Raw genomic sequence first — 137,804 nt, 5'->3', positions numbered from 1 at the left:
GAGCTGAACTCTGTACAAGCCCAAGGGCTTCGTTCCCTCCATGCACTGTTTAAAAAAAAAATTGTGCTAAATAAATAAATGAAAATGAAATGTAAATCCAGCGATTATCAAGCCTCTTCTCCACAAAGAGACAGAAGAGCAACTTCAGACGTTTACTAAACAAAGCAGTCGTCCTGTCAAAAGACCACGGTCTCTGGGTTTGGGAGGATGAGCAGAAGAAACAAGAGCCAACACAAAACAGCACTTCACAATGGAAAATGGAAAATAAAAAAAGAGAGAGAGAGATAGATCTGAGCTGTAATCTGCATGAAAAGCCGAAGCTACGAAGTCAACGAGGGAGAAAACAACAGCAGCCGGAGAAAAGGCGGCTGGTGACGGAGGGGAAGCAAACAGACGTGACATTTCCAGAGTGAACCCATTCAGCCCCGAGACAAAGAACCAGAGACAAAAGATCCTCCAACGCTGCCGACACCCTCACCTCTCAGGGAGGGAGGGAGGGGGGGGGGGGGGGGGGGGGAGGGAGGGGGGGGGGGGGGGGGGGGGAGGGAGGGAGGGATGGGGGGGAGGGAGGGGGGGGGGGGAGGAAGGGATGGAGGGAGAAAGGGAGGGAGGGATGGATGGAGGGAGAGATGGAGGAAGGGAGGGAGGAAGGGAGGGAGTAAATGGAGGGAGGGAGAAAGGGAGGGAGGGAGGGATGGAGGGAGGGAGGGAGAGAGGAAGGGATGGAGGGAGAAAGGGAGGGAGGGATGGAGAGAGGGAGGGAGGAAAGGAGGGATGGAGGGATGGAGGAAGGGAGGGAGAGAGGGAGGGAGGAAGCGATGAAGGGAGGGAGGGAGAGATGGAGGGAAGGATGGAGGGAGAGAGGGAGGAAGGAAGGGAGGGAGAGAGGGAGGGAGGAAGGGATGGAGGGAGGGATGGAGGGAGGGAGAGAGGGAGGAAGGGAGGAAGGGATGGAGAGAGGGAGGGAGGGAGGGAGAGAGAGAGTGAGAGAGCTCGTCGTTTGTTGACATTTAATCATTTGATATTTACTATGTGCTCGGATCCATGATGCCGTTCACGTCTCCATCTCCTCCGTCTTTCACTCTCACACAGAAACATCCGTCCCAGACGGACGAGAAGGTCTGGTGTCACATTAAAACAGAAAATACATTATAGATAAATGTTTTATTTTCAGACGCAAGACAAAAGGAGACAAGGAGGCTGAAGAACAGCAGCTCTGCTGCCGGTTCAGATCCCCGTCTCCACCCCTCTGGAGGATGGAGGGAGGATGGAGGGAGGATGGATGGGTGGAGGGAGGATGGAGGGAGGAAGCAGGGACGATGGAGGGAGGGAGGATGGAGGGAGGATGGAGGGAGGAAGGATGGAGGGAGGGAGGATGGAGGAAGCAGGGAGGAAGCAGGGAGGATGGAGGGAGGATGGATGGAGGAAGCAGGGAAGATGGAGGGAGGGAGGATGGAGGGAGGATGGAAGATGGAGGGAGGGAGGATGGAGGGAGGATGGAGGGAGGAAGGATGGAGGGAGGGAGGATGGAGGAAGCAGGGAGGAAGCAGGGAGGATGGAGGGAGGATGGATGGAGGAAGGATGGAGGGAGGAAGCAGGGAGGATGGAGGGAGGATGGAGGGAGGGAGGATGGAGGCTACACATATAAGGGATAAGGGATTAGTGTCCATACTGGTTCTACTGGACCTCAGTGCTGCTTTTGACACTGTTGATCATGGCATTTTACTGCACAGGTTAGAGCATGTTGTTGGGATTAAAGGGACAGCTCTATATTGGTTTAAATCATATCTATCTGACAGGTTCCAGTTTGTTCATGTACATGAGGTTTCTTCAGAACAGTCAAGGGTCTGTTATGGTGTTCTGCAGGGTTCAGTGCTAGGGCCAATCTTGTTCAGTTTATACATGCAGCCATTGGGAAGTATAATCCAGAATCACGGCATACACTTTCATTGTTATGCTGATGATACGCAGCTCTATTTGTCTATGAAGCCGGATGAAACAGAACCGTTAATTAAACTTCAGGCATGTCTTAGGGACATCAAGGACTGGATGTCCAGAAATTTCTTGCTTCTAAATTCAGATAAAACAGAGGTTATCATTCTTGGTCCAGAGCATCTTAGGAAGGGATTAGATGGTGTTGCGATGGCTTCCAGTGCAACTGTGAGAAACCTTGGTGTTGTTTTCAATCAGGATTTGTCGTTTAAACCATATGTTAATCAGGTTTGTAAAATAGCGTTTTTCCATCTCCGTAATATTGCAAAAATTAGGAAAATCCTCTCGCAGAGTGATGCAACAAAACTAGTTCATGTGTTTGTATCTTCTACACTAGATTACTGTAATGTGTTGTTAGCAGGATGTCCGAGTAATTTGCTGAATAGGCTCCAGCTGATCCAAAATGCAGCAGCACGAGTACTAACAGGAATCAGCAGGAGAGACCACGTCTCTCCAGTGTTAGCGTCGCTCCATTGGCTACCTGTAAAATTCAGAATCCAATTAAAAATTTTATTACTTGCATATAAAGCCCAAAACGGCTCAGCTCTGCAGTATTTACAAGACCTGATAGTGCCTTATGTTCCTGGCAGAGCTCTCCGCTCCCAGGGTGCAGGTTTACTCGTAGTTCCTAGAGTATCTAAATGTAGATTTGGAGGGCTGGCGTTCAGACACCACTACTATGGAACCAACTTCCAATCTGGGTTAAGGAGGCTGACACCACCTCCACCTTTAAAACTAAACTTAAAACCTTTCTGTTTAGTAAAGCCTATAGTTAGTGTTTAGTAAACCTCCAGCTGGTGTTGGTAAATCTCTAGGTAGTGTAAACTCTGGTGTGTTAGAGTCAGTAGTCATAGTTGCAGCTATAGAACAAGACTATAATAGTTAGTCTCAAATACAGCTTCGCGGTAGATATGCTGCTATAGGCTTATGCTGCAGGGGGGCACCGACATGATCCGCTGGGTGGTGCCTCTCATCCTTCTTCTCCTCTCCTTTTCCGTTCCTCTCTTCTCTTCTCCATTTCCATTTTTATTTATTATAAATATCTCATAGCTATCGTTTTTGTCCATCGCTCCTGTAGTTTCTTGTGCTGGCCACCTTTTTTCTCTTTTGTGCATGTTTGCAGGCCGGAGCCTCGGAAGCTGCGTTCTGGCCTGCGGTCCCCCCCCTTCTGATCATCCCGTTGCTGCTTCCGCCTGCCTGCGCCCCCCCCCCCCCTCTGGTCATCCCGCTGCTGCTTCCACATGCTTATGAGCCTGGTCCTGCTCAAGGTTTCTTCCCCTCCTAAAGGGGAGTTTTTCCTTGCCACTGTTTGGCTTAAGGCTTTTCTCCCACTATGAGAGTTTTTACCTGCCATTGTTTATGTAATAATTGCTCGGGGGTTTATGTTTATGTTCATGTTCTGGATCTCTGGAAAGCGTCTAGAGACAACATCTGTTGTATTAGACGCTATATAAATAAAATTGAATTGAATTGAATTACACATCACCAACGAGGCACTCGTCCACTTGGCTTACAGTTGGATGAGTTAAAAAAAAACAACAGAGGAGGAGGGGGATGGATATGAAGAGAGGAATGAGGACAAAGAACGGAGGTGGAAGGATGGAGGGATGGAGAGGAGGAGGAAGATGCAAAAATATGAAGGGAAGAGAGAAGAAAGATGGAAAGACTGTGGATGAAGAAAGGTGAGGAGGTAATATGTGAAGCAAACGAAGGAGATGTTCGTTAGGGAGTTTTTAAGGTTTTAATTTATTTCTGGGAAATGTTTAATTACATTAATGTGACTCAAAACCGACTCCATGTAGGTACTAAAATCATCGATGGGCTCAGTTAAAGTAAAACCTGGACTTGTAGTCGAAATGTTGAGAATAATGTTGAAGTACAATTTCAAGAATAAAGTCGCAATTTCGCCTTTTTTCTCAACATTTCGACTTTTTTCTTTAAATTGTACTAAAACATTAATCTCGACTTTTCAACCTTTTTCTCGACATTTTGACTTTTTTCTCGACATTGTACTTCAACATTATTCTCGAAATTTCGCCTTTTTTCTCAATATTTCAACTTTTTTCACGAAATTTTGACTTTTTTCTCAACATTTCAACTTCTTTCTCAAAATTGTACTTCAACATTAATCTCGACATTTCAACTTTTTTCTCGACATTTCAACTTTTTTCTCGACAATTTCCACTTTTTTCTCGAAGTGCATAATGAAAAAAAAAATCTTCCTCCTTTTTATTTTTCTCCTGCCTGGCCATAATACTCTTCCGTACTATCAGTCTTATTTTATAAACTTTAATTTGAAGTTGTTCACTTTTCCTTTTTTTACGCATGAAAGGACTCAAGTGAAGATTATAAGAGTCTCAGAGACGATTAAAATACTATACGGAAATGAAAATATGCATGAACTTATTTCTAGAAATATAGTCTTCAAGTTGTTCATGAAAGAGTGCAAAGATACCGGTTTACACTTCATCCGTCGTCTTTTCTGCACTTTTAGTTGTAAAAATGTCCCTTTTTGTTTAGATTTGCCTGATTTCAACTCCTCCCAGGAAACTTTGATCAAAATACATGTTTCACATAAACATATCCTAAAAAATTATATGAGAAAAGGTATAAATTTAAACGTGATTTGTTGTTGACTTGTGTTCAGCCATTATTTTTTTTTCTTCTGATTAAAACTGAACTTTTGAAACAAGTTGCAGGGATCGAGCCTCGGGACATAATTGATTGCCTTTAGCCAGCAAGCTAGCCGGCGTTGCAGCCGACTTTATCGCCACAACAATGGCTGAGTTGATTGATTAGTTATTTAAAAAAAACAAAACTTGAAGAAGACTGAGTCCACCCAGCCCACTACAAGAGGTAAAATAATAAAAAGCACAAGTTGTTAAAAAGTAAGGGCAGTAGAGTACAGCAGGTACACATCTCTCTCTTACAATGACAAGAATTACGTTTCTATACGGTCAAAACGTACAAAGACCGGGTCAAATACAGTATTACAAAAGTTATCTGTAACAATTCGTGCGGTGAATTAAACCAATTTGACAATTCTACGTCACAATGCCTGCATTCAGGGCTTATCCATAACTTTGCAGGGTTTTCAAAAATCGTATTTAATTTAAGAGTACGCCTAAATAACAAATAAAGTTAAAGAAAAGAAAAGAGGTAAAATAATAAAAAACAAGTTGTTGAAAAGTAAGGGCAGTAGAGTCCAGCAGGTAAGTATTTAATTTAGGAGTACGCTTCAGTAAACAGTAATATTTATGTAGACTTGCAGTAGAAATGTTAAAAATAATGTTGAAGTAAAATTTCAAGAATAAAGTCGCAATTTTGCCTTTTTTCTCAACATTTCAACTTTTTTCTCGAAATTGTACTAAAACATTAATCTTGACTTTTCAACCTTTTTCTCGACATTTTGACTTTTTTCTCGACATTGTACTCCAACATTATTCTCGAAAGTTCGCCTTTTTTCTCAATATTTCAACTTTTTTCACGAAATAAGCAAAATGTGATTTTGGGGCCCCAACTAAAAGTGCAGAAAAGATGACGGATGAAGTGTAAACCGGTATCTTTGCACTCTTTCATGAACAACTTGAAGACTATATTTCTTGAAATAAGTTCATGCATATTTTCATTCCCGTACAGTATTTTAATCGTCTCTGAGACTCTTATAATCTTGGGGTCTCGGTGCTTCTTAGGGAACTAACAGATCAAGCATGTATTTTGGCACAGTCAAGATTGGAAAATCAAGATGCTTCTCATCAAAGTGGTATGGACAGTTTTCTCGGTTGGAATACAGTTTAAACAAGGACGCGATTATCTGTAAAATGTGCAGACATTTCCCCAGCGGAGCTGACGGCCTTTAATCTGTCCGTTTGTCATGTTTTTATAAGTCCGCTTTTTCTGGGAAAATATGTCCCACCCATTTTTGTCGTGGCCCACCCCAAACAAATGTTTCTGCCTACGCCACTGGGCCAAAGCCTGAATCCTGGAGCGGGTCCAGCGCAGGGCCCTGGCCCGGCCCTGATCCCTGACCCGTGGGCTGTTTCGGGTCTCGCTCGGTGACCCGTTTCCGTCACACCGCCGGCGCGGCGCCCAGCGCTGCAGCGGAGGCCGAGGCTGACAGCCTGACAGCCTGACAGCCTCACAGGCTGCGTGGCAACGGCAGCAACGGCAGCAACGGCAGCAACGGCAGCGACGGCGGCGTGTTGAACACGGCCGGAGGGACGTTGGGGTGACGCCCCGACGCCATGGCCATGACCTGGAGGCGCTAAGCTCACAGTGGCTCAGAGGAAACACACATTTATCTGTTTAACAATTTTCTCCAAATTAAAAGAACAAAGTGAGACTTTAGGAATCAGAATCAGAGAAATCGAGGTGGAGGAAAACCATCAGCTGCCTTTATGTGGATGTGTTCGGAAATGAAAAGCTTGGGGATAAATGAAACGTGATGCATGAGATCAGATGTCACCTCTGCGGAAGAGTATTAGGGCCATGCAGGAGAAAAAATATTTGAGAGGGGAAGAGTTTTTTTTTTTATTGTGCACTTCGAGAAGAAAGTGGAAATGTCGAGAAAAAAGTTGAAATGTCGAGATTAATGTTAAAATGTCTCCTCTGGCCCATCAAATCCAGTTAGGAGAGCGACTGACAGCTATGCAGCAGCAACCGTAACTAACTAAGGCTACGTTCACACTGCAGTCCTTAATGCTCAATTCCGATTTTTTTCCCATATCCGATTTTTTTGTGTGGCTGTTCACATTATCTTTTAAAATGTGTCCTATATCCGACTCGAGTGTGAACACATCGCGGCCCTGAACTGACCCGCATGCGCAGAGGCGTGGGATGATGACAATGATGGATTTGCATCCAACTTTCAGTCAGGTGCCTATGAACTGCCAATTATCCATCAAGCTCCACAATTATCATGTTAACATTAAATCAGATAGATTTGTCAAGGACGTTTCTCTTGCATCTCAATCATTATGCGGGCATGAATTCTCAGAGTTTTGCGGGAGTGGGCGGGAGCGGATGTAAACACTGCGGGAGCGGGCGGGAGTGGAACACACACGTTGCGGGTGCGGGCGGTAATGGTCAGAAATGCAGGGGGAGCGGATGAAGAAAACAGTCCCGCTATAGCAGGGCTCTAGCTCCGCTCCCCGGAGTGTCAGCTCTGCTCTCCGGCGTTCAGCTGGGTTTATCACCTAACACACAGTCCAGCTCGTTGTAAAACGGGCAGGTTATGCGACCAGCTTCGCTGATTTGAATCCTTAGCTTCTTTATTTAGTAATGCTTAATTTCAGCGGGTTGTCTCGTCTGATCTGAGGTCGTAGGCGAAAAAGAGGTGAGCGCGGGGGAGGAGAGGCGGGGGCGGCCCGGAGCGACCCCCCCCGCCGTCTCCCGTGTCTCTCCCGCAGCTCGGGGCTCTGCGTGTGACGTCAAAGTCGCATTAATTCCGACCTGGCTGTTCACACTGAGGTCGCATTGCAAAACATCAGACCTGTATCCGATTTAGAACCACATATGGAAGCGACCTGAATCTGATTTGAAAAGATCAGATTCCATGTGACTTGTGCTGTTCACACTGTCATAAACAAATCAGATCTGAGTCACATATGAGCAAAAAATCGGATTTGGGTCACTTGGGAACTGCAGTGTGAACGTAGCCTAACTAACTTACATCCTTGGAGTGGAACGTTAAGGGTACATTTCTGAAGTTATGCAACTGCATATGTGTGATATGTGTTTCAAATCAATATCGTCTCAACATTTCAACTTTTTTCTCAAAATTGTACTTCAACATTATTCTCGACATTTCAACTTTTTTCTCAACATTTCAACTTTTTTTTCTAAATTGTATTTCAACTTTAATCTCGACATTTCGACTTTTTTCTTGACATTTCGACTTTTTTCTCTGAGTGCACAATGAAAAAAAAATCTTCCTCCTCGAAAATATTATTTTTATTTTTCTCCTGCCTGGCACTAATACTCTTCCCTAACCTCAGCATGTTTCTGAGAGTAAAAACGGACGAGAATTCATCAAATCATATTTTTAATTTGATTTCAAAGCCAAAAAATGTGTTGAAGCAGCTTTTTACATCTAAAACTGATCAGTCAGCAGTTCAGAGACGTGTTGGACCCCCGATAGATCGTAGTATCCCCCCCTCAGGTTGGTACGACAGCTGCATCGCTTCGTCCTCTGCTGTTTAGATTTTACCTCCTACAATTAAATCTGTTAAATCTTCCAGCTCGCAGGAATCAGCATTTAAACTAGGCCTGTGTTGAAAAAAATCGATTTTCCAATTCTAAATCGAATCTCAGTATTAATATGTTGCATAACTACAGTCATATCATTCATGCAACAGCTGAAAAAACAGTTTGAATAACACTAACCCAAATCAATATCGGAATCGAATCGGATCGAATCGTGATAATCGATTCTGAATAGGGCTGGGGATCGATTAAAATGTCAAGAATCGAATAGATTCCGATTCTTAAGATTCAGAATCGATTATCAAGATTTGATTCGATTCGATATTGATTTGGGTTAGTGTTATTAAAACTGTTTTTGAGCTGTTGCATGAATATATTAATACACATATTAATCCTAGTATTATATTGAGATTCAACAGCAAGTATTGCAGCTAATGATGCTGTAAGGACCAATCAGCTCCCAGAATGCTGATAGAACTGCTTTCAGAAACATTGTGGGTCAGAATTACCAAATAGATCCAGGGCAGCAAACAGAGGCCGTATGAAATCGGTTTTATTTTTATCCCACAGTCTGTTTTCATTTTTTTTAATTTTTGTACTATTTCGGTTTTTAATTTTTAAGAATTTGGTTTTTAGCATTTTATGCAAATGTAATACCAAGACAGTATATAAAGTAATGAAATATAGACACTTTATGCAATTATAACTGAAAACTTTAATGTTTTCATACCTTTAAACATATTTAAAGGCGAAAGCATGGCACAAGTTATTCTTGTGTCCAACAAAACATTCCTTTTTTGGGCATAAACAAAAAAATACCAAAAGTACCAAATTCCAAAATACCAACAAAAAAAAATTTGATCTTTAGACATACGAATCGATTTTTAGGAATTAATATGAGAATCGATTTAGGATCGGAAAATCGATTTTTTCAACACAGACCTAATTCTGAATCTTAAGAATCGGAATCTAATCGATTCTTGACATTTGAATGGATCCCCAGCCCTAGTTTAAACTGTTTCAGTGAACTTTAACCCAACAAGTGTTTAGACGTGTGTCACCTGGCCAGAACCAGCAGACCCGAGCCGGCAGAGCGAAGAGCTCTCCCCGCTGCTCCACAAGCTGCTCGCCCCCGTCGGCCTCCACGCTGCCGACCGGCAGGCGCCGGGGCCCTGATCCACGGCAACAGGTGCCGGAGGGGCGTTGCCAGGGCAACGGAGGCACTCTGCATCCGCTACAGGACCACAGCCGAGGACAGGAGGACGTCAACGACACGCGGCGCCGGAGTTCAGCCGAGTTTCAGAGGGGCAGGAAAATAACGCTGATTCTGTCTCTGCACAAGAGGATGTGAGGTTTTACGGAGCTTCTTCTGGCTTCGTCAGACACTCAGCAGAGAGCCGAAGATGTGTTAAAACTAGGGCTGGGGATCGATTCAAATGTCAAGAATCGATTTGATTCCAATTCTTAAGATTCAGAATTGATTATCAAGATTTGATTCGATCCGATCCGATTCCGATATTGATTTGGATTACTGTTATTAAAACAGTTTTTTGAGCTGTTGCATGAATTATATGACTGTAGTTATGCAAAATATGAATACTAGTATTATACTGAGATTCAACAGCAAGTATTGGCAGCTAATGATGCTGTAAGGACCAATCACCTCCCAGGATGCTGATAGAACTGCTTTCAGAAACATTGTGGGGCAGAATTACCAAACAGATTCAGGGAGGAAACAGAGACGCATGAAATCAGTTTTTTCAGTTTTTAATTTTTCAGAATTTGGTTTTTAGCATTTTATGCAAATGTAACCTGAAGACAGTATATAAAGTAATGAAATATAGACAATTTATGCAATTATAACTGAAAACTTTAATGTTTTCATACCTTTAAACATATTTAAAGGCAGAAACATGGCACCAGTTAGTCTTGTCTCCAACAAAATATTCCTTTTTTGGGCATAAACAAAACAATACCAAAAGTTGCAATGTAATTTTAGACATACAAATCGATTTTTAGGAATTAACATGAGAAGCGATTTAGAATCGGAAGATCGTTTTTTTCAACACAGGCCTCGTTAAAACCGCCCACTGAAACCAGGAGGGAGTTCAGTCGTTTTAGCAGCAAATGAAGAGGTGAGAAAGTCACCCAGCAACGCCGACTTGCAGCTCACCCAAAGTCCATTAAACATCCGAGTGGGTCATTAAGAGGCAATAAATGTCAAATATTTCCCCGTGAGTCATCTAATGGGAAACAGAAACGAGACCCAGCTCAGGTGCGAGACGCCGCAATGAGCCAGAGAGGCGTCAGTGACTCAGGTTTTATGTGATTCATAGTTTCAGAGGTTTATGAGCTGAGCAGTGATCCTGGGGGGGGCAGTCGCCTCTCTGAGACAGACGGGCGCTTTAACCATCCCAAACTCGTCTCATGCCTCTCTATACACAATTTTCTTCTGCTAATAGAACTAAATAACAACAGAGAGACTAAAAGACTTCATCTCCCATCATGCAACAGGCTCTTTCCTCTGCTCATTTTTCTCTTCAGGGGTCTATTATGTCAACAGGGGATTGGGTCATGTGGAGGATCCATCTCTTTCCTTTTGTGGTGGATTGGACTTTTTAAGATTCAAAAGCTATTTGACGTTAAACTTTGCCCCTTTTTCCAGAATATCAAGTAAATAAACTGCAATGATGAGCAGATGTTAGTTGGACCAACACAAGATAAAAACACAGCAGTGACAAAAACAATAAAGTCAAAGTTAACGAGATTTAGAACAAAAACGTATAAAATCTCTGCATGTTCGACAAGAAACACAAACTCAAAGAAAACAAGAGGAAACTTGGTGTTTTAATGTTGTAATAAACACGCTGCATCACTTCAAATCAACGCTTTTCCTGTTTATTTAACTCCTTGTTTGCTTGTTTCATCATCGCAGTAAAGGTGGCTTTGGGCTTTAACGCTGCTTAGAGGGAAAGAACAGATTTATCCTTGGTGACCATCTATTGCGCTAATCACCGTCCAGAGACGTCCCTACAGTCGGGCACGGTGGCGGCTGCAGCATGCTAGGGGGGCGCGTCATAGATCCAACTCCAGGTGTATCAAAACAACGATGCTCTAAATTACTTCCCAAAATGCTGCATCGGCCTTTTATTCAAATGCTTGCAAGTTAAATTGTATTTTTTTGTTTGACATTTTAAATGTTTATATAAAAATCAGAATAATAAGGACAGATTATTCAACTCCGGCTTGTTGGGTTAAACTTCCACTTCCACGTGTTGAACTAACCTGCTACGTAAACATGTCGCCAAACGGACAAATTTACAACGTTTTGATATTTCAATAGACTCTCACAGTCTGACACGTCACACAACCATCTTATTGTATTTCAGACTTTCATTCAGTCTTGTTTTATAAACGTGTAACGAATGCTGCAGAACGAGTGCTTCCTGTACAATTATCTGGGATCTCTTCTCAACCCCGGCCTATAAATAGACGCCCCGCAGCTGCGAGGCTGTTCCTGATTTATCTTTAATACGTTTGTTTAGGCCGAGCACACATCGCCCTCGGGCTTGAGTCGCTCTAAAGTTGATGCATCACATCTACTGTATCCTCCTCTGCTCATGTAATCCGTGCTAATGTTTTCTAATGAGGCGGTTTCCTAAGATGACATAAACACGCAAAACAAAGCGCATGAAACCGCTGTGTCTGCATTACAGCGATATGCACCATGGTGGAACGGGGGAACCTGCAGAGTTTTGGAAAGTTAAGGGATACATTTGGTAGAGATGCACCGATTGATCGGCAACCGATTGATATCGGCCCGATAATGGCCCTGTCGGTTTTGATAAGAGATCGGAAAGTAATAGTTCAAAGCGGCCGATCCGATGACGTTTACAACAACAACCCGCCGCGCGCGCTGCTTTCCCACACCTCAGACCCAGGTGTCCTGAGGGGGCATGGTCGTCTCTAGAGGGGGCGTGGCCAGTCGCTGATATGGGAGTTTTACAATGTCCGAATAGGACAACAAATTTGCAGTTTGCAAGGTGTGTCCAAAGGAAATACCCAGAGGAGGAATGTTACAAAAGAATTTCAACACAACGAAGCTGATAAGACATTTGAAAGTTTTTCACACGAAGGAGTACCGTATTGGCCTGAATATAAGACAGTGTTTTTTGCATTGAAATAAGACTGAAAAAGTGGAGGTAGTCTTACATTCGGGGTCTAGACATCATACCCATTCACAACGCTACATGGCGCCAGATATCTTTAAAGTGAATGCTGAACTTAACTCCCCAGGCCAAAGCCATGGATGTATTAATAGAACTGGATGGGACATGAAAATGGCCCCCCATTCATTTCAATGCAATTTGCTCAGCCAGCACATACGCTGAAAAAGTTCCTGACTTCCGGGTTTACTTCCGCGTTATCGGGCCCATAGAGCATGCGCAGTTGAGTCACCTCCCATCATGCCCCGGGGCAATGACGCGAATATTAATGTATTAATATACTATATTAATTAATGTATATTATTACATGTAGTATTACATATATTATTAATGTATTAATATAATATAATTACATAATATATATTAATATAATACATCAGTGGAATGCACAGACACGGCTAGAAAACATTTTTGACGGATATAAAGTCCATGACTTAAAAATAAAGAATACAAAGATTAACGGTGATTACAGCTGGAGGTTCCTGTGAACAGTTTTAGAGGCTTCTCTTTTACTATTGCGGTCTATGGGAAAAAAGCTTTATGGGCCCCATGGGATTTTTTGTTGCAGTACCGCGGCTGGCCACTGGGAAAAATCGGCGTGCCTTCTGAGTGCGAGACCCGGGGGCTGGCCTAAGCCAACCCCTGTCACGAAGAAGAAAAATAAAAAATCGTATAAGAAAGAAAAGAAAAGAAAATAAGAGAAGAGATAACAGAAAGTGGAGAAACGTAGCGACAATCTGGAGAAAAGTGGGTGGAAATTCGGCAGGTAAACCGGCAACTGAGAGGAGATGTTATGATGCAAACTTCAAGATGATGATTTCAATGAGGCAAAATAACATGCTTTTTCTCTCGAATATATTGTTATAATAATTTGTTTCAGATGTACTGTAATCACTTTCTGTATAAAAATTTTATTTGGTGTTCAAAAAGTCTTTCTTCAAACTTGAGTCTTGAAAAAGAGGGGGTCGTCTTATAATCAGGGTCGTCTTATATTCAGGACAATACGGTATATTGAGTTGCCAAAGTTGGCTGCCGCTAAGGCAGCCGATAAGCCTTGATCATCAGCTGCTTTCGGGTTTAAACCCGTCGTTAGCTGCTCGGATCCCGGTACGCGCTGCGGGTCGTAAATATTTCACTGATGAATGTCCACCAGAGTTTTACCAGACTGTGTACAGTCACATCCAAACCCTCACGCAGGACGACAGTCGTGTCAGTCGCTTCACGAGTGACATTTGGAGTTCTAGTGTGAAGAGTTGAGCTTCACTCACAAGAGTTTCTTCACACGTGGTGGATGCTATCGCTAAAGCTTTAGCAAAGCTTAATAATTCATAATTAATTTTTATTTTAATATTTAATTCCTCTTTCCACAGGAAAACTAAGGTTTATAGTTTGCAACTTGTATCAACTTTTAGAGAGTGACATGTCTGCTGTTGTCTGTGTTGCTGCACATGTTGTACGTAATTATTACCACAAGAAAGCTGAAGCTAGTAGCTACATTAACTCTTTGTAAACTGAGTCTAAGTCGTCTCTAAAGGGTGGAATATTGCATCAGCCTGCAATAAAACAGTCAATTCATGATGCTGTGATCGGTGATCGGCAGATACTGATTTTGGTGATCGGTGATCGGCCCTCAAAATCCTGATCGGTGCGTCTCTAACATTTGGATTAAATGAACATGAACAATATCGATACCGAAAAATTTGGGATTACTATGAGAAGGAAATAAAAACCGACACTGATAATGAAGTCATTGATGTGTTTTTGAAAGCTTATGAAGGAAAAACATGTAAAGTAATCTCAACCCCGTACAAAGGTTTGCTGTCACGCAGGAAGACTTCCTCTTTATATCAAAGAAAAATGGGAAAAAGAGAGAACGGATAACTGGGGAGGAATGGTTTGTAAAATGCAGTGCGTGGCCACTAGCTCCAGGATCTGGAGAGAATTCAATTGGAAAAATATAGTCAGATTTTTTATAACTCCAAACATTAGGAAGGAAACTGTATGTAACCAGCAGCCAGGCTGGAGACTTGGTGGACACATGGATGTGGCCCATGTGCATATTTTCTGGTCTTGCCAGAAGATAATAGGATATTGGGATACAATATGGCAGGGTTTAAGAAAAATAATAGGATACTAGATTCCCAGATCTTGTAAAAACTTTATTTGGGAAATTTGAAACAAGATATAATACAAAAAGAGGATGAATATTTTGTTCAAGATCTGCTATCGGCAAGTAAAAAAGCAATAACAAGGTTATGGTATAAAGCAGAACCAGCGGCCGCGGGGCAGTGGCTGAGCACTGCGGAAGAAATATTTGTCATGGAAAAAATGACATATAAACTACGATTACAAAAGACAAAATTTCAGGAAAAATGGGAAAAATGGAGAGATTATAGAGCAAAGCAAGAGGTCACCACCATCACCACTGGACAATAAGGACATTGACATGAGAATCATTGATTGTGAAGTATGTAAAACCTGACACTGTAATTTTTGACGGAATTTTCCTCAAAAGATAAGTTTAAAAAGAAAAAAGAAACTGCTGCGTCTGCTCTTTTGCTGTTGATTTATTCCAGGAGATTAAGATCAAATCTTTAAAGGTTCTGGCTTCATTAACTGATGAATCAACAGTCTGCTCTTTATCTATAAAAGCTCGGTTTAGATGAGACCAGAGTTGAACACATCATCTACCACCTGTGAAACACGGCGGCAGCAGTTTCATGGTTTGTGCTGCTTTTTCTTTTCTTTTTTTTTTTTAAATCCTGGGCCAGGACATCTTTCCATCCCTGACTAAACTGCTTATCCAGCTGAGGACCGACTGGCAAGGAATAAACTTTACATAAAAACTAGTACAAGGTTGTTTTTTTTTTTTAGTTTAATACTCAATAAAGATTCGACTAGCTGCTATTTAAATGTGATTCCCAGTACTTCCCAAACATTGGCTATAACCAAAGTGAGTGCTAGTGTTCAACCCGAATAATACTGCTGTGATTGATATTAACTTCAATATTTTAATATAAACGTGCATAATATCAAACAACAAACGGACTGTGCAATAACTTTGTCCAATATCACTTATTTCTTTTCTATTCATATAATTCTATTTATGGCACTGCACTTTTTATTTTTATTTCTATTTTTATTTTCATCTTTATATGGGTGTTTGGTTTTTGGGGTATTTGTCAGGAAGCGTATTTGAGTAGGAACAAGATGCAGAGACCAGATGAGAGGAGTTAAAAAACCAGTGATTTAATTGTCAAAATGAAAACCAAAAGCGCTGCTGAGCAGGATACAAAACCCAGAACATGAACAAGAATAAAAAAATTACAAAAACCTGAGCAGAAAACACGGAGGAACAATCAGTACGGACCAGCAGGGAGCAAGGGAAAGAGAAGACCAGCGGTGCGTCCGAAATGCCACAAACAGTATATACTAAAAAGTATACTTAAGTTCGGCACACTTTTGAGTAAATATCAGTAGTGTGCATTAATTCAGACGTACTACTCAGAGCCACACGGCACTTCCTGCCGTTGGGAGGGGGAGTTGTTACCATGGTAACAGCTCCTGTAACAGCAGCAGTAGCAGCACCGCTCTGCTCTTTCCTGTTTATCCTGGACAAGATGACATTATATAATATTATTATATACCAATATTATAATATTATTATATGATAATATTATTATACTTATGACATATACGTATCTGTGCAGCACCTAGCAACCAAACACCGCTGCATTGCATTGTGGGAAGTTTCTGCTTAGCTAGTGTCCATCAATCCACACTAATAAATTTCTCCAGAATGAGTATGGATAGTACATACTATTGAGTACGTTCTAATGGTTCGGACGCACTAAAAAATCTCACATACTGTTTTTGCTACTCATTAGGGTGGAAGTATGGAATTGCTTCAAAATAAAACAGGAAGTAACAAACCGTGACAGTATTTGTACATGACAGTGCTGAGTGAGTGAGATAGAGATGTCAATTTCCCAGAGGGAACCTCCCAAAGAGATTAATAAAGTTGTCTGAATTTGAATCTGGATAATGACAAAAAAAAGGAGTCAAACTCTTAAGTCAAACTAAAGCGGTGCAGGTTTCCACGTTTCTCCACATTTACTATTTAGAAAACACCCAATCAGAGTCTAAAACGACCCAAACGCAGCCGTTAATAACAAACTCATCTCCATCACATGTAATGAGTTCTTCTGCAAGAAAAGGGACAGTTTCCCCCCTAAGGTCTGGGCCACATCCACTCCCAGAGTGTGGGACGCTCTCGCTGCTCATGTTCAGATCACTGACTTCCCCCCGACGGCCCCGAGCAACAGCGAAAGGTCTTTCTCTGCCCCCCCACTCCCACCATGTCGTTAGCGCCGCTGTAATCGGACCACTGACCACTGAGAGCACGAACCAGAGACACTCCTCTCATCACTTCTGCCATCTTCACGCCTCCGGCATCCCAACGCTCCTCATTCACACTTTTACACTAGAACCTCCTCGGCTCTACTCATCTCTACTCGGCCTGGTTTCTTTTCTACCACAATTCAGCAACTGGAGCAGAAGTAGGAGGTTGGAGCGAAGTTACTGTGACGTATTTGATTGTGTGATCTAAACGAAGAAGAGAACAACACTAAAGATGTAGAACCTGGAGGAGATGATAGATGTGCTGCTGGGTCTGTGGCTTGTGTTTGATATCAAGTTAAAAAATGAGAGTGAGAGAAGCTTCAAGCGGTAACGCTTTTTAATGTTTTTAGTTTGTCTCTGCGCTGCTGAAAAGTCAGTTGGGAGCCGCGAGCAGTTATGAAGTGACAGAGCTCCTGGTGGATCTGGTCGTTCCTTATCGCCTGTCTAGATCTAGGCCTGTGTTGAAAAAAATCGATTTTCCGATTCTAAATTGATTCTCATATTAATTCCTAAAAATCGATTCTTATGTCTAAAGATCGATTTTTTTTTTCATCGTTTTCGCCAGGTGAACTTTAATCCAGGTGCTTCATGGCAATATGTGTGCGTGGTGACAGAATAAATTAGATAAGCTAAAATGATTTGTTTACTTCATGAACTGTTGCAATTTCTTTCTTTTTTGTACTTGAAATGGATATTGAAAGGCCAAATCAATATCGAATCGGATCGAATCATGATAATCGATTCTGAATCTTAAGAATCGGAATCGAATCGATTCTTGACATTTGAATCGATACCCGGCCCTATATAGATCCCTTTTTAATTCTCTCTTCAGCACCAGGTTTATGAACATCTGCACCTCAGAGTTGGATCACCAAACAGACTTCTGCTGCCGTTGCTGGTGGAATAAAATGAACAAGAAGCCGTCAGAGTCTCTTTCTCTGATGTCACATCCTGACTCAGACGTCTGACACCAACCCCCCGACCAATCGGTGGCCTGTAGTGTGATGACATCACAGCCTGACTCAGCCGCTTAGAACCACGGCAGAATAGATACAGAAAAAGTATCTACTCGGCACGTTAGACCCCTAGTGGGAAAGAACTAAACCCAGTGGAGGAGAGCCGAGTAGGTGCTGGTGGAAAAACGCCATTACTTTGCACCTCTGCACCTCTTCTATTTGTATTCTGCTATTTAAAGGGACCGAGGAAGATCCCTTAAGGGCTGAAGCTCGGAGGCTGTTCCTCATGTGGAAGTTATTGTGAATAAAAGAGACTTCTAAAATATTAAAATGCTAAAGCAGATAGTTTTAGTCGAGGGTCGAGCAGCCACTGTCTGTCGGAAGGATGTTTACGGGATTCAGGGCTGTTGTTTCATCCAGTCACAAAAGGTAAGGTAACTTTATTGATACCTGAAGGTACAGTAGATTTGTTTGCAGGTAAAAAGTAGAAACTTACAACACCATACAGTACAGTGACACAAGACAAACAGGAGAATAACAAACGAAACATTGACGGACAAACAAAACAAATGCTCCAGATTGAATAAGCAATACAATAGATAAATAAATAAATAAATACATAAATAAATAGACCTAGATGGAGGATGGGAAATCATGTCCTATTTAGGGCATTAACAGCTGAGGGGACAAAACTACATTTATACCTTTTAGTTTAGCAGAAAGGCATTTTAAACCTACAGGACTGTCTCAGAAAATTAGAATATTGTGATAAAGTCCTTTATTTTCTGTAATCCAAAAATGTCATACATTCTGGATTCATTACAAATCAACTGAAATATTGCAAGCCTTTTATTATTTTAATATTGCTGATCATGGTTTACAGCTTAAGAAAACTCAAATATCCTATCTCAAAAAATTAGAATATTCTGGGAATCTTAATCTTAAACTGTAAACCATAATCAGCAATATTAAAATAATAAAAGACTTGCAATATTTCAGTTGATTTATAATGAATCCAGAATGTATGACATTTTTGTTTTTTTAATTGCATTACAGAAAATAAAGAACTTTATCACAATATTCTAATTTTCTGAGACAGTCCTGTACAGCCAGAAGGGAGATACTGGAATTTGCTGTATAGTCTACAAATCACATGACATGATTTGACATTTTTCATGAGTGAAGAGACGCAGCGGATCCCCGATGACCCGCGATAACGTGAATGAGACCAAGGAAAGGGCCTTTTAGCCTGATCCAGGTTTGAGACGTCACACAAACACCCATGAAGCTCTGCAATCACACATGGTGAGGAGATCAGGAGCAACGTCTCCAGCAGAAGAGCTGGGAATCAAACTACCGAGCCTCCAGGTCCTGGAGGGAATCACTCCAACGCCCTGAACAGCTCAACAATTGCAATTTTCAATCAAAATACATAAAAAACATCATGCATTCCTGCAGCCAATTCCTCTGAAATGGGGATTAAACAATCAGAGGTGACAGTTCCGAGGTGGGAAACGTGGTCTAGTTGCGCTTAAACAGATGAATACGGGTCTTTATCCCCGGCTGGGTTCACAGGTTATTTATGAGCTGCTGACACATAAAGCAGCAACACTGACACTTGACATGGTAATTCCTGAGGTGGTGGTTAGATTCTCCCTTCAGTCCGGTTTCGTCGAGGATCTGCCGCTGTTGAAAAAAAAATTATTTTCCGATTCTAAATCGATTCTCATATTCATTCCTAAAAATCGATTTGTATGTCTAAAGAGCGATTTTTTTTCATCATTACATTACAACTTTTGGTATTTTTTTGGTTTATGCCCAAAAAAGGAATGTTTTGTTGGACACGAGAATAACTGGTGCCATGTTTCTGGCTTTAAATATGTTTAAAGGTATGAAAACATTCAAGTTTTCAGTTATAATTGCATAAATTGTTTATATTTCATTACTTTATATACTGTCTTGGGGTTACATTTGCTTAAAATGCTAAAAACCAAATTCTCAAAAATTAAAAACCCCAAAAAGACCGAAAATGGAAACAAAAACGGAATGGGTTGCAAAATAAAACCAATTTCATACGTCCTCTGTTTGCTGCACTGGATCTGTTTGATAATTCTGACCCACAATGTTTCAGAAAGCAAACTTTTGGTATTTTTATGTTTATGCCCATAACTAGTGCCATGTTTTTGCCTTTAAATATGTTTAAAGGTATGAAAACATTAAAGTTTTCAGTTATATCTAGACGGGCGATAAGGAACGACCAGATCTACCAGGAGCTCTGTCACATCATAGCTGCTCAGCTACCAACTGACTTTTCAGCAGCGCCGAGACAAACTAAAAACATTAAAAAGCGTTGCCGCTTGAAGCTTCTCTCACTCTCATTTTTTAACTTGATATCAAACACAAGCCACAGACCCAGCAGCACATTTATCATCTCCGCCAGGTTCTACATATTTAGTGTTGTTGTCTTCTTTGTTTAGATACACAATCAAATACGTCACAGCAGCTTCACTCCAACCGTCATTCTTCTGCTCCAGGTGCTGGATTGTAGTGGAAAAGAAACCAGGCCGAGAGCTGAGTAGGTGCTGGTGGAAAAGTGCCATTAGTGGACCATGATCGCCTCCTTGGAGAGTTAAAAGTCAGAACCATCTGTCCAGCAGCTGAAACGTGTAATACGACGAGGATCTGAAGCACAAACCAGCAAACATCTGAAAAATCAGGAACTTGAGGTGCTGGAAGGATCCAGATATTTGACTGAAGTGATGATGCCGGACCGAAACTGACCCAACAATCGCTCCAAAGTCGCGTGAGAGGCCGACTGAGTCACATAAGTAACTAAAGTTACTGCTGCTAAAGCTGCTCTATAATTGGGTGGGGGGTACTTACTTATTATTGGCCATATTTTTAGCTTAATTTTAAGTGGAGAAAGAAAAGGGGTTTAAAAATCGTTGCTCACCTGATGCTGATGGCCTGATAATAAAACCATCAGATGACTTTTGTCACGTTTGTATTATTAATAAATTGTGTCATTTTAATTAACATATCAGCTTTAACTTCTCATAATGGAAACGATATCCGGGTTGGTTTTATTCATTATTGAGGGGAGGAGGTCTCACCCATGTCCACACACATGCACACGCAGAGGCCCGTGCACGGGGACACACACTATTGATTCCTTCACAAACAACGCCCCCCACCCTGCAACCCCCGATCAGGGCGCGTTACATAAATCTGATCGATGCTCTGGCTGCTATTAATAATTCAGACCCCCCACCTCCATCAGCATCAGTATCAGCACCAGCACCAGCATCAGCATCAGTATCAGCATCAGCACCATCAGCACCAGCATCAGCATCAGCACCAGCAGCAGCATCAGTCGACATACTGGTGATGCTGCTGGTGCTGATGCTGCTGGTGCTGATGCTGGTGGTGATGGTGGTGATGCTGACGGCACTGCAGAGGGACCACCGCCGGCCAGACCCCCCATCTCCTCAGCCTCCCCCCCAGATTTAATTTTCAGGGGGGGTAAAAGCCAAAAAGCCAAACAGCGCGCCTCCACCCCCCCACCTCCCCCCGTCCACCCATCCAGGCGACATATGGCGGTGAAAGATGCGGGATCCGCCTTCACCTGGACGCGGAGAGAGATGGAGAGGGGGGGTCGGGGCACCAGCCGCAGTTTGTGCCCCCGGCCGGGTGTCTGAACCCCCACAAACCCCGCGGTCCGAGCACCAGACCCCCCCATCCTCGCCCAGCTGCTCCCGCTTGTTGCGTCCAGGTGAAGCGGAGCGGCACCTGCGCGCCTTCACGGGCACCAACACGCACAAAGACATGGATAAAAAGCCGTCTCTCTCCCCTCCAGCTGGAGCTGCAGCAGGAATCACAAAGAGCCTCGGAGAGAAGAGAAAGCCACGCCAAACAGCCCGGCGCGTCCCCGTCACTGACCTGGTGCGTGTGCAGAGCCGAGCGGCGGAAGATCCCGAGCGTCTGGAGCTGAAGCTCCGCGGAGTCGGTCCTATATCCTTCTCTCTCTCCACCCTCTCTCCCTCTCTATTACCTCACAGCCTCCTCTCTGCTCCTCCTCTAAACAGCAGCTCCTCTAAACAATCAACTCTCCCCAAGTCCCTCTATTAGCCTCCAGGTCTGCGTAAAATGTAAAGTTTGTAATTATTTCTGAAAGGCAAAAACTGAGTTAGTTGTCTCAAGTGTTTTCTGATTGGTCGAGCTCCTGGAGGCTTGCCAGGGGGCGGGGCTCCTGCTGCCTAATGGCTCATTCAACATGTTAACCTATTATCAACTCAAATCCTACTTGGAGTCAGAGTCACACTGAGGATATGAAAGCTGAATGAACGCACATAAATAATGACAAATATAACCGCTGCAAAATCTTAGGAAAATTTTGGCTCCCTTTTTAGAGTATTATGAGAGTTTACAAACACCACTGAATGACAACTAGAATATTATTCTAGTGAGGTGGCAGCTTCCCCTCATAATATCCTTCATTTTTTTTTTGCAATTTAATAGTACATCCTCCCCTTTTTTCCCTTTTCTTTCTTTTTTTTTCTTAATTTTAAAATGATAGTTTTTACACTGGAATATTGTGCTATATTGTATATGCTCCTTCTGTAATCCTGGGTTATACAAAAACCTCAATGGACAATAATTTTTATGTACAGTACATCTGGACTCAAAGGGACAATGGGGATAGTTGGGGTGGGTCGAGATTAATGTGTCATTCCCGTACAGTATTTTAATCGTTTCTGAGACTCTTATAATCTTCATTTGAGTCCTTTCATGCATAAAAAAAGGAAAAGTGAACAACTTCAAATTAAAGTTTATAAAATAAGACTGATAGTACGGAAGAGTATTGTGGCCAGACAGGAGAAAAATAAAAATAATATTTTAGAGGAGGAACATTTTTTTTTCATTATGCAATTCGAGAAAAAAGTGGAAATGTTGAGATTAATATTTAAGTACAATTTCAAGAAAAAAGTCGAAATGTTGAGAAAAAAGTTGATTATTCTCGAAATTTCGACTTTATTCTCGAAATTTCGACTTTATTCACGAAATTTCGACTTTATTCACAAAATTGTATTTCAACATTAATTCGACTTTTCGAATTAATAGTTAGTTCGACTTTTTTCTTGACATTTCAACTTTTTTCTCGAAGTGCACAATAAAAAAAATCTTCCCCTCTCAAATATTTTTTCTCCTGCATGGCCCTAATACTCTTCCGTAGTCTCAGAGCATGAACCAGTGAAACTAATTGATTTTTGAGTGAACTGACTTATTTTTCCCTGATTTCCTGTGAGACTTGTCCTCAGTCACCGTATCCTTGATTTTGGTACTAAAATGACTCTTTTAGTCCTGGAACAGCACCAATCTGCCAGCATGCCGAGTTTTGTGAATTAAAACCAGTCCAGGTTCTACTGAACAAATGAATGAATGAATGAATTTATTTACTTCAAACATGCTTCAGGAAAACAACAACAAAGGAAGCACAAAGCAAAGAGAGCAATAATTACAAAAGATTCAAGACACAATAAACTTGCCAAACTAGCACACGTTTTAAAAAAGAGAGAGAAAAAGGAAATACTTTTCTAGTCCCGCCCCTAATGGATAATTCAGTGGTTGCTCGTGGCCCCGCCCCTTTTCACGAGAATCCTCAAATACAACTATATTTCACAAAATAATGTTTGTGGGCCTCAATTACTTCCAGTTACCGTACATCTACTAGACATCAGCTGCTTGTCCTTCTTTTGAGATATATTTATGTCTGGACGCTGCTCTGTCTCATATCGAGCTTATTCTAATGTTTCCCTGCAGCCGGCTGAAGTTAATCATCATTCTTTTTATAGTTTTATTTGGATCCCCATCAGCTCCAGCTATTCTTCTTGGGGCCCGACACATAATACACAGTACATTACAACAAAAAATTTAAAGCAAACCTAAAGAGGTAGCATATAAAAAAGAAAGGAAAAACAGAAAATAAAGAAAAAATAAAAAGTCATTCCGTTTAACATTTAGATAGAAATAAAAACATATTATACATTTTTCATACATTTTGTAAAACAATCAATCAATTCAAACAATGTATAGTCACCAATAACCATTTTTAATAAATATTCATTTATTTATATTCTCTCTCTCTCTCTACTATCAACATTATTTATCTATTTAATGATAATTAAATAAGCTTTATATGTATCAATTCAAGAGATGTTTCTTTACTAACAATTTGAATTATTTTATGTTAATAGTTTGCTTAAAGAGTTTGGGAAGTGGGTTCCATGCAGACGTAGCTCTGTACATCACCGTTCTTTTACCATAGTTCATTGTTGACATTTACAGTAAATCCATGTGTTAATTAAGAGTTAATAATGTTTAATAATCCCGAGTGTTGTCGTTTCAGCAGTTAAACCCGTTGTGGTGTTGAGCCCCTGATAATAACCATGTTCCTTTTCCACCAGACCGGTTGCCAGGTCGTCGTTATCCCCCTGTCAGAGGGCTCATTTACAGCAGCTAATATTTAGTTAGTTAATAAAAGCACAACAAAGAGACTCAGACCAGATGCTGGGAGAGGAGACAGCAGATCAGCGGCGGAGCTTCGTGAATAAAAACAAGGCAAGGCAAGTTTATTTATATAGCACAATTCAACACAAGGTAATTCAAAGTGCTTTACATCAACATTAAAAGCGGCAAGACGTAATTAAACAGTAAATAACAAATACAATGAAATAAAATGATAAGAAAAGAGGTCAAATAATAAAAAGCACAAGTTGTTAAAAAGTAAGGGCAGTAGAGTACAGCAGGTACATCTCATTCTTACAATGGTAAGAATTACGTTTCTATACGGTCAAAACTACGGTCATCTTCAGCTGGTACAAAATGCAGCTGCCCGTCTTTTAACGAACACACCCAAACGAGAGCAGATCACCCCGGTCCTCTATTCCCTTCACTGGCTGCCTGTTCGTTTTAGAGTTGATTTTAAACTTTTAATGTTTGTTTTTAAAGCTCTTAACGGCCTTGCCCCTCCTTATTTATCAGAGATTTTAACGGTGCGTAAGCCTGGCAGAGCTCTGAGATCCTCTAACCAACGTTTGTTGGAAGTGTCAGGTCAAAGGTCAAGCACTGGGGTGACCGAGCCTTTTCAGTTGCCCCCGGCTCTGGAATCAGCTCCCCTGTGAGTTACGCACCATCTCTGACCTGGGCCTTTTTAAATCTAAAATGAAAACGTATTTATTCAGGGTGGCTTTTAATACCTAGTAGTGTGGCGTCACTTTTTTATACTTGATGTTGTATATGTTCATATGTTTTATTCTGTTGTATGTTATGTAAAGCACTTTGGTTCACCTCTAGGTTGATGTAAGGTGCTATAAAAAAAAAAAAAAAAAAAAAAAAAACGTACAAAGACCGGGTCAAATACAGTATTACAAAAGTAATCTGTAACAATTGGTTCTGGTTCTGGAACCACAACAAACCAGATCCAGATGAACCTCAGGGGTCTGGGAGCTTCATAGGAACTAACAGATCAAGTATGTATTTTGGTCCAAGAACATTCAGGTCTTTGTAGACCAGCAGTAAGATTTGAAACTCTATCCTTTGACTCACTGGAAGCCAGTGTAGTGATTTCATGACCGGTGTAATATGGTCCAGTTTCCTGATAAAAACAAGGCTGCTGGTTCTGCAGATTTCAGGGGAACTCCGCTGCAGCCACCAGTAGCCGCTCGTAGCCGCTCGTAGCCGCTCGTAGCCGCTCGTAGCCGCTCGTAGCCGCGGGCAGCTGGCGTGAGAGCGGCTGGAGCACTAATGCACTTATTGTTCAGGTGTCATTACTAGCCTCATTTATCAGTGGACAAACACGCTGTGCAAACAGACAGGACAGGTGCTGCAGCTGCAGCTCACGCTAACGCCGCCGCCGGCTCAAAACACCCACAATCCTCGGCCGAGGCAGCAAACAGGGCACAAAAAAACGCTTAGTTGGGGTTTTATTTACACAATGTAGTTTTCTATAAACTAAACTACATTTACTCAAATAAGAGGGTGAAAAATGTTGTGGCAAAAGTGCAAACTTGTGAAGGCCACAAGCAGCGAGAAACATCTAACTGGTCCTGTTTAGATTCATGAATCCTACAGACTCCGGAATTTTATTGTTTTAGCTGAAATTTTCCATCTGAAAGGAGAAAATAAAGCAGCTTTTGAAAGTTGGAGGTGTAACAGAGAGAGAAGCTTCGTTTAAATCCCCTGAAATCACCATAAATACCTCAGTTTTAGAGTCGGTAACCTGGCAACAGCTGAGCTGATGATGTCACTCGAAGAGTTTAAATTAACTCCTTACCGTCTAGAAATGTTAACAGCTACAAACATGGAGGAATGATTTGTGCAGACACCACCTGGGACTGGGACAGGAAGTGGTTTGGGAGGATTTAGAGACGCCGTGACGTCCATGTGGAGACGTCAGGTGTGGAGACGCTTTACTGACTGGCTTTTACTTCAGTCTTGTGCTGAAACAGGAAGGAGAGGAAGTACGACAGGAAATCAGTCTTTTTGTTGTTGTTTTTCCTTATTTAAGGATTTAATTTGCTTGAAACTGTTTTCAGAAGTGAAATTAGGATTTTGTACTTTAAGGTTTAAAATAAACCATAAGATGTCTAAATTCATCCATCCATCCATCCATCCATTTATCTATCCATCCATCCATCCCTCCGTCCATCCATCCATCCATCCCTCCATCCATCCATCCATCCATCCATCCATCCATCCATCCATCCATCCATCCATCCATCCATCCATCCATCCATCCATCCATCCATCCATCCCTCCCTCCATCCATCCATCCATCCATCCATCCATCCATCCATCCATCCATCCATCCATCCATCCATCCATCCATCCATCCATCCATCCATCCATCCATCCATCCATCCATCCATCGTCCGTCCGTGCGTGCGTGCGTGCGTGCGTGCGTGCGTCCGTCCGTCCGTCCGTCCGTCCGTCCGTCCGTCCGTCCGTCCGTCCGTCCGTCCGTCCGTCCGTCCGTCCGTCCGTCCCTCCCTCCCTCCCTCCCTCCCTCCCTCCCTCCCTCCCTCCCTCCATCCATCCATCCATCCATCCATCCATCCATCCATAGAACCAAAACTGCTGGAGATATTTTCCACCTCTGAGATTCAGATCGTATTCTCAGCCTCCATGTATTTGCTTCCTCCTTCTCCTCCCTGGAGGGTGATGGAGAGGTCACTCCCACTGCATCACCCACTCCCCACCTCCACTTCCACCTACACCTCCACATCTCAGCTGAGGAAATGCGGAGGCAGGTCTGATTATGGGCTGGATTAAAAGGCTCCATGCTGCCTCCATGTGCGATCAGGGTGGCAGGAGGATGAAGCTGCTGCTCCACTCTAAGACTGTCTGCCTCATCACTTATTTCCTTTTTTCTCTTCATGTAACGTCGTCTGCATGTTGAAGAGTAAATAACTGAGATCTCTCATTAAAGTTGGCGCTGTATTGATTCAGGTTTGGTTATCAGGTCCGTGAACATTAATACAACAGCTGAGCACAACCTAGTATTCCTGAATGCTTCCTTTCTTTGATTTAAAGTTTCAAGCAGAAAAGTCAAATTCAGAGTTTAACGAGTGCAAACGAGGTGCCAGGCTGCTGAAAAGGAAAGAGTGACAGAAAGCAGAGATCAGCACCGTATGATCCAGTACGGAACAGTATTAGGGCCATGCAGGAGAAATGTTTGAGAGGGGAAGATTTGTTTTTATTGTGCACAAAAAAAGTCGAAATGTCGAGATGAATGTTGAAATACAATTTCAAGAATAAAGTAGAAATTTCAAGAATAAAGTCAAAATTTCGCCTTTTTTTCAACATTTCAACTTTATTCACGAAATTTTGACTTTTTTCGCAAAATTGTACTTCAGCATTATTCTCAACATTTCGACTTTTTTCTCGACATTTCAACTTTTTTCTTGACATTTCGACTTTTTTCTCAAAATTGTACTTCAACGTTAATCTCGACATTTCGATTTTTTTCTCGACATTTCGACTTTTTTCTCGACATTTCAACTTTTTTCTTGAAGTGCATAATGAAAAAAAAAAGTCTTCCTCCTCTAAAATATTATTTTTATTTTTCTCCTGCCTGGCCATGATAACTCTTCCGTAGATCCAGTGAATCAGCCTGGATGTGTAATTCTGCCGGGTGTGGCGATCACGGCAGCTCAGGGGAGGCTGAAACGTGGCTCCACAACTCACATGTACGAGGTTAGGGTTTACTTTTAGCGCTCAGCATCATTGTTCTTCTCACTTTCTGCTTTTAAACCGCTTTTCATGCACTTTTTTAATGGATTTAACTTGTCTGCTGTTAAAATTTAGGAGACTATTTTCCTCTCTACATTTTAATGACGTGTGCATCGTAGCAGAAACTGGATTTGAAACCGTAGATGACGGCGACCCTCGTGCTGCATGTTTGAAACAAGCAGAGGGGCTGGAGGTCGCTGCAGAAACAGACAAGGGGAGTAATTGCATTAAAGCACTATGTCTTTAAATAGCAGTGGTCTGCCAGGAAACGCATGCTAATTATTGTGCTGGGAGGGGGGTAGGGGGGTCTGTCAGTGTCCAGACTCACATTCACGAAGAAGGCCAGTAATTGAGACACCTCCGTGGACAAAAACTGTTCAAATCTTTTAAAGAATTTGCCTTCGAATCTGGAAAAGAGCGCAGAAACCAAACAGAGATGGGGATTCGGTTTTATATGAGCTTAGAAGTGTTTCACACTTTCATGCAACGGTGCGATTTTAAGTTTTCTTTGACTTAAAACAGTGAAATAATGACTGGTAGCATCATATTGCTGCACCGTTTTAAGTGGCAGGCTTGTAGCAACCAAATCCAGGACCACCTTTAAGCCCTGATCCCTGAGCGCCAGAGGGAAAACACAAGCTAAAGTCCCTCTATGTAGCGATGTCCCTCCTGAACACACGGGGGAACATGGACCTGCTGCACAATGTCTTTGTGCACTTTTCTTTTCACTTGTGATACACCGCCCCCGTGCGGCCGGAGGTGGTATTACTACATAAAGTGGGTTAATGACAGAGTTATTATCGTTCACGAAAACTAACGAAATAACGAAAACTAAAATTGAAAAAACAATTTCGTTAACTGAACTAAATAAAAACGAAAATTAAAAGACATATATATATATATATATATATATATATATATATATATATACACACACAATTGTAACTAAAAACCAAGGACCAAAAGGTGTAAACTGAAGCCTAAGCTTATGACGCCTACCCTTTTCACAAAAAAATGTTAGCTTTTAAAAACTAGTGCATTTAGGATTTAGAGAATGAAACAAAATACATAAATAAATCCATATGAGAAGTTGCCTGAGTATAAACAAAATAACTGTACACAAACATACAGCATATTCCACATGTCATTACTAAATATCATTCCATACACCTACACATATACATACATACACGCATATACTGTATATATATATATATATATATATATATATATATATATATATATATATATATATATATATATATATATATATATATATATATATATATATATATGCATACACACACACATACATACGCATATATACATACATATATACACATACACACATATACTGTACATACACATGTCCATAGGTACATGCCTATGTGTATTATACCTTTGTTTTATATGTATTAATCATTTTGTATTTATAGGTGCTTTTGAATTGTAATAACGTGCTACACTATAATTATAAATTATGACATTACAGGGTGGCGACAATGGACATTTTTTATGGTCAATGGAGCAATGGAAAGACTCTTCATGTCGCTCTGCTGCTTCATTTGAGCTGCAGGGCACATTATTGACGTCCCTCTCCTTCATTTGATCTGCAGCTCCTGTAAACACATCTGTGCCAACTGGATAGAAATCATTCTGCAGAGAAGAGAATAAAGCCATAAATAAAACCTCCACTCACCAGATGTCGCCCGAGAAGTTCGATCGTAGTGAATAATTCATCCAGGGGGAAATCCTGCATGTGTTTTCTGTTTCATTCGTGCTCCATCTGTCCACACATACAGCCCAAAAGACATTTTACATTTCCACGCTGCACAATCCCCCATGTTTACAAGAAACAGCGTTCCAGCTCACTGCTGCTGTATGGAGGCAGGAAACACTTCTGTAACAGTTAGTGGATCAGAAAGTTCACACCTGTGTCCAAACTTTGGTGTGAAGCAGCCTGTTCGTGGTCAGAACTGCTCATTACTAGGCCTGTGTTGAAAAAATAGATTTTCCGATTCTAAATCGATTCTCATATTAATTCCTAAGAATTGATTCGTAAGTCTAAAGATCGATTTTTTTTCGTCATTACATTACAACTTTTGGTATTTTTGTGTTTATGCCCAAAAAAGGAATGTTTTGTTGGACACGAGAATAACTGGTGCCATGTTTTTGCCTTTAAATATGTTTAAGAGTTCATCTGAGGTCGTCAAAAAGTTTGAAAAGCAGTCCACAATTTCATTTCATTTGTAGTCTAGAACTTCACAACTGATCTAATACAGAAAAGAAAAAGAAGAAAGAAAAAATACATTCAACAACAGTCTTAACCGACTATGTTTCAATTTCCAGCATGTCAGACAATCAGTCTCAGCAGCTGCTGGTTTAAGTGATCTCTATTTCAATGTTCTATAATTGTTACTTATACTGATTCAAAATATGTTTGAATATTAATATTAATATTTTGAATGTTCTTATGCTGTTTGTTTGTGTGATGTGTTTGGTAAATGAATTCCACTCATACATGGCCCTTTGCACAACAGTCCTTTACCAGCATTAGAACTCACATTTGGCAGCAAAATATCCTCCAGTTGGTAGTCTGGTGATATATTTATGATAGTCAGAGCTGTAACATCCTCCTGGTAGAATACCTGAGGAGTCTTTGTTATGGACATATTTCTAATTATAATTATAATAATGAGTAAAGTAATCCGTCACTAACCATTAACCAACCAAGATTCTTACGCTTGTCGTCCAGTTACAACTAAGAACAATGCGTGCAGCCCTGTTTTGTATTTTTTGCAGTTTTGCAATCATATCTGCAGTTGCATTTGACCAAACTGCTGGGCAATAGTCAAGATTTGATATAATTAAGGCCTGAATTACTAGTTTAGTTGCTTTTAGAATTAAACATATTTTAGTGGCGGAGCATCACGGGTTAGCATCTCACCTAAAGCCTGAGGACCAATCAGGAGCCTCCGGTCGGTGCAGAGCAGCAATTATCCTTTAACGGATCTGGACACTAACTGGCTCTGACTGAAACAAATGGACGGGTGGCTCTACACATACACAACCACACACACACACACACACTACCAGTGGATGGAGGATCAGCAAGCTGCAGCACATCTGCCTCTGATCAGAAACAGGAGCATCACCTCGGGGGAAGCGGCTCTTCACTAAATGAGAATATTGACCAGATCAAACCTGATGGGCGTCACTTGCTCAGGCCTGGCGCTTTAAAAGCTCGACCAGGGGCCTGGGTGTTCTGCCAGCTGGGAAACGGCCATTTTAAAACATTTTACTGTGAAAGTTCATAAAAAAAGCTATGTTTCTACCACTTTTTAAATGGTGCTTCTGATGCATCAAGCTCATAAATACCAATGATTGACTTGAGTTGAGCCGCCAGCCCCACCCCCATGTATGACGTTTAGCTGCTTCAATCACTAATCAATCCCGGGCCTGAAGGTCCTTTAAACTGTTTTTTATGAGGTGTTTCCATAAACAAATACATTTCCAGGGTCCTGTTACATCACAGATCCAGATCAGAATCAATCCAGGATCCAACTCAGTCATCGTTTACTCCTGCAGTATCATTGAATAGATACATATAAAACTTATTTAATTATTAAATAAATAAATAATGTAGATAGTATATGGGTATGTGTTTATATATGTATATGTATATATATATGTATGTATATATATATATATATATATATATATATATATATATATATATATATATATATATATATATATATATATATATATATATATATATATATATATATATATGCATACATATATTTATATATATAATATAATATATATAATATAAATATAAATGAATTAATATTTGTGGTTATTGTTGCAAACTATGATAACTATACATTGTTTGAATTTTTTGATGTTTTAAAATGTATGAATATGTATTGTTTTTATTTCTATCTAAATGTTAAACAAAATGACTTTTTTCTTTTTTTTCTGTTTTTTCTTTCTTTTTTATATGCCACCTCTTTAAGTTTGCTTTTCATTTTTTGTTGTAATGTACAGTGTATTATGTGTCGGACCCCAGGAAGAAAACCTGCAGTTTTGCTGGAGCTGATGGGGATCCAAAGAAAACTATAAACTACATAATTCATGAGAGAACAAGAAGTTGTGGGAAAAGTGCATGAAATGTCTCCTTTATATCCTCGAAGTAAGAAGAATACTAGTTTTATCTCCTCTTTTTTTGCTTTTTTATTGGCTGACTCAGCGTTGTCTTGCAGCAGTAAAGGAAACCCTTATCAAAGTTGAGATTTTATAGATTTATTTGATAGATTTGTCTATTGATTTGACAGCGTAGCGAGGAGCTTAAATGTGTTCCTGAGAGCCGCAGCAGCGCTGCTCTCCATCCACCGAGGGTCATCAACATGCCAAAGGAGTGATTTATCCTGTGAGGGTAAATGGAGGCCTGAGCTGTAAATCAGGCCATTAAACGTCCAATCAGATGGAGCTTCCCTCTCACTGGAGCCTGCAGGCTGCTGTCTCTGATTTATACACCACAACACTCACATCCCCCGGCCATGAATAACAGCTGGGACCGCTGGGGCTGATGGGACGGCACGCTCGAGGACCAAGAGCAGGGCCGGCCCAAGCCTCCATGGGGCCCTAAGCAAAATGTGATTTTGGGGCCCTCTATTACTGCCAATAATACTGACTATTGATCATTCACACACCCACTATAAACTTATTTCATGTTCTTCCCTCTCATTACAAATACACTTGTAAAATTAGATGTAAGAACTTTTTGTTGTAGTTAGATTGTAATCCATAGTGATTAAGACCATGGAAGCAGAACAACAGATTAACAAACTTGCAGAAAAATCTTTAAATTCATATTTAGCAAAGTCAGCAACTGCCCCTACTGACCACACAGAGAAGCGATAGATAAAAGGTCAAAGAGCTGCACAGTTGCAGCAGTGTTGTTTCCATCATCCTATTGTCAGCCTGGCAGGTTTTTAACCATCTATGGTTTTTAATCTGAAATGGGAAAAAATTCAGCTACAAGAGCAGCCTGGGGTTGATTTACTCTTAATAAAGTACTAAGTGTGATACTGAGTGTCATCTACAGTGTAGGCCTACTAAAAGAAACAAAATAATCAATTATTATTGGTTTTAAATAATCTGCAACAGCAATGTGCAACAACAAAGTACTACAAAAACTAGAACTATAATTAAAATCACTCAACTTAGATAAACAGTACTTCGTCAATATGTTCTCCATATAAGAATACATTTAAATGTACAAAAACAGACATTATTAAATAGATTAAACAAATAAAATCAAACAAATAGAGCCGAGAGGCAGCAGTCAATATGCCAGTAGTATCTACTCTAGTCTGTTAACATAATATTGTTTATGTAATATTAATTATTGTGTTTTTGTACAATAGCATACCTTTGATAATGTATGAATCATCACTCATTAGGAATGGGCGATATTTTACCGTTCACGATAAACCGTCAAAAAAATTCCCCACGGTAAGAATTTGTCATCTCACAGTAAAAACGATAAATTCCCGTTGATGACGTTTTTGTGTAAAGATGATTTATGGTTCTGTGTTAAATCCACGCACAACGTACGTGAAGGAAGGAAGGAAGGAAGGAAGGAAGGAAGGAAGGAAGGAAGGAAATGAGCCTGGAAGAAAGAAAGAAATGAGCCTGACATTTTTATTATTTTTATCGTTATCGGGATAAATGCCACAAATTATCGTGATACATTTTTTAGTCCATACCGCCCATCACTATCACTCACACATAAAAAAATAATTGTATTTTAAAAATTTTTAACTCTTGGGGGCCCCCTAGTGGTCACGGGGCCCTAAACTTCTGCCTTGGCCGGCTCTGCTGCACCGGGGGCCACACAGACAAACTCCGGCCCGAGGGCTTGACGCGGCTCATTTAGACATCGGCCTGAAATGATGATGCCTTTAAAAAAGAAAAATACCCAGAAGCCTTCTTTTATAGCTGCAGTGACAAACTAGTCCTGTCTAAGACGTGATGGAGGAGCAACACCTCTGCAGACCTGTTTCCACCCATCACATCTAAACACACAGGGACATTTCTATGTGTGGCATCACACACGGAACTGCACCTAAAACCTGATGATTGACTGAATCGTCCTCCACACGTAGCAGGACCCTCGTCTGAGCTAAGAACGGCACCAGTTCCTTCATGCTGCTTGAGTAGAAAATTAAAGGTGAAGACAGTTCAGAGGTTAAAACAGCCATCTGTTTGCCTAAAATATCAACTGGTGGAGAATTTCATGGCTGACTACGGCATCACTGGATGTCCTTAGATTTTTATCTCCAGTGTGATACTTATATCTTAAAGTCTGCATTAGGCTTATAATTAGGTTTGACATAATGGCCCGGTTTCACAGACAAGGCTTAAGCCTAGTCTCAGACTAAAATGCTGTTTGAGCTGGCTTAACTTTAAGTCCCTTGCACAGACATATCTTAAAATAGTCATAGATTTAGTCTGTTCTGGATTAAACAAAGCCAATTGCAAAAGGGTGGATTAGAGCTACTCTAGGACTAAATTTAAGTTTATATTAATCCTGCAAAGAGGCAGGTTTAACTTCAGCTTAGTACTGTTTGTGAAAGGGAGCACAGATGTTTTGGGAGCATGGAGTATTTGGAATATCTAAATGAAGACCAATATTCGCTACAGAGGCCAGCCAGACAAATACTTGTGGATAGGAGTAATCCATTGAATCAGTTTGATGAAATAACTTTCCGAAACTGCTTTCGTATGTACAAAGAAGATGTACTGGAGATAATTACTTTGCTTGAGCCTAGACTTTCCTCCATGTCTCAAAGAGGAAGGCCTGTACCCAGTTCTCTCCAAGTTCTGATAACTTTGAGATTCTTGGCATCTGGAACCTTTCATCGTGAAACTGGTGATTTGTGTGGTGTCAGTGAAGCAACAGTGTGTAGAATAGTTCACAATGTCTGCAGTGCCATTTGTGAACTGAGAAATCTGTACATTAAGTTCCCTGATGCTGCTGAGCAAACCAACTATAAATCGTGATTCTACGAATATGGGAACTTCCCAGGAGTGATTGGCTGTATTGATGGATGTCATGTTGAAATCAAGTGTCCATCAACTCCTGATGCTGAGGAGTACAGGAACCGTAAGAACACGTTTTCCATCAATGTTCAGGCTGTATGCACTCCCAATTTAGAGTTTTCAAACATTGTCGCCCGTTTGAAGGGAGCAACACATGACTCAAGGATTTTTCACAACTCTTCATTGTGTGCTCAGTTTGAGAGAGGGCAACATAGCGGAATACTAATTGGTGACAGTGCATATGCGCAGAGTTCCTATTTGTTCACACCTTGGCCACATCCCACAACAACTGAGCAGCAAACATATAACAAAGCTCATATTCGCACTAGAGGGATGGTCGAGCGTATGTTTGGGGTGTGGAAAAATCAATTCCAGTGTTTATGCAATACACTTCATTTTGAGCCAAGAATATGCTGCAAGGTGATCATTGCTACAGCTGTGCTGCACAACTACCTGAAGCTGTACAACTACCTAAAGCAGTATAATTGTCCTGACCCTCCAATGGAAGACCAGAATGATTCAGATGTGCCCATGCCAGTCCAACAAGGACTTGCACTCAGAGCTGCTTTCACATTGCAGTGCAATAGTGTGCTGAAAAATTAAATGAGAAACTCAACCAAGGCTGTCCTAAAATTTAGGTTGTGGTGACTACAATACTCACACTCTTGTCAAGTGTATTTCATTACATTACATAGCTATCTCATCTTTCTTTGAACAACTCTCTCTTCTACTTTCATATCCAATTCGACCTATAGAATTCTCATTTTCATGTCATGCTCTTCTTTCAGATATTTCATTTTCTGCTCATGAACTTCTAAGGCTAACTTTTCATGCATGGACATCCTTTTTGGTCTCTGCTGGAAGGTGGTGGCAGCATCTTTTCTCTGGGATGCCATGCCAGATGTGGAGGGTGCACAGTCACTGTGCACTGGCTCTTCCACCAGGGTTAGAATAATTTCCTCTGGGAAAAGAACACCGTTAGATACAAAAGTGTGGTTACATTTTAATTTGCATTGAATTCACTGCAAATGGCAGCCCAAGCATTGTTCTTCTTATGTTCAACAGCAGCACTATGCCCTTTACTTTCAATAACAGCATGATTTCCCAAAATTTGTTTAAGTAGAGTTTTTTTTCATACTCAGTATAGTTCTTTGAGCGTGTTCTTTTAGCTTCAACCATGTTTGGTGTCAAAATTCCCTCCAGCAAAACTGTCCTCAATTCCATTCCAGGTTTTTGTGAGCACCATTAGGCTAACAGACTGTGCTCCCACTTAAGCTAATGAGGTGTTCTGCTTTAAGCTTACTCCAGGACTCCACAGTCTGGGACTAACTAAGACAAATATAAGCCACGCTCATGCAAGCCACTTAAATTACCTAGCTTTACTAGTCTGACTTAGGCCTACTCCTGGCTTGATATAAGCCTTGTCTGTGAAACCGGGCCAATGACTGGTAAATCCATGGAGCTGAATCGTTCTGACCGTGTCGCCTGCGTGCTGTGGTTGTGTGTCAGGGGCTGATCTGTGGCATTTTTTTTTAGAATTTATGTTTTAACAGGGATGTTTAGGCCACAAGGGCCCATCAAGAATGCTTCGCCCCCCCTGGGCTGCTCTGCCCCTGATTTGGGCGCTTAAGTGTTCAATTCCCCCCCCGTGAATTTGATTCAAATCAAAATGAGTTAGAGGGAGACGACAGGGAGATCCAAATGGTACACAACCTTTTAACCTGGGATTTTACAGTTATAATTGTTTGCACATCCTGACCCAATATTGGCTTTCAAGATCAAACCAGTGAACAGTTCCTGTTTGCAGAGGCAGATGTGGGATTACAGATGGGGGGTTTGTGCAGAACTTTTCATCCCATATCCGTCAACCTCCTTTATTCATTAATTTCAATTCAAAAATACTATATTAATATGTGAAGAGAAATTAATCAATCGAGCACACACCCACACTGCAGGCTGGAAACAATGCTCAGACTGCAGTTGCAGTGAAGTTTATTCAGTCTGCAGCAGACGTCAAAATGTCCAGTTCTGCTTCAAAGGCACAGGTCTACTTATTTATTTACAATTTTCTACACACATAAATATATATATATATATATATATATATATATATATTTACAATTTTCTACACACACACGTGTAGAAAATTGTAAATAAATATATATATATATATATATATAGAACCAATATATGATTGGTTAGTGCCAGGCTTGCCAAAAAGAAAAAGGTGATTGAAACAGACTGTAATATGGTCAAAGGTTTTATAACAATAAGCATGAAGTTTGCATGAAAGTGGTTTATCTGTCCGTTTTCTTGATTAAAATACAGTCAACGTTTGTCCTCCCTCTTCAACCTCTCCAACCACTACATAGCTCAGAAATCAGGACATTTACACACCATAAAGACATCAATTTTATTATAAAAAGAACTTATACATACAAAACTATCTTACAGCAATGAAGACTGTATTGGTATCAAAAACAGCGATGGATGTGAGAACATCAGGACAGCAGCTCCACCTGGTGGTCGAACAAGATCACTACAGTCTGTAGGAGTTGGATTTTCTGTTCTTTTCCATCTTTGCTCTTCTTCTGTTGCCTTTTCCACCTGATCATGAACCTTGTTCCCGCCAGTCTTCCAGGACAGAGCAGTTAGAGCCTCAGGAGTCGTTGGGGAGGCCGAACAGCTTGACTGTCCCGGCCTCCCGGTTGTTGTCGTACTTGCCCTCCTTGTCGTCGCAGGCGTAGGCCAGCAGGGGCCTCTTGGGGTGCCAGGCCACGGTGAAGGTGGGGGAGTCGCACTGAACCTCCCACAGCTTCTCTCCTGCAACACAGGACACAGGGAAACCAGGTCAATGCCGTGAACGGACATGTGAAGGGACGTTGGTTGATTAGTTTTTAGTTTAGTTTATTTCGAACATGTAAAAAAAAAAAAACAAGCATTCCACCACATGAAGGAAAAAAAAACCACAAAACAAGTTACATATTTGAAAGGGAGTGGAAGGAAGTATAAACTTATTTAATCCCACCTCCTTTTCCACAACTAAACATAAATTATATGTCTATTTATTTTTCATACTATACACCAATTTGTATAAATATATATCATTTTTACAAAAATAACCTGTTTAATACAAGATGTAAGCTCTATCATAAATATAATTATGATATAAATATAATACGTATATCTAAGTATATAAACATACAAAGACAACATGACAAAATAGCAGAACACACAGCTGGTGATCTTTAAACACAGTCTTCACTTTTATCGCTCAAATAAACCTAATTTGTTTTATGTTTGTATATTCTTTTGACTCCAAATTCAAAACATTCCACAGTTTAATTCCACAAAAAATTATTTTTGTTGTACGCACGAATACAGATTTGAAGTTTAGGTTTCCCCTTAAATTATAACCCCCTTCCCTTCCCATGAAAAATTTCTGAATGTTATCCGGTAGCGAATGATTTTTTGCTTTAAACATTACTTGTGCAGATTGAAATGCCACCAGATCCATGAGTTTTAGGGACCGGCTTTCAAGCTGAAATCATTTAAAATCATTTCAAATGATCTGATTAACTATTCATATTAAAAGTATTCACTGGAGGAAATAACCTATGCTTTATTCTCTTTCATTTGGAGTCAAGTTAAGTTGGAATTACATTACAAGTGCTGACAAATCAAACTGTTGAGGTCTCGTGTTGCTATGGCAACCGTGACTGAAACATACGATGATGAAGATGATGATAAGGTCCATTAAAGTACTAGATACATGTTGCATGTTGATCCTGTCATGGATAATACTTTACAGGGGCTTTTCAAATGCCAGCTATTCAGATTAAAGGATTTACAGAAGCTTCCTGTAAAAAACTGTTAGTAAATAAACCAAAAACTCGTTTTAAGGGGGGGAATCTTTTTGTGCCTGTTAAAGTTGTTGCCTGGGCACAGCAAGCACGACAACCTGGAGAGTCTGACCATTAGAAGCCAAAACCTGTTCAATCCACTGCAGAAATACGCAGCACCTCAATCTGCAACATCAGCTGTTTTTGTCTAATGTGGACAGATGAAAGAAACAATGACATAACTGCACCGATGTGTGAAACTCCCCCCGATCCAGCAGGCCTACGTCACATGACCAGAAATACAAGGTCAAACACAGACGAGCCAAACCTCCTCACAAAACAAATTAACTTTTAAAAAACCACTTAAGGCTCAGCTAATGCTGCAGACCATATGACTGGGAATTTATTATTGATATTGAAATCAGTAGAATTTTTATAATGATAGCAGTGACTGGAAATATATTACTAATGTATGGTTTTAGTGCTATTATAGTGTATTAGTATAATCATAGTGTTAATATATTATGATATTATGCATATATAACTGATGTGTGTGTGAGTGTACATGTATGTGTATTATTGCTGTTTTTATATTAAGTGTAGTTATGCTAGGAATGTGTGATGTATTTATGTCTTAGATGTTATCATTTATGTAATATTTTATATACTTGATGGAAGATTAGTGGTCACCAAGGCGGCAGCTAATGGGGATCCATCCAATAAACAAACAAACCTCTCATTTCTCCTCCATCGTTACTTTCTGAAGTTTCCTAGTAGCCTGTACAATCACGTTCCCTTCAGCTTTGTTCATCTCTGTCGATGTACAACGTAGTTCTGTGCAGCGAGACCCAGCTCACATCTGTCCACATGTTCAGGAGAAGGACATGTGGACAACTTACAGCTGAGCCTGGATGCTGTTTTGTAGGCCTGTGTTGAAAATATTGTTTCTCCGATTCTAAATCGATTCTCATATTCATTCCTAAAAAACGATTTGTATGTCTAAAGATCGATTTTTCATTTTCTCATCATTCCAACTTTTGGTATTTTTTTGTTAATGCCGAAAAAAGGAATGTTTTGTTGGACACAAAAATAACTAGTGCCATGTTTTTGTCTTTAAATATGTTTAAGGTATGAAAACATTAAAGTTTTCAGTTATAATTGCATAAATTGTCTATATTTCATTACTTTATATACTGTCTTGGGGTTACCGGTACATTTGCAAAAAACGCTAAAAACCTAATTCTCAAAAATTAAAAACCGAAATAGACCAAAAATGGAAAAAATTAAAACGGAACGTGGTAAAAAAAATAAAACTGATTTCATCCGTCTGTTTCCTCCCTGGATCTGTTTGATAATTCTGACCCACAAGATGTTTCTGAAGGCAGTTCTATCAGCATTCTGGGAGCTGATTGGTCCTTACAGCATCATTAGCTGCCAATACTTGCTGTTGAATCTCAGTATAATATTATCATTAATATGTTGCATAACTACACAGTCATATAATTCATGCAACAGCTCAAATAACAGTTTTAATAACACTAATCCAAATCAATATCGGAATCTTGATAATCGATTCTGAATCTTAAGAATCGGAATCGAATAAATTCTTGACATTTGAATCGATCCCCAGCCCTACTGTTGTGGTATGAACGTCGTGTGTTATGTAGAGTGGAAGAACTCATAGTTACAGCTAACGTGGACAAGGATCCATTTAGTTTTCAAATGAAATGGTCCCAGATGTTTCTGCGATGCATCAGTCGCTGCACAAACCGCCACGAACAGAAGGGAAACTTTTATACTGAAGCTTCTTCTGCAAAACTGACACTTAAAAACAGCACCAGGAGGAGTCATTCAGGAAGTCCACACTCTTACACCGCTCAAACTTATTGGCTTTACTATTAAATGAATTTGATGCCATGTAACGCTGGCAACGATACTGCCATCTAGAGTTTGATTGGTCGCACCAATGCCTTTTAAAGACAGACCTGCTCCCTCGCAGCTCTTCTTAGTTTTCAAATCAAACATCTGGGCCGGGAGGTGTTTTGGTTCATCAGGAGAAGCAGAGCGGACACTGACCTGTTTCCACCTCTGCGATGTCTATGAAGTGATCCTCCGAGGCCGAGGCCAACATCTTGCCATCGTGGCTGAAGCTCAGCGTCCTCACCGGCCAGTCCAGCCTGCAATCAAACAGGGAAAGATGATTCCTGACAGCAGACTAGTATAGAGAGCTGGTTTTAGGGAGCCTAGAAAGGAAACGCACCTGGAGAAGCAGCGAACACACACCAGCTCCTCCACGTCCCACAGGCTGACCAGGGCATCGGCGCTGCCAGTGGCAAAATACTTCCCCGTGGGGTCAAACTTGATGCAGATGCAGTTGGACGGGTGAGCATTGATGGACTGGATGGGCTTCAGCTCCGGATAACTGCAAACACAGAGGCTACAGTATTACAGCTGTGGGTAACAGATAAAAACACGGCGTGTCCCAGTTCAGCCCCGGTTAATATCGAAGCAGGAGTTTGAGCTAGTTCCTCGTGTTCCTTATGTGTTAACTGGGAACTGCAGGAAGGAGATGACAGTTTTGAATAAACTAGACCTGAATACACAATACTGAAATCTGGAAACTGGTCACAAGTCTGGATGTCCCCAGCAGTCGTAGCTACCGAACTGTACTTTCTAGGATTCTTTCAGTTAAACTTTGACAGGTGAAGATGTTCCAGCTCTGGTTTGGAGCTCATAGCTATGCCTGTGTTGAAAAGAAAAAGAAAATCGATTTTCTGATTCTAAATCGATTCTCATAATTCTTAAAAATTGATTTGTATGTCTAAATATTGATTTTTTTTTTTTCATCATTACAACTTTTGGTATTTTTTTGTTTATGTCCAAAAAAGGAATGTTTTGTTGGACACGAGAATAACTTGTGCCATGTTTTTGCCTTTAAATATGTTTAAAAGTGTGAAAACATTAAAGTTTTCAGTTATAATTGCATAAATTCTCTTCTTGGGGTTACATTTGCATAAAATGCTAAAAACCAAATTCTCAAAAATTAAAAACCGAAATAAACCGAAAATGGAAAAAATTTAAATGGAATGTGGGAAAAAATAAAACCGATTTCATACGACTGATTCTCCCCTGGATCTGTTTGGTAATTCTGACCCACATGATGTTTCTGAAAACAGTTCTATCAGCATTCTGGGAGCTGATTGGTCCTTACAGCATCATTAGCTGCCAATACTTGCTGTTGAATCTCATTATAATACTAGTATTAATATGTTGCATAACTACACATATAATTCACGCAACAGCTCCAAAAACTGTTTTAATAACACTAACCCAAATCAATATCAGAATCGGATCAAACCAAATCTTGATAATTGATTCTGAACCTTATAAGAATCAGATTCTCGACATTTGAATCAATCCCCAGCCCGGAGAGTTCAAGTCACCACACCAGCTTCTGTATCTGCTTCTGAGGTTATTCTGAGTAATCAAATGCAGACCAAGACAACACCTTCAGGCGGCTTTGCTCCACATCCGGCTGGTGTCACGGTGTGAAAACGACGCTCCGACAGCTTCCCATGAATATGTAAGGAAGCTGTTGAACCGTCTCCAGCTCAACGTGGCCCTGGTTCCTCCGGGTTCCTACCTCAGGACATTGATGCAGCCGTTGCCGTTGGTGAGGAAGAACATGTCGTTGTCGTTGTTCCAGGAGATCTCGTTCACCTCGAACTTGAACTGCTCCTCCGCCCTGGAGCGATGTGTCTTGGCGTCGATGAAGGTGACCACGTCATCTTTGTTCCCCACAGCGATGGTCTGACCGTCGGGGCTCCAGCAGATGTTGATGTTCTCACCTGAAACAAACCATTCCTCCATCACAGACTAATAAAACACTGCATACAAACTCTCTCCACTAAATCACTTCTGAGGTTTCATACACTCAATAAATGCCTGGTTTTAGCTTTTATAATGACTAAATTGAGATTTCCATCCAAGTTTGACAACTTGAGAGTAATTTTATTTCTTTTAATGAACAAAGACGCATAAAGGCAGACCACAACAGATTTCAAATAGGACTGAGTGACATGATTAAACTATCTAAATGCAATTTATCAATCGAAAAATGTTGCAATTTGACCTTCAATGATAAAGCTCAGAATGTAGAGCAGTCTGTGGCACCTGTTGATAAATGCCTTTAGTGCTGTAAATCTCTTTCATATAACCCATAATACTTCCATAAAACAGATGCTCTGTTTGTTACAGGACTAATGATTCATTTATACACTTTACGATACTTTGAAAAGTAGTAATTTCTCTAAAGATTACAATCAATCTGACGTGTTGTATAACATGTAGTTAAGGTGCAGCTTTTGCATTTACTAAATATATTATTTCAAATTGCTTTTTCAATTTGAATTTGGTATAAATGTCCAAAGGTAACATAAAAGCATCAAGATAGAAAATTCCAATCAAAATGCCTTATAAAATAAATAAACAGAAACAGAAGATCATTAACACATGACTTGGGCTGAAGAGATGCGGTTATAGTCTGTCAATGACTGGATGAAAATAATCAATCACAATTACTATTATTATTATTATCTTGCATATTTTAAGCCTACTACAGTCTTTTAACCAGATTTTTGACATTTGTGTGTAAAGCGTCTTAGTGTACCCTTTTATACATTTTATGTATTATTATTATTATTATTAATTATAGGAATATTTGAAAGCCCTGATTCCATATTCAGCAGTTTTAGCAGCTGTCTCAGGTTGATAACTAGTCTTGAGGTCGTGCAAAGCTTCTGGGATCACGTTTTCATCCCTGATAACTACCACTAGTTTAAAGGTGTAAACATGAAACTGGACTGTAAGTGGTGTATTACTCAGATCCTACCCTTCGTGTTGACGGTGGCCATGCATTTGGTGGTGCGGACATCCCAGATGCGGATGGTTTTGTCTCCAGACGCTGTAACAAACAGGTCGGGGTTGGTTGGGTGCCAGCAGAGCTGGTCCACGCTGTCCCCGTGACCTCTGTAGTTGTTTTCCTTCACCTGGTGGCAAAAGGAAACTCGTGAAGAGAGTGATGACAGGCAGCACAGACTAAAAACAACTTATATTGTGTTTTCCCGTACACGTGCGTATTTGCAACATGACAAATATCACGAAAAGGGCAATAAAACGTTACAGTCTGCAGATTTATTTGATCCCATTTCTAGACTTGTAGTCAATACCGCCTAAACCGAGACCAAGACACTACCAAGACCAGAGAGTATCAAGACCAAGACTAGTTCAGCTCAAAACCGAGACCAAACAGAAACCGAGTAATATCCTGATCCTGCGTGATTGTAGAACATCAGCACCATCCTGGTCCAGCTAGTTTCCATATGAGGTTGTATTCAACTGCAGCACAATAACACAGAGAAGTGGATGATGATGTTGAACTCACTATAAATGTTTCCATCAACTGAGATCAGATATGTGTGGCGACTGCACTACTGCTATTTCTACACTATTGGAGGATTGACTCCAGTGCTTTTAGGATTGACACGACTACTAACTAGTCCCAAAGTCCTCTACCAGAATAACCAGACTCCAACATCCTCCACTTCAGAAAAGTCTAATGAAGTAAATGTTACTGATTTAAATTGGACTTAATTTGTAAATGAAACCTGAATTTTCTTCCAGTGAGTCAAAGGATAGAGTTTAAAATCTTACTGCTGGTCTACAAAGACCTGAATGGTCTTGGACCAAAATACATGCTTGATCTGTTAGTTCCTATGAAGCTCCCAGACCCCTGAGGGTCATCTGGATCTGGTTTGTTGTGGTTCCCAAGAACCAGAACCAAGCAAGGTGAGGCAGCGTTCAGTTATTCTGCTCCTCACCGGTGGAACAAACTTCCGGTAGACCTGAGGTCTGCTCCAACTGTCAGCTCCTTCAAATCAGGATAAAAACATTACTGTTTAATTAAATACTTACCTGCTGTACTCTACTGCCCTTGATTTTTTATTATTATTTTACCTCTTCTCTTATCATTTTATTTCATTATTTACTGTTTAATTGTGTCTTGCTGTTTTTAATGTTGATGTAAAGCACTTTGAATTACCTTATGTTGAATTGTGCTATAGAAATAAACTTGCCTTGAATTTGAAACTGCATTATTTACCATTATAGTAGCCAGATTACCCTCCACCTCAGAAAAGTAATGAATAGTAAATGTTACTGATTTAAATTGGACTTAATTTGGAGATGAAACCTGAATTTTAAATATTAAAGATACAATTACTGACTTGAACTTGCATTATTTACCATTATAGTAGTCTGATGCTTAATCAATCACAAAGATATGCAAATATGATTCATATATTTATTCAAACAAGGCCGTTTTAAACACAAAACTGTAATTAAATACAGAAACATGCAGATGCATCAAAACATTAAATCAGATGCAAAATACAAATACAAACCTCCAGAACTACATTACTATTTGCAACATGACAAAACACCACGCAAAGGGATATAAAACGTTAGAATCTGCAGATTATTTTGATCTTATTTCTAATTATTTAACTTTAGAGGCAGAAAACGAAGCTAACGCTAGCACGCTAGCAGACTCACCAAACGGTCCTTTTCCAGGACAAAAACGCTCGCTGTTTTGTCGAAAGAGCCCGAGGCCAGTCGCCTGCCGTCGCAGCTCCAGGCCACCGAGTGCACTTTGGCGGTGTGAGCCGGGAACTCGCGACTTTTGCTGTTGTTTCTGAAGCTCTCCTGCATGTCCTGGTAGTACTGCGTCGCCATCTTGGAACTTGGTGCATCACGTGGTCACGGAGCCGGAAGAAGGGCGCGTTGCCATGGTTACCGCCACCCAGAGCAGTGGATGAAACACTAGTCAATTCAAACTGTCAACACTGTCGATTCTTGACATTTGAATCGATCCCCAGCCCTACTGTTGTGGTATGAACGTCGTGTGTTTATGTAGAGTGGAAGAACTCAGAGTTACAGCTAACGTGGACAAGGATCCATTTAGTTTTAAAATAGATAGATAGATAGATCTTTATTGTCATTATAACTATGTACAGTACAACCAGTACTCGAATTGAGGGGGGATGAGGGGGGATGGCATCCCCCCCCTGAAAAAAAAAACGGTCCAAATCATCCCCCCTGTAAAACTGCCATCCCCCCTTTCCATCCCTTATGTCATTTCATCAATGAATGTGGTTTTACTGCTATTTCAACATTTAGAGTCATCACCAGAAAAATGTGACAATTTTCTCTGTTTCAGGTAAATTTTCACTTGAAATAAGTAGGAAAATCTGCCAGTGGGACAAGATTTATCTTCTTACAAGCAAAAAAATCTTCCACTGGCAGATTTTTCTACTTATTTCAAGTGAAAATCTACTTGAAACAGGTGAAAATTGTTTTTTTTTTCAGTGATGAGTCTTGTTTTAAGTGTAATGAGATTTTTTTTTACTAAAATTAGACATTTTAACTAGAAATAAGACAAATATTCTTGTTAAGATTTTGAGTTTTTGCAGTGATCCATTTTACTTATCCTGTGAAGGACAGAGTCATATTGATAAGTTCAGAAAACTGTTTTTTATTGTTGTGTTTTGATGTATTTGATGTAAGCCCAGTGGATATTTAAAGCTTACAGAAGGCTGCATTTAACTGCTGCTATGTCATTCCTGCAGTATTTCTGCAGGTGTTTTGGTCAGTGCTATTATTTGTAATATATTATATTATTTGTAATCAGCACAAATGATCTGTCCCCATATGATAAAATCCACCATCCCCCCTGATTTTATTTTACAACTCGAGTACTGTGTACCAACGACATTAAAAGTGCTCTCCAGTCAGCGCATCATATAAAAAAATAAAATAACTGAAAAATAATCGAATAAAATGTAATATAAAATATAAACAAATAAAATAAATATATATATATCTCTAGACACATTCACCCTTCCACACACATCAACACACGGACCCCACAAGAACCTTCATCAGCATACAATCATTTGTGTTATTGTTATTACACATTAGCTCCTGTTTTTGTTAAGAGTGGTTAATGCTGTTGGATAAAAGCTGTGTTTGAGTCTGTTTGTCCTCGTTTTCATGAGTCTGTATCTCCTCCCAGATGGCAGCAGTTCAAACAGTGAGTGTCCAGGGTGTGAAGTGTCTTTTATTATATTTTGGGCCTTTTTCTGGCAACGGGCGTGGTGGAGGTGTTCTAGTGTGGAGAGAGGGCAGCCGATGATCTTCTGGGCGGTGGTGATGACCCGCTGGAGTGCTTTCCTCTGAGCTGCTGTTTTAAAATGTCATTTTAAAATGAAATGGTCCCAGATGTGTCTGCGATGCATCAGTCGCTGCACAAACTGCCACGAACAGAAGGGAAACTTTTATACTGATGCTTCTTCTGCAAAACTGACACTTAAAAACAGCACCAGAAGGAGTCATTCAGGAAGTCCACACTCTTACACCGCTCAGCTTATTGGTTTTACTATTAAATGAATTTGATGCCATGTAACGCTGGCAACGATACTGCCATCTAGAGTTTGATTGGTCGCACCGATGCCTTTTAAAGACAGACCTGCTCCCTCGCAGCTCTTCTTAGTTTTCAAATCAAACATTTGGGCCTGCAGGTGTTTTATCCACTGCTCTGCCGCCACATCGTACCTCAGAGTGGAAACCTTTTTTATTTATTAGGGCCCGAGCACTGACAGTGCGAAGTATCTGTCTAGGAATTTTTTTTTTCGTTTTTAGTTTTTTTTTCGTTTTCCGACGAAATGAGGGCCTTTTTGTCCCCCTAAACGTGCCTCAAAAGTCACCAAATTTTGCAAGCAAGCCAGGCCTAAATATGTTCTATTTTCTTATATTGTATTGAATTTCCTCCACAAGCAGTTTGTATAAATGTGTGTTTTTTTGTTTATAAATTGTGTTCTTTAAAAAAAAAAAAAAGATTACAAATGCAAATACACCAAAAAGTTGGGCAGAGATAAAAATTGGGAGGCAATACTACTCTAATCTGGGTCTGTGATGTCACAATGTTGCACAAAGCACACTTTCATGGAGGCGCTGCACTGTTATGTTATACCAAGTTTTTCTGTTTGTCATTGTTACTAACCTGCTTTTTTGGGCATCTATGTAGCTGCTGAATACAGGATTAATACAGTATCTATCTATCTCTATATATGTAATTGGCTCACCGAATGACACATGTTCCTATGATCTAGGTCACCCCATACAAAGTGACAGGTTTGTGTAATGTTGGGGTTTAGTCACTTCATAAGCTCAAAACAAATATTCTGAAGCAGACACAGTTTTATTTTTCCATAATATTCCACTCATAAAGTTAAACTTGAACTTTATCGTAGGTCACAACACAGAATCCCAGAAAACAGTTAATAAACCATCCAACATTTCTCTTATCTTTTTATCATGTTTCAAAACCTTAATGCTTATCCTTTACATTGTCTTAAGAGCATTACTAAAAAACATATTTTCAATAAAAGTTCATCAATGCTTGCCTGAAAACTCCCCGTAGCCCAGCAGGAGCAAGCATCAGATACAGTTTCACTGTAAAATGTGTGCATGTAAATAATAATTTCTGCTTCAAATGAAGACAAAACGCTTGATGTAGTTTTTGGAATTGCAATTTATTTCAAGTGATGCTAAAATGAAAATCCATGTTTTTTTTATTTAAAAAAACCTTTAACACTCCATTATATTTCAAAATCACACAATATCTGCTCAGTCATACAGGAAATCCCTTCAAGTAGCCATGTGGATGACAAATATGCAATAAATGATCAAATCCCAACCTCCTCTTCTGCCTGCGTTTGCATAATATTCAGGCCTGTGGCAGTTTCCTGTGAGTGTGCAGAGAAACAGTTCAGTCCTTAACTTCTGGTACTTCGTACGAAGGTAAAATACAGCTAACAGACAGAACATAATGTACGTTTAAACGTGAGTGTCTCGAAAAAGAAGAAAAGAAGGTGTGAAAGCGTCACACAAATGTGCCTCAATGTTTTCAACATCGTCAGAACAGCTATATATGCGCTGGCAGCAGCTACTACAAAATAAAAGCCAAGGGATGCACAGTGAGTGGTGATGGAGTGAAACACTGAACGTGTGCGTTACGGGTCACCGGGGTCAGTGCTGGTTCAGTGCAGGAAGACGTCTCATCCGTTCACGCGGCTAAATGATGCTCGGGGCGTTCGGGTGTCGAGGCAGGCGTTTGTGGAGAGGTAGAAAAGATACACAAGCACCTCGTTCCTGCTCATTCAACCTGAAGACACGTCTGCTTTCTCATCCAGGCCCCTGACGTGGTTTTAGTCTCATGGACCCTGAGAAATTCCTGCTGCTGCTCTAAACCTGAGGGATCGGTCTGGATCCCGTGTTTCCCGCCTCGCTGGCCTGCTAGTGGTCGCCGCGGTGGAACCTGCACCTCAGCGTCACTGCGGTGGAACCTGCACCTCAGCGTCGCCGCGGTGGAACCTGCACCTCAGCGCCGCCACCGCACCACTACAGCATCAGGCCACTGAAGGCATCTCGACAAAATAAAACAAGAAACAAAACTCTGGCTGCAGTCTACGGAAGAGCATTAGGGTCAGCCAGGAGAAAAATAAAAATAATATTTTAGAGGAGGAAGATTTTTTTTCCATTATGCACTTGAAAAAAGTTGAAATGTCAAGAAAAAAAGTCAAAATGTCGAGAATAATGTTGAAATAAAATTTCAAGAAAAAAGTAAAAATTTCGTGAATAAAGTTGAAATGTTGAGAAAAAAATTGAAATGTCGGGATTAATGTTGAAGTACAATTCCAGAAAAAAGTTGAAATGAAGAGAAAAAAGTCGAAATGTCGAGAATAATGTTGAAATAAAATTTCAAGAAAAAAGTAAAAATTTTGTGAATAAAGTTGAAATGTTGAGAAAAAAGGCGAAATTTAAACTTTATTCACGAACTTTCAACTTTATTCTTGAAATTGTACTTCAACATTAATCTCCACATTTCGACTTTTTTCTCGAAATTGTATTTCAACATTCTCGACATTTCCACTTTTTTATCGATATTTCGACTTTTTTCTCAAATTTGTACTTCAACATTAATTTCGACATTACGACTTTTTTCTCTACATTTCGACTTTTTTCTCGAAATTGTCTTCCCCTCTCAAATATTTGTTCTCCTGCATGGCCCTGATACTCCTCCGTAGCAGTTTGCACGGGTCAGGTAGCGCTTGTCATCCCTGTGCACCAAACTTCAGCCGGCGGTGACTCGATCCCCACTAAAGAATCTGGCAACATTTCCATGAACCTAACTCCACTTTAACATCTCTCACTTGCAGGGAACCTTTCAGATCTGTGCAGGTTTGAGTTGGATTTTACCCCCTTAATCCACCACCAGCGTAGAGCACAAGACCAATCCGAAAAATATTTATAAATCAGCTCCCGGGAATCAACCCCCACATCCCCCACGGCGGTTAAAACACAGACTGTGGAGGGTAAGCAGAGGAAGCAAAGTGGCCCTGAGCACATCCTTTGTGCATCAAACAGAGGAGCGGCAGCGTGGTGCAGGTCAGAGAGTCGGAGGAACAGCTTTCCTCTCGGGGGTTTAGTGGAAAGCCTTCTGTCCAGTCGTTGCAGTCCCTTCCTTCAGTTTATAACCATGCAGTGAAACTGCTGAGGCTGCAGATGCAGGATGCTGCAAACGTCACTGATCCTCAGCTTGGTGTTGCAGCATCGAGCCGCCTCTAAGGAATAATCACGGATTTCTCACCAGTTACAGAAGGCACATGGAAAATAACGGGTCTGCGGTCTTTCCTGAAACCTGCTTTCTACTTTAAATCTACTGTAGGACTAAGGAGAGGAAACTGGCTCGCTGTGGGATGTTTCAGAACCAGAACAATGGGTTGTGGTTCTGAAACACTTCCTGAGGATTTTCAGAAAGTGTTTTTAGAGGATTTCCTGGATTTTATACACTCCTTAAGTTTATTTTTATTATGTTCAGTTTGATCATATTATCCTGCTCGTCTCGTTTTTTACGTGGGCAGCAGGTTCTTTAGATCACAGTAGGGTTGTTTTAGTTTTCTTGTTTAGCTTTCTTCAAATTTTTATTTTAATGACCTAATTTACTTTATAGTTTTCAACTTAAAAAAAGGGTTGTACTTTATGCATTTGTTTTCTGTTTGTGTGTTTAGTAAGTCTTTATATAACATTTTTGATACTTCTTTAGGTTTTAATGAGTTTCTTAAAACAGTTTTATCAGTTCCAGTGATTTATTTCTCTTCATATTTGTGTTTATTAGGTGCTCGTATGTAAAACAGAACAATCCTTTTTTTCTTCTTCAGGTTATAAGACTGTTTTTATATTTGATCTCCTTCTTTCACTCGTTTTTATTTCCTTGACAGATGTTTCTGCACGTTTGTGAACCTACTTTTCTTCGTTTTAGTTATAATGTTTTGTTTATGCCAGATTATGCTGATGATCTCTTAACCTGTTTATTATTTGATCTCAGAATAAAGCGGAGGATTTTTGATCAGAACGCTGACGCCCCCGTGTGGTCAGAGCTGGTATTACTATCTAAGGTCGCTTGAATTCATCTGCATCTCGGAGATGAATTCATCTCGGTATTTTTGTAGAACTCAACCTTCAAACATGGCAAAGGACTGCAGCTGTCACTGTCTATTTTCTTGCATAGCAAAGAAAAATGTCTCTGCGTTGGTTAAAAAAAGAACCTCAGAAAGAGACGACATGCAAGAAAGACGGGAGTTCAAATAGAAAACAGATTCCTAGGAAAACGAGCCCGTTGAACCAGAGAAGTATCATGTGCAGATTTAAGCTAGACACGAGTGACAGTTGCAGTCTTTGCAGGGTTCATGTCACGTTTCCCACCGAGCCGTCGTCGGCTCCAGGAAACATTGGCACCGAGACTCAGGCTGCTACAGAAACCCGCCGGCTCTGTAACATGCACGCTGTCGCTGCCGGCTCCTCTGCGCTTTGAGATATTTGAGAAAACAACTTTTCCATTCTGGATTTGATCCAACAAACATAAAAGGCCAACATGTTAAAGCTCCCGCCCCTCTCACACGAGCACCAATCAGACTGCAGGAACAGAACTGGGGTCGTCAGAGTTCATCCTAGCACTCGGCGTCGGTGGTGACGGCGGCGGCGATGGCGGCGTCCTCGCTGGGCTCCGGCTGGCTGAGGCCGTTTGGTTTGTCGCGATCCTCCTCGCTGGCGCCGCGGCGACGGACCGGAGAAAGAAACCCAGGAGAGTGAGTTGGGAATCAGACTTGATTTGTGTTTCAGATAGGCCGGTGTTGAAAAAAAAATCGATTCTCCGATTCTAAATCGATTCTCATATTAATTCCTAAAAAAATCGATTCGTATGTCTAAAGATCGATTTTTTTTTTTCATCATTACATATGTATTTTTGTATTTATGCTCAAACAAGGATGTTTTGTTGGGCATGATGTTTTTGCCTTTAAATATGTTTAAAGGTATGAAAACATTAAAGTTTTCATTATAATTGCATACATTGTCTATATTTCATTACTTTATACAGGACTGTCTCAGAAAATTTGAATATTGTGATAAAGTTCTTTATTTTCTGTAATGCAATTAAAAAAACTAAAATGTCATACATTCTGGATTCATTACAAATCAACTGAAATATTGCAAGCCTTTTATTATTTTAATATTGCTGATTATGGCTTACAGTTTAAGATTAAGATTCCCAGAATATTCTAATTTTTTGAGATAGGATATTTGAGTTTTCTTAAGCTGTAAGCCATGATCAGCAATATTAAAATAATAAAAGGCTTGCAATATTTCAGTTGATTTGTAATGAATCCAGAATGTATGACATTTTTGCATTACAGAAAATAAGGAACTTTATCACAATATTCTAATTTTCTGAGACAGTCCTGTATATACTGTCTTGGGGTTACATTTGCATAAAATGCTAAAAACCAAATTCTCAAAAATTAAAAACCCGAAAAAGACCAAAAATGGAAAAAATTAAAACGGAATGTGGGAAGAAATAAAACCAATTTCATCTGTCTCTGTTTGCTGCCCTGGATCTGTTTGATAAATCTACCCCACGATGTTTCTGAAAGCAGTTCTATCAGCATTCTGGGAGCTGATTGGTCCTTACAGCATCATTAGCTGCCAATACTTGCTGTTAAATCTCAATATAATACTAGTATTAATATGTTGCATAACTACACAGTCATATAATTCATGCAACAGCTCCAAAAACAGTTTTAATAACACTAACCCAAATCCATATCGGAATCGAATCGAATCTTCATAATCGATTCTGAATCTTAAGAATGGAATCGATTCTTGACATTTGAATGGATCCCCAGACGCAGCAGAGCGTTACCTGCTGATGCAGCCGTTGCTGACCGGAGACGCGGCGACGACATCCTTCTCCGAGCTGCAGGACCTCCTGTCCCTCCCCACGTCGGAGCTCTTCCTCCGGGCCACGGCCGGCCCCGGGCCCGAGCCCCGTCTCTCCGGGCTGACCCGGGGCCCCGGCGGGTCGGGGGGCAAGCACAGCCCCCCGGGGCCGTCCGGGTCCCTGCCCGAGTCCCTGCCCGAGTCGCTGCTGGTGCGTCGTCCGTTCAGGCTGTCTGAGGACGAGACGTGGCTCATCTGGCCCTCATCTGGGGATCAGAGGGACAACCACAACTAGTTTGTGATATTTAACCGTTCTATAATACATCCATGTATTTAACCTGGAAAACTACGGAAGAGGATTAGGGCCATGCAGGAGAACAAATATTTGAGAGCGGAAGATTTTTTTTGATTGTGCACTTTGAGAAAAAAGTCGAAATGTCGAGAATAAAGTTGAAATACAATTTTGTGAATAAAGTCAAAATGTCGAGATTAATGTTGAAATAAAATTTCAAGAATAAAGTTGAAATTGCATGAATAAAGTTGAAATTTCGAGAATAAAGTTGAAATACAATTTCGTGAATAAAGTTGAAATGTCGAGAATAATGTTGAAATAAAATTGTATTTCAACATTAATCTCGACATTTCGACTTTTTTCTCGAAGTGCACAATAAAAAAAAATCTTTTTATAAATATTTTTTCTCCTGCAACTAATTTAGTTACTAATTACTGTTTCAATTAAGATTTAAGCTTACAATCATGAAAAGACTGAGCTACTGAGACGTGATTTAAATCTGGAAATGAACTCTATGAACACCACATCAAGATATATCATGCAGATTGGGATTAAAAAATGCATAAATAGTATTTGGGGAGCTGAGCGTCACAAATCTTTGATTTGATGCTCTTTTGCTTTGAATTATTAAAATCTTGTTCCTGTTTTCTTTCTCTTGTTTCACTTATTAGATAGGTCAAAATGGATAACAGAAATAAAAGCTGGCCTATTTAAGAGTTTATACTTTATACAAAAATAATCCAACAATACAAACTGTCCATAAGAGGAATGAGTTTTAAATTTTACATGAACACTTTTGTGTCATTTCAAATCAAACAAACATATTGATTATCTGCTGCAGCCGTCCTTACCTCCGGAGCCGGCCTCTCCCGCTTTGTTGCGTCGGCGTCTCAGGATGACCTCCAGCTCGCTCCGTCCCTCGTCCTTCTTCCCCGGCAGCGAGGGCCCCGGCTCCTGGGAGCCTCGGCTGGGGCTCCTCTTCACCGTCTCCTGGGCCAGAAAACACATATCAGAAACCACGAAGCCTGATGGGAGAAGGCTTCCTCGCTTGATTTAAAGGGGTGCCTCCTTGTTTTTGAGGTGGAAGCTACAAATTTGGGTCTTCCCAGGGTTTGGACGCAGGTGGTTTTCCAAATAGTATGTGGACATATCTGTCAGTCCTTGTTCCAGGGTCGACTCCACTTCCGGGAAGTTCCAGTCGACTAAAAGTCTGAGCATTTTAGTCTTATTTTAGTCAGAATTGTCCAGGACCATTTTAGTCTAGTTTTAGTCAAAGATTGTATTTAGCCAAACTCATTTTACAATTCAAACAAGGTTTTCTTATTGTTATATTATTGTTATCTTATAGACTCAAGAATACATTCATTCCAGATACAGAAGACTCTAATTTGAGTTTACAACATATTTATTTTTCTTAATTTCTCCCCATCTTTTTCTTTTTTAACGACACATTGGGTTTTCTTTTCCACGTCTATGTAGGAAAGTGTATCCAAAGATGTTCTCTTCTTCTTCTCCCCGCGTTTCTCTATGTAACTTTGTTTTTAATGTACGTGAACCTAGAGGTCTGCGTTAACGGCATCAGCCTCTAACTCTGCAGCTGCATCTTCTGGATCTGATTCCCCGCTGCAGCGACTGGGATTGAGGACTAACGTCACCCAGCAGAACTAAACCAGAGAAACTACTGAAAACATGGATGTTAACGATCTTTGGTAGAACATTTCGTGTCGTTTTGGTCAACGAAAATGAAGACACATTTTAGCAGAGTTTTTATTTTGTAATCTACATTTTAGTCTGGTTTTTATTCCTCTACGTCGATATTGCATTATATATTTAATTATCATTATCGTTATCGTCACATGACCAGCATTTTCATTGCGTCTCGTCTCGTTTTCCTCAGGTGATAAAGGTTCGTTGACGACGATATTTAGTCATAATTTAGTTCAGACCAGTCTGATGGCAGCAGCTTGAACATAAAAAACAGTTTAAGAGCCAACGACGGCTGATGAGAGAAGCTTTTACCAGGATGCCTTTCAGCTCCTCCATGGCGCTCTCCTGCGGCTTCTCCTCGACGGCCGGAGGCTGCTGAGGAACACAAGACACCAGGATTAGGCTTTGAAACGTCACCAGACCTGTCTGATCAGAGGACAACATCAGGGGGTGCTGGGGGGGCTGAGGGGGGGGCTACCTTCACCTGCTCAAACTCAACAAAACCTCACAGAGTTAGTTTTCCTCCGGAGAGCAGGCACAGGTAGCCCGAATGGAGGTTAAGGTCAGGGGGGGGATGGGTCTCTCTCTCTGGGGAAAGACGGCAGCTTTACATCAGGGGATCGATGCAAAGGTCAGTGTACTCACTTTTACTGCTACTTTCTGTGGCAGCAGGAGGGAGAGAGAAAAGAGCAATCAGGCAGAGTGACCCGAGATCCCGCAGCAGGACTAGGGGACCTACTATGAAAAACAGGTTTTCTCTTGCTTTAACATATATAAAGTGGTCTCCCCTCAGCCTGCCAACTCAGAGAAGGAGGAAAGCAACCAAATTCTGCAGTGTCTGTACAGCCGCCCGGATGAGCCGTCCAGTGTGATGTGGATCTACGAGCCGTTCAGATTCTGCAGATTTTCGTTACGTAACCAAAATGCAAACCACGCCCACAACTATAAAACCGTGTAACTGCATGAGAGCGTCCGACTATCGCGTCGCACTGCGTGACATCGGACGCTCTCTGTCCATCTCCCTCCAGCAGCTGCCACTTTATTGACTTCTCAATACTTCTCATTTCAACTAACTGGATCAGCCGTTCCTCATCCATGACTGTTTCCTACAGCGCTTTCAACCGGCTTTCAACGTGAGCGGCAGGAAGAAAATAGAAGCAGGGCGTCTGACAAATGTTCAGCTCAAAATGGCGCGCCAAGTCGCACTGCAAAGCGCGATGCGGCCAGTTAGGACATATAGAAAATAAAGCAATGGAATTGATTTTGTCGCTGACGCTCACTGTAACTGTCTGTGAGACAGAGTTAATTGTTTAGTTAATTTTATAACATTTTACATGTTATAAAAACTCAAATATGTCTTAAGTTCAGAAGCGTTTTAAGGTTTAAGGATATTTTATTTTGAAAGGGTGTGGTCACTTCCCCTGGTCTGTCGGGAGGGTCAACTGAGGGATTGTGGGTCAAAAGTAAAGCGCGGGACCACAGACAATGGAGGCAGGATGGCATGACACGGGATGAAGAATTGCACTGTGTTCAAGAGGCGCAAACGGTAACTGTGTCTAACATCAAATGTATTTTATTTAGTTTGTGATTGTGTACAAAATGCTTGGAAAAGACTGGACACTTCAAGTATTTATTTGTATAAGTTGGGTCAGCATTTAATTACAATGGACTCATGGACTTTCTGCTTCTGTTTGTAGTTTTCACGGTGTTATATGATTTTGACGACGGAGGAGAAGGAGAAATAAAGAGAGAAAATCAAGACATCAGTATGAATCGTGGCCCTTTGTTGAACCGGTGTAGCTACAGTGAAAACGTACCGCTAACGAGGCCGACAGCTAACCGAGAGCTAACCGAGAGCTAACAGCTAACCGAGAGCTAATGCTACGCATGTCCGAGGTTTCCGAAGCAAGACTGCTGGAGCGACGTGTGGCCGGAACGTCCAGGAGCCGACCAGAGAGAGAGAGAGCGTCTACCGAGACTTCATCACGGCTTGCTGGAGACAGAGAGGACGGCATCGTCAACCACCGGAGCGGGCTTGCTGCTGAGAGACGACGGGGCCGCAGATCGCGAAGTACCGCGACTTGACCACCAGGGGGCAGCGTTTACCAGCGAGTGCTACAGCTCTTCATATCCTTACCTGCTTCAGCTTGCGTGGTCTCCAGCCGTCTGCAGAGCAGCTCTGCAGGGAGCATTTAATTTGAGTGCCAACCTTCAACTGTGTGAACATTTGTATGGTTAAAAGAGCTTAACTATTAAGCAACAGAGGTTTTAAGTGAAATGCTAAATATTCCTGCTTTATCTTATATGAATGTTCTGTGGGTTTTGACTGAAGAGTTTAAAATGCATTACCAAATGAGTGCTTAAGAGGTTTATAAGAGTAAATGTTGCTACCTATCAGTTCTGCCACATACGTATGCTTGGCAATAATTTAGTCATAAAAACGGTAACATTTCTATCTCATTGCCATGTCAATTCTCAGTGAAAAAGCAGAATGTGAGGCCCCTAGTGAGCATGTTGAGTCCCTTCAAGCAGAGTTGGTAAGATTAAATGAACGGTTAAAATTTCAAATTGATGAGGCTGAAATAGAAAAACTAGAGACACGTATTGATGATATCAATGCTAAAATAAAAATTCAAAAGGTATCAGTAACAGAATCTACCTCCAGGGTTGAACCCCGTAAATCCTCACGGGAGAGAAAGTTAACTCCCAAAATGCTGGAACTAAAGCAACAAGAGAGCTCTCAAAAAGAGAATAAGTTTATCTCCATTTATGACAAATGGAAGGAGCTAATTAAAGCTGCACGCTCCGAACTCAAAAATGAGTGCTCTGACAATGACTTGTGTTGCATGATGGACGATGTTGAAGGGATAGAGGCTGAAGTGAGAGATGCATATGAGAATATCCGAGCACAGTCTGCACCTTCCACTGACATCAGACGTAAAATGGATTCATGCACAGCAGTAACTGCAGATGTGATGGCGATGATGAAGGTGCGCTTGAGTGAAGTGGGGCAAGAGGACTTTGATGCTAAGGCAGAAAATGCAAGATTACACATGATACTTGACAAAGAGTATGCTCAGTCAATATTTAGTGCTTCAGTCCCCAAATCGGTTTGTAGCAACCAGTCAAGATGTCCATCAGAGCAGCAAAGTATCACTGTAAAAAGAGTAGACTGTGTCGCACAACTTGCTGCCAAAAAAGCAGAAATTGAAATGGAGGAGGTAATTGCTGCACAAAGGCATGAACTTAAAAGACTGGAAAATCAGCGGGATCTTCAAGTGATTGCCGCTAAGATGAAAGCTTATTCTGAAGCAGACTCAGGTGAGGCCCTTAGAGCAGGTGAGACGATTCACTGTCCTCCTGTGTCTATCAGAGACAAAGATATAAAAAAGGAACAATTAAATCAAAACAATGACACTGAACAAAACAGTGTAAGCAAAGACATTTCTTTAGTGCAAGCATTACATGACACAATGGCACTCACCAGACTCCCAGCACCAGAGCCATCAGTCTTCTCAGGAGACCCACTCAAGTTCATTGAATGGACCACTAGTTTCAAAGCACTGATAGAACGAAGATGTACAAATCCAGCTGACAGACTATTTTACCTTCAGAAGTACATCAGCGGTGAAGCACGGTCAGTGTTGGAAGGAAGCTTCTACAGGAAGGATGAAGACGCTTACAACCAAGCTTGGGAGGCACTGAATGCTCGTTACGGTCATCCCTTTGTAATCCAGCGTGCTTACAGAGAAAAACTGAATAATTGGCCAAAGATTAGCTCAAGAGACTCTGTTAAACTCAGACAATACAGTGATTTTCTGACTGCTTGCAGCAATGCCATGCCACACATTAAAGGTCTTCAAGTGTTAAACGATTGTGAAGAAAATCAGAGGATGCTACAAAAACTCCCTGATTGGGTGACATCTAGCTGGAATCGTCATGTAACAAAACAGCTGAAAGAAACACATGAATATCCCAGTTTCAAAGAGTTTGCCAAGTTTTTGGCTAACGAGGCAGATGTAGCATGCAACCCTGTAACATCCTTCTATGCATTGAAATCATATGAAGAAAGACCTTCCAGAGACATGAAGCGGCCAAAAGCCAATGTGTTCATCACAAATACAAAAGAGTCAGAAAAATCCCACACAGTGATGAAAACCCAAGGTGCTGTGGAGAACAGCACAAGAGACAAAAATGAAACAAAGAGGGTAAATATGCCATTCAGTACTTTAAGTCCAGTTAAATGCATGTACTGCAGTGAAAATCATTCCATTCACAAATGTCAGACATTTGCTAATAAGTCACAAGAAGAAAAAAAAAGATTCATACTGGATAAAAACCTGTGTTTTGGCTGTCTTAGGAAAGGACACAACTCAAAGGACTGCAGAAACAAAGCAACATGTAGCATATGCAAAAAATACCATCCTACACCGTTGCATGAGCACCGCAGCATTGTTCCAGACACGTCTCCCCATGCAGCGGGGCAGGCAGAAGAAAAGTCATCTTCACTCTCTTGCTCCATAGACAAAGGTGATGGTGGGAGCACATCCATGACAGTGCCGGTGTGGCTCTCATCAATCGCAACCCCTGAAACAGAGACATTGGTATACGCCTTGTTAGACACGCAGAGTAGCACTACTTTTGTAGACAAAGAGGTGTGTGAGAAAATGGGTGCAGGTTTAGAGCCAGTCAAGTTAAAGCTTACCACTATGATGGGAAAAGATTCCATTGTTTCAAGTGACAGAGTTAGTGGTCTTAGAGTCAGAGGGTTTTCCTCACATAGCTTTGTTAACTTGCCACCTGCATACACCAGAGATTTTATCCCACTTGAACGCACACACATTCCTACTCCTGCAACAGCTAAGAGATGGAAACACCTGAATGCTATAGCACAGGAAATACCAGAGTTGTTAGATTGTGAAGTTGGACTCTTAATCGGCTATGACTGTTGCAGAGCATTAGCACCACGACGTGTTATTACAGGTGGTGACGAAGAGCCATATGCCATTAGGACTGACTTAGGGTGGAGCATTGTTGGCAGCTCACCAAAGATTTACAAGTCAACAGAAGTGACAGGTCTGTGCCATCGTGTGTCCGTTAAAGAGCTTCCATCATTGACACCAGCTGCTGTTCTCAGAGTCCTTGAATCTGATTTTAGAGACACAAGCTATGGGGAAAAGACCATATCACAAGATGATATTCAGTTCATGCAGATCTTGAACCAGTCAATACACCAGAACTCAGATGGCCACCTGGAAATGCCGCTTCCTTTCAAAACACGTCCACACCTACCAGAAAACAAGCGCCTTGCTCTGGTGCGACTGAAGCACCTGAAAGGAAAACTTGAGAGAAATCCCAAATTCAAGGAGGACTATGTTAAATTCATGGCAGGCGTCATCGAAGGTGGGGAAGCAGAGAAGGCGGAAGACTCGCCCCAAGACGGCAATGTGTGGTACATTCCACATCAGGGAGTTTATCACCCTAGAAAACCAGAGAAAATTAGAGTCGTATTTGATTGTTCTGCTAAATATGAGGGTACAGCTCTAAATGATCACTTACTGACAGGACCTGATCTCATCAATGGTCTGACAGGGGTTCTCTGTAGATTCCGCAAACATCCAGTTGCAATCATCTGTGATGTAGAGAAAATGTTTCATGGATTCCATGTAAGCAAAGAGGACAGAAATTACTTGCGGTTTCTTTGGTGGGAACAGGGGGATACCAATTCAGAGCCAAAAGAATATCGCATGAAGGTCCACCTCTTCGGGGCAGCATCCTCCCCTGGGTGCGCCAATTATGGTATGAAGTTCTTAGCAAGTGAAAATGAAAAAGAGTATCCATCTGCAGCCAACTTCATAAAGAAACATTTTTATGTTGATGATGGCCTCATCAGTGTAAAATCAGCAGACAAAGCCATCAAATTGGTGAAAGAGACACAAACTGTGTGTGCAAAGGGGAAACTGCATCTCCACAAGTTTATTTCCAACAACAGGAAAGTTTTGGAGTCAATTCCAGACTGTGAACGAGCCAGTGGAGTTCACGATGTAAATCTCAGCCAGGGAGACCTTCCTGTTCAGACTGTGTTGGGAGTTAAGTGGAATGTAACCAGTGACACTTTCTCTTTCAGTACGCCTCTGGAGGAAAAACCAGCAACACGGAGAGGAATTCTTTCAACTGTAGCCTCTGTGTTTGACCCCCTCGGCTTCCTTGCTCCTTTTCTCCTATTAGGAAAGAAAGTGTTACAAGAAATGTGTCAAAAGGGCATAGCATGGGATGAACAGTTGCCCTTGGACTTGAAGCCACAGTGGAAAAATTGGCTGAATGATCTGGAGAACCTGCAAAAGCTCCACATCCCACGATGCTTTGCTCCTGAAGCCTTAGGAGAGGTTCAAAGAGTCGAGTTGCATCACTTTTCGGATGCGAGTAGCTATGGTTACGGTCAATGTTCATACATCCGAGTGGTGAGTGAAGATAAAGTTCATTGCTCTTTAATCATAGGCAAAGCCAGAGTCGCTCCCACAAAAGTTGTAACCATACCAAGACTTGAGTTGACAGCTGCCGTGGTCTCAGCAGCAGTCAGTAGCATGATAAAAGAGGAGCTAGAACTCAAAATTGACCAGGAATACTTTTGGACTGACTCGAAAGTAGTTCTAGGCTACATTGCTAATGAAGCCCGTAGGTTTCATGTTTTTGTCGCGAATAGAGTACAAAGAATCAGAGATACAACAGATCCAGCCCAGTGGTACCACATTGATACGGATCAAAATCCGGCTGATCATGCCTCTAGAGGCCTCAAGGTGGCAGACTTGATCAATTCCAATTGGTTTACTGGACCAAAATTCCTCTGGGAAAGAGAAATTGCCACACCAAAAGCAAATCCAGAGCTCATGGTAGGAGATCCTGAGATAAAAACAACGCAAGCACTGCAAATCAGTGTAGTCAAGGAAGAGAATTTCCTGCAGAGATTTGAAAGATTCTCTAAGTGGCATACTGTATTGAACGTTGTAGCTCGAATCCTACGGCTAGCAAAAAGAGACAAATCACCAGAGCTCATAACAGTTGATGAAAGGAGAAAGGCTAGTTTAGTGCTTCTGAGACTAGCACAGAGAGATGCCTTCAAAGAGGAGATACTCAAGCTCAAGCAGGGAAAATTGTCACATAATAATCCGTTGTTTCAGTTTGATCCAGTACTGCAGGAGGGTGTCCTCAGGGTGGGAGGGAGATTAAAAGCAGCTTCCTTACCTCTTGACCGGAAACATCCTGCCATTTTGCCAAAAGATGGAGTTGTCACACGCCTGATCCTGGACTACTGTCATGAAAAAACTCAGCATCAGGGCAGAGGTCAAACACTCAATGAACTGAGAGCAAATGGCTACTGGATTCTTGGTGGCAGTAAAGTTGTGGCAAATCAAATCAAACAATGTGTCCCATGCAGAAAAGCTACAGGCCTACAGAAACACAAAAAATGGCTGATCTACCTGTGAACCGCATCAACCACTCACCACCGTTCACATTCTGTGGGATGGACTGCTTTGGACCCTTTCCAACTAAACAGGGTCGGAAAGAAAGTAAGAGATATGGTCTGATATTCACTTGTTTAACATCAAGAGCCATTCACCTTGAGATGCTTGAGGATCTAACAACAGATGCATTCATTAATGCTTTGAGATGCTTTATAGCTATCCGAGGGCCCGTAAGAGAAATCAGATCAGATCAGGGAACAAATTTTGCAGGGGCTAAGAATGAACTCTCAAAAGCTCTAAATGAAATGGACAAAGACAGAGTGGCTGCTTATTTAGCAGAGAGACAGTGTGACTTTGTAATGAATGTACCTGATGCTAGTCACATGGGAGGTGTATGGGAGCGGCAGATCAGGACAGTGAGGAGTGTTATGACTTGGGCCCTCTCAAAGAGTGTTGGGAGATTAGATGATGCATCCTTAAGAACATTTTTCTATGAAGCCATGTCAATAATAAACAGCCGCCCACTCACTATCGACAGCATCAGTGATCCTAAAGGTGAAGAACCACTTACACCAAACCATTTACTTACCATGAAAACCTCTGTCCCTCTGCCTCCTCCAGGAAAATTTGAGGCAGAAGATCTGTATGCCAAGAAAAGGTGGCGCAGAGTACAATATTTATCTGAACAATTCTGGTGTAGGTGGAAGAAAGAATATTTGACAAACATCACTTTGAGGCAAAAGTGGCATTCTCCACGACGCAATGTTAAAATTGGAGATGTTGTCATCCTTAAAGATGAGGGATCTTCTCGCAACGAATGGAGACTGGGAAGAGTACTAAGTGTTTGTACAGATGATGATGGTTTGGTGCGTAAAGCCACCATACAAATAGGTAACAAGAAACTAGGAAAGAAAGGTCAAAGGTTAACTAATCCATCTATTATTGATCGCCCTATTCACAAGCTTGTTGTGTTAGTGGAAAGTAACTGAATGTATTTTCGTTACCAAAATGTGTAACATGTTCTGGTGTTGAGAGATGTATAACCATTCTTAATCTCAGGGTTTTTCTCCCATACTTCTTTTGTGTGTTGCTGAGAAATTACTAGATGTATTCAAGGTCAAAGGTGATCATAAATCATAGTAATTGGTGGGAGTGTAACTGTCTGTGAGACAGAGTTAATTGTTTAGTTAATTTTATAACATTTTACATGTTATAAAAACTCAAATATGTCTTAAGTTCAGAAGCGTTTTAAGGTTTAAGGATATTTTATTTTGAAAGGGTGTGGTCACTTCCCCTGGTCTGTCGGGAGGGTCAACTGAGGGATTGTGGGTCAAAAGTAAAGCGCGGGACCACAGACAATGGAGGCAGGATGGCATGACACGGGATGAAGAATTGCACTGTGTTCAAGAGGCGCAAACGGTAACTGTGTCTAACATCAAATGTATTTTATTTAGTTTGTGATTGTGTACAAAATGCTTGGAAAAGACTGGACACTTCAAGTATTTATTTGTATAAGTTGGGTCAGCATTTAATTACAATGGACTCATGGACTTTCTGCTTCTGTTTGTAGTTTTCACGGTGTTATATGATTTTGACGACGGAGGAGAAGGAGAAATAAAGAGAGAAAATCAAGACATCAGTATGAATCGTGGCCCTTTGTTGAACCGGTGTAGCTACACTCACTCTCATTGCATGCAGTTAGGACACGGTAACTCCGCCGGCCGGAGCTTCCGCCATTTTTTCGTAGCGGTGTATCGCGTCATTCAGGCAGCCAATCAGCACAGAGCCTCATTATCATAGCCCCGCCCACTCAGAATCCTGCATAGATAATGAGGTTAGAGAATGGGAAGATAAAGACATGGATCAGAGGCTGAATTTCTAATTTATTTAGCAAAAACAATCAAAAGCTTGTTTTTAAGACATTCAAGGTCTGTTTAAAATAGGTATTAGATGCCATAATAGATCCCCTTTAATTCAGCCTCCCGTGAAGCAGAATTCACGTCTCCAGATGTGAGGCCCTGAAGAGCCCGACTGCGGCTCCTGGTTCGATGCCACCGACTGCTCTTCTCTCTCCGGCTGCAGCCTCACCTGTGGTTTCCAGAGTTTCCAGAAGTGGGATGGGAGGCAGAGCCTTCAGCTATCAGGGTCCTCTCTCCGGAAACCAGCTACCCGTTTGTGAAATCTGCCTTTAATTAGACTGGAAACTAATAGTCTGCACTAATACAACTGCACTGACCCCTGACCCCTGACCACCATAAGCTCCCTCATACTGGGCAATATTCTTTCATTCATTTATGTGCAATATTACAATATCTCTTCAGAACAGCTTTTAATGTGTGATTTGTTTCTTATCCTTTATCTTATCTTTTATCTCTTATCTTTTTTATCCTGTAGTTTTTAATTTCTCTCTATGTTTTATCTTTGTGTCTGTGAAGCGTCTTTGAGATCTTTTAAAAGCGCTTTATAAATAAAATTGATGATTATTATTATTCTTTCATTCATTTATGTGCAATATTCTTTCATTCACTTATTTTTATAGTGTATATATATTTTTATACCACGGTCTGTGTAAATACTCTATTCTGATTGGCTGGCAGGTGTAGGTTATAAGTTATAACCTACAGTGATAACCTACAACTAGAAAACAAGTTTGGTCAAATTGCCTGATAACTTTAGGTGGTAACCACGGCAACGGAGATTCAGAGAAGAGCCGGCTACCGCAGGACGGCGACATGAGGGATTTTGTAATTTCTTTTAATTTATTTGGTGAATTTAACAATTTTGATGACTGGGATGCAGAAGAGGAGAGAAAAGAAAATGAAAAGAAAATGAAAAGAAACCGGAGAAACGGCACAAGGAGGTGACATGTCCTCCGGAGCACAGCTGCCCGCCGTCTCTCTGATGCCGGGCTGGAAACTCGCCAGATCATGCCGGTGACGGGACATCGCTGTGAGAGCAGCCTGCAGGCCTGCATGCTGCTCTCACAGCCCCGAGGTCGGGCTGCTAACGAGCCCCAAGGTCGTGCTCGTTAGCAGAAACAGAGGCGGCACTAACCTGAACCTTGGGGTCCTGAGTCTTGACGGGCCGCAGGACGACGCCGTGCTTGATCCGCTCCATCATCTCGTTCACCGCCTTCACCTTCACGTCGTCCGCTGCAGGCGGAGACGGAGAGTTCAGAGTTCAGGGTTCAGGGTTTAGGATTTAGGGTTTAGGGTTCAGGGTTCAGGTTCAGGGTTCAGGTTGAGGATTCAGGGTTCAGGTTCAGGGTTCAGGTTCAGGGTTCAGGGTTCAGGGTTTAGGGTTCGGGGTTTAGGGTTCGGGGTTCAGGGTTCAGGGTTCAGGGTTCAGGGTTTAGGGTTCGGGGTTTAGGGTTCAGGGTTCAGGTTCAGGGTTCAGGTTCAGGGTTCAGGGTTCAGGGTTTAGGGTTCGGGGTTCAGGGTTCAGGGTTCAGGATTCAGGGGTCATAGTCCATGGGCCAGACCAGATATCAGCACCACTCAAGGTGACCAAACTTGCTTATAATTTTTTTTAAATATCCACGTTTATAGATGATATTTTGGTATGATAACCTTCCTGAGTGGCAGCTGGATCAGAGTTATCAGCTCATGAAGTTACCCAGCCCCTTCAGAAAATTACATTTTAGATGCTGCTGCATATCCTGGTTTAGACTCATGTACAGGATATCTGTCAATGTGTCACAATATTGTCTTTGGTATAATTTTAAAGGTGACCTTTTAAGCATTCATTGATGCTAAGATGTGAATCTTTCTGACCAACATAGAGGTCACTGCAGCTCTTTAAACTATAAACAACACACATTTTTACACAATTTTCGCCTAAATGATATATCTTTTAGCCCTGTGTCATTTAGGAACAACAGAGACATGAGCTTATAACTATGATCCAGCTGCCACTCAGGAAGGGTTATCATACCAAAATATCATCAATAGACATGGATATTTTCAAAAATCATAAGTAAGTTTTGTTACCTTGAGTGGTACTGACACGTGGGCTCTGGCCCCTGGACCATAGACATATATACGTAGACGCCCCATCGAGCGCTTAGCTGTACGTCAACGCCGCCGCCATATTGGATGTGGCAAGACTGGGCTGCAAACTAATACAAGTAAATGGACTTATTTTCATAAAGCGCCTTTCTACAAAGAAATTTACGTTTTACGTCTCATGTATTCATTCACACATGTACTAATATACTTGGCACAAAATATATTATATTTAATTTTCTTATATGGCAAAAATAAGAACTTTATTGATCCCACATATGAGTAATTCATGTTATATCATCTATATATATAGAACAAGGTAGTGCCGAAAAACAAAATAAGAATGTTATTTGTTGTCTAAAAAATGGTTCAAATGTTATTTTATTGTCTGAAAAATTGTTCAGATATGTTATTTTTTTCCTTGAAAATTTTAAAATATATTTTTGTTGATGAGAAACTATGTTTCTCTATTTTGCTTATTTTGAATGTCAGGAATTATTTTGAATGTCAGGAAGCATATTTTACATAAACATATTTAAAATTTTTCAAGAAACAAAGTAACATATTAAAACAATTTTTCAGGTTTTTTCAGTTATTTTATTATCTGAAAAATGGTTCAAACGTTATTTTATTGTCTGAAAAATTGTTCAAATTTGTTATTTTGTTACTTGTACATTTTTAAATATGTTTTGTTGATGAGAAAATATGTTTCTCTATTTTTTTTATTTTTGTCAGGGGGATATATATATTGTTTTTCGGCACTACCTCTACCTGATATAACATGAATTACTCCTATGTGGGATCAATAAAGTTCTTATTTTTGCCATCTGAGAAAAAATTTAATATATTATATTTGGTGCCTAACTGTTTCCCAAGTATATTAGTGCGTGTGTGAGTGAATAAATGAGACGTAAAACGTACATTTCTTTGTAGAAAGGCGTTTTATGAAAATAAGTCAATTTACTTGTATTAGTTCACAGCGCAGTCTTGCCACATCCAATATGGCGGCGACGTTGACGTATCACAGCAGCAGGCAAGAACACTCGATGCGGCGTCTACGTATATATGTCTATGCCCTGGACTACCAGGTTCAGGGGTCAGGGGTCAGCGGTGCGAGGACCCTCACCTGCAGGCGGCTCCACCTTGGCCGGGGCTTTGGAGGTCTTGGAGGTTTTCCTCATGATGGCGATCAGCGAGCTGCAGAGAGCAGCTCAGTCAGACACGAGCTAACACCTGCACAGGTGTCATGATGGGGGGGGGGCTCACCTGAGGGGGTTGCACCTGGAGGGCGGGGGCGGCGGGGGAGGGGGCGGAGGAGGAGGAGGGGGCGGGGGCGGCTGAGGGGGCGGGGCAGGAGGCGGGGCCACCCCAGGGCTCTCGCTGGTCGTCACGGAGATCTGGTCCTGGACGTCCTGCAGCTCGTCCACTGTGGAGAGAAGATGGACCCGGTAACCACACGTACTAGTACTACTAAATACTAATACTAATACTACTGACTACTAATACTACTGACTACTAATACTACTGACTACTAATGCTACTGACTACTAATACTACTAACTACTAATACTACTGACTAATGATACTACTGACTACTAATGCTACTGACTACTAATACTACTAACTACTAATACTACTGACTACTAATACTACTGACTACTAATACTACTAACTACTAATACTACTGACTAATGATACTACTGACTACTAATGCTACTGACTACTAATACTACTAACTACTAATACTACTGACTACTAATACTACTGACTACTAATACTACTAACTACTAATACTACTGACTAATGATACTACTGACTACTAATGCTACTGACTACTAATACTACTAACTACTAATACTACTGACTAATGATACTACTGACTACTAATACTACTGACTACTAATGCTACTGACTACTAATACTACTAACTACTAATACTACTGACTAATGATACTACTGACTACTAATGCTACTGACTACTAATACTACTAACTACTAATACTACTGACTACTAATACTACTGACTACTAATACTACTAACTACTAATACTACTGACTAATGATACTACTGACTACTAATGCTACTGACTACTAATACTACTAACTACTAATACTACTGACTAATGATACTACTGACTAATGATACTACTGACTACTAATACTACTAACTACTAATACTACTGACTAATGATACTACTGACTACTAATGCTACTGACTACTAATGCTACTGACTACTAATACTACTGACTAATGATACTACTGACTACTAATGCTACTGACTACTAATACTACTAACTACTAATACTACTGACTAATGATACTACTGACTACTAATACTACTGACTACTAATGCTACTGACTACTAATACTACTAACTACTAATACTACTGACTAATGATACTACTGACTACTAATGCTACTGACTACTAATACTACTAACTACTAATACTACTGACTACTAATACTACTGACTACTAATACTACTAACTACTAATACTACTGACTAATGATACTACTGACTACTAATGCTACTGACTACTAATACTACTAACTACTAATACTACTGACTAATGATACTACTGACTACTAATACTACTGACTACTAATGCTACTGACTACTAATACTACTAACTACTAATACTACTGACTAATGATACTACTGACTACTAATACTACTGACTACTAATGCTACTGACTACTAATACTACTAACTACTAATACTACTGACTAATGATACTACTGACTACTAATGCTACTGACTACTAATACTACTAACTACTAATACTACTAACTACTAATACTACTGACTAATGATACTACTGACTACTAATGCTACTGACTACTAATGCTACTGACTACTAATACTACTGACTAATGATACTACTGACTACTAATGCTACTGACTACTAATACTACTAACTACTAATACTACTGACTAATGATACTACTGACTACTAATACTACTGACTACTAATGCTACTGACTACTAATACTACTAACTACTAATACTACTGACTAATGATACTACTGACTACTAATGCTACTGACTACTAATACTACTAACTACTAATACTACTGACTACTAATACTACTGACTACTAATACTACTAACTACTAATACTACTGACTAATGATACTACTGACTACTAATGCTACTGACTACTAATACTACTAACTACTAATACTACTGACTAATGATACTACTGACTACTAATACTACTGACTACTAATGCTACTGACTACTAATACTACTAACTACTAATACTACTGACTAATGATACTACTGACTACTAATGCTACTGACTACTAATACTACTAACTACTAATACTACTGACTAATGATACTACTGACTACTAATACTACTAACTACTAATACTACTGACTAATAATATAACTGACTACTAATACTACTGACTACTAATACAACTGACTACTAATACTACTAACTACCAGGGGTAAAAGTAAGCCGGTACGATCCGGTACTCCGTACCACCAAAAGATTCTGTCCCGGTATGCAGTACCGGGAAAAAAACACACAAATTGCTGGGAATAATCTTTGCATACAGCGGGTCTCGAACCCTCGATCTCTCACAACAAAGACGGCGACGATACCGCTCAGCCATGATTCAGCACCACCTTTTTTGACTGACTGAGCGAGGAGAGACGAACATAGCGATATAATCTAACTGAGTCCCGACCTGTTTTTTCGTAATTTTAAAAATATTTGTACGATATAAATATTAGTAAAACCCCACTATTTGTGCTTTTGTGAATAGCGTATTCCAGTCTTTACTTCCTAAACACACACACTGCATGGAAGGGAGCGTTTGATTTATTGTTCACGTAACGTTATTTTTTATTTTTTCACGACCAAACCACGCACTTTATTTATGTCATTTGCACCGGGCAAGGACAAAAAATAAATGATTCCACCAAAATTCCAAAGATTTTTGTGGTTGGCTGACACATTACCAGCATATTTCAAATATGCTGCTAAATAATCACACGCCAAATAATCACAAATATGATATTTGTGATTGGTTTTCATTCCTCGTTTCAGGAAAATTTTTTTGAAGTAACGTCTTTTTTAAAATGTTTTAAGTGTTTTGCTTTAATGAAAAAAATGCTTAAGAAGTTATTTTCCATTTCAATGCACACATTGTAAGAGACATTTTGAGACGTTTTACTCATCTTTTACTCTTTTTTCATTTATGTGCCCAATATTCTGAAAATTCAAGGACAGAGACTTGTTAACTGTTCAGCTGCTGATGAATTTAACTGTAAATTTATTCTAATTTGAAACAAAACAAATTTTTATGATTTTGAAAGTTTTGTCAACATTTACAAAGGGAGGAGGGAGGAGAGGGAGGAGAGGGATGGAGGGAGGAGAGGGATGGAGGGAGGAGAGGGCTGGAGGGAGGAGAGGGATGGAGGGAGGAGGGATGGAGGGAGGAGAGATGGAGGGACTCGCTCCTCCAACCAGCTGCTGTGAACAAAGCTGTCACATGTGGCTGAGGAGGAGGCTGTTCTACGGCTTTATTCATTAAAACCTACAAGAACCTGGGAAACTAGAGCGAATAAAGGGCAGAGCGTGTTATTTAAGGAGGCGGGGGGGGGCGTTACCCAGAACATCTGCGCGTCCATTACGATTAAAAGAAGAATTCATTGTTGACATTTGTACTTCCAACATTTCCATTTTGGTTGGAAACATGTGTGTGTGTGTGTGTGTTGGTCAGCATCGCCCACCTCTCTTCTCCAGCTCCCCGTTCTTCTTCTCCGCCTGCTCCAGTCGTCCCTCCACCTCTCTCTTCTCCACCTCCAGCAGCTCCAGCTGCCTCCGCAGAGACTCCAGCTCTGGCTTGACGGAGCTCTGCTCCAGCTGGGCCTGCAGGCTGTGGAGCTGCACACACACACACGCACACGCACACGCACACGCACACGCACACGCACACGCACACGCACACGCACACGCACACACACACACACACACACACACACACACACACACACACACACACACAGACACACAGACACACACACACACACTCATTTTATTTTGAAGCCTACAACATCACACCTGACCTGATTGGGTCTTCGTTTCAAGCCACACCCCCCGTAACTCCAGACGTCCTCGTTGCCCCGGTAACGAAACCTGCCCTTTAGTTAGTCAGACATCGTACCCACTAGGCCTGTGATGAAAAAATCTATTTCCCGATTCTAAATCGATGCTCATTTTAATTCCTAAAAATCGATTCGTATGTCTAAAAATTGATTTTTTTCATCATTACAACTTTTGGTATTTTTTGGTTTATTCCCAAAAAAGGAATGTTCTTTCAGTATATGACATAAATATTCATCAGATATGTGTGTTTTCATACAAACATATGTTTTTGCCTTTTTCTTTACCACTATCGTTTAGTAATTTTTTCAAATATAATTCTCAAATACATTCATATAATACTAGACAGGTTAATCATCTTCATCTTCCTTTTTATAAAACTAAACACGGCCATTATTCCCTCAGATATCGTGGTGTACGGATATGGAACTCCAAATCTCACATTATCATAAGCTCTGCTTCTCTAGAGTTTTAAAAGCAATTTATCATCTCATTTAATTCACATTTAAAAACACTTGTTGCAAGTTTTCTTTGTTGATTTTTTTGTTGTTGTTGTTGATTATTTTTTGTGTGTTGATGATCTGTAACTACTGTACGTAGTCTAACCTTCTTTGTTTTTTGTTTATAGTTTTCGTCTTGTTGTGTTTTTTTTGTTTTTGTTTTTTGTAATTACTGTTTTCCTTCCTAAATTGAGGGGAGGTCTGCTGCATAAGCCTGTTGGCTTTTTGACCTCTCCTGTCACATTTGTTTTACTATTTTGATTGTAAGTGTTACTTTTATTGTGTGCAAACTAATAAAATAAAAAAATAAAAAAATAAATTGTCTATATTTCATTACTTTATATAATTTCTTCAAATTACATTTGCATAAAATGCTAAAAACCAAATTCTGAAAAATTTAAAACCGAAAAAGACCGAAAATGGAAAAGATTAAAAGGGAATGTGTTTAAAAATAAAACCGATTTCATCCGTCTCTGTTTGCTGCTCTGGATCTGTTTGGTAATTCTACTGGTGCATCCAGCCCCCCCGTCGGGGGGGGGGAAACGGGGTTAAAGGTGAAGATACAGCAGCGTGGGCGTCTCACCTCCTGCTGGTGCTGCAGACGCTCCTCCTCCAGGGTTTTGGTGACGGAGGCCACGTCCTCCAGAGCCTTCAGCAGCTGCACGCTCGGCTCAGAGCTCTGGAGCAGCAGCACGCTCCTCCTGTTGGCCTCCTTCTGCTTCACCAGCATCTGGGGGGGGGGGGGGGGGGTTTAAGAGGAAGAGGAAGAGGAGGAGGAAGAGGAGGAGAAGGAGGAGGAGGAGGAGGAGGAGGAGAAGGAGGAGGAGGAGGAGGAGGAGGAGGATCCAGCAGATTTAGCCAGGTTTCTGAGGTATCCCTCTGGTCCTGACAGCTACAGACCCCTGACCTTCCCTTTACCTCGTGGGCGTAACTCTCGGCTTTGACCCGCAGGTTCTGCTCCAGGTCCAGCTGGTCCTTCATCCCCTCGTACTCCTGAGCCGCCATCGTGGAAACTTCAGAGAGACGGACGGAAAGAGAGGAGAGCCGGGTCAGAACCGGATCAGAACTGAGCATTGATCCGACCGCATTTCACCCGCAGGTCGATGTCAGAGGACAGGATCTGTCTGGTGCTGCTGGTACTGATACTGACTGTAACATACTGACTAATAATACTACTAACTAACAATACTACTGACTAACAATACTAGTGACTAGGGGTGTAACGATACACTAATCTCACGATTACGATACGATATTATAGCAGTATTTTTTTAACAACCTTGAATGAGGAACATACGACTGGAAAAAATGGTCTTTTATTTGAAAGACACAAAATACAAAACAATGCTGTGCATTTGCCCTATTGTTACAGTTTGTAATGCTTTATAACTGTTTAAGTTTTAAAGAGAAAGCCAGGCCAACCATTTTTCACAAACTGAACTAAAAGTAAATGTCAGGTTTGCATTATGCATCTTCAGTTTCATACAAGTACAAATATTTAGCCACAAACTGAATAGTTTCTCTCATGTATGATTTTACTTTTTTCTTTCTAATTTAACAACTAAAATTAAATAAATAAATAAAAGTAAATAAATACATTTTTACATCATAAAAAAGATTGATTCATGCTCACCTTATAAGTGTAAGAGGAGATTTATTTTTGTTAAGAAGTTTATTTTGGTAATTCAGGGTTCATTATTTTATAAATATATTCTTTATATTCTGATGTAAATCAGGGACTATAATGACACTAGTCAGTTTATCTGTAGTGATTAGTCTGTTTTAGATTGGGCGGAGTGATACAGCACTAGGTGCTGTGTTGATGTTCTAAAATCCTACAGTGTTGAGGGACATTAAAGTAGACTGGAACTCAGCAGAAGTTGCCTGCATGTTTATCCTACTCACGACCCGAAAAAGGTTTAATTTAATAAGGTAAGGCTTAACTCCACACCAGCCTTACATAAGTAAAAGTTCAGAGCTCAAAACGGGACCGTAAAACGGGACTAGTTTCTTCTGAGCGGAGTAAGATTTTCACCCGCGGGTCGAGGTGCGGTCGCGCTCGCGGTCGGATCTGCGTTACTAGTCAACACAATAGATTAATATTAATAACCCAATATCGCGATACAGTTTGTTACCTCCACGACACGTATTGTGACGTTTTTGTATCGCGAAATTTCGTGGCGAGATATATTGTTACACCCCTACTAGTGACTAATAATACAACTGACTAATACTAACTAATAATACTGACTAATAATACAACTGACTACTAATACTACTGACTAATAATACTACTAACTAACAATACTACTGACTAATAATACTATTAACTAACAATAAAACTGACTAATAATACTACTAACTAATACTGACTGTAACATACTGACTACTAATACTACTGACTAATAATACTACTGACTACTAATACTACTGACTACTATTACTACTGACTACTAATACTACTGACTACTATTACTACTGACTAATACTACTGATTAATAATACTACTAACTAATACTCCAAACGGAGTTTGCCTCCCCTGGCCGGGAGTTGAACCAGCAGCCTTCCTGCAGCGACACTAACCCCTAAACAGCTGTGGTGCTTTCACTGACCAGGGAAACTCAGAACTTTCCATTCTGCCACCAGCGTGGCCACCCACCTCTGTTGAATCTCTTGATGGTTTTGCTGTGCTGCTCCACTGTTTCACGGAGCTGTTTCATTTCCGCCTGGTCCTGCTCCGACTGGAACACAGAGAATTGGCCGTAGTCAGGGCCGGCTGCCAGAAACACCAAGCACCAGCAGTTCTCTGCAGCTTCCTCACCTGCGTGACCAGCTCCTCAATCCGGCGCTGCTGCTCATGGATCTGACACATGAAGTTCTTCTTCTCCTCCAACAAGCTGTTGACCGTCTCCCTCAGCTCTGGGGAAACATTCAACCCACGTCAGCCTCTGCAGCCCAGAAAATCTGCACATTTTTAGTAGGCCTGTGTTGAAAAAAAAAATCGATTTTCCGATTCTAAATCGATTCTCATATTAATTCCTAAAAATCGATTCGTATGTCTAAAGGTCGCTTTTTTTTTTCATCATTACATTACAACTATTGGTATTTTTTTGTTTATGCCCAAAAAAGGAATGTTTTGTTGGACATGAAAATAACTTGTGCCATGTTTCTGCCTTTAAATATGTTTAAAGGTATGAAAACATTAAAGTTTTTAGTTATAATTGCATAAATTGTTTATATTTCATTACTTTATATACTGTCTTGGGGTTACATTTGCTTAAAATGCTAAAAACCAAATTCTCAAAAATTAAAAACCCCAAAAAGACTGAAAATGGAAACAAAAACGGCGTGTTAAAAAATAAAACCGATTTCTCAATATAATACTAATATTAACATGTTGCATAACTACACAGTCATATTATTCATGCAACAGCTCAAAAACCTGTTTTAATAACACTAACCCAGATCAATATCGGAATCGAATCGGATCGAATCAAATCTTGATAATCGATTCTGAATCTTAAGAATCGTAATCGATTCGATTCTTGACATTTGAATCGATCCCCAGCCCTGATTTTAGAGAGAACACGAGACATGGGAGGGAAGGAGGGATCCGACTAGTTCAGGAGGGGGTTCGAGGAAGATCTGAGAGACGAGTGGACGGGGCGGGTTCAGAGGACGGGGCTTCACCTGAAGCTGGAATAAAATAGTTCCCACTGCTGTACCTTTAACCTGTCGGTGGTAGTGCGTGAAGGTGTCATGGCTGCCGTCTTCAGCATCTACAACATCGGGATGAAAGACTTGAGATGTTGCTTCGAGGTCAAGACAACGAAGAAAACAGGAGGATAAAGGAAAGTTACAGGTTCGAGTCTGAGCGAAGGAGAAGAGACAAAGAAAGGTGCAAAAACTCAAGGTATTCTAGCAAATGTTCCCCTGGTGAGGGTCCTGAGAGCATCTCAGAGCGCTGCACCTCTACGCTGCTGCTGGTCCCGTCTGAGGGGGAGTCTGAGGCCCAGTTTACACGTAGCAAAAACGGTGGTGTTTTCATGCTGTAGCTCCTTTATTCAATCACACCGCCACACGTGCACCAGCAGAACCTTATCCCAGCACACCTCTTGCTGGTGTGCAGCCACTTCTTATGTAGCCAGGCAGGGTGGAGAGGTTGATTGGGCACAGGTGCCCAATCGGCTGAGTAGCTGCTCCTCCACCCTGCCACACATGCGTTTTGGCCGTTCGTTTACACGAAAACGAAGCTCAAAGTCACCAAAAACTATCATTACTGAAAACCCCGGCCAAAGTGGAGATTTGCAAAAACTCTGTCTTCACAGAGGAAAACGGACATTTAGGCTTCAGAAACGTCACATTATGCGTCAGAAACGTCACCAGCATCATGTGCTCGACCTGTGTTTACAATTTGTTTGGCCACTTGTCATTTGTTGATGTTTTTTTCCACGATTCCGATTGGCTAGCATGACTTTATGCTTTTCGTTACACTGCCGCCTATAGGTTTGGCAGCTCATAGCACCTTAACAGCGTATTTATGCGGGTTCGTGTAAATTATGGTATTTTTCAAAACGTAGAGGGGGAAATATCCGTTTTTGTAAATACCCGGTTTTGTGTAAACGTGGCCTGAGGGTTAGTCTGAAGGCGTGTCTGAAGGCGTGAGTTTGAGAGATGAGACTTTCAGAGGGAGGCGGGGGATCAGGCCAGTTCAGGAAACATCAAGGAGACAGGACGACCAAGAAGGTTCAGGACAACCAAAAAGGTTCAGGACAACCAAGAAGGTTCAGGACAACCAAGAAGGTTCAGGACAACAAAGAAGGTTCAGGACAACCAAGAAGGTTCAGGAAAACCAAAAAGGTTCAGGACAACCAAGAAGGTTCAGGACAACCAAGAAGGTTCAGGATAGGTGCAAGGAGAAGTCGTCTGAAAGGTTCAGGATGATTTTAGAAGACGGGACGAGTTCAGGAGTTTTTAACGACTCTGTTCAGCCAAGTGACGAGTAAAGACACAGAAACCAGAGAAGAATATGTGCAAGAAGGGCTGAACTCCAGATGAAGGTCTGATGTACTCCCTGCTCAAACCCACATAAAGACATGATCACCCCTGTCTCTGGCAATAAAACCGACTTAGCCAGTCTTCATTTCAGCCATGACGCCAAACCGATGAAACCACGGGATGAAAAACTGAAAGGATCAAACCAGAACATAAGACGACCTCAGGAGGGCGACGGAGGCGGACGCATTCAGGACCAATTTAGGACCAATAGAGGGAATGTGCATGATGTCACAGATGCGACTCCTTGGCGGGTTACGCCCACCAAGTGGCAGAAAGACTGAGTGGCAGCGTAGACTTTCAGTTTGAGCAACTGGAAAACAGAGTTATCGTTTTACAGATTGCCGAACAGAGCCGGTCCAAGGCATAAGCGAACTAAGCGGCTGCTTAGGGACCCGTAACCACTAGGGGGCCCCCAAGAGTTAAAAAAATATAAAATAAAAAAATGTATGCGTGAGTGATGATTCATACATTATCAAAGGTATGTTATTGTATGTTATTGTACAAAAACACAATAATTAATATTATTACATAAACAATATTATGTTAACAGACTAGAGTAGACTTCAAATTGTTGTTGCACATTTATGTTGCAGTTTATTTCAAACCAAACATAAAGTAGATAACGTTGTGGCAGGGTGGAGGAGGTGCAGCCACTCAGGCTGACGGGACACAGGTGTGGCCCGGCACCACGCCTGAGGTTTGCTGCGACAGCGCTGGCAGCGCTGCAGCTGACCGGCGCTGCAGCTGACCGGCGCTGCAGCTGACCGGCGCTGCAGCTGACCGGCCGTGAGGCAGTAGCTGCAGGCCGCCAGGCGACGGCTCCTGGGATGGAGTCGGAGGCGGAGGCGGAGGCGGCTGCGGAGACGGAGTCAGAGGCGGACCAGCAGGGCGGCGTGACAGAGGAGGCGGTCCTGGAGGCGGACCAGCGGCCGGCGCGGGTCCGCGTCAGGGAAGAGGGGATGGTCCTGGACGCACCGTCTGGCCCGAGGCCACTATGGGCCCGGCTCTCTCGGCGGTCGGCCCGTCGCAGAGGAAGGCCGCCTGACCGTTCCCGCTGGTCGGCCGGACGCCGAGGGCGGCCTCCAGACGGGTCCGGGCCTGGAGGGCCCGGGCCGCAGTCTGCGGGGGGGGGGGGGGGGGGGGGGAGTAGGCTCGGCCGGACGGACCCCGGCGCGAGTTTGGCGTTGGGGGTGTGTGGCAGGGTGGAGGAGGTGCAGCCACTCAGGCTGACGGGACACAGGTGTGGCCTGTCAACCTCTCCACCCTGCCAGCCTTGATAAGGCGGGGCTGGACAGCAGCAAGGGTTCGTGGGAGACTGAAGCTGGAGCTGCTGAGCTGTCTGGTGCTGTGCTTGTGCACGTGTGGCGGTGTGTGTGGTAAATAAAAGGGTTCTGCACTAAACTCCGTGTCCTCCTCTATCCTGTCGGTCGGGCCCCCGTAGCACTCGCCCTGCTACAAACGTGTTTACAGTAAATGGTTTATAAATGTGTAGCAAGGCTAGTGCTACGGGGGTCACCCGACAGGACAGAGGACACGGGTTTCGTGCAGGAAACGGTTTATTTACTCCTCTTTCACCCAGACACACGTGTCAGCACCTTCAGCAGCTTCCTCCCAGCAGACCTCTTGCTGGGGTGCAGCTGCTCTTTCTGAAGGCTGGCAGGGTGGAGAAGCTGATTGGGCACAGGTGTGCCCAATCAGCTGAGTGGCTGCTCCTCCACCCTGCAACAAAATGATATATACAAAAGTCTTGACGCTTGGTCCTACTTAAGGCACGATTTGTTGGCGAAATTAAAGTGATGAAGACACCGAACTTTATGATTTGACCGTTTAACGTTAGCTACCCAAAAATCCAACATTACCTGATACAAAATGGGAACCGCAAATTCACGTTTCGGTGCCTGGAATCCAGTTGTTTCTGTGAATTGCAGCAATCCCTTTGTCTCTCCTAAGATTATTTTTCGGCAGTCTGTAAAACGATAACTCCGATTTCTTGCTCAATCTATGAGTACAGTCGATCGTACAAGGGCTCTTTCCCATTTTAGATGTTTTCCAGTTGCTCAAACTGAAAGTTTACGCTGACACTCAGTCTTTCTGCCACTCAGTCTTTCTGCCACTCAGTGGGCGAAACCCGCTGTGAAGTCGCATCTGTGATGTCATGTGCATTCCCTTCATAAGGAAGATGGACGAGTCGAGGAGATGGGAGGGGGGGTCTTACGACCAATCTGGGGGAGTGGGGCAGGTTCAAACCAGTGGGCGTCGTACCTTTGACCTGCTGCTGGCACTGCGAGAAGGTGTCGGGGCTGCGGTCCACGGCGTCGGCGGACTCGGCGTCGGCCTCCAGCGCCATGCAGTCGGAGATGCTCGGCAACAGCTCGTCCAGACACGGGCGCGACGTCAGGCTCAGGTACTTCAGCTTCCTGTTCTCGCAGTTCAGCTGGAGGCGGACAGGTGACGATGATGTCATCATCGGAAGGAGACACCCCCGATACACACATATCCAATCACGTCATTTTATACTTTTAAAATCATAATAAGGAGCACCAAAACTTCTTCCTGTTCCTGTTCTAGCTGAACGAGTCTCACAGCGCCATCAACTCATTCACCTGCTGCCGGTAACGCTGCAGCAAACAGCATTGATTATTGGTTATTGATCGTGTGCTGGTGTGTGTCGGACCTTGGTGGCCAGAGCCTCGGCGTTCTCCCGACACGACTTCTCGATCTCCAGCTGAGTCTGCAGAACGCTGACCTCCTCAATCACCATCTGGGACACTGTTGGACACACACACACACACGCACGCATGCACACACAGACACACACACACACACACGCACACACACAGTTTCAAAATGTTATTTATTTGTCAGTAAAAACACTCACTCACTCATCTTCTCCCGCTTATCCGTTCCCGGGTCGCGGGGGCAGCAGCCTCAGCAGGGATGCCCAGACTTCCTTCACCCCAGACACTTCCTCCAGCTCTTCTGGGGGGAGTCCAAGGCGTTCCCAGGCCAGCCGAGAGACATAGTCTCTCCAGCGTGTCCTGGGTCTTCCCCGGGGTCTCCTCCCGGTGGGACATGCCTGGAACACCTCCCTAGGGAGGAGGGACATGCCTGGAACACCTCCCTCGGGAGGCGTCCAGGAGGATCCGGTACAGATGCCCAAGCCACCTCAGCTGACTCCTCTCAATGTGAAGGAGCAGCGGCTCGACTCCGAGCTCCTCCCGGGTGACCGAACTCCTCACCCTATCTCTAAGGGAGCGTCCAGCCACCCTGCGGAGGAAACTCATCTCGGCCGCTTGTATCCGCGATCTTGTCCTTTCGGTCACTACCCAAAGTTCATGACCATAGGTGAGGGTAGGGGCGTAGATTGACCGGTAAATCGAGAGCTTCGCCTTTCGACTCAGCTCCCTCTTCACCACGACGGTCCGGTACATCGACCACATAACTGCAGACGCTGCACCGATCCGTCTGTCAATCTCACGCTCCATTGTTCCCTCACTCGTGAACAAGATCCCGAGATACTTGAACTCCCCCACCTGAGGCAGGACTTCTCCACCCACCCGGAGAAGGCATGCCACCTTTTTCCGAGGGAGAACCATGGCCTCGGATTTGGAGGTGCTGATTCTCATCCCTGCCGCGTCGCACTCGGCCTCAAACCGCCCCAGCACATGCTGAAGGTCCCGGTCCGATGAAGCCAACAGGACAACGTCATCCGCAAAAAGCAGAGATGAAATCCTGTGGTTCCCAAACCGGATCCCCTCCGGCCCCTGGCTACGCCTAGAAATCCTGTCCATAAAAATTATGAATTTATATATATTTTCCAACTATTTTTGTGTGGGATTGAGTAAAATAATTAAATTATGACACAAAATTACAAGAAAAGGGTGTGAAACATCTTGTAAGGCTTTTATTTGAAGTGACTTCTGTATCTGCTGCTTTTCTGCAAGATGTTTAATCTCAAGCACTTTCAGCTCCAGAGCTGAAGTCGCCGGTTATTTTAGAACGACCCAGGAACAGCGTCGGTCGAGAGAGCTACTCAACCAGAAACAAAACACCGTCTTAAGATGTCTGAAACCATCTGAACGTGGATCTAAATGAGGAGCCGACAGAAGGAAAACTGTATATGTGTATATGTGTATATATATATATATATACTTACATATACATATATACATATAGATACGTATATATACGTACCCATACCCATACAGTACCTATATTATTTATTTTTTTAATAATAATTAAAGAAGTTTTATATGTATCTATTCAAGAGATGTTTCTTTACTAACCATTTGAATTCTTTTATGTTAATAGTTTGCTTAAAGTGTTTGGGAAGTGGGTGCAGGGTTTTTGATATGGATACATTTCTTACAAATATTAATAAAGAATAAAGTAATCTTTCTCTTACCATTAACCAGCTGAGATTTCTATGCATTTTAAATACATTTGTTCTGGAATCACAACCCAGGACCAAGCGAGCTGCTTTATTTTGCTCTTTGGAGTTTGATTATCACGTCTGCTGTGGCGTTTGACCAGACCACTGGGCAGCAGTCAAGAGTCCACAAGATTAAAGCTTGTGTTGTTAATTTAGTTGACTTTAGTGACAAATATGTCCTGCATCTTCTAACGACAGAGATGAGAAGTTGACTCTGCAGAAAACATCAGCTACCACGTCGTTAAACATGATCTCAGCAGGAGCAGCATTAGTGAGCAGCGTTTCTGTCCAGGCCACAAACACCAGTCAGCTGGTAATAAGCAGCTGCCGGAGCTGCAGCTCCCAGACCGGTGGTTACGAGGGCGGCTGTCACACCGCAGCTAAAGCATCAGGGGCTGAAACTAAAGCATCAGCTGAAACTGCTGGATACCGGCTCCCTATGCTGCTCTCTGACGGATACAGATAAGATATTATCACATATCACCAGTCTGCCTTTAGAAAGGTTATTCTTTGGTTTTTGTGAACCCTGGTTGGTTGTGAATGCTGCTAAAAAATGTCTTTATGAATAAATCCATCCATCCATCATTCAGCCATCCATCCATCCATCCATCCATCCATACACCAATCATCCATCCATCCATCCATCCATCCATCCATCCATCCATCCAACCATCCATCCATCCATCCATCCATCCAACCCTCCATCCATCCACCCATCATCCAACCATCCATCATCCAACCATCCATCCATCCATCCATCCATCCATCCATCCATCCATCCATCCATCCATCCATCCATCCATCCATCCATCCATCCATCCATCCATCCATCCATCCATCCATCCACCAATCATCCCCCATTAATGTCTATTGTTCTCTATCATATTGTAGTATTATAGTAAAGTAATGATAATGTAATACTATACATTATAATTACTTCTATTATTACATAAATAGTATTATTATAGTATATAGCATAGTAGTATTATTGTAAAGTAATGATAATGTAATACTATACATTATAATTACTTCTATTATTACATACAGACAGTATCACAACTAAATGCTGGGCGTTTGTTTGTTTTGTTTTCTTTTTGTTTGCTTTGATTTGTTTTGTTTTTGACTATATTCATATATACATATAATTGAGTATTATATCACTATATTGAATAGTTATTAAAGTAGGGGTGTTTGGTTATGTGTGTTTTATAAGTAAGTTTATTGAAACTCTTGTTATACGTAAGAATGTAAGATTCAGGGGTAGGACTCCATAAGTGTTTACTTAATTCCTACTCCGTTTGGAACATGTTGGTGGATCCGTGAGGTCTGCTCAAATGCTGTCTTGTATCAGGGCTGGTGTGGTGAGGACCCAGATGCAGGAGAGCGAGAGGCAGGAGTTCAACAAAAAAGGGTTTATTTTACAAAAAAGGCAAGAACCAAAAACCAAAGGCGCTGCTTGGCAGGATCAAAAGTCACACGTAAACAGGGATCAAAAAACTAGAGCAAAAACTTGGCAGGACACATGAAGGAAAGAAACAGGGCGGAACCACCAGGAGCAAGGGAAAGACAAGAACAGATATACTATACTTTATTTTTTTACCAGCAACCTCCCAGTTGAGCTGCCCAGGTGAGGCCTGCAGGCAGCGGGACTAATGTTTTCAGATGATGCAGGTCTGATGCAGCCCAGTAACTCCAGCACGGATGCAGCATCAGAGAGGACTGGTTTTAATGGATTTGGTTGTTGGGCAGCTGGGCTTTTAACGGTCTCCTCGGGGCAATAAGACCGGAGCTGCAAACGGCACGGCCAGTTGATTTAAAGGTACACGCACAACCGCCTTTCAGGTTAATTATCCAAGTCTTTGATTCAAAAAGCTTATATGTTTGAGACACGACTCCATCCGGCTGGTCTCATCAGCTCAGCTGGACTAATGGTGAATTACGGTGCATTTACAGGATTCGGCAGGAGGAACAAGAAGTGTCCCCTCCAACATGCTTCATTGCAGTGTGTGTAGCGTCCTGTACTTCCTGCATAACATGTCAGATTTTGTTAATTCCTGCAAGTGACTGCAGAAGAACACAGATCATCTTAAGCCGGACCGCTTGTATCCACTAGGCCTGTGTTGAAAAAATAGATTTTCCGATTCTAAATCGATTCTCATTTTAATTCCTAAAAATCTTTTTTCATCATTTCATTACAACTTTTGGTGTTTTTGGTGTTTATGCCCAAAAAAGGAACGTTTTGTTGGACAGGAGAATAACTACTGCCATGTTTCTGCCTTTAAATATGTTTAAAGGTATGAAAACATTAAAGTTTTCAGTTATAATTGCATCAATTGTCTATATTTCAATAATTTATACACTGTGTTGGGGTTACATTTGCATAAAATGCTAAAAACCAAATTTTCAAAAATTAAAAACCGAAAATAGACCGAAAATGGAAATATTTAAATGGAATGTGGGAAAAACTAAAACCGATTTCATCCGTCTCTGTTTGCTGCCCTGGATCTGTTTGGTAATTCTACCCCACGATGTTTCTGAAAGCAGTTCTATCAGCATTCTGGGAGCTGATTGGTCCTTACAGCATCATTAGCTGCCAATACTTGCTGTTGAATCTCAATATAATACTAGTATTAATATGTTGCATAACTACAGTCATATAATTCATGCAACAGCTCAAAAAACTGTTTTAATAACACAAACCCAAATCAATATCGGAATCGAATCGGATCGAATCAAATGGTGATAATTGATTCTGAATCTTAAGAATCGGAATCGTATCGATTCTTGACATTTGAATGGATCCCCAGCCCTATATGTGACGCTCTGGTTGACTGAGCAGCTGTTTGGCTCTTATAGTAACACATCATTTAGAAACGTGACGCTGCCCTCCACCATGGCTGCCTCCCGTGTTGCGTTTGACCCACAGAGCTGCAGCTGAGCGGCGGTGCAGCCAGGCGGAAGACGATGCGCTGTGGCATGTGGGCGGAAGTACGCCTGAACGCAGCCCGGAGACGAGTCTGCACCATCCACCAACATCACACTTTGAATGGAAACATAAAAATAGATCCAGAAGCCCTTGTCTGTCGTATCATCCTCGTGTTCCTCACCGCTGCTTCCTCTGAGAAACCCACAGCCTCTCCGCTCAGTCGTCCGGAGACGGTGAGCATCAGACCTGTGTAGTTTCTGGAAAGGCGTTGGTCCACAGGATTGCTGCTCTTTCATTCTCCACCACTCTGGGATGTATCTCCCATCCTGAGTGTTTAAACAACTATCTGGACTGAATACATCTAAGTTATCAAGAATAAAACTCCAGAGGTGAAACAGATTTCAGAGGTTTTAGTTACGCAGTTGCATAAGTGCATAAGTAAGTGGGTCAGAACAACACCAGGCGTCTCGATGCAGGAGATGACGCAGAACCAGGGATGCATCATGATTTTAAACACCACGAATGATGACTAGTCCTTAAAATTCTGATAAACAGGTCACTGTAACGTCAGAGCTAATCTACTAGGAACATAGTATCAGTATGAACACTCTGTTCCCGGGCCAAGGCCAATACTTCCATCAGTAGATTTAGATAATCAAAAGGCCGAGGCTACATTTCCATCTTACCTGTCTTACATGTCTTAGCTTCTACATCCCATAAGACATTGCAGCAGAAGCCAGTCATAGCGGCCCCATAGCATGTGGTCCAGTCTCTCTTTCCTCCTCTGCTAGTCCATTGTTGTCCTTCCCAGTTCTGCAGCATTTCTTGCTTTCCTTGTTTTTCAGAGTTCTTACTAATAATTTCAGTTACACCGTCATATTATAGTGTTTTTTTTTTCCTTTTTTTATTTTTATTGGGGTCTCACACACCATATTTTGCAAAAATATGCGTAAATATCTGCACCTGGTGAGCACAGCGAAAGGAAAGGGAATAAGACCACATGGAAACAGACTTTTTTCTCTCCCCCATGTCAGATAAAAGCATGCTAGGAGCATGCAAGCGTGTGTAGACATGATTAATGTGAAGATATGTCATCCTTTTTTGTTCAATCGAATAAATAATCTCAAAGATCATCAACAGAAACAAACATAAACAATGAAAAGTATCTGACAGGATATAAACTGTATTTGTAAAACCGTTATCTGTTATGTATTTACTGAAGTTCTATTTTACTTCTACATTTGATTTTATTCATTATTTTGGTTTGCCTCGTGTTTGAGTCACTAAAATCGAGGGGGCAGGACATGACATCATACATCCATCATGACAGTGGTCCAGGATGGGGGGATAAATAATTACACTTGCTACAACTGCAGCCACGTGATAGATGTGTGCAAGAACTGCAGCTCCAGTGGTAGAAGATCTCACTGCTGTGATTAAATGTAAATGTAAATGTACTTTATTTATATAGCACCTTACATCAACCTAGAGGTGAACCAAAGTGCTTTACATAACATACAACAAAATAAAACACGAATAAAACATATGAACATATAAAACATCAAGTATAAAAAAGTGTTGCCACACTACTGGGTATTAAAAGCCACCCTGAATAAATAAGTTTTCATTTTAGATTTAAAAAGGCCCAGGTCAGAGATGGTGCGTAACTCACAGGGGAGATTATTCCAGAGCCGGGGGCCGGCAACTGAAAAGGCTCGGTCACCCCAGTGCTTCTGCTTTGACCTGGGCACTTCCAACAAACGTTAAAGAGCATATTGCAGGTTAGAATTTTTTCAAAAATGATACCTGACCTTATGTGAAAATGACTATGTGAGAAGTTAATGTAGGATTTAATATGTTTTACAAGACATAAGGGCACGTATTCAGAGGAAAAAGTGGCTGATTTTAGCCAAGCTCCTACAAACGCTTTTTTTTTTTCGAACACCGCGTCATACGACGCCACACCAGGGAGCAGTCTCCACAGCTGCCCCATCTGACTGCCCAGACCCCGTACACACGTAGCCGGGTATCTGCTAAACCCAAGATATTTTCCTACGTTTGGACCTGTCATCCACATGAAAACGCAAATAAACTAATGTTTAAAAAAAACTCCAGGCAAAGGGAAGATTTTTGAAAACTCTGTTTATGTAGATGCGTGTAGACAGAGACAACCGGAGTTTTGCGTTTTCGAACGTCACATTATGCTCCAAAACAACAACAAATCTGCTCTGAGTCTGACGTCTAACGTGCGACCCAGAACTGATCCACCATCTGTCCTCCAAGCTATTTATTAAATAAATGGTCTCTGCTCTTGACACCGTTACACCGACGCGGAGCCTACGCCGTAGGGTACGCGGCGACGCGCAGCTGGGCTGCAGCTATGCTGCATCGATTAACGCAGCAGCTCCGCGGCGGACACAGGGAAACTCCAGCTCGTTACCCGAGGAGGAGGCGCGGATCCCGGGGAAGCGGCGCAGCACAGGCAGCCCGGAGTCCGGAAGACCAGATGATCTACAGGTCTGTGCTTATGAAAGTGGTCGAAAACGCATATCTTCGGTTCTGTGTGGAAGGTTTTTTTTTTTAACAACGATGTAATGTGGATACAAATTATTTTATAAACGAAGGGGGGGAAGTATTCGGTTTTAAAAATACCCGGCTATTTCGGATGCTTTTAATCAGAAAAAAGAGAAGATAATAAGCCTGTTTTCTGTTTAGAAAGTACAAACGTAGACAGATTACAAGTACTCACCCGTTTTTAAGGAGTTATTTTCGGAGTTTCTTTCAGGAGCACGGAGCAGGAGTGCTGCAGTGAATAAAGGCGGATTTATGGTTCCGCGTAAAATCGACGGCGTAGCCTACAGTGTAGGGTACGTGGCACACGCAGCGTTCTGACCCATAAATCAGCCTTTTAAAAAGCGAGTTTCAGCTGTCAATCAAAAGAACGTGGGGGGACTAACGGGTTCGTAATTATAAGGCTGTGGCCTGTCATATTGGTGTGAATACACATTCACAACCTCTTCAGTGTCACAACTAACATTAAGATCCATTATTTTTCCTATTGTTGAATTCACCGCGCTCCCTGATGTCACGTCACTTCCGGTTCAGCTTTTTCAAATGCAGAAGTAAAATACTCTCACAAAAACAACTCTGGAGGTCACTGTAGTATATATTTATGCGTATTTCAATGAAAATTCAGTTCCTACATTATTTTCCTACACATTGATTCACAGGGGTCTCCAACCTGCAATATGCTCTTTAAGGGATATAAACTGTGGCAGGGTGGAGGAGCAGGCACTCAGCTGATTAGGCACACCTGTGCCCAATCAGCCTCTCCACCCTGCCCGCCTTCATAAAGAGCAGCTGCACACCAGCAAGGGGCTGCCGGAGGAAGCTGCTGAAGGAGACGGCACGTGTGTCTTGGGTGAAAGAAGAGAATAAAGAGTTCCTACACGAAACCCTGTGTCCTCTGTCCTGTCGGTCGACCCCTGTAGCACTAGCCTTGCTACATAAACATTTACAGATACTTCTGAATTTCTGTCAGCAGATGATTGTTGGGTCATTGACCTGGATCAGAACATCTGTGACTTCCTTGTAATGATTTATTCATAAAAGCTGTGTGACTCTTTTGCCTGAAATACCTGACAAAGACAAATGTTTACAGATCTGGGGCCTCATCTATAAAGCTTGCTTGCGCAGAAAAAGCGCCTGAAAGTTGCGGAAGCCACCATCTACGCAAATCCTCGGATCTAAAAAGAAAAAACTAACCGAAAAATCTGCTTATCTTTACGGCAACCTGGACCCTCCCGTAAGAATTTACTTAAGACACGGGGAACTGGCGAGGCAGGCTGTGAGGTGGTGAAATGAAGCCAGATTCATGTCATACTCTTAATAATGTCATCACACATCACAACATAGGCTATATCAGACTTAAAATAATAAAATAATAAAATAAAATAAAATAAAATAGCGCTGATCGTGTTCCTCTGTGTGAAGCTCAGTCAGTCAGGTGCTGCTGCTGCTGCAGCCTCTTCTTCACCCGCTTTAGGACAGAACAAATGAGGGGCTGCGTTTAGGGAGCCCCACGGAGCCCCTAAAGGGACTCAGATTTTTTTTTATATGAGTTTCACGCGCGCGTGAAACCTTTACGTGCGGGTGTATGGTGCCTAAATTATGGTCCCGCGTTAAAACGACGCAGAGCCTGCGGCGTAGGGTACGCGGCGACGCGCACCCACGCCGCAGGCTCTGCGTTGGTGTGACGCAGAACCGTAAACCCGCCCTGAGCAGCTCTGAGGGGAGACGGGAGAGGAGGAGGGGGAGCGGAGGGGGGAGCGGGGCTGCGGGGCCGTTTTCGTATCGCTTTCATACAGTGTCTTGATAATTTGCAATTTAAGGCTGAGCCTACCGTTAGTTTTTAAACTGTGAAAAGTAAGGGGAAAAAAAACATGATTTTGAAAAGACGGGGGGACGTGTGTCCCCCTGTTGCGCCGGGGAACTCACGGCGTTTAGCGCAGCAACGACGTGCTGCCACTCACTCGCTTTATTTTATTGTATAGGCTACTATTTATAGCTATACTTATTCTAACTTTTACTGTGACCACCAAATAATGTGGTTTTCCAGTCCTCCACCTCATCTACAACATCTCTGTCTCCGTGAAAGTCAGTGTCACGGTGGCTGCTACTTCTAATTCATTCTGACGCCAAACAGGCTGGAGGAAGCCACTGCGCATGCTCAGTAGGGTCATCCATATGCATTTATGGGCGTGTAGAGGGCAGGATTAGAGGCGGATTCAGCTGCGCAGGTCTGTGATTCATAAAGGAACGTTGCGTGCAAATCTGCGTGCACATGGTTTTATTGATCCAGATTTTTTTTTGCGCCCGGCATTTTCGGCTTTTGAGCGTACATGCACTTTTAGTATGACTCCTACGCAGTCCATTTTAAATGAGGCCCCTGGACCTCAGACACTCAACCGAGTCGAGAGACATGAAACTGCTGAGATGTCAGCACGCTGACTCACTGAACCCAAACAGTGAGTCAGCGTCTTTTCTGGTGTGGGTACCAGGGCTGGGGATCGATTCAAATGTCAAGAATCGATTTGATTCTGATCCTTAAGATTCAGAATTGATTATCACGATTTGATTCGATCCGATATTGATTTGGGTTAGTGTTATTAAAACTGTTTTTTGAGTCGTTGCATGAATTATGACTGTGTAGTTATGCAACATATTAATACTAGTATTATATTGAGATTCAACAGCAAGTATTGTTAGCTAATGATGCTGTAAGAACCAATCACCTCCCAGAATGCTAATATAACTGCTTTCAGAAACATAGTGTGGGTCAGAATTACCAAACAGATCCAGGGCAGCAAACAGAGACGTATGAAATCAGTTTTATTTTTAAACACATTCCGTTTAAATTTTTTCCATTTTCGGTCTATTTCGGTATTTAATTTTTGAGAATTTGGTTTTTAGCATTTTATGCAAATGTAACCCCAAGACAGTATATGAAATCACATTTTCCCCTGAGATTGTGTTTATTTTCTTTTATTTGAAACAACTTCTGGATGTCTTTTGGCAACTGATGCTGATTCGCTTTGTGCATGATTTGTATAGTTTTGAAGTCGACCAGGGGCCTCATCTATAAAGCTTGCTTGCGCAGAAAATGCGCCTGAAAGTTGCGGAAGCCGCCTTCTACGCAAAGCCTCGGATCTAAAAAGAAAAAACTAACCGAAAAATCTGCGTATCTTTACGGCAACCTGGACCCTCCCGTAAGAATTTACTTAAGACACGGGGAACTGGCGACGCAGGCTGTGAGGTGGTGAAATGAAGCCAGATTCATGTCATACTCTTAGTAATGTCATCACATATCACAACATATATCAGACTTATAATAAAATAGTGCTGATAACGGAGCGGGGTGGGGGGGTGGGGGGTTTGAATGCCGCTCCGAGCCCACTACTCCACGCCGAAGAGGAAAAAAGAAAGTGTTCTGATTAAAATAAGGAACGTTGGACTATATAACTATTGCGTTCATAAGGATAAAGTTTTTAGAAAAATAAAAATTAAAGAAATAGTCTCTTCTCCCCGTGTGTGTCTGCCTGTCATGCACGGGTACGTGCGCTCATGTTGTTTACTTTTAAGCCGGAATTATGGTTCTGCGTCACACCAACGCAGAGCCTACGCCGTAGGGTCCGGCGTAGGTGCGCGTCGCCGCGTACCCTACGCCGTAATCTCTGCGTTGGTATAACGCGGAACCATAAAACAGCCTAGAGCAGCTCTGACGGGAGACGGGAGGGAGGAGGGGGAGCGGGGGCTGCCGGGCCGCCGTCCCGAGTGTCTTGATGATTTGCTGAGCCTACCGTTAGTTTTTAAACTGTAAAAAGTGGGGGGGACAAATACATCATTTTGAAAAGTGGGGGGGACATGTTCCCCCTGCCCCCAGTGGAAATTGCGTCGTGCGATCGTGGCACTAACGGGCAGCAACGACGTGCTGCCACTCACTCGCTTTATTTTATACTATTTATATACTTTTCCTACTTTTACTGTGACCACCAAATAATCTCGTTTCACTGTCCTCTCTCCACATCATCCACAACTTCTAGATCTCAGATCTCAGCGAAATTCAGTGGCACGGTGGCTCGACACGTTCATTCATTCTGACGCATTCATCCGGATTCATCCCTAACAGGCTGCAGGAAGCCACTGCGCATGCTCAGTAGGCTCATCCATATGGATTTATGGGCGTGTTGAGGGCGGGATATGGGGCGGATTCAGCTGCGCAGCTTTCCAGGTGGACTGTGATTCATAAAGGGAACATTGCGTGGAAGTCTGCGTGCACGCGGTTTTATAGATCCGGATTTTTTTTTGCGCCCGCCATTTTCGGCTTTTGGGCGTACATGCACTTTTAGTATGAATCCTACGCACTCCATTTTAAATGAGGCCCCTGATCCTTAAATTTGAGTGTTCTCAGTTTGATGAAGAGTGGGTTTGTTGATTCTCTAAAGGCTGTTTTATTTACAATTCTTATTGCTCTATTTTGAAGTTTGAATATTGGTAAATATATAAAAGGTCCCGTTAAAACGGACAGCCTGGCGATGGCGGGATGCAAACGGAGCCCTGCTCCTGCTCTTCACGGCCGGCTGAAGCCTCTTTAGTGGCCAAGCCTGTTATTAACAGCCGATTTGGCGGATTATCCAACGGTGAGCAGGTTGCTCCGTTAGCACGGCAGAGTGTTAAGAGGGTCAAAGCCCCTGCTGGGGATTAAATGATGGAGGCGATAAATCCCTGCTGAGGCTGATGTTTGGAAGTAAAAACTAATGATTCTGGCAACAAAAAAGTTACTTTATCTTCTGAATTTAAAAAAATAAAAAAATGTAATTTCAACGTCTTTCACCCTGAATTCATCCAATGAAGAATCACTGAATCTTTATGATCCGTAAACCATTGAGTAAATAAATGGAGGGGGCCACTCGAGTTTGGGATTCACCCGTCTGCATCTGTAGCAGTTTATTCAGTAATGAAATTATATCAAAATGAACAACCATCACGAGTCTGATGAGTAACTCGAGCCAAGGACATCATCATGGGGACGATGAAAGTTTAATATTTCATGACTATTTTTCTCTCCCCACAAATATTTCATTTGGAACAATCAAGATATTAGATTCAAAAACAAATCTTTATATATTAAGAGATGGGTTGATAATAATATTTTACTGGTTAGTCAACTATTGAATGACAATTTCACTTATGAAGAATTTCTCTCAATCTATGGTTTTCCTGTTACTGCTAGAGAATATTCAACTGTGTTTGATGCAATACTAGACGCTGCTAGAAGGTTACTGTGTTTTGCTCCTAAAAGTAGAAATTGTAATATTCCAAGGTTGAATCCTGATGACATATATGTTGGTAATATTTGTCCTTTACTAAGTGATAAAGCTACGAATCATTGCATTAGATATATTATACAGAGAGACATTGTTTCTAAACCTGCAGCAGTTTTCTATTGGAAATACTTATATAATGGAAAAAATTGGAAAGATTGGAAAAACACATGGGTCTTGTCAAGAAAATGTATTATTACAAACAAAGTAAGAGATGGTACTTTTAAAATACTTCATAGATGCTATGCAGTCAAGACCAATCTTGTTAAATATAAGATAAACATCGACACACTCTGTTCTTTTTGTGGTAATGTGGATGAAACAATATCTCACTTATTCTGGAATTGCACATACTCATATTCTCTGGATTGACCTTAATCATTTTATAAATGCTAAAGTTGATTCTTCCTTCAACATGTACTATTTGGTGTATCAAAAAATTATATGACAAGCCCAGACAAAGTATATTTAATCAACCTTCTTTTAATTATTGCTAAATATCATATACACTGTACTAAATTTGCTAGCCAACGTCCAAATATAATTGTTCTCAAAGCTATATTAATATTATATTCAGACAGTCTTAAACAGAGCATAAACCCCAAAGCGGTTAAAATGAGAAGCCTATGTGAAAAATATGATATTTCCTGATCTTTTGTTTTTATTTAGTTTTCCTCCTTAAACCTCAAGCCTTGTATTTTATTTTGATATATAATTTACTGTCCTTAATTTGTAACTGCATTTTATCCTGAAGTTTTGTACCTTATATCTGTCAATACTATATATATATATATATATATATATATATATATATATATATATATATATATATATATATATATATATATATATATATATATTTCATGACTCTTGGATCCTGAGCGGTTTGGGAGCGAGCACCTAGTGGTCATGGGTGGTATGGCGCTCTCTGTACTGGCCTCAGGTTTCAGGCTGGACGGCTGCGTCCGGATCACGTGGCACCGGCTTGTAGGGTCCTGGTGTGCACTCAGCATGTGATCGTAGTATTTCTGCCGGGACATGAATGTAGGGAAAGTGCCGCCACAGGCCCGATTCAGAGCACAGGAGACTGAGTAACTGGGCTGGGAGAGATGCCACCATTGCAGGCGGAGGTCCCCCCCCCCCCCCAGCTGCAGATGCACACTCAAAAAACAAAGAGCCCTTTTATGATGTCCACTTTGTCATTATTAGTTTTACTGTGTCCAAAAAGGTATTTTCTCTGTACTATGAACTATTTGCACTGGACTATGACAACCTCTGGATCTGCAGTTATTCTAAAATCACACCCAGATATCTGTTTCTTTCAGCGCATTCACAAGGGATAAAAGTCTCAGTTTTACTACAATTTACAGACTTTTATCTCCAGAAGTGACATCACGGCCTTGCGTCTTATCACAAATCCCTTTTATTTGACATAAACTGACCTGAAAGCATTTGATTAGACACTCGACAGTTAGATTTCAGTGTCACATATTCACAAGTTGCAAAATCAAAAAGTGGTGTTATCGGCCTGTGCTTAAGTTGCTATGGTAACAATAAACTTAACCGTAAATATACACTGCAAAGACTGATTTCTTAGAAAGTTAAAATGCCTTGTTTCAAGAAAAAATAAGAATGTTTTCAGACTATTTTGCTGGATTTAAAAGTTCTAGTGAAGAAAATCTTTCTTACTCCGTTGGCTGAGATATTTTTGCTAATAATAAGACACATTTTGATTAGATTTTGGAAATATTAGGTTTATTTTTAGCAGGGCATGTTTTTGCAGTCTAACTGCAGGTTCTGTTGAAGCCGAACGGCATCATCTGGTTGTCGTTCTTCTGCCGATATGAACTTCTTGTCTTGTCTGTGAAGCTCAATGTTGATCTATGTCCTCAAATATCATCCTCATTTTACATGTGGTGGAGTTTCGACTTCAGTCGTTATGTAATGTCACACTATGTGCAGCAGCCGTCGTCATCGGAAAGAGGGAGGAAAAGCTTTTCCCGTCTGCACGTCATTGAATCACTGAGATGTGCAGCTGCATGGGATTAACATGATCTCATGTGCTTTTTATTATTTTACCTGTTGTTTTATAATTTTATTTCATTTTATTTGTTATTTAAGCGTACTCTTAAATTAAATACTTATGATTTTTGAAAACCGCGTGAAGTTATGGATAAGCCCTGAATGCAGGCAGCAAAAAAATAGATCGTTACCAGAACAGTTACAAAATTTGTTCAGATTGGAGGACGAGGACAACAGACTTTAACTTGATTTCAAACATACTTTTGCAAGGCTAAACAAATGTGTATTTCTGTTACAGGTGTAAAATTATGGCATGGACAAAGCAAGGAACTGAAAAGTTGCACAAGTTTGTATCAGCTTAAGAAAATGTTTAGAAAAGAAAAGATAAGTGCCTACAAAAAAGAAGAAGGAGAAAGAGAAAAAAAATAGATAGAAGAGTGGTATTTTTGTTTGTTTTCTTGTTATAAATATGTGTATAGATAGATTGGTGTTCAGTAAGTCAACGTAATGGTATTAACAGAGAGGGGCAGGTATCATAAGTTTTCTTCTTTCTGCTCCTTTTCTTTCATGGTGATAATGTGTACTTCATGGAATTTTGTACAACATTATTAAGAATATATACCATGAATGGAATAAATTAAATGTAATGTTGATGTAAAGCACTTTGAATTACCTTGTGTTGAATTGTGCTATACAAATAAACTTGCCTTGCCTCATGACTCGGTGTTTGCAGTAACTGGGGGGTAATTTCCATCTTTGAATCAAATCGCGCTCAGAATCTGGGGTCGGGTCATGTTGCCTTTGCTTTATCGCTGCTAAATCTCTAAATACCTGCCGGCCAGCCGGGCCTCCCTCATTAGAGCCAGTCAAACACGGCCATCAGATATGAGCGGCAGGTAGAGCGGCGCTCTGAAGGACTGCAGTCAGCTGTAGGGCTAACACCCTCTTAAACACACACTCATCCAACCCCCCCATCTTCTGGTGCTGAATAATGCATGTCAGGAAGTTTTAATAATTCATGGGAATAACATGACAAGAGCGACCGCTGTTCTCTCTGGGGGGAGGGCCATGAATGAATAAATGAGTGAATGAATGAGAGGCCGAGGCACGAGGTGACGAGACTTCCAATGAAACGGAGGATCAGAGTTCCTGCTGACTGACTCTGCTTTGCTGCACCGACTCATTTTAAGGTTTTCCTCCCCAGTTTTCACGGAAACTTTAATAATGTTTACTTTAAAATGTCAAGTTTTCATTTGAAAACACAGTGATGAGGATTCATCGTCTGAGGACAGAGGATGACCGTCTCAAATGTCAGGACGATCCATCAAGCGTCTGTGAGGTTATCACACTAAAAGCCCTAAAACGTCTCCTCTGTGGCGGCGCTGGAAGTCCAGGAGAGCCGATAAATCAATACGACTCATCCTCGGAGACTCAAGAACACAAACTATAAAGTAGATGGGGAGGTCTTGACCAGCTTTCTTATTTTCAGTCATGCTGGCAGCTTTAGGAAGAACACATAAATAAACCTGCTCAAAGAGGAAATACTATTCGTGATACTGGAAACAAATTCAATGTTAATGTAATTTAAGGCTTTAATGACATCACCGTGGTTGTTCATGGTGATAAACGTCAAACTACAGCCTCCTTGTTACAGACTGAGGATATACCGGCGCTGCAGTCACTCTGGAAACAAATACTGCAGTCCAGTATTTATGAAATACTTCACCCTGGTTTCACGGACATACTACGAGAGCTCTTAAAGCGGCACTATGTAACTTTTCCACCTTAATATAATATTTCCAGAGTCATTGTGATGGTACATCAACTTCCAACAGGTTTAATGACACCTCTGTCATGGTCTGAGGGGTCTGTATCGCCTTCACTGGCACTATGTAACTTTGAGGAGCATGGTAGGAACCCTGCCACACTAAAAAACTACAAATGTTTACGGCTTTGACTGCTTTACGGCATACGTCACTTCCCCCTCCTTCCCGATTCGCAGTCGAGGCGAAAATGAGTCGTCGGCTCGGTTGGATCGCGGCTGTAACGACCAAACATAACCTTCCTCAGTAAACAAACAAACACGCACACAGACGGGCGTCGGATCAAAACACGGGTTTATTAAACCACAAACAAACACTCACAGACCGGGGTCGGATCATTCAAACGGGTTTTATTACCCACTACTCCAGCTAAACGCAGTTGCTGGCCAGCTCTCTGCGGCGCGATTAATTTTGTTGAGGAAAAAATATAAACTATTTGATTTGTAGCTGCAGAGGAAAAAAATAATCTCACGAGGAAAACAAAAATATTGCTCACGCCTTGGAGCCTTTTCGGCATAATATATCAGTCAAAAAAAAGAAAAGAAAAGTAAGAGTAATACAAAACATGTACTGTATGTTGTACTATTATACTAATTTATTGAAACACATGGTGAGTCAAACATTTACCAAAGCAGCTGCCAAACACTCCTAAACAAGGTAGTAAGACGTGGGTTGTGCAGAACTGCGGCAGTAAATCCTTCTAAAGAGTGGCGCTCCGACGAGGAGCTCCATTCTTTAGTAGGGATTTCATATGGATCCAGACCGTTAATAATCATTATTTTCTCCATATACCGCTCCCTGGCTTCCTTGTTTAAGGTATCCCGGTAAATTCCAGTTCCTTTCCAGCAGTTTAACATCTTTTTTTTTGCGTTCCGTCTGTTCACTTGGTGAAACAGAAAAGCGTCCCGTCTTCTCTCAAAACAAATGCACGCGACGGGACAGGAGTTTTCCGGCAGTACGCGCTGGTGCTCATGGGAAACGTAGTGTTCTTTCTGGCAAAGCACTACCGCTTTTGTCCACAAGATGCCGCCAAACTCAGAAAAGCTGAAAGTTACGTTGTGCTGCTTTAAGATGGAGAAAATGAGCTTCCAGATGAGCCCAAAACAGTTTTAAAGTCCTAATCAACCCACTGACCATTTTCTTAAATGGTGTGAGAGGGCAAACCTTGTCCTCAAAACCTTAAAGACAAAGGAAATGACCATTGATTTCACGAAGAAAAATTAATTTCAGCCCACTTTTATCAACGGAGAGGTGATCCAGTCTGTGACCGAATACAAGTACCTTGGAGTTGTGCTTGATCACAAACTTGAATGGGACAATTGGTCTAACTGCCTGTGCACTAAGGCCCAACAAAGACTGTACTTTTTAAAGAAACTGTTGTCTTTTAATGTTAATGGCAAAATGGTCCACATGTTTTACTGTGCTTTTATTGAAAGTGTTTTAACTTTCTGCATCATCTACTGGTTTGGGAATGCCTCTGAGGCACAAAAGAGGTCTGTTAGGAGGACAGTAACAACAGCCAGCAAACTGTTAGGAACCACCCTACCCAGCCAAAGGCCATTGTGGCTGATGAGAAGCACCCACTTACCTCCAGTTTTAAACTGTTGCCATCAGCTCGGCGTTATTGCCCCCCCTTGTTCACTAAAAACAGGTCAAACAAGTCCTTTATACCCCAAGCCATTAAACTTTTAAATATTGCTAGGAAATAGCACCCCAGCTGGCTGGGCAATACCATGTACAAGTGGTTGCAACGTGTCTGTATTACTGTTCTGTGTCCCTGTTTTTATGCTGTTTGCCATGTGTGTTTTTTGCTGCAAAAAAATGTCCCCACGGGGACAATAAAAATATATCTATCTATCTATCCATCTATCCATCTATCCATCTATCTAAACCACCGGTTATTCATTCACTGGCCCGACCTTCAGTTTCAAATATTGATACCCGGACATCTAAATGTGTTTTCTTTGACAAACAGCCAAACTGTAAACTATCAGAGACACCTCTCTCACTTCCTGATGGCAGCGAATGTCTCAGATATTTCTCGTAATCGTCCACTAAAGTTCCAGAGCCCATAAGATGGTATTTGAGCCTGTTGTCACTTAGCTGAATCAGTGTTTGTTTGCTTTTATGCAGCATTAAGAAGCTTTAGCTCCCTCTCTGTAGGCACGTTAGTTTCCATTAGTGAGGGTTCAGGGTGTAAACATGTCGGCAGCCCTCTACAGTCCTGGGATTCTGGGGAACTTCATCACCACCATCACAAGGCATGCAAACACAGCTGGCCCAGCCACCACCTCGCTAATCTTTTTTCCTCTCTGTCATTTTCTTTTTCATCTTTTATCATATTGCTCCTCTGTAAACAGTGGGCGTTGCATCGTTGCCACAAAGAAATATGGAGAGTCAGTGGATCCTGCCGGGTCAGTCATTGTAATAGAGACACAACGAGACGGTCAGCCCCGCAGATTCAATCAACCTAGATTTTACCCAGGATCCCCACTAATGGAAATTTACCTTGTGGTTTATCAAAGACGAACAGTGATGTATTATTGATGTCAGGGACGTATTTTCGGTCTTGGTACTGTTCAACCACTCAGGCCAAAGAAATATGAAAAACTTTTAATTTTGCAGCTTCACTGCAGTGCTTGAATGGAGTTATATAACTGTGTAAATAACTAAAGCAATATGATATAATACACTACAAAATTATTTAACAGGAAGGACAGCGAATGTCATAAAACTAGACTTTCACAAAGCATCTCAGTGGAGAAGTAACAAGTTTCCAGTAAACCTCTGGTTAATCAAATGATTAGATGATGGGAGAGTTCTTGTGATCATAGAGGTCGTGTTATATGTATTATATATGTTATATGTGTTTTAGCTCAGCTGTTCAAAGCTCTTCAGCAGCTCTTCAAAAAGCAGCTGAAAAGTCACAGCGAGATGACGCTCCAGAGGAAAAACAAGGGTTTTCCAGTTACCTTTTCAACAGCAAGGTCTCACTCAGGACCAGACAGGTGGCTGAACTTACTGTCAGGGTTTGACATTCCCCCCAGCCTTTCAGTTTCTGTTTTGCCCCGCCTCTGTCCTATCTGGCCTGATTGTCTGCACCTGTGTCTCGTTATCCCCTGTGTATCTGGTCTTGTCATTCCCTTGTTCCCGGTCGGTCCGTACTGTTTTGTCCTCCATGTTTCCTGCCACATTTTTCCTCCTCAAGTTTTTTGAAACCTGTTTAGTTTCTTTTGATCCTGCCAAGCAGCGCTTTGTTTTTGGTTTTCTGGAATAAATCCTGGTTTTTGCAACTCCTGCCTCCTGCTCTCCTGCGCTTGGGTCCACACCATACACCAGACGTGACAGATCTGTCACATCTCACCTCCGTCTCTCCAACAGAGGCTGTATTTATTTTTACATTGAGGGAAATGAATAATCTTCGTGTGAAAAATAACTGACCCGATTTCAAAGGAACTTTTTTTTCGAAATACAGATGCAAATAAGCATGTAGATACAGTATGTACATTTATTAATATATAGATTTATATTATGGATATAGATATGTTATATGTAGGTATGTATATAGATATATTATATTATAGATATGTTATTTATATATATATATATATATATATATATATATATATATATATATATATATATATATATACACACACATACATATATATGTACTTTATTTTTTTACTTTTTTGTATTCTTTTTTTTTTAACATGCATGTTCGAAATAAAATCTTCAAATGAAATCAAAAAGATGACAGATAGTTTAAATAATGACACCAGATTACGCAACATCAAGTTGTCTAAATTTCAAACTTTTCCTCAGTGAATGAACCTGAACACTTTGATCTTTGTGGTCACACTTTCAGACAGTCTCCTCTCTTACCTTTGACAATAGTAACAGTGGACGGAGCTGCAGATCAGTCAGCCTTGATTCATCTCCTCGCTGTGAGGGATCACACATTAACACGTCCCTTGAGTTGGTTAGCTAACCTGCAGTTGCCGTGGAAACGGAGACACCGCGCCCTCCCCTCGTCTCTGAAACCAGCCCTTGCAGGAGACAAGGTGCTGGTGACTTCATGCCGACAGAGATGCAGAGGAGAGGTGTGAAGGTGAAGTCGGAGGGTGAAAACAAGAGTGAAAAGAAGATGTTTCCAATCCCAGATGAAGTTAAAGTGACTCAGATGACGTGGCTCCTGCGGTCTACCCTCTCTGCTACAGGCAAGAAACACCCAAAGAAACCGTGGACTCCTTTCATCGCTCACCTTAATTGCGTATCCCTTTTCCAGCAACATGTCACACGTCAGCAACGACGGCGTTACTCCACAGCGCTTTAGTAAACATCGTGGAAGAGCCAAGCAAGACTCATGGCTGCCTCTGAGTTTTCCTCATTTAAAATGTAATTTCTTAAAAGTAGGGTAAGATATTTCCATAGCATGTAACATATCTTTGATATTACAACCAAAAACATGAACAAAACACAGAGAAATAGCTTTGGGGAGCAGGCTGTCCCCACTCCAGGGTTGTGTATGAAGGGTAGTTCTTAACTACTGTAGGGCTGGGGATTCAAATGAAGAAGAAGAATCAATTCGATTCCGATTCTTAAGATTCAGAATCAATTATCACGATTTGATTCGATCGGATTCCGATATTGATTTGGGTTTATGTTATTAAAACTGTTTTTTGAGCTGTTGCATGAATTATATGACTGTGTAGTTATGCAGCATATTACTACTAGTATTATATTGAGATTCAACAGCAAGTATTGGCAGCTAATGATGCTGTAAGGACCAATCAGCTCCCAGAATGCTGATATAACTGCTTTCAGAAACATTGTGTGGGTCAGAGTTACCAAACAGATCCAGGACAGCAAACAGAGGCTGTATGAAATCGTTTTTATTTTTTTCCACATTCCGTTTAAATTTTTTCCATTTTCGGTCTATTTCGGTTTTTAATCTTTGAGAATTTGGTCTTTAGCATTTTATGCAAATGTAACCCCAAGACAGTATATAAAGTAATGAAATATAGACAATTTATGCAATTATACCTGAAAACTTTAATGTTTTCATACCTTTAAACACATTTAAAGGCAAAAACATGGCACAAGTTATTTTCGTGTCCAACAAAACATTCCTTTTTCGGGCATAAACAAAAAACTACCAAAAGTTGTAATGTAATGATGAAAAAAAAAAAATCGATCTTTAGACATACGAATCGATTTTTAGGAATTAATATGAGAATCGATTTAGAATCGGAAAATCGTTTTTTTTTTTCAACACAGGCCTATTCTTAACTGATGTTAAAAAAATGCCAGAATTACCAAAATAAACACCTTAAGCAGCAAAAAACCCAAAAGAGATACGGAGCCAACAGAACCAGAGCTGCTATAGGTTGCCATGGGTAGGGCAGCATTCCTATAAAATTAGAGGATGTCACTATTTTCATCAGCAATTCAAGTTATCTGGCAACACAAACTAACCGAGCACTGAAAGGAGCTAGTTTCTGCGGTAAAGGAGGTGTCTGATCAGGCGAAAGCGGGCAGGACTCACCTCTCTTGATGTGCTTGAGTTGTCTCTGGGCCTCGTCTCTCTCCTCTGTCAGTCTGTTGCACTGTGGGAGCAGACGGCAGGTCAAACAGTTAAGATTGTGTTGCACAACAGACAACATACGCCACGTCACTGATACGGGCAGATACAGTTACACTGACATGCTGAGGGAGTCAGACACAAACACTGCTAACGAAAATGCCAACAAGGTCCAGTTTTTATCCCCAGAGAGATATTAAAGGAAAATAATCCCAACAACAATGATATCCAGAAGTTGTGGGGTGTATGGTTCTTGGATGTCCAGGACCAAAGCTTAGAGCACATAAAGTCTAACAGGTGGATCATTATTCGTCTGGATTGTTACAAGTTTATCCCTAATTTCTGAGCTTGCATGTCAATAATTCAGCAAGTTAAGAGTACCGAACCCATATCTGCTCGAAAGGAGTGTGTCATAACACCAATCTGGGGAAGGACACCATGAAATCTTTGTTCCCAGTCATCAGCAGACTTCTCAGGCTCCCTTTAGACCCAGAATGATAATGCACCCCGACAAACCCATGCACAAGTGACCAACACTTAGTGGTTGTGTGTTCAAAACTCCTGGTAAAATGTGTACAAACATCCGTCTTGAGTGATCAGATCTGACCCTCCGGCTCTATATCCAAATAAACTTGCACACCATTTCACCGTGCAAACACCTAAAGTGTTGTTATTTTTAAATGCCGGAGGCTGCAGCTGGAAATAACTGGGCGTAAAAAAAAGAAAAGAAGAGAGAAAGGAACTTTATTCAGCAAGGATATGACAACACATATGACAAAATGAGAGCACACATTAGGCCCATTTTAAAATCCTTACACTGGCTACATGTTAGTTTTTGTGTTGATTTTAAAGTTCTTTTATTAGTTTATAAAGCACTACATGGGCTTGCACCAGAGTATATTTCAGAGATGTTTTTATTCTATGAACCAGGAATGACCTCAGATCCTCTGGCTCTTCCCTTTTAGCTGTTCCACAGAGTAGACCTAAAACATTTGCTGCTTTTAGCCACGATGCTCCAAAACTGTGGAACAGCCTGCCGGAGCATCTGAGAGGGGCTGCAAATGTGGACATTTTTAAACGTAGACTAAAAACTCATCTCTTTGGTCTGGCTTTTATGTAGGATAACATTTTATAGTTTTATTCTGTTTAACATTTTTAGAGGTATTTGTTTTATTTATTTATCTATTTGTTGTGATGTTTTTATTATTGTTATTTTATTGTTCTGGACTGATTATTTTTAACCTTAATTCTTGAACTTGTTGTATGTCAGTGTGCATTGGTCTCCCAGTTTTTATTTTATTTTTATTATGCTTATTTTTCAGTCAAAATGTTAAGCACTTTGTATTTCATGTACCTGGATGAAAGGTGCTATATAAATAAAATTTGATTGATTGATTGATTGATTGATTGAACACAAATCACGGTGCGTGCAAACACGGCAACATCCTGCACAAGGAGGAAGCTGAAGGACAAAGAGCTTTTCTTCCAACCCTCATTGAGAAAGATTTAGGGTCTAAAGACGACCAATAGAGCCTCCCTACCCAAGAGACTGTACCAACGGTTGCTTATCAACCAATAGCTTTCACATCATGTGTAAAAGCTGGCTGCAGCTAATGTTAGACAGACATACACAATCACCATCAGATTACTGCTTATTCTTTGTTGTTAGAACAAGTTAAACAGATCTGTAAATAAGATGGACCTCATCCACCACAATCGCTAAGACACTGTCATGGAAGACCTTGGTGGGTAACATGTCACATCATTGTGTCTGCTAACACAGGATTCAGGATCGCCGGATATAAGCCGGCATTGGGGACTTTCACTTGGTCCTCTAACAGGGCGATCAAAGGGACGACAAAAACCACCAGTGGTCCCATTTGGTTACCTGCTGAGATAACTGGTACATAAAATATCTAGCTTTCAAAGGAACGATTTGAGTGCCGTCTTCTGTTCAACTTTCGAAGAAAAAGTTGATGCCAAAGCCGATTGACATAGCTGCTAATCCTCAGCTGCAGCCATCTACACTGTTTCCAACAAGATTACAATGTTGCCACTCTCTCGTCATTGTGTTAAACCCACCCATACCCCTTTTCCACCAAACCGGTTCTGGTTCTGGTTCAAAACTCGTTCAACTTGGAACCAGCTGAGAACCGGGTTGCTTTTCCACAGCTCGGGTGCTAAGGGGAGCCACGTCATTACGTCGCTGCAAACGTCAGTTACGTCTCTGCGTTTGTGTTGGCGTATTTGCTCTAATACAGACTTGGTCCGCGTAGCACCCTCTGTGTACTATATCACTAATGGCGCTTTTCCACTAGCACCTACTCGGCTCAGCTCTCCCCCACTGGGTTTGGTTCTTTCCCACTAGGGGTCTAACGTGCCGAGTAGATACTTTTCTGTAAATACTCTGCCGAGGTTCTAAGCAGGCTGAGTCGGGCTGTGACGTCATCACACTACAGGCCACCGATTGGTTGGGGGGTTGGAGTCAGACGTCTGAGTCAGGATGTGACATCAGAGAAAGAGCGACTCTGACGGCTTCTTGTTCATTTTATTCCAGCAGCAATGGCAGCAGAAGTGTGTTTCATGATCCAACTCTGAGGTGCAGATGTTCATAAACCTGGTGCTGAGGAGAGAATTAAAAAGGGATCTAGACGGAGATAAGGAACGACCAGATCCACTAGGAGCTCTGTCCCTTCATAGCTGCTCGCGGCTACCAACGGACTTTTCAGCAGCAACATCTTTAGTGTTGTTGTCTTCTTCGTTTAGATCACACAATCAAATACGTCACAGCAGCTTCGCTCCAACCTCCTGCTTTGCTGCTTCCAGATTAATTCTTATTTGAAAATGTCGCTGTCTCGTAGTCTTACTATTGCCGTTGGTCTTAACAACTCCGCCCCCTCCGCTTACGTAAGCGGTTCTTTCCTCTAGCCCAGCAAAGAGTTGGTGCTATCTTGTACCGGTTTGTCTGGTCCGGAGCCAATTCTTTGTCAGTGTAAACAGAAAGCCTGGTTCAAAACTCAGAACCAGAACCAGCCCTGGAACCAGCTTGGTGGAAAAGGGCTACCAGACAATCTGTATACAAGGATACACTGATTTGATTGGACCCCCATGACTTTTGGGCATAGGTAATGAGCTCCAACAGCTCGTAGCTAGACACACCTGCATGGAAACCAGGCATGCATCTTGATTAGTAGCATCTCAACCATCAAACATGGTTCATGATCACTTTGAGGTTATGTTCTTTTCGCAACAGGGAACAGAAGACTTAAAAGGAAGATTGATGAAGGAAATGAGATGTGATCCTGACCACAAAACCTCTTCCAGTGTGCCCAGGATCTTAGGTTTACTTTCCACGAGCGGCATCAGGAAAACTGTGTGAAAGTCCCAGAGAGAACCAAAGGAAAACCAAAAGAGTCTGGACACGAATCCAGCAGACCTTGATAAAAACCTGAAAGTAACAGTGGGCCAACCCTCTATCCGACCAGGATGAGTGCCAATTACTTTCTTCCAAAGATGCTTTAACAAGCTACGGAGGTAAGTAAGTACCTCTGTCTGTTTGGATTTCTTGCTCAAGCAGAACGACTGTTTTTCACGAGCTTGCGTTTTGCCTGCCGCCCCCCTCCCCCCGCTGACCGATGCAGAGCCCTTCTCTGATCTCTGAACGCCGTCTGGCCTCAGTAGGAAAACCCACCGTCCATCACAACTGATCAGAGACCGACTGACTCTGCTCCTGCTGACTTGACAGCTGCCCCTAGAAAATGCAACACAAGGCTTTAGCTCTTTTTCACATCTTCAAGATCTGATTGATGCATCCCATTCTTGTTTCTAAATTTAGAAAGAGGACATTTTGATGTTGAAAATAGGACGAACGTCAACAACTGCGGCTGCTTCAGCAAGGCTTTACCGGTGGGTGGATGGTATCATTTAGGTCATAATGTTTAATCATTGATCAAAACCAAATTCATATTTCAGATATACCTGTTTTTTAACAACTTTAAAATGAAAAAAGTGTATTATATTATTTGTCTTTGTTATTATTTGTCATTTGTAACTCTTGTGCCCTTAGTTGCCATCAAATGGTGCCAGGATACTCTTGAACAAGAGATTGTAAATCCTAACATGTTGTCTCCTGGTTGAATAAAGGTTAATAATAAATAATAATATTGCTTTAATATTCATGCAAACCTCTGCATGAAAACAAGCAGATAAAATACACCAAGAGTGTGAGACAATGAACTCAAATTACAACCGTGTGTGCATCACAAGTCTATCTTGCATACTGTATCCAATGATGCAAGTGCACCACTGCAGTGGAAAAACAGCAGGGTGGTGACCTGCTTCCAGTTGTGTTACAGCATAACCTGCTTCCAGTTGTGTTACAGCATAATCGTTAGTAAGGTTGACTACGACCTGCTGATGTTTTGTTTGTTTTATTGTTTGCACTCGTAAAAAGGAACATTACAGAGGAAAAAAATTAAGAGAAGATGTGCAGGAAAAGTCTTAAAAACCCGAAGGGCTTATAAGCGACTCCCCCCTTCTAAAAACAAGAACAAATAAAAAACAATAATTCACAAAACTATATAAGCACAATACATAGGCCTATACAGTACAACTGATAACTCAGTTATACGATACTTCAGAATACAATTAAATAGCTTAGAAATATATTTGAATAGTGGTGAATGAAAAACACAGATATATTAAAAATGTATTAACTTTTTTCAGTTTTCTTTTGAATGCAGATAATGTTGAGCATGTTTCACATAGATGTTTTAAACTGTTCCACAGCACAACACCTTGATACATAAATGTAAATTTAGCCACTGCAGTTCTACAGAAGGGGATATGTAAATCATTCCTTCTTCTTGTGGAGTATGAACGATAATAAGAATTAAACTCAAATTATGAAAATGGGTAAAGTTAACAGAGAGCACATGACTTTATACATCAGGATTCCTGTTTGAGATTTATTCACATTGTAGATTGCTTTTAAACAGAGGTATGGATGGTGTTAAACGTGGAGAGTTAGTAACAATTCTTACAAAAGATTTTTGGAGTCTATGAATAGGTTGTAAAAAAGAAGGATAAGTGCTAGCCGTGATTAAATTACAATAAGAGATATGGGAATAAATTAAACCGTTGTACAAAGTTAATAAAGTGCTTACTTTTAAAAAGGGTTTAACCTTTTTTATGATACCAAAGGATTTTGAGACCTAATTGCACACAAATTCGCAATGATTCTGAAAACAACGTTTCTCATCAATATTGACACCTAAAAACTTTGCTGATGAAACATTAGAAAGTAAAACCTTATTAATATACATTTTTAGCATTTTCTGAATTATAATTCTTATTTTTATTCTTAAAGATGATGAAATGATTACTGCTGTACCAGTCACCTGCTCACACAAATGACCATGAAGGGAAATCTCACCTCCGTGACATCATCGAGAGCCCATGCTAGAAAAAACTCTAAGGAAGAAAGCGTTCTCACCTGGAGAAGTGAGTATTTAGGTTAGAGGAAGACTTGGCTTAACGAGTGAATGGAAACAGCTCATTTCTGACCAGAATTGGAGTAAGTGCCTTGTTTTTCTCTCTCTTTGCAGGGCAGATGGAGAGTGGCCTCTGAGTGACCACAGTCAATAGCTGGAATATCTGCAGCGCCGCTTTGCTCTCCACACGCTTCGTTTGAAATGGTAATTGGAACTCATAAAGAATTCAGTGACCTCCTGTGCAGCTAAAACGACAATGCAGACAAAGAAAATAGTCCCTTTGGGACCAAACAACCTAGAACTTTTAATATATCTTAGCTCTTTGGCCCACAGGCAGTGAAGAGAGGAAGATAAAAGAGCATGACATCACGATACAGACCACCAAAATCAGACTCTGCTTTACACTAGCTGAAATTTCAACAGTGCATGTCCTCTATCAGGTCGCCATGGTGATCAAGTTAGTCAACAAAACTGTAACTGGTGTGAAAGGTTATGTGAAAAAGAAGGAAACATGTTTTTTTAGAGGACATTGTAGGAGAATCAGACAAGTGTACAATAGGGCTGTTCGATTAATCGATTTTAAATCGTAATCGCGATTATGTAATTAGAACAATGTTAAAACGTGAAAATTCACTTTTTTTTTATTTTTTATTTTACCTTGTCTGCACACATATTAATGATTGATACCATATTAATGATTGATGGAAATACCTCTTGATACCTGCGACAAGTGCCCCATGGGAGAGGCTCTTTAGTGTAGGAGGGGGCGTTGGAACATGCTACCGGGTAGACCAGCTCGTGTTCCTTGATTTTTTTTTTCAGAGATAAAACTTTATATTTTATTATATTTTTTAAAACTTTTTTTCAACTTATTTTACAGAGTTTTGCACTTTATTCATTCCTTTTTGGTTTAATCAGAGCAAAGTTTGCACTTAAAGTCCAATGGGGCAAATGTTCAATAAAAAAACAGCATATTTGAAATCATGTCTTGCCTTTTGTCAATTCACAAAATAATCGTAATCGTAATCGAAAATCGGATTTTGAGAGAAAAAAACCGAGATTTTATTTTTGGGCAAAATCGAACAGCCCTAGTGTACAAATGATTTATCAGTTTCACCCAAATATTTTCAAATCACATAGCGTGGAGTTTCCTCTCCTAACACTGACGTCTTCTTTGGTTTACCTGACAAACCCCCCCCATCCATCTATCCATTATCAACACCTATTCATTCCTATTCAGGGGTCTGTTGGAGACTATTACAGCTGTCTTTGGGCTCAGAGATGATGAAAAGTTCCCCTTAGACAGGTACCCAGTCCATCCCGAGCTGCTAAACTTCCCATTTTGATTTTGCTTGCTCAAAATTTGAGACACAACTTATTACTGATATCTTTTCCCACCCTTCATGTTGAATTATCTAACTAAATAAGTTTTATAATCCTCTATTACTGCAAAATGAAAGCTCTCTAGCTGAAGCTGTTTCCTGCCAATCGGCCAGGTGATACTTTTGGAAAAGCAATTTACAAGATAAAATCATGTTTCTTTCGCATGTCTTAGCAATTCCATTAACTTAATTTCCACCCTTTTCTCTACTGTGTGATAAAAAGCCACTTCTTTGACTTGATTGTACAAACTAAAACAGCAGCATGAACATCCTCCAGGAGTGGCAAGTCCATATACTCATGAGGGGTCGTACTGAGAGCAACTCTGAGCAGCATAATCTTTCATTGGTGCATCATTCTCCAATTGACGGACTTCTCCAAGGTCATAATTTAGAAATAATTTCAGATATGAAATGTTACAGCGAGAAAAGAAATGAACACAATTAAACCTGACAAATTAAGAAGAACACTGAGCAGTTTATTCAAGGTTCATACTAGAGATGCCCCGATACCGATACTGGTATCGGGGCCGATACTGCTCTCATATACTCGTACTCGCAAAAATTCTCCGATAACACGCACCGATACCACTTCATTGTTGTTGTAGTTACTGGTTAGTGACTCTAGTGGGAGATGATGAGCCGCAGTCAGCGTGGTGATGAGAAGAGAGTGATAACCATGAGTGAGACTGGCAGCGCCATTTCAGGTGAGATAGCGACAATTAATGCAAGCGGGATGTCAGCAGTGTGGACATATTTAAAAATAAGGGACGACTACAGAAGCAAGACAGACTGCAAACTACGTGCTGCTAAGGTGTCAAGAGGAGGAAAGGAGAATACGTCGTTTAATACCAGCAACTTGATAAAACGCCTCAAGACGCATCATAAAGCTGAGTATACGGAGTTTGCTAAAGCTACTGCAAGACCATAACAGCCAACATTAGCTCAGGTTCTGCAAAAGCGACAGATAATGGCAAGAGAAAACCCACGGTACGTTAAAATAATGGAGGCTCTAACCGATTATATAGCACTGGATGAGCAGCCACTGTCAGCTGGAGAAGACGAAGGATTTCGCCATCTTCTCGACGCACTCAAGCTGCGATTGATATGTTATATGTTTGATATTTTCTTAAATGTGAAGACAGTGCCAGTGTGGAGACTTTTTATTTACACAGGAAGATTATTTTTTGTTTAAAATAGTTATTCTACTCATTTTATTTATTTTTATTGAATTTATCTGTTGCAAATAAAACTTGTCTTCCAATTCATTGCATTTTTCATTGCATTTTTAGCCTAGTTATTTTTGTGGTAGAAGTATTGTATCGGTACTCGGTATCGGCAAGTACACAAATTAAAATACTCTTACTTGTACTCGGTGTGAAAAAAAAATGGTATCGGGGCATCCCTAGTTCATACAGCACGGCGCCATAAAGGTGATGACATTTGCACGTACTGTACTGTGGTAGCTGGGCCAGTGTTCTGTTTTTGTTAAATAAAAGTCATCTTGTTGTGGCTGTGCATTGCATTATGGGATACAAGTGGGAGGTAGATTGATCAGATGCATACTGTAAATCATTCCAGAAGTACATTTGAGTCATTTCCGTCACTCTGAATACGCCACCCTGTCTGTTGCTCTGATTGACCGTAGCGTTGGTGCCATCCCTTGGATCGCAGGCCTGATGGATCGTTTTCAGACCCTACGTCTCTCTGGACGCGGCGTCTGATCTATCAAGTGCCCGACAGCAGAAGAGATTATTCACACTCATGATCTGAGAAGGGCTCGCAACAAAGCCCAGCTGATATTCAGATAAGCAAGCCTCTCCTCTCAGCGCCGGCTCGCTCTGCTGCAGCTGCAGGAAGCCGTGGCCCAGTTCTGCTCGGCTCTACCTGCAGCCTCACAGACTGTCAGCTCAGATTTCCCTGAGGAGCCCGGCGAGGGCAGCAGGTTCACCGGCTCCCAGCGCGGTGCCGAGCCTGCAGGGGTAGCGGTTCAATTCCCGGTGCTGCCACTTTGTCCCTGAACGTATAAAACATGCTAATTCTCCACCCACCTATCAGATCCGAGAGGCAGGCCGTTGATGCTGGATGCTCTCACAGCTACAACATCCAAGTTTGTAGACCAAATGTTGTTGTTTTTGTAATGATCGTCATCAGCCACAACAGCAAATGGACTTAAATCAGGTTGAAAAGAAAATAAGTGACTTTAACACCAGCGTATGTACACAACTGAAAGATACCAACAATTGGGTTTATTGTAGGACTGGGCGATATATCGAGATTTTAATATATATCGATATATTTTCAAACGCGGTATGGTACGAGACAATATCGTTTATATCGATTTAATTTTTTTTTTTTTTTTTTTTTTTTAATGATTTTGATATCGCTTATTTTGTGACAAATGGACTTGAATGTTTTATTTGAGATTTCCACAAATGTTTTGTTATTTGCACAACTGTCAACCTCAGTGGAAAAGTCTGCCTGTTACTGTCTACATTGTATTAATTGCACACTGTATTTTAATTTAATTGTTATGCAGGAAAGGGATATTTGTTTTATTTTATTCAAGAAGCATTTTTATTCTATATATGCAGGCAGTTTATTTTTATTTCATTTGTTTTATACATTTTGATATTGTGCAGACCTCTGTTAATAAAGGAACCTGTGTGACATTTGGCACGAGGCTTTGTATTAAAACTGACTTTTTTTTTTGAAGCTAACAGAGATGCTATGCTATAATGCTTTGGGGGAAACCCCAATTATGGCACAGAAAAAATATCGATATATATCGAGTATCGCCATTCAGCTAGAAAATATCGAGATATGACTTTTGGTCCATATCGCCCAGCCCTAGTTTGTTGGTGTTTTTCCACACAAGAAAAAGAAATTAGAAAAAGCAGCAAAGAAGAATAAAAAAAAAAGTGTTTACTAGGGAAGCCTGGTTGGCGTCATCTGAGTATCCCCCCCACATCAGCACCAGCTGGATGATTAAAAAAAGATGGAGCAGGCTCATTAATTGTATTATGCAGCAATCAGTGACTGGCGCTGCCCTCCCTCCCCCTCCCCTAACGAGGGATGAAGCATCAGCCATTAACCACCCAAAACGTTGACTGTTTCACTGTGAAAGATAATAATCTTAATGAGGCTAAAATGGTTCATTTAGATGAATAATTTGACCTATAAAATCCTCTAATCTCTGACAAAATTCAACAAAAATCACAGAGGGCTTTGAGGGAATTGAGATTAATTTAAAATAAATGTATCTCTTTTTATAATAAATAGTCCGTACAGAAGACAGTTGCAGCTCTCATTCAGACCTTCACACTATCAGGGCCGGCGTTTAGGACTATCATCCTGTTCTGAGGTGTTTTCAGGTATGGACGGGGCTTCAACCAGAAACGAGGTCAGCAGTAGTCAAACTGCTTCCTGCTAATGTTTTCATTAGGGAGCTGGCTCAGGTGGGTCGTCATGTGACCAAATAAATGATAGTCATGATGAGACGAGACCGTGGCGACCAGATTTCATCTGTGACAGCATGAATTTGTTTTTTTTCAAGGAAAAACCAAGAGAGGTTCTGCATGAACCTGTGAGGTTTGATCATTGTCCTTAATGTGAGTGGGACTAAAATGTGTTTAAAGATTAAATATGGACTGTATTTGAATCACAAAGTGTTTCTAGAGAGGCATTATAAAGGTAGGGTGCATGATGCCGACGGATAATGGTAAATATTCCGTTAAACAGCAATAGTTTCAGTAGAGGAACACAGCAGGATGTCATGGATGATTATCTGGTGAAACCTCACTTGTTTAGCTCTGTATGTGCTTTTTATTGTGCTAACGTCTGCAGATAGCGGCGAATGTTTGGCCCAAACTGAGTCAACGTCTGCAATTTTCTTCTCCCCCATTTGGCCTTGAGTCAGGGTCACCGTGTGGGGGTGAACCCTTGTCCACATATCCACCAGATATGACTCAAATATGCATAATCCATGGGCCCCGATGACCCTGAGTGAAGGCCAAACACGGGACCAGAAACCTGCAGACCATGACTTTGTTTGGCCCAGATTTGGCCTTGAGCGATGGACTTGACCACATATCCACCAGACACAGCCCACATCCGCATTTCCTTTGGACCTCTAGGCTCAGACTGGGCCTGATTCTTGCTTTGACCCATCTTAAACCCAGTTTACAGCGCCAGATTAGGCCCAAATGTGCCTGCTGTCAACTGCCTCTTGTAACCTCTTGACACGTTCTCTTTATAGATAGATAGATAGATAGACTTTATTAATAGACTCAGGGTCCATTTAAAAAAAGACAAACACACATACAAATCTATAGATTCTATAAATTTATAGAAGATTTCGGTCGTAACTGCACCGGGACTCGGACCCGGTAGTGAAAAGACACAAGGGCCTTTTATCCTACACTATATTGGTCAGAGAGGACATCACTTCACCCTAAAGTGAACTCCGTTTGAGCATCTGAAAGAAAACTCTCACAGAAATCAGTTCTTTATGATGTTTAAATTATTCTGAAACATAATAAACCACCATCACGCTCATACAGTCAGTTTAATAGGCCCGATCAGGCGAATATGCACATCTTGGGACTCCTGCCTCAGGCACAGGGGAGACAAACGAACTCCCTTCAGAGCCTTAAGGGTGCTTTAGCCCCAAGAACTCGAGTGAATGCTAATAAGACGCAGTTTGTACTGCCGTGTAGCTCCCAGCAAGACGTCTGGTTCTGTGAATAAATAGTGAATAAATGGATGTTTGTTGTGCTAAAACTATTATTTGGTATAGAACTTAAACTTGCTGAGATTGTGCAGCTCTGAAACGTCTTCTGAAATGATGCAAGAGTTGAGATTTCCACAAACATGTAACGGCGGCAAAGATTAAACTGGCGTAGCCTAGATTATTTTATTTATTTACACTAAAAGAGGAGGGCACGAACAAACACTGTCACTCACTCTGACATGTTGATCACAGGAGTGCAGCTTTGGAGACGGAGCAGCTCAATTATCTGGAGTAGGACTCTTAAATCACCCCCACCATCCACCCACCCTATTGGCCTGATTAGATAATAACTTTAAGGAAATCTGGGATGGCAGACGGATCATGACCCGCCTGAAGCTGAAGGGCTGACTCACACCTACACGGCCTGGACACCACTCACTACATCACACAAGAGTTATCAGTATTTTGCATGTCCACTGCCTTTTATATCCCATTGTACCATTTTGTTAGTCTCCCTGGGACAGACTTGGGCCTACATGGAAAGGAAGAGCCCCTCCCCCTGTACCCCCCCAGCTGGTCGGATTAGGCTCCTAGTTTATGTATTCAGTCCTTGTCTTTTGATGACATTCAAACTATTCCTGCTAATTATCCGTTTAAACCTGAAGCAAGCGTTTTTTTCCCTCTCCATTATGGGCTGACATCACCAACAAGCAGCCTCTAAAGTCTAAACCTCCCCCAACCCCCCCTTTTTTTTTTTTTTTTTTTTTACAAAAGAAGGGTATTATCATTCTTATTTATAAGGAAATGTTGTTTCTCCGTTAAATGGGGGGTCTAATCCAGATGTGACAGCTGTGAAGCGGACGGTAGCGCAGCAGGACGGTCCTCCATCTACATAAAGAGATAAATTCAGGGAGGGGTCCGGCTCCGGAGAAGCCGGCCGGCGCTTCTCAAGGCTGATTTATGGTTGCGCGTTACACCGACGCAGAGCCTACGGCGTAGTTTACGCGGTGACGCGCACCGTACTTTGCGCGTGGCTGCGTACGCTACGGCGTAAGCTCTGCGTCGATTTAACGCGGAACCATAATTCAGGCTTGAAGCCGCGGAACCCGCCGGCTCATCGTCCCAGCTGAGCCTGGACGGCTCGTGAACGCGCATGATGAGACACAAAAGGGCAGAACCGGAGCTGCCGTGAAGTGGCTCGTTTTCTATAGTCGCTTTACCTCCGTTTGCATGTGCGGGTCCTTCTCCTCCTCGCATCCCTCCATCATCTGCGCGGATGAAGAGCAGGGGAGCATTTTTCCTGGATAAAAGAGGTCCTACACCAATCCTGCTGATCTGTGGAGGCTCTGGTTCACGGGAAACAGGAGGTCTGGGAGTCTAAGCGCACATGGCTCAGCCGAACACATGGGGATGGAGAGCAGCTCTCTGCCGGCGCACACAATCCTCCTCCCCCTCTCACTGACAGCATCATCTGCGCCCCTGAACCCCCCTCCCTGCATCCCTCCCTCATCCCTCCCTCATCTCCCTGCCAGCGATGGAGCCACGCCAGACCATGTGCGCATGCGCACGGACCTCATAAAATTCCGCTTCAAGACCTTAACCAGGGGCGCAAAATTAACCCCGTTACAAACCCCAGCTCGTCAGGGGAAAGGGGTTTGCAAGCATTAATACTAAAACAAATTCTTCAAAATATTCAAAGTATTTATTTTAGTTTGTTTTTGTGTGATACATTTAACAGAATGAAAATAAGGTAACTTAATCTACGATGGAGTATTAGGGCCAAACAAAAAAACAAAAAAAGGAAATTACGAGAATAAAGTCATAATGTAATGAGAATAAAGTCGTAAAATTACGAGAATAAAGTCATAATATTACGAGAATAAAGTAATAAAATTACGAGAATAAAGTCATAATATTACGAGAATAAAGTCGTAAAATTACGAGAATAAAGTCATAATATCACGAGAATAAAGTCGTAATATATTATAAATATATAAATATAACTTCACAAGATGCTCAATATTCCTCATTTTAACACAGGGAGAAGAAGCTCTTCCTGTTAGAGTTCTCATAAATTATACTCTCATAATATTACGACTTTATTCTAGCAACATTACGACTTTATTCTCGTAATGTTACGACTTTATTCTCGTAATTTTACGACTTTATTCTCGTAATATTACGACTTTATTCTCATAATATTACGACTTTATTCTATTACGACTTTATTCTCGCAACATTACGACTTTATTCTCGTAATTTTACGACTTTATTCTCATTATATTATGACTTTATTCTCGTAATTTCCAATGTTTTTTGTTTTAGTTTGGCCCTAATACTCCGTCGTATTAATCCAACCTCCCACAGAGTAACATAACATAAAAATGGGTAGATCTGTATATATTTATGTACAGAAATGGGCAGCAAAAGTGTATATATATATATATATATATATATATATATATATATAGTAAATAAGTATATTTATATAAATATCTATATGGGCATATGTGTACAAATATATAGAAAATGCAACTATGTGTATGTATGTATGCATGTATAAGTATGTGTGTGAGTATAATTACAGTATATAATAGTAATAATAATAATACTGTTACTTAGCAGTGTGAGTACAGTGTGTGAATAATTATAAATACAGGTTAAATGATCAGTGAATGGGGGTAGGACTAAATAAGTTTACACTTCCTCCTACTCCTTTTTTGGCACATGTAAATCAAGTTAGCAAGTTTTAAAGGATGAAAGTCTTTGTTTTGTTGTTTTCTTAAACTTCTCATGAAGTGTTGTTTCTTTTTTTTTTTTACATGTACAAAAATAAAATAAATCAAATCAAAATAAAAAGGCACAAAACTACCGGTACATCAAAATTAGGGGGGGTTAAAAGGTCTGACATAACACAATCAATTCACCTAAGGCTTTACAATAAATGCCTACTAAAACTAAAAGTCACAATCTCTAAATTACAGAATTCTCTTAACAGTACTCCTACCAAGTTTGCAAGCACAAACAAACAGCGGCAAGCTGGGCAGGTTACACACAGCTGCCCTGAGTCATTAATCAGGCAGCTCCTCAAATAGAGCTGGCAATCAGGCACCAGCTGCAGAAGAAGAGGAAGTGGCCAATCCTGGTCCGGGGATGGTACAGTCAGCCAACCAGGAACAGAGCAGCACAGCCAGTCATCACGAGCACCCACACAGCTCTCCAACGGCCTGAATGGGAGTTGTAGTTAGTGGCTGTGGGATGTAACAAACCCAGAGACTAATTAAGCTGCACAGGAGGCACATTTGGTGATTTTTAGTCCACGATGGGGGGTGGGGGCGTTCAAGCTCAGAGGAAAGAGTTAAAAATCCCCCAGTCAGCCTAAAGGAAGTGCAGTTCCCTGCATCATCACTGAGAGTTGGCTCTAAAAATGAGTCTATTTTATTATTTCGACTGACCCATAAACATATTTAGTCTGGTACGAGGTCTCCATGGGCTTCACGCCCATTTTTATGTAGCTCATTAGTCAAAATAATAATAAACCACACATTTTAGCATAATAACACACCAAGAGGCACGCGCGCACACTCCAATCCAACTTATTTATATTGCACTTTAAAATATCCATCCATCCATCCATTTTCTATACCCGCTTTATCCTTTGCAGGGTCACGGGGGTCTGCTGGAGCCAATCCCAGCTAATTACAGGCAAGAGGCAGGGGTTCACCTGGACAGGTCAGACAACCAGACATACTCACACTAACACCTACAGGCAATTTAGAATCACCAATTAACCTACTACGCATGTTTTTGGACTGTGGGAGGAAGCCAGAGTACCAGAGGGAACCAATGCAAGCACGGGGAGAACATGCAAACTCCTTCCAAACACCAGGAAACTGGACCATATTACACCGGTCATGAAATCACTACACTGGCTTCCAGAGTTTAAAATCTTCCTGCTGGTCTACAAAGACCTGAATGGTCTTGGACCAAAATACATGCTGTACATGATGTGTGTTGTGGTTCCCAAGAACCAGAACCAAGCAAGGTGAGGCAGTGTTCAGTTATTCTGCTCCTCACCGGTGGAACAATCTTCCTGTAGACCTGAGGTCTGCTGCAACTGTCAGCTCCTTTAAATCAGGATAAAAACATTACTGTTTAATTAAATACTTACCTGCTGTACTCTACTGCCCTTACTTTTTAACAACTTGTGCTTTTTATTATTTTACCTCTTTTCACATAATTTTATTTCATTTTATTTGTTATTTAAGCGTACTCTTAAATTAAATACTTATGATTTTTGAAAACCACAGGAAGTTATGGATAAGCCCTCAATACAGGCATTGTGACATAGAATTGTCAAATTGGTTTGATTCACCACACGAATCGGCACAGATTACTTTGTAATGCTTTATTTGACCTGGTCTTTGTACGTTTTGACCGTATAGAAACGTAATTCTTGCCTTTGTAAGAATGAGATGTACCTGCTGTACTCTACTGCCCTTACTTTTTAACAACTTGTGCTTTTTATTATTTTCTATTTTCCTATCATTTTATTTGTTATTTACTGTTTAATTGTGTCTTTCCGCTTTTAATGTTGATGTAAAGCACTTTGAATTACCTTGTGTTGAATTGTGCTACACAAATAAACTTGCCTTGCCCTTTCAGATGTTGTTTCAGCAGCGACGTCTGAAACGAGGAGGGATCAGACCGATGGGACAGTAGTGTCATCCCCTCCTGCAGCTCCTCCGAGGAGACGGAGGCTGGGGCTTCTCTGCTGGGGATGCTGCCTTCAAGACCTCAACATGGATAAGGGGATGTTGAAGTATGAGCTAAATGGAGCTTTTTTTTGGACTAGGAGTTCGGCAGAAGCAACTCCTGCCAGCATGAGGACAACAAGAGCCACTTTTCGTAAAACCAGGACCAACATCCCAGAACATTTGAACCATTCTTCTTCCTACTGTCTAATATTCAAGCTCAGCTTTGTTGAAATATAGATCAAGGACCTAAAACAATGTATTTTAAACCAGGCCCATTGTTTGTTGGTTTTTATTTTCCTTAGGTTCTCATGCCTTACTATTATTTTTTAGGGTTGTGTTGTTTTCAACCTTTGTTGGGCTGTTATTAGGGTTGCCAACCGTCCCTTGAAAAACGTAATCGTCCCGTATTTATAAACTAAAGTACGTCCCGTATTGAGCTGAAAAGGGACGCACTTTGTCCCGTTTTACTGTGAGAGTCAAAACAGTCATAAAATGCCAATGGAAAATGGAATTGAGCTGTTGAGTTCATAAGTTATTTTGTTCTGTTTTACTACAACTGTATCCTACACTCATGGCCTTTGAGGAATAAATATGTTTACAAGTTTTCTACAGACTTTCTGTTTGCACTTTTGTTTTTGCACTAAAAATGCGCACTATTACAGGATGGATGTTCTGCTTTCTTTCTATTGTTTTATATTAATTTATACAATTTTATGTTAGGCACGACAGGTTTCTGTTTAAGAAAGATACTTCTTTTATTCAGTTCATTTTGTTATTTTGTATTGAAGTGAATTGCTGGATAATAATTTGTTTTCCATGTGTTCATTCATAGCATTCAAAAATATGCATCTAATTCAAGTCAGGTTCGAGTCAAATAGTTAAAAAATCGTTTCACTCACAAAAAATGGGCTAAAAAAATTCACCACGCCAGGAAAGGCGAAGGCAATCAGGTTTGCCGGTGTTCTGCCAATTTCTGCTCCCTGCCGAGAAATGCTACTTTGTGGTTCTGCGCATGCGCACAGTCGATTTTCAAAGTTTGATTGCCACGCCAATCATTTCTTGCACGATGTAAAATTGAAAATATGGGATGTTGAGTATTTGATCCTTCAAAATACACTACCCATGACATGAATTGCATTACACTTTCTGAACATTATGCAATAAAGAGAAAGAAAACCCAATTCTATCGCTTTATTTGATATTCATTCAGTCATTGGCCTTTATTTAACCAGGCAGGTCATTAAGAACACATTCTTATTTACAATGACGGCCTGGCAAGCGACAAAGAAGTGGTTTAGGGAGCAAAACACGGTAAAATTGTAGCCCTGCAAAGGTAGAAAACCATTAGGGAGCATTTTTTGGCAAAGCAGCAGAAATTGGCAGAACACCGGCGCTGCCGATGAGGTGCTGTCCTTTATTTATTTTTCAGGGAGTTGGCAACCCTAGCTGTTATTATCCTATCATCATCATCTCTTTCATCATACTGTCGGCACTGTCGGCTGCAAACGCAGCTTTATTAACAGCCTTACAGAAACAACAGATGACATAGTTACACAGCCTGCACTTGTCTTAACTTTCAGGGTGTGTCGGTAAAAACCATCACTAGCGCTTGTTACTGAAGTGAGGAAGTTGTCCTGCAGCAGTTTCAGGCCTGCATGCGGGGACGCTGAGCTGTCCGACAGCGACACCTGCAGGCGTCTCCCTGCCAGCATTCACGCTGTTTCTTAATAATGAGCAGCTTTTCCTGGTCGTACATCCTTTTCCTGAGAATATTTCAGGATGATAGGATGGTAGCTGAGGCGCTAAAGACTGGTCCAGGCAGCATGAGGCATCATTTTCATGCTCAGAGTATCTTCGGCATGTGTAATCGGCAGACTTGGCGTGCTCATTCAAAAAGACCAAAAGTGTGTCACCGGGTGCCAGTCCAAAAAAAATGTCAAAAAATCCAAATCCGACAGCACTCACTGTAAGTACAAAACTTTTAATTCATGGTTAATCACTGCAAAGCAGCAGAGAATCGGACGCGTTTCAGCTTACAGCCGTCCTCAGCGATGAATGATTACTGTAAGTGGGTGTCTCCCATTTAACAGAAGCCAGCTGACTCTGATCGACTCTAAACCAATCAGAATAAAAACCATACATCAATCATGGAATAAGAAGTACAATGAAAATATTTAAATACAACAGAGAAAATAGAAAATATGAGTACATCATAGAAAAATAGTAAATTGATACAAATAGAAAAATATTTAAGTAGGCCACTTCACAAAAAACATGTCACAAACACAAGAATAAAAAATAAAAAATACCAGATAATAATAATATACAGTCACATATCTATTCCCGACGCCACTATGGATCTATGCATATTATCTGGTATTTTTTATTTTTGATTCTTGGGTAAAACCTCACAGTTTAAATGAAGGTATTGTGGGACTGAAGTGCTGAAATAACTTTCTGAAGTTAGCTTCAGTGAAAATAATTACGGAAATATTGCTGTTGATAGGGAATGTTTTGTTTGATTAGGTAATGTCTTCAAACTAATAAAACAAATGCAAAAGTGCATTTGGAACAACAGCACAGCAGTTATTGTGAACATGACAGATAATGAATGACCTTGTCCCCCCTGTACGAATATAAAAAAGTAAAAGTAGGCAGTCTTAGTATATTTGCAACAGCCAAAAGGAAATTTTGTTTGATACCCTTCCGTGTAGCTCATTAATGTCCACACGTTATAGAGTAAACCTGATGTAAAGTGATGTTTTCTTAAAAAGAGCAGTGGGGCTGGCTGTGTGTGTGTGTGTGTGTGTGTGTGTGTGTGTGTGTGTGTGTGTGTGTGTGTGTGTGTGTGTGTGTGTGTGTGTGTGTGTGTGTGTGTGTGTGTGTGTGTGTGTGTGTGTGTGTTATAGAGCAGGGGTTCCCAGCCTTTTTTTGTGCAAAGGACCAGAAGAGGTATAAACAAAAAGCTCATGGACCGGTTGACAATTTATGTCAATTTTTAATAAACATTTTAGAAAAAAACAATGCATTTTAAAATGCAGGCTATCATTGTTTTACTACATTTACAATGGTTTCAGGTGCATATATTTATCCACCAACAGGTGGCGACAAACACTCATTTTATGAAAATAACAGCCTATTTCAATTGCCAGACCGCTTCAAACAGACATTTTTGCCCCTTTTTATTGCTACAGACATTAACGTTATTTCAATAAGCTACTCACCCAGTGATTACAGCCTATCATTTCTAAAAGTAAATGTAGAGATCACGCTTTACAAATTTTGTAAAATCTAAAACCAAACCACACAAGTGTACTTCTCCAGACCAACAAGAACAGAACAGTTTGAATGTGATGTAATTTTTTCTTACATTTAGTATGAGATTGCTTTAATTATGTGGCAAATGATAAACAGCACAAGAAAGATGGGTACTTCAATGAAAAATATCATCATCATTTGTTGAAACCCGTCACCATCAACCATGGAGAGCGGCCTCATGTGACAGATCAGCATCTGCAGTATTGACTCAGTGAGGGCAGTCGTCTGGTGCAGGCGTCTGCTTCTTTTGCAGAAAGGGGTCCATGGTTGCTCTCTTCTTCCGACTGCATGCATTTAATTTAAAATACTTTTGTCAGGTACAGTAAGGCATAACGTTAAAGCTCTCTTTTAAAGCCAAAAGACGGTTAATATCTTACCAAGGCAAGTCCGTTTTGTTCAACTGTCTGACATGCTTTCTCTTCAAATGCTCGTGCATTACCGACGTGCTCTTGTGATAAGCAAGGTCTGCTTTGCAAACTTGCAAGTAATCTTTTTATTCACCGTATCCAAGCTAAAATGCTCCCAAACTTTTGAAGTTTTATTACCTGCAGCTGCACTGAGAGTGCAGTGCATGCACGACTCTCGACAGAGATTGTATTGAAGTGAGATGCCTCACTCCATTGGAAAAACACGTCTGGTGACAATTGTCGACAATTTTGATTATCGATTTTTGTCGAAAACGGCGACGAATCGTTGCAGCCCTAATTATGATCAGAACACAAGCCATTTCACGGCCCTGTAGTAACAGCTCTGCGGCCCGGTACCGGTCCGCGGACCGGGGGTTGGGAACCATGGCACTAGAAGGCAAATAAGTAATGTTAATGCAGCAATTTATATGTACACTATAGGGCAAATAAGTACATTTTAATGCAGTAATTTGTATTTCCACTAGAGGGCAACAAAGTAAATTTTAATGCAGTAATGTATATGTCCACTAGAGGGCAAATAAGTAATTTTAATGCAGTAATGTATAAGTCCACTAAAGGGCAAATAAGTAATCTTAATGCAGTAACCTGTACGTACACTAGAGGTCAAATGAATGCATTTAAATGTAATAATTTATATGTCCACTAAAGGGCAATTAAGTACATTTTAATGCAGTATTTTTTGTGTCCACTAGAGGGCAAATAAGTAATTTTAATGCAGTAATTTATATATCCACTAGAGGGCAAATAAGTAATGTTAATGCAGTAATTTATATGTCCACTGGAGCACAACTGCATAAAGTTTAATGCAGTAGTTTATATATCCACTAGAGGGCAAATGAGTCATTTTAATGCAGTAATTTATGTGTCCACTAGAGGGCAAATAAGTAATTTTAATGCAGTCATTTATATGTCCACTAGATGGCAAATGAGTAATTTTAATGCAGTAATTCATATATCCACTAGAGGGCAAATAAATGCATTTAAATGCAGTAATTTATATGTCCAATTAAGGGAAATTAAGTACATTTTAATGCAGTAATTTATATGTCCACTAGATGGCAAATGAGTAATTTTAATGCAGTAATTCATATATCCACTAGAGGGCAAATAAATGCATTTAAATGCAGTAATTTATATGTCCAATTAAGGGAAATTAAGTACATTTTAATGCAGAAATTTATATGTCCACTAGATGGCAAATGAGTAATTTTAATGCACTAATACATATATCCACTAGAGGGCAAATAAATGCATTTAAATACACTAATGTATATGTCCACTAGAGGGCAAATAAGTAATTTTAATGCAGTATTTTAAATGTCCACTAGAGGGCAAATAAGTAATTTTAATGCAGTAATTCATGTGTCCACTAGAGGGCAAATAAATGCATTTAAATACTGCAAGAGCCATTTGTGTTATTCTACCAAATATGTTTATCTTGTGTTTTTGGTCAGCCTTCCGTCCACTAGGGGGAGTACTGATACAATCAATTGGGCACGGCCTATTTAATCAAGATGTAATCACACACAGGTGGCTGTGTGGAGGCAAAAGTTTTTTGACCGCGCGTGGGGCGTGTACAGAGGAAGTAAGAAATAGCAAGTGGATATTTATGTTTGTTTTTTTTATGTTACAAGTGACAAAATGGCAATACCTGCATGAATACTATAAGGAATAAAAATACATTGGAAAAGGCTTGTATTTGCACACGTCATACCTGAAGTCTAATCACAGCCAAGTAGTTGCTTTTTTGATAAGCAAATGGTCGCTACAAATACAGTAATTTATATGTCCACTAGAGGGCAAATAAGTAATATTAATGCAGTAACTTGTATGTACACTAGAGGGCAAATAAATGTATTTAGTAATTTATATGTCCACAAAAGGGAAATTAAGTACATTTTAATGCAGTAATTTATATGTCAACTAGAGGGCACATACTTATTTTTAATGCAGTAACTTGTATGTCCACTAGAGGGCAAATAAGTAATTTTAATGCAGTAATTAATATGTCCACTAGAGAGCAAATAAGTAATTTTAATGCAGTAATTAATATGTCCACTAGAGGGCAAATAAATAAAGTTTAATACAGTAATTTATATGTCCATGACAGTGCAAGTAAATACGTTTTAATGCAGTAATTTATACGTCCACTAGAGGGCAAATAAGTAATTTGCACTGACCCCGAGATACTTGAACTCCTCTACCTGAGGCAGGACTTCCCCACCCACCCGGAGAAGGCACACTACCCTTTCCAGGTAGAGAACCATGGCCTCGATTTTGGAGATGCTGATTCTCATCCCTGCCGCGTTGCACTCGGCCTCAACCACCCCAGCACATGCTGAAGGTCCTGGTCCGATGAAGCCATCAGGACAACATCATCCGCAAAAAGCAGAGATGAAATCCTGTGGTTCCCAAACCGGATCCCCTCCGGAACCTGGCTACGCCTAGAAATCCTGTCCATAAAAATTATGAACAGAACCGGTGACAAAGGGCAGCCCTGCCGGAGTCCAACATGCACCGGGAACAAGTCTGACCTACTGCCGGCAATCCGAACCAGACTCCTGCTCCGATCATACAGAGACCGGACAGCCCTTAGCAGAGGGCCCCGGACCCCAGACTCACCGAGCGCCCCCCACAGAACGGCACGAGGGACACGGTCAAATGCCTTCTCCAGATCCACAAAGCACATGTGGACTGGTTGGGCATATTCCCATGAACCTTCAAGCACCACGCGGAGGGTATAGAGCTGTTCCAGTGTCGACCGGGACGAAAACCGCATTTTTCCTCCTGACTCCGAGGTCCAACTATCGGCCGTATTCTCCTCTCCAGTACCTTGTAGACTTTCCTGGGGAGGCTGAGAAGTGTGATCCCCCTATAGATGGAACACACTCTCCGGCCCCCCTTTTTAAAAAGAGGGACCACCACCCCGGTTTGCCACTCCAGCGGCAGTGTTCCCTTCCTCCATGCAATGTTGCAGAGGCGTGTCAACCACGACAACCCTACGGCATCCAGAGACTTGAGGTACTTTCGCGAATCTCATCCACCCGGTGCCCTGCCACTGAGGAGCTTACGAACCACCTCAGTGACCTCGGCTCGGGTGATGGATGAGCACATCCCCGAGTCTACACTCTCTGCTTCCTAAATGGAAGGCACGTAAGTCGCATTGAGGAGATCCTCAAAGTATTCCTTCCACCGTCCGACGATGTCCCCAGTCGAGTTCAACAGCTCCCCACCTGCACCGTAAACGGTACTGGCAGAGTACTGCTTCCCCCTTCTGAAGCGCCGAACGGTCCGCCAGAATTTCCTCAAGGCCGACCGAAAATCTTCTTCCATGGCCTCACTGAACTTCTCCCAGACCCGAGTTTTTGGCTCCAAGACTGCCCGAGCTGCAGCTTGCTTGGCCTGCCGGTACCTATCTACTGCGTCAGGAGTCCCACAGGCTAACATGGTAGGCTTCCTTCAGTCTGACGGAATCCTTTACTTCCGGTGTCCCTACTTTTATATTTTTTCAACAAATTATGAGATTCATTCTGTAGTCTGTGTATTTGAAGATGGAATTTTCTAAATTTGTCAGATAAATGAAGAGGAAGTATACATTACTATATCTAAAATTGATCAGAGGAAGTGGCTCATAATGAACAGGTGCCAAATTTTTTTCATTTTTAATGCCACCTTTTCTTTTTCTTTAATATTCAGACATCTCGGTTTAAATGCTTCCTCTTTGGTATGATTTGGAAAGTGGGAATTCTACAAAATATAAGCTGTTTTAACTTTTTTAATCTTGATCAGTTTCATCAAGTGAACTTGGGACTCATTCTTGATCAAAAACAGGTTTTACCTCAGATCACCTGAGAGGATGTGTTTTTGCAGATTAGTTTCTGGCATTTATGCATGGGTAGACGGGTCACGATGAAAGGAAATCACAGGTCCTCTGGATAAGATGAGCTTTCACAAAAGTCTGACATTTGGCTGGGACATTTTACCCAAACATTTTGCTTTTATCTTTCCTACTTGCTACCATGTTTTATCTGCCGCTGTTACCTCAAATGTTGGAAACATGGACATCATTTTGCACAGAGGGAAGCAAGAAGGTTTTATTCAGGACAAGGTGGAACTCCTGTGGGTTCGGACTTTTATTTCTTCAATTTTTCTCCACTCATTTGCAGCATATCTAGTTGTGTTGTATTTTCTTTTCTCATTTGGAGTTTTATTTGGGATAATGATTAATCCACTGATGAGATCTAAAAGGTTCATGATTAAACAAAAATTGTCCATATCCCTGACATGACTATCCTCAAGTGTTTCAGCGCATAATTAGAACTTGCAAGAAAAGCTAAACGATATTAATTTGATCTTGGAATAATCAAAATTGATAATGGTTGATGATAGATGGTATGACATGATTACTTTAGACAATGTGGCTTGAATGTTTTTGGGCCTGGTTATCTAGACAAAACCCATTCAGGTTGAGGGAGTGGTTACAAACCCTTCAGAAAAAGGCACCAGCCAAGGTTCAATTTGGGAACCTTGCTGTAAAAAGATGGTGCTCATCGCCACATCCCTCGGCCATTAAGTGCATCTATTCATCCTTTTACTTTCACATATCTGCACAGATGATGCACCTATCCTCAATCTGTTCTCTTCAACACGATCAGTGACACTATTGTTATTAACTGTGTTTCTTCTTCCCAGCAGGTGTTACTGATCTGTTGTTGCTGTACTCCTCTCTCTTTCCTGTCCACTCAACCTCCAACCGTTCGAGGTAGATGTCTGCCCTTCCCAAGTGTGGTTCTGCCAGAGGTCACCTGGTGCCTGCTCAGGATGAGGGATAGTATCAATGAAAAGTTTTAATGCAATCAGTTGGTTTTATTTAGCAACGCAATCCTTTTTTTTGTTCAGTTTTAAATCAATTAGACTAATTTGAAACAAGTCAAACCATGTTTTTGAAGTGTTTTGAGATAACATTTGTCATAATGTAGCACTACATAAATAAAGCAGCCTACACCATCTTCTCCAAATCTTCCCAGATGATATAAAGGTGTTCCCAGGCAGTTGAAGACAATCTCTACAACATGTCTTCTTTGGGCTGCCTCCCTTTTGAATATCCCCATAACACCTCTGCATGCTCTGTCAGCTTGTTAAGACACTTTAATTTCTATACTCAAGATTAAAGTACTTTTGAGTTTAAGTACAAAAAATTAAATATGTGTTGAACTCTGCGATACTGTTTCTGCAGATGTGAACTTTTGTGTTGATACCTTTTTTCCAACTGTTGCCTCTTAGCCCTGCTTAACCAAATATGTTACAGATGTTCTGTTACAGAAATTCCTTACAAAATAAAAGATAATACTAGGTGGCTAATCTTATAAAGAAGGTATCCGGAGAAGTAAAGAATGCTATAAGGAAAACTAATACAGGATTGCGCTTGAAGTACAGTCTAACAGTGGAGACTAAAGAGCAGCTTGGAGAGAAATTATGTCTATGGCATCTACTGTATCTATTAAACATCGCTAACTCTTTAAAGGCATATCGTTTCTTAAGATATAGTTACTGTGTTCAGAATGTGTGTGTCGTGATGGCATCTGTGTACCCACTCTGTATCACTGTGCTGAGCACGAATCTTTTCAGATATCTGTGGATCTGGCCAAATTCCAAAACTTTGGGAAATCTCCATCATTATGTAGATTCTTAAATGCAGAGAACCACAGGACCTAAATGATTTCGGAGCTTTTGTCCTTTCCTCTCTAGTTATGGAAAAAGATTTAATTGTGTCTGGCACTGCAGACATAATTGATCTTCTGAAATTTGCATATCTGCCTGGTAAAGATGCTGAAGATGCTAAACTCATTATTCCTGACAAATTTGCTAAAGTACCATAAAAAAATAAAAGCGCATGAAAGCGCAGATTTCCCATCTGCTTTCAACAAAATCCAGCCCCATGTTTTAATGAGAAAACTTGCCTCACTTTCTTTCAGGTCAGCTTCTAACTCTGCTTTTGGACTTCCCCCCTGATGGGATTCAGTGTGTCCTGGTGAACAGAAGTGTATCCAATTTGACAATATCCTATACAGAACTTCCCTAAAGCAGTGTCTTATTATTTCACCGGTATCTGCAAAGGTCCGAAACAGAACACACACTTGAGGAAAGGTGAAATTCTTTGATGATGCTGTTGTTTTGTCTCTGCTTCAGGGTGGTGAGTTTTGTCATGACTCTGCTCTCTCTGCTTGGGTCACTTAGTATAATGGCAATGTTTCTAAAACCAAAGAGCCAACAGTAGACTTCAGGCAGAACAACCCGAAACATATATGACTAGTGTCATATATAACAAAGAAATTGAAATGATTGAACATTACAAATATTAGGTAACATTGCTTGATAAATAACTACACACAGAAATCATTGTTAAAATAGGACAGCAGATATTTGACCTGTTGTGTAGGCTCAACTCATTCTTTTTCAACATAAACGTCTTTTATTGCTAATGTATTCAAAGTTTTTTAACCTTTTCTTTCTAGCAGTCTGTCAGTAAATGGCAGGAACAGCCTGAGTGGCATTGTTGAAGTGTCCTCAAAGATCATTGGTGTCCAGCAGAGAGAGTTGGCTTCGCTCTGGGAAAGTCTGAAGCTGAACCACATTTAATCCACATTTAATCCTCAAACTTTACATGAATGTCTTCATATGCTTGCAACTGAAACAAATCGTGATTTCAAGTCCCTCATTCTGTCTGCTATCAGACTACTGAACTGTGATTTTGGTTTGTTCAGGGGTTTTTATCTATTGATTTGTACTCTTAACTTAATTGTATTACTGCTCTTCACCCTTCTGTTTCTCTTGAGTGCTCCTTTATACACTTAAGTGTTGCATTATTTTTGAAAATGTTTGCATTCACACGTGCAGTGTAGCATTGCACTGTGGAAATGTGCAAAGTGAGAATGTATGTGTCAGTGTATGTGTTGGTTTTGTGCTTGATCATGTTGGTACCTGACCGAGTGCCTAAATAGGGACTTCAAGGAACCAGTAAAGTTTCTGATTCTGAATATAAACTCACCTGTCTGAACATTTTGTATTATTGAAACCATGTTTCACTTGTTTTATGTTATTGAATTTCCATTTTAACATGTATTCATTATCCAACTTACATTTGCAATGCAATTAAGAGGGTAGAAGTCTTAAACATACCTGCAATGAGCTGGAATAGCCTCCAGTAGACCCATGTGACCCCGTATAGGATTAATAGGGTACAGAAAATGGATTGATGGAAGTCTTAAAGGTTGAGGACACAAAACCACAAAAGGAATTCTTTGACATTTTGTACAATAAGCCTTGTTGTTATTTTACTGAGAGCTCTATCTATACTGCTGCCCACACCAACCTTGTTACAAGGGCTGGCAACACATTAAAAAGCTCACCAAGCTCTATGTGCATCATTAAATCTTCCAAACTGCACCAAGAAAGTTGAGAAATTATCATCTTAAAAAAGGTAAAGTAAATGTCTTGGTATCCGTTTATCCCATTTTTTTTTATTGATAACAGGGTAAAAGAAGTTAAAATAAAGCAACCAGCTGCCTATCAGAATCAGAATCAGAATCAGAAAAGGGTTTATTGCCAAGTTTTCACACGAGGAATTTGTTTTGGGGATTGGTGCAACACAATACAAATATAAAAACAAATATATAAGAGATAACATAAAATTAAATGTATAAACAATAAAAAGTATAAACAGTAAAATAAAATGTAAAATAAAATGTAGACCGGAAATGTACAAAATTAGGTTTTAAAGTGCCTATAACATGTTCCGTAGCTCCTGAGGGATTTTCGTCGATCTTTTCCTGAAAAAACTCCAACTTCTTTTCAGTAAGATTCTTTTCTGAATATTTTATCAAGATATTTGGGTCAGAGCTTAGAGGTTGGAACCTGGATAAAGGTGATTGTATGAACAGCATGGTGGTGCAGCTATTACCACTGCCACTCCACAGCAGAAACGTTTTTCAGTAAAATCTTAGCTAAGCTATTTGGGGTTTACAAGTATGGGAAGCGCAATAAAACTGGCTAATAAGTGAGTCAAATTTCCAGATAGATTCACCATTTAAGAAAAACAGTAATGTACAAAAGTGAGCCTTTTATGCCCAGTACTGTTGCACGCGTGGGAGAAATTCTTCCTTGTGAGGTGTGATTCAAATACAGGAGATCATATCATCACAGAGAAGTTGAAACAACCGTGTGGCTAAGGCAGAAAATATCCAATAATCTACAATCAAGATGTAGAAAACCAAGAGCACAGACCCGGAAAATTGAAAAAGGGAAAACAGAGTTGACGCACACAGAAATGATTGTGCCCTGTCCAAACTTGGAATCAGAGGTCCCAACAGAAGATTGCTCGGGTCAAATATCACTAAACGAGCTGAGACTACTTCTAGGGGGCAATGACTGAAGCACTGAGAGCGCTGGAACAACCCACCAGGCAGAGAGGAAGCATCACAGAGCAGTGGCTGTGGGGCCTGAGGGACCAAAAGAGCTGCCCCCCGGGTGCTGGAGTTAGCTGTCAAGCCCTTTGGATGTGTAGTGGGTTGTTAATAAGGGAAGGAGGGTACCCACTGATGACCTGAAGAAACCACCAAAAGCCCACATCACAAGCTCTGCCATGTCCGTGTTAACCATCTTCCTCGAGAAAATGGCTGGGACTCTATAGCAATTGAGCTGAGAGTGATAAAGTCCCTGTATTACAGGTGATGCTGGTAATCACAACAGACAGACTGGCAAACCGAAGAGGAGACAATATATCATACATAATATACAAGCATGGCTGACAAGACAAAGGTGACCTAATTCAATTCAATATTATTTATATAGCGTCTATTATAACAGAAGTTGTCTATAGGTGCTTTCCAGAGACCCAGAACATGACCCCCAAGCAATTATTACATAAACATAAACAATGGCAGATAAAAACTCCCCTAATGGGAGAAAAACCTTAAGCTAAACAGTGGCAAGGAAAAACTCCCCTTTAGGAGGGAAGAAACCTTGAGCAGGACCTGGATCATAAGGGGGGACCCTCCTTCTGGAGGCCAGCTGGACAGAGCAGGAAAAGAGAGAACAGACAGAGTCATTTTAAGAGACTACTGATGATAAGATTTAAGTGCAGTCTTATTTGAAGTATTTGATGAGCATACTTGAGTACAGTAAATGTAGAAGTATCTTATTTGTGGGTCATTTGACAAACTTATGACTGGTCACTGTGAATCCAATTACTTTTAAACAAGAAGCTGCAACTACAAAGGCATGGAACCACCAGCTGATTTGTTTTCTCTGATTAGGAGAGAAGAAATCAGCTTCAAGAGGGTGCAAATATGCTACAACAGTGCCAAGAGGTCCCTACAAGCAAGTTTGATGGAACCTTTCATGAGTGTGTTGAGGATGCTGAAGGTTGCAGAGTGGCCTTTCTGTTATGCAAAGCAGCAAAGCATTCCTCGACCGTGCAGCTTTGCATTGTTTTTTTGTTTTGCTCTTAACTTGTTTCTCTAAGTCAGTGGTTTCCAAACTTTTTTTGCCAGGCCCCCCTTTTGTACGTAACAGAATTTTCAAGCCCCCTCATAGCCGTGGTGACGGCAGCGTTTCCGCTCCCCTCTCCCACTGACACATCCGTGCTGATGGTAGCGTGGCCGCTCCCCTCTCCCGCCGGCATATCGGTGGTGACGGCAGCGTGCTCGCCATGGTGACGGCAGCGTTTCCGCTCCCCTCTCCCACTGACACATCCATGCTGACGGTAGCGTGGCCGCTCCCCTCTCCCGCCGGCATATCGGTGGTGACGGCAGCGTGCTCGCTGTGGTGACGGCAGCGTTTCTGCTCCCCTCTCCCACCGACATCTACGTGGTGACGGCAGTGCGTCCGCTCCCCTCTCCCACCGGCACATCCCTGGTGACGGCAGCGTGACCGCTCCCCTCTCCCGCCGGCATATCGGTGGTGACGGCAGCGTGCTCGCTGTGGTGACGGCAGCGTTTCTGCTCCCCTCTCCCACCGACATCTACGTGGTGACGGCAGTGCGTCCGCTCCCCTCTCCCACCGGCACATCCCTGGTGACGGCAGCGTGACCGCTCCCCTCTCCCACCGACACATTCGTGTGAAGTCAGTGGTTCCCAAACTTTTTTTGCCAGGCCCCCCTTTTGTACGTAACAGAGTTTTCAAGTCCTAATAATCAAAATTTCAACAATTGCTCTGCAAAAATGTCAGCTTTAATCCCCACACCTTTTCAGTGAGTGGGGTGGGCTTGTTTATGTTACAGATCCTCTCAAACCGGTTGCAGGTGAGAAACTGCCACATGCATCTACCTTCCAGTAGCACCGGGTAGTTGTGGGGCCTGAAGCAGCAGGTCCCCGGTTAGATTCCTGAAGCAGCAGGTCCTGGTTAGATTCCCGCCGGCCAGACCATTACTTCATGTCATTCCCCTTCTCTCTTCCCCCTATTTCCTGTCTCTTTCTCACTGCACATATGTATTGAAGGCAAAATCTTTTTTTTTTTTTTTTATTAATCTACCTTCCAACCTCGCCGCGCCCCCCCTGCAATAGCGCCGCGCCCCCTGTTTGGGAACCACTGCTCTAAGTGAAGGCTTTCCTTATGAGCTCAATGTGACTTGCTTGTTTTGTTGCTCTCTAAGCACTTGACAGTAAGGCGACATGATATGCATGTCCTGAAGTGGGTGTAGAAATTGGATGGACATGAGTTTTTGTAGTGAGTGTTTTATGAACACACAGGTTACAAGGTTGTTCTTAGTTGTGCTTATTGTGTCAAAAAGTCATCATTCTTGTTGACAGTGATTTTTTGACAGGATAATGAGATTTAAGTGCTCCCCAGCTCTGAAAGAAAACCACAGGCAAGACAGGTTGGACATAAGTACTATAATTCTTTGCCTTCCTCCATAAGCAACTCGTTTCTCCTGTACTTACACTAGTGGACATATATGCACCCATGGTTTCACAAGTTTTGTTCAACCATCTTGCACAACAGTGAAAATAAAAAAACTGAAACAAGCACAGACCTGGCAACTCAAACTAAAGCTGAAAATGAAGAGATTAAGGAAATGTAATACAGTCAGTGTGTTGTCAAGGAAAGTGTAAAATCACAAGTGTTCTAATTTTCTTGCCTTTAAGCAGCAATTATCCTAAACCCCGTGTGAAGAATGATGACGACTCCAAATCAAGAGTTGCAGTTGCTAAAGTTTAGTTAAAAATACACAAGGGGCATTGATTACACATGAAATATCGGCCTAGAAGTTTCAAACATTTATACTGTACACTTGAATTACAACAGAGGTATTCCATATTTTGATGGTAATATTATTCTTAGCCTGGGTACAGAGCGTGCTTTATCTCCTAAAGATTAGCGCTCGTGTCACAATGACCTGTTTATGAGAATCGTATTGTTTAGTCTTCATTATTTTATGGCGTTGAAAATTACTATGCATCTGTTATTCTGTGTCATTCCTGCAATGAGACACCTGATGTACATTTTGACCCACTTGCATGCAACCGATTAATTAAATCTACTGAAACTTGTACCATCTCTCAAGTCTTTATTCATGATAATCTAATGCACTCAGTTTCAGTCCAAATAGTCCCCCAATCGCTTAAACATATAATACAGAGGTGTTGTTAAGTTTTTTCACAACAGATATCAAATAGGATGGCCTTCTTAGTTTCTACATTTCATTGTAATTAAATGTGCTGCATTGCAGCTTTAATATTTTATTCATCATAGACTAACATAACTCAAGTCATCAGCAAAAAGCCTTCTTAACCCCACAGGTCGCGTATAACAGGTTAAGAAGATCACTCAGGACGCGCTCAGGAAGGTTTATAGAAGCCTTCATGTAATGGTGGAGGTACCAGCACAATCTTTGGACTGATGTGAAACGCTATGATTTTACTTATACAAATTAAAAAGTAGTAAGAACTGAATTACTCTTCAATTTATCTACTTCTTCCATATTAAAATAATGCTTTGGCCTGGCTTTGCTTCAGACATGAGGTTTTTAAGGGATTAAGTACATGTACTTCCTGACCTTTTCCCACTATATTCAATGGGATTCACAATCTGCAGCCCTCCTTTTTGTCTTTATGAATTAATCTTTGATTGATTTCCTGGTATGCCAGGAATTGTTTTCCGACTAAAAGCTAAGCTTGTGGATGTCTCTCTGCCTATGTGATTGTTGTTAGAATGTCATGCAAACACTTTCTATGTAGTTCATTTCCATTATTCTATTGTTCGCCCACAACATGAATCATCTCGGAGTTTTAAAAAAATAGATTCAGATGAAACATGAGACAAAAAAATTTGTCATGAAGAGTCATGATATTAACAAAAGGTGCAGTTTTAGCCCATGGTCACTTTCATTAAAACAACTTTTGTGACACTGACTGAAATGTTTCGGCCGATGTCACAAGACTTCTTTTTTTTCTCTCTCAGCTTCTACTAGCACTCTGGTTTTTAAGAATTCACATCCCTAATGTAAAAACAATGAATCATAGCCAGGCAGAGTATCAATCATTTGTTGACACACTCCACAGCCCCTCTGCCCCGCTCATGCCCTGTTCGACAAGCTTGAATTCTCTGAAGCACGACTTCAGTAAAGTCTGCGAAGAAAAGACTTACTATCCTGCCATTTAATGCTCTTTCTTCGCAGCAGCCCCTTTTTTTCCTTGCAGGTATCCTAATCCTCTTAAATTTATGCAATTTCTGTCTGACTAAACATACAACAGCAAGGGCTTCAGGAATTACGTGCAGATCCTGGCATCGGCATTTCAATGAAATCCCCACCACTTCTTAATCAGTTTCTTGACAGTTAAATTATTCAGTTCAAAGAATTGTGAGATCTTTTTAAATCATCTGTGACAATTTTAGGGAACTCCTTACATAAAAAAATATAAATAAATGAAAAATCGAGTGCAGGCAAGCCATCGCCCTGCATTCTTGACAGAAGTAGAAGAGCTTGCAGGGTAATACCTGGAGATGATCAGCCAGGAAGTGCAGAACTGTCATCTCAACAACCACAGGAGGAATAAATGAGAAAAAGCTGGAGGCAGCGGACCGGTCAGGTGGCTCAAGAAGAAATTGAATAGTGACAGCCGGTGGGCAGGTGTGAAATGACGACTCTGAAGCACAAAAGCAAATTTGTGTGATTAAAACGTGTAAATCCCACCAATACGGGGTTGAAACCACGGCTGCTGTAAGGATACTTACAGTATACCCACATCCACTTCACGGCTAAATGAATTACCAGCAACATTAGCTACAGCTAGTGCTGGGACTTTTCAAACTGCTAGTGTCAGGATGCTAATCATTACTCTCCATGTTTTTTTACATTTTACATTTTCTAATTAGTTACTCATGTCTGCTATCATATCATTTCAAATTACCAGCTGGGAACGGAGGAAAACTAACAGTAAACTGAGGCTCTATAAACAAGAATTTCAGCATAGTGACAAGAGAAGCTGAACTCAGGATACCTGCAAGCTTCTGAAAACCAATTACCAAACATATCAGAGGAAAATGACAAAAATCCGGCATTTAAAGTCCTACTGAAACACTACCGTAGCTGTACAGCAGCATGACCAGTTTTGGTGGTTTACTTATATCTGTCAGTGGTAACTCACAGGGGTGTAGCACCAAATTCTGGGCCCTGTACACTCTCAATGTCAGTGGGCCCCTATCCATGCCCGCGAGGCGCGTGAGAAAAAAAAAAAAAGGGGGGGGGGGGGGGTGTACTACAATCAACTACAATCAGATCAGATTATATTGATGAGTGGTTTTGAATTGATGCATTTGGCCTACTTGTGCTCAAATACCCAAAACATTAGGCTACATCTGGGCTACATCTGGCTGCAATAAGTTGCAGAGGCAAAAATGTTTTGAGCCATTTTTCAGCCAGATTGAGAAGAATAGCTAATTGTTTTTCTATGTTCTCACCACCCAGACCTATCTCTTTCTCTCTCTATCTATCTATTTGTGGCAAAAATCACAATCACAATCATTTTTGATTGATAGTGAGATCACAGTTATTTAAGATGATTATTCATTGGCTTTGGTAATATCATGAATTTATTGAACATTGACAATAGCTTTTAAGCACAGCACTGCACCGCAATGCTAAGGCTTTTTACCAGACAAAAATAAGAAATTGCGTTATTGCTCAATTAATATATTACTAGTGTGCACTTGAGCCTACAGTGATATTGGTATGTTATTTACATGTTGATATATGCAGCAATATTGCTAGATGGATCATTCATTAAATCTCAGCACAGAGTTTCATTTTATTTTCTGTAATGCAATTACAAAAACAAAAATGTCATACATTCTGGATTCATTACAAATCAACTGAAATATTGCAAGCCTTTTATTATTTTAATATTGCTGATCATGGCTTACAGCTTAAGAAAACTCAAATATCCTATCTCAAAAAATTAGAATATTCTGGGAATCTTAGGCCACGTAGCCGGGTATTTACAAAAACGGATATTTTCCCCTCTACGTTTTCAAAAAAATCCTCGTTTACACGGACCCGCATGAAAACGCTCTTAACGTCATGCCAGCCAATCAGAATCCTGGAAAAACATCAACAAATGACACGTGTGTAACTTCCAGTTAAGGCTGATTTATGGTTCCGCGTTACACCAACGCAGAGCCTACGGCGTAGGGTACGCGGCGACGCGCACGTACCTTGCGCGTCGCCGCGTACCCTACGCCGTCGATTTAACGCGGAACCATAATTCAGGCTTCATGCTGCTGGCTGACGCGCTCACAGGCTTGAATGAGCAGGAGGCTGGACGGGGGGGTACTTTTAAGTGTGACTTTAGAATATTAAACAGGTAAAATACAAGAAAATATTGACGGTGGCCAAACTAATTGTAAACACAGGTCGCACACATGACGCTGGTGAGTTTCTGGTGCATAATGTGACGTTCTGAAGCTTAAAAAATGATCGTTTTTGGTGACTTTGAGCTGCGTTTTCGTGTAAACGAACGGCCAAAACGCATGAAAACGCCTCCGTTTTTGTAAATACCCGGCTACGTGTAAACGGGGCCTTAATCTTAAACTGTAAACCATAATCAGCAATATTAAAATAATAAAAGGCTTGCAATATCTCAGTTGATTTGTAATGAATCCAGAATGTATGACATTTTTTTTTTTTTTTTTAAATTGCATTACAGAAAATAAAAGGACTTTATCACAATATTCTAATTTTCTGAGACAGTCCTGTAAACTTGCTGGCGTGGTTGTGCTTGAATCACTTCTGAATATCCATCGTTACTTTGTGTTAACGGAGCAGCAGAGAGCAGCGTCTTGCAGATAAAAGTGACGTAAACCGGCTGATTTATGGTTCCGCGTTGCACCAACGCAGATCTTACGGCGTAGGATACGCGGGGATGCGAACGTACGGTGCGCGTCGCCGCGTACCCTACGCCGTAGGCT

The 137,804-nt window shown here is 41.2% G+C and overlaps 3 protein-coding genes across 8 annotated transcripts in view; all 3 read right to left on the bottom strand.

The window, feature by feature from the left end:
- The window catches only part of LOC133447463 (complexin-2), a 96,113-nt gene extending 74,277 nt beyond the window's left edge, over positions 1 to 21,836 (bottom strand). The window contains exon 1 of the mRNA XM_061726151.1: positions 21,719 to 21,836. The gene's annotated coding sequence lies outside the window, so the exon portion shown is untranslated. The remainder of the gene's footprint in view (positions 1 to 21,718) is intronic.
- A 15,745-nt stretch (positions 21,837 to 37,581) lies between these two features.
- thoc3 (THO complex 3) lies at positions 37,582 to 45,822 on the bottom strand. Its single transcript, XM_061726150.1, has 6 exons — positions 45,637 to 45,822; positions 43,916 to 44,072; positions 42,668 to 42,872; positions 41,285 to 41,446; positions 41,101 to 41,201; positions 37,582 to 38,005 (listed from the first exon to the last, which is right to left on the bottom strand). The coding sequence occupies exons 1-6, from the start codon at positions 45,814 to 45,816 to the stop codon at positions 37,842 to 37,844; spliced, it is 969 nt and encodes a 322-aa protein (XP_061582134.1). The 5' UTR covers positions 45,817 to 45,822; the 3' UTR covers positions 37,582 to 37,841.
- Positions 45,823 to 49,958: 4,136 nt separating this feature from the next.
- On the bottom strand, positions 49,959 to 115,280 carry shtn3 (shootin 3). 6 transcript variants are annotated; one of them, XM_061724817.1, is made up of 18 exons: positions 115,057 to 115,280; positions 102,198 to 102,258; positions 80,238 to 80,332; positions 79,826 to 79,997; positions 76,231 to 76,284; positions 75,327 to 75,424; positions 75,165 to 75,246; positions 73,424 to 73,518; positions 73,089 to 73,235; positions 71,633 to 71,786; positions 68,151 to 68,310; positions 68,011 to 68,081; positions 65,935 to 66,032; positions 56,063 to 56,077; positions 55,730 to 55,792; positions 54,562 to 54,700; positions 53,402 to 53,684; positions 49,959 to 52,248 (listed from the first exon to the last, which is right to left on the bottom strand). In XM_061724817.1, the coding sequence occupies exons 1-18, from the start codon at positions 115,129 to 115,131 to the stop codon at positions 52,152 to 52,154; spliced, it is 1,959 nt and encodes a 652-aa protein (XP_061580801.1). In that variant the 5' UTR covers positions 115,132 to 115,280; the 3' UTR covers positions 49,959 to 52,151. The 6 variants fall into 6 exon arrangements, with proteins under 6 accessions (XP_061580801.1, XP_061580803.1, XP_061580802.1 ...); XM_061724819.1 differs by having other exon boundaries at positions 54,562 to 54,697; XM_061724818.1 differs by having other exon boundaries at positions 55,730 to 55,789.
- Between the last annotated feature and the right edge of the window lie 22,524 nt (positions 115,281 to 137,804).

This window comes from Cololabis saira, chromosome 7 (assembly GCF_033807715.1).
Source record: "Cololabis saira isolate AMF1-May2022 chromosome 7, fColSai1.1, whole genome shotgun sequence".
Classification (NCBI taxonomy): domain Eukaryota; kingdom Metazoa; phylum Chordata; class Actinopteri; order Beloniformes; family Belonidae; genus Cololabis; species Cololabis saira.
This window is presented reverse-complemented; position numbering and strand designations above follow the sequence as displayed.

Bases quoted from the DNA above. Each gene is read 5' to 3' on its own strand.
- thoc3 (XM_061726150.1), bottom strand. From the start codon at position 45,816: ATGGCGACGCAGTACTACCAGGACATGCAGGAGAGCTTCAGAAACAAC. The intron at 44,073-45,636 runs GTGAGTCTGCTA...TTTTGCCACCAG, and splicing joins TCCTGGAAAAGGACCGTTTG to GTGAAGGAAAACAACTACAG. The intron at 41,202-41,284 runs GTGCGTTTCCTT...GTTTGATTGCAG, and splicing joins TGTGTTCGCTGCTTCTCCAG to GCTGGACTGGCCGGTGAGGA.
- shtn3 (XM_061724817.1), bottom strand. From the start codon at position 115,131: ATGCTCCCCTGCTCTTCATCCGCGCAGATGATGGAGGGATGCGAGGAG. The intron at 76,285-79,825 runs GTACGACGCCCA...CCGATGTTGTAG, and splicing joins GTGCCAGCAGCAGGTCAAAG to ATGCTGAAGACGGCAGCCAT. The intron at 75,425-76,230 runs GTACAGCAGTGG...ATGTTTCCCCAG, and splicing joins CTACCACCGACAGGTTAAAG to AGCTGAGGGAGACGGTCAAC.